The 141,630-nt window shown below is 47.9% G+C and overlaps 7 protein-coding genes and 1 long non-coding RNA gene across 14 annotated transcripts in view; 4 read left to right on the forward strand and 4 right to left on the reverse strand.

The window, feature by feature from the left end:
- The first annotated feature begins 6,960 nt into the window (after positions 1-6,960).
- On the forward strand, positions 6,961-24,987 carry LOC149354013 (uncharacterized). The gene is made up of 3 exons (XM_089583014.1): positions 6,961-7,418; positions 16,984-17,196; positions 20,750-24,987. Exons 1-3 carry the CDS (start codon positions 7,403-7,405, stop codon positions 21,601-21,603), a joined length of 1,083 nt encoding a protein of 360 aa, XP_089439140.1. The 5' UTR covers positions 6,961-7,402; the 3' UTR covers positions 21,604-24,987.
- Positions 16,503-32,109, reverse strand: LOC149354014 (uncharacterized). Its single transcript, XR_016291139.1, has 3 exons — positions 31,803-32,109; positions 30,509-30,582; positions 16,503-21,259 (listed from the first exon to the last, which is right to left on the reverse strand). It is a non-coding gene; the product is annotated as an uncharacterized LOC149354014 (long non-coding RNA).
- On the forward strand, positions 30,786-71,159 carry Psi (P-element somatic inhibitor). Of its 7 annotated transcripts, XM_089583005.1 has the most exons (19): positions 30,788-30,951; positions 31,900-31,996; positions 36,253-36,294; positions 36,818-36,854; positions 37,996-38,060; positions 38,540-38,669; positions 39,889-40,039; positions 40,446-40,544; positions 43,899-43,946; positions 44,847-45,170; positions 51,468-51,518; positions 54,560-54,746; positions 55,098-55,255; positions 55,955-56,019; positions 56,216-56,313; positions 60,821-61,009; positions 61,153-61,262; positions 69,386-69,672; positions 70,429-71,159. In XM_089583005.1, exons 1-18 carry the CDS (start codon positions 30,853-30,855, stop codon positions 69,653-69,655), a joined length of 2,220 nt encoding a protein of 739 aa, XP_089439131.1. In that variant the 5' UTR covers positions 30,788-30,852; the 3' UTR covers positions 69,656-69,672; positions 70,429-71,159. The 7 variants fall into 7 exon arrangements, with proteins under 7 accessions (XP_089439134.1, XP_089439130.1, XP_089439131.1 ...); XM_089583007.1 differs by lacking the exon at positions 51,468-51,518 and having other exon boundaries at positions 30,790-30,951; XM_089583004.1 differs by lacking the exons at positions 36,818-36,854; positions 37,996-38,060 and having other exon boundaries at positions 30,787-30,951; positions 38,423-38,669.
- On the reverse strand, positions 58,016-59,791 carry LOC149354016 (uncharacterized). Its single transcript, XM_089583011.1, has one exon. The coding sequence runs from the start codon at positions 59,425-59,427 to the stop codon at positions 58,099-58,101; it is 1,329 nt and encodes a 442-aa protein (XP_089439137.1). The 5' UTR covers positions 59,428-59,791; the 3' UTR covers positions 58,016-58,098.
- An 11,302-nt stretch (positions 71,160-82,461) lies between the features above and the next one.
- The window catches only part of LOC149354017 (uncharacterized), a 114,053-nt gene continuing 54,884 nt past the window's right edge, over positions 82,462-141,630 (forward strand). Inside the window, exon 1 of the mRNA XM_089583013.1 lies at positions 82,462-95,837. Coding sequence (XP_089439139.1) covers positions 94,641-95,837 — 1,197 coding nt within the window. The 5' untranslated portion in view covers positions 82,462-94,640. The remainder of the gene's footprint in view (positions 95,838-141,630) is intronic.
- On the reverse strand, positions 107,998-124,863 carry LOC149354018 (uncharacterized). The gene is made up of 14 exons (XM_089583003.1): positions 124,586-124,863; positions 124,433-124,507; positions 124,281-124,356; positions 124,145-124,219; positions 123,864-124,068; positions 123,490-123,568; positions 116,235-116,367; positions 115,539-115,665; positions 114,268-114,953; positions 113,382-113,585; positions 112,331-112,394; positions 111,847-112,009; positions 111,229-111,351; positions 107,998-108,089 (listed from the first exon to the last, which is right to left on the reverse strand). Exons 7-14 carry the CDS (start codon positions 116,355-116,357, stop codon positions 108,086-108,088), a joined length of 1,494 nt encoding a protein of 497 aa, XP_089439129.1. The 5' UTR covers positions 116,358-116,367; positions 123,490-123,568; positions 123,864-124,068; positions 124,145-124,219; positions 124,281-124,356; positions 124,433-124,507; positions 124,586-124,863; the 3' UTR covers positions 107,998-108,085.
- LOC149354019 (uncharacterized) lies at positions 123,864-132,885 on the forward strand. Its single transcript, XM_089583002.1, has 2 exons — positions 123,864-130,556; positions 131,057-132,885. The coding sequence occupies exons 1-2, from the start codon at positions 130,218-130,220 to the stop codon at positions 132,503-132,505; spliced, it is 1,788 nt and encodes a 595-aa protein (XP_089439128.1). The 5' UTR covers positions 123,864-130,217; the 3' UTR covers positions 132,506-132,885.
- On the reverse strand, positions 133,044-135,790 carry LOC149354020 (uncharacterized). The gene is made up of 3 exons (XM_089577445.1): positions 135,571-135,790; positions 135,217-135,474; positions 133,044-134,971 (listed from the first exon to the last, which is right to left on the reverse strand). The coding sequence occupies exons 1-3, from the start codon at positions 135,788-135,790 to the stop codon at positions 133,911-133,913; spliced, it is 1,539 nt and encodes a 512-aa protein (XP_089433571.1). The 3' UTR covers positions 133,044-133,910.

A 141,630-nucleotide genomic window follows, 5' to 3' on the forward strand; every position in this document is an offset into this window, starting at 1 on the left:
GCAGGGATTCTCGTTCCACGAACTTGAGAGCGGCACAAGGAGTGCACCGGGACCCGACGGCATCACACATCAGATGCTCAAAAACCTGGACAGCACAGAACGCCGCCGCGTGCTCGATCGACGCCTACAGCAGAGTCTTCGAGACTGGCCTTATTCCTGCAGCCTGGCGCACAGCCACTGTCATCCCAGTGCTGAAGAGAGGCAAGCCCGGCAGCGTTTCAAGCCCTTTTCTCTTCAACCTGGTGATTGCTAAGTTCAGTGCCTGCGTCCCGCCATCTTTCTTGAACTCTACTGGCCTCTCGCTCTCCCCGATAAAAACCGAGGCGCTGGTCTTTCACCCGCGTAGGGCGGCGAGAAGCCTCATCCCTAGCCTACAGCTCGACGGTGAACAACTACCCTGGAAGCGGTCGGTCAGGTACCTGGGCCTCACAACTGACTACAGGCTCACCTGGCGTCCTGCCATCCACCGCCTACGAGCGGCAGGCAAGCGCGTGGCTTCTGTTGCCAACCGACTACTTGCTAAAGATGACGGGCATATTATTCTTACACCGTGGTGACGGCTGCTCTCCTCTCCTCGCTCTGCGCTTCTACAACGGCATCGCTGTTGGCAAGTTCTTGTATGCGCTTCCCTACGTTGGGATCCGCCCGTACCTCGAGCCACGCCGCGGGGCCGCGGCGTGGCCCGTCTCGCTCCCCGCTCAGCGCACTGCACGCAATTACGCGCATCGACAGGGCGCCTATAGCGCGGCCCCGCTCACCTCCCGCCTTCACGCAGCGCCGGATTCCTGCATGGGACGCGCGATCGAGCTCTTCCAGGTGTCACGGCTCTCTTCTGCAGTGACGCGCTACGATGTGGCGAAGCTCATAATCCGCCATCCTCTACTACTCGAGCACCCTGAGAGCCGCGTCGCAGCCCCGCGCACTGTCCACCACGCGGAGGACACCATCCGAGAGCGCTCCACCCTCCTCAGAATGAGCATCGAGCGCATTCGCCGCCTCCGCGGAATCGGCTCCCCCTCCTGCCAAGACTGCGAGGAAGTCGAAACGCTGGCACATACATATGAGTAAAAGCCGCCTCATGGCAGCTTTACAAAGCCTCAGGACCCCACTTTGGCGATGGCATAGCAGCAGTAGTCACATTACAAAGTCAAATAGGGCATTAACTTATACAGCACTAAAATTATGCAACACTAACGTATACAATGTACGATTCTGCACAGAGGAAAAGAGAAAACAAAAACGTATACAATGCATGATTTTGCACACAGTAAACACGGGAATGCCTATAAGATCTCATTTTCATTTTCCCCTGTGCCCCGCGCGACAAAGTACGGCGTGGGATGCCAGACGGCCATGTTGCCGAACCTCCGCCAGACTGCCTCTAGTTTACCGCCGCCTCTGTTAGCTCGCATCGTGTTGGTTCTCGTCCATCCATACACTCTCAGAAAATAGATCTTGGCGATCTTGGCGCACGCTGGAACGGGCGTCCAAAAGAATCATGCATCTCCATGTCCCTGGTGCTGGCTCGGGCCCCTGTCGAGGCGACGGAAAGAATTTTGGGGTAGTAAATGGTTGTCACATATGTCACTGCCCTGTTAGTAACTGCAGTTATAGTAACGGGAAGGTAGTAACGACTGCTACCTACAGTTAGTAACGGGAAGCTAGTAGTATTTACTAAGAAAATGAATAGAAACTCGCGTATGTTGTTAGATTCATCGTATAGTGTGCTGCCGTGGCTTGTCAAATTTATGCGTACTCGAAAAGTAAAAAAAAGCTTCAGAGTCAATTTGACTAATTCCGCAATCCAGACAGAGCTATCAGAGCGTGTTGGCCGTAAATTGGTTTAAGCTTATCGCGCATTACATGTAGAAATTATGCGAGGTGATGGCATCAACAACCTGCGCACACAAAGGTTCAGAGGGCAGGAAAAGCACAAATCGGAAAGACAGTCGCGCACTGCGCATGCACGTGTAGGGAAATCTTTCTGTCTTATATACTCCGTACTTCAGACTCTCATTTACGGGCTAGTGGCCCTTACTGGTTGAGCTAGAATACCAGCGTTAATTATGAAGTTGAGGTTGTAGAAACAGCTTATAGTCTACCTAACCATATGCCCCTGCAGAAATGTTTAATTACAAAACCAATTTATTAGCACGACAATCTGTGTCCGATTATATTCTTTGACCTTATTTTAGGGTTAAAGGAACGGTTACTAACTATGTAGTAACTAGCGGCCATAGTTAGTAAAAAGGTAGCAAGGGCTACTAGCTATACCTTGAAGAGGGTGGTAAATAGCTGATAAAAGGTAGTAAAACGAAGTCAGAGTTAGTAACTGCCGCACTTACTACCTTTTTACTAACTTCTTTTTAGAGTGTAGCTTCAATATGGTTTTGTGTGCCATCCTTGGCTGCTCCATCCATAGCGACAGCTCCAGGCGAAAGAAGAAGACGATTAACACGAACTTCTTCCTCATTCGTAAGATAATCCCCCGCCGTTGGTATGTGCCATTGAGCCCGAGGACATCATCATCATCATCATTAATCGTAGGCATGCAAGTACGAGCGCTCCAAGAGCCTCAGTACGGATCGGCCCTGGCTCGCATTAAGCGCGACGATTTGGACCCCGACAACCCAAATTTACTTGAGTGGAGCGCACTTTGTGACAGGTAAGAGGTGAACTAAATGTTTGCGAAAACGTGGGAAGTGAATGTTTCTGTTTTGACTGACGCTATCCGATTTGTTTAACAACACAAACCCAGATTGGGTCCCGCGACGCTGAATCTTGGCTATAGCACTAGGCAAGCCGGTTCGTATATCGCCACGACCGCAGCGAGCAACGACGGCAGAGAAAGCGGCGTGCCGATGCCGAGCTTTTCGTCTCGTAGGCACATCGCAGACAGGCTTCTCGCCCACATGCTGGAGAAATCCTTGTGTGCCTCCATTGATTCGAAGGCTTTCATTTCTTCCAACTTCACAAAGCTGGAAGAGTACACGATATCCCCGTGGGTCACTTCAGGGAACACATCAACGCCCATTGTCGACTCCCGGTCGCAACGTGTACAGATCTGTACCGTCGCATTTTTCACTTTGTCTGCGTAGCGTATACGCGCGCCAATCAAATAAGTTCAGAGCAGTAGCCTGTGCTGAATGGTTCATTCCTCTGTGGAGTAGGCAAAAATAATCCAAAGCGTCCCGGAGCGGTCAGGCGCATCACAGGGTGAACGGGCGGGGACGGCCGAATGGTTCGGCAGCATGGCCGCCAGCGGTTGATGGGGGCGGAAGTGATGTCACATGCAAGCTATTTATACAATACAGCACAATAGAAGCAATTTCGTCCAGCGAGTGACGCAAGATTAACGGAGCCTGCAGAAGCGTCGAGTGCTTTTGCACGGCTCACCTCATTCACTCTGCAGACCGTACGTGAGGATATGGAGGACTGCAAACGCGTTCTCAGTGGATGTCAATTCAAGACCGAAGCCAAAACCCGGGGCGTATTTGTGAGACACTCTTGGAGGGGGCGATCCCATTTGAACCATGTTTGCTTGGACCTTTTTTTTTTTTCTAAGAACGGGGTGAGCACGGTAATATCTAAAATTTCTCGCTGAATGGAGACCGATCTCCCTCCGATCTCCGCGACCTCGGCCGGTCTCTCCTCCGGTGCCGGCCGGTCACCACAGATCTCCTCAGCTTCTCTCGATCTCCCTTTTCGCGCCAAAAACTCGCCCTTAAATGGTAGTAGCAGTGAAAAAGAAGGAAAAGATTGTTGCTAGCCCCGGCATCTATCATCGCTACGGGAAGCACCTGAGCTGGGGCAGCGGAAATAAAGGATAGCAGGCAGTGTACAGAAGTGGAATGAAAGAGGTGAGGGGACAGTTAGAAAAGATAGGGGGGAGAGGTACACTGTACAAGAAATCTGTTTACATATTAACATATATACAGGTAGGGCGCGCGTGATGATCTAGTTAAAGTAGAATGCAAGCACACGCGCATGACACAATGCACAGTACAGCAGGAGTGGGGCGTCCAGCTGATCGTCGTCCAAGCACACGCGGAGCGTTTTGTCACTGCGGGTAACTACCTGGCGCGGAATAGACGGGACGTCAAGCCCGTCTGTCCGAAGTACACGCAGAGGCTCACCAGAGTTCGCTTCCGTGTGCGCTCACTGCCCTGCGGCCACAACAGCGTCGTCAGAACGTATGGGGGTATACGCCCAGCGCTCTGTAGGCCGCGAGCATATCACGACGAGCATCGCCGAACGCGATACAGCGAAGGAGTAGGTGCGCCAAAGTTTCCGCCGCATCGCATCCGTCACACCGTGACGCACCCTTCGTTTCCCGGGCCACACGCAGCCAAAGCGCACACGGAGGATCATCGCGCGCTGTGCCCGCGTAAGTGGGCGTTGCCCAGCATTTTGGGTACCCATTTTGTAACATATGGGAAACGCGCTCGTCAGAGCCAATCAGGAGAAACTCGTTCAAACAGAAGGAGCCAATAGCACGCCGGTGCTTACGGGGTTGTTGAGCACCGCGCGGATTCCATGAAGACGTCACACATTTCCGCTTGGTTACAGCACCGACACGCACAAAAGCGCCAGCGAAGCGCAGGGAAGGCGAGCCGCGCTCTCCCCCCTCGCTGCTCGTCTCTGAGGCATCCTGTCCGTCACGCGGTCTGCCGTTGAAAGCAATACCCTCTCGAAGCCCCAGGGGTCCGCGCGTCTGCTCCGTTTGCAGCTCGAACGCGACCTCGCAAGGCCTCGCCTTCTTGCAGCCGCCGTCCCTGCATGCACTTTACCATATTTGTTGAATACAAACCCATTCGAACGGCGCCGGATTGGCGGCCGCTCGAGGAACCCCAACAAAAAGCTACAAAGAAAATCGAGGAGGGCCAAGCTGCTGCTGCTCGGTGCACGCTGCCCGATGGCCCCCTTGAGCGACAGCCCGCGATCTCAACTGCCATCGTAACCACTTTATGTATCCCTTAATGGCGCTTCATATTTGTAGGCACAGTATTCTTGACGTGAGTGGTCTTGTAAATTGGCAAAGACAATACCAGTTCGCTGAGTCTCTGTGATCTTTCGCAGTAAAAGTTTTTGAGCTTAAAACAAGGCCTATAGGGAAGGGCGCACGTGGTGAAATCTTCAAGTGAATTTGCCCTACGTTTTGATACCAGGATACAAAAAAGAAATGACGGGCACTTGCGTTTTTTTTTCCCCGGCCCACAGAATGCTGCCTGCACGTATACCATATCCATGTATACTCTGCTCCCGATGCGTGTACAGCACAGAGGGACACTCGGGGGATCCGCAGGCGCCGCAGCATCTGTAGAGCATAATGGGTTTGGACTAAGGTGACAAGTCGGAGCCCTTCAACCGCGAACCGCGCTATTGTCTCGCTTACAAAACAGTGCAAATGACAAGCACGAAGGTTCAGAATGCACACGCATGACACTGACTTTCAACCAGTTCTGTAACCGCCAGCCATTAATTGATCAACAGTCAGCTACAGCCCGCACTTGCGCACTGTTGGCAGCGTACAATTGATGTCCTGGCTCAGCCCGCCACCTGCTCCACCATCCAGAAGCCCGAAGAGGTCAGGAGTTCGCACCCTTAGCGAAACCACATTTGATTACTTCATGTATGCGTTTAGTTGGCTGTTGGCACTGCACCGTCGTTCCGACCGGACGTCGAGGGGGCTGGGGTCCAGATGAGCCTGGTCGTAAAAAGGGGAGTGTGGTAGACGCACGCAGTAGGGCGCCTTGGAGCTCGAGGGGCCAGCTCGACCTGCGCACGTGCACGGGGGGTGCGGGCAGCATGTGTCGACGAAAATTGATTCATTCAAACCTTTTGGAACGGTGGAAATTCTTTAGAAAGGTGTGTAACTGGCCGGCACTTTAGCTGTCGTAGGCCGGGCTGTCAGAGTTGTCGACGCGACAGGCACTATCCAGTCTTGAACCGATCTCGCATCTGAGGTGCTTTGATTGTTCGGCGCCGAATTCACTGGCGCCAGCTGCATCTTCCAGCTCACTGTCAGGTTTAAGCCGTCAACTCCCTGCAATAGACTTCGCAAAGCGTAATATCAAGTCGAAGTGAAATTATCGCGTCGGTTAACTCGCCGCTGTTGGCTATTGTATTTAGAGCGGATCAGGGCGCTAGCGCGCTACAGTTTGCCGTCGAAGACGTCGGGTCGGGTGCAGCAATTCAGAGCATTTGCGTAGTAGCACTAGTTAATGGGTTAAAACAGCCATCGGGCTACCTCAGCTCTGATCGTCTCAGAAGCGCGACCTTCTCCGCATTACCTTGGCTCGGAGCGACTAAAGTATACTCCGTAACTCCTGAGCTGTTATTTTTTCGACATAAGGAAACTGGCACGTGGACTTTTGAGGACAAATGAAGTGCCAGCGCGCCAGTATAAAAGGGATCAAAGAGAGGGAATTAATATTTCCCTCTTAATATTTCATTAATATTTCATCGGAGCAATATCCGGTATCGCACAATTGCTGAAAGAAATACATTCGCCCCCGATTTAAACGCACGTTAGCGACCTGTGCCCGACTTCAGGATAAATGAACTGCAATTATTGCTGCCACTGTGCTCACTCCAGTACCCGACGGAGCGATAATCACCGCAATGATTCGAATTCAGTTCTCTTCTCAGCGGTAACCATTACACCTGTGTATAGGTAAACAGAATATTAATTCAAAATGTTTCCAAGAATTTCACAACTCTTCCGAACGCGCCAGTCGCATTCTCTCGCTTTTGTATTTCGCGCCGCGATCCTTTGTTAGGCGCGCGCGTTTTATGCTGCTGTTTGCCGTGGATATCGTCAACGTTGGCGCGCTGAAACAGCCACGTATGCAGAGCGGCCGACTATCTATAGGACACGTCATGCATACACAGACACCTTTTCACGTCATTTGCGCAGTGCGGTGGCGGCCAGCAGTACGCCGCCTCCTGCGGAAAACTACTTGCGACCGCGGAAGGCATGCCGTAACGGGCGGAAACTGCAAGTTGGCGACGCCTTCCTACGCGGGATGACGTCGGCGGCGGCGGCGTATCCAGGGAAGACGTAAACAACATGGCGTCGTCGATGAGCTGAAAGTCGCTGCGTTGCATGCTACGTTGTGGCATGGCTTCGATGCGCGGTAGAATCCTGGACGGGGCCGGGAACCGCTCCCGTTGTTCGTCCGCCGCTCGCGCCGCGCGGCCCGGCGCCCACTCAATGGGAGCTGCGAGAGCCTTCGCCCTGCGCTGTGTTTAGTGGCACGGGGCGGCGGGCGCGCGGCGCCCGAGGGCGGGGCGATAAACGGGAGCCGATACATGGTATCAGGAGTCGCTGCTGCGGCTTTGTTTCACCAAGCCTCCAGCATTGACGAGCACGAGTGAGAAGCCGCCGACCACATCCGCCATGGACCGACTTCCCGGTATGTCAGATCGATTACGTATAGTGACACACTGTGGGCTTGGTTACGCGGATATCTCGGTATATGGTGGTTGGCACGCTGTTCGCCGCCGGTATACCTCCCGTATTAAGCACGCCGGGCATGCCTTTCGTTAAAACCAAAGCCTGCGAACTATAGCCTTCCTCCGACGCGTGGAGCTATCGTCACGCGGTGCGCGCGTGATCCATGCAGTTTCTTGTAGTTTGAGGTCTGTTACACGTGGTTGCAGCGCATCACGATCGAACACGTGTTCCGATGCATTGGTTTGCCTGTTTCCACTTATCTGTTCGCTGAAGCACACGCTCGTTTATTTAAAATTGTTCTTAGATTGGGAGAAAGACTGCAGGTAGAACGCGAAAAGTCAGAAATCATTATCATGACCATCGCAATGTAGCTCAAGCAATGATTTAAGTCGCACTTGTGCAGGTTTCAGGAGTAAATAGCGACTATCGGTCAGCCAGTGCTGTACAGTCATGGGCAAAAGTTCGCAGGCCAAAATGTTGCCAAATTCTGATACACTGAATTTGACATACACATTAGATAGTACTTTCGTTTGGTACCGGCAGCCATATCGCAGACTTTTGCAGAGTCGGTGAGAGGCTGTATTGCTTCAAGTTCGGAAGAGCTTGAAGCGATGCAGCGAAACACTAGCAACGAGCACAAACTGACAAATTACAGAGAGCAAGTGCACATAGGTATACATATATGCTCGACAATCGGAGATAGTTCAGCGCCTCTGCTTTGATTTGCAGTCGTGCGTATCTTCGCTTGCTTTGCTTCAGGGCACAAGTTCGCCTAATAATAAACAGTCTACTTTGGGAAAAATTTGCAAATTTATTGCCTCATTCCCAAACGGGCACCTCAAGGAGTCATTTTTTCGCGCCATTCTTTCCCACAGGCCATTTCTTCCTGGGCTTCCCCCCCCCAGCCACAATCCAGCGAAACCCATTTATTGTGCCAGACGCGTATTTTGTAGTTTAACATTTCGCTTGGCAGAGTACCAACATTTGTCTGGGAACATCTCTGCCCTTTTTTCGCGCTTAAAATTCTCCGAGGTTGTGTAATCGACTTCATTTCATTCAGCAACGCAGTTGATGTCAGCATCTCGTCCGATATCATCGGAAAACTACTGTTAAGCGTGAATTTGCTCGGGGAGAAGTCACCACATTCAGCCGGCTGATCTATTTTCTCCGTGGGCTAGAGAACGTAGGAACAAGCGACCCCATGGTTGCGTGTTGCCCATTGTTTAGTTTTCTACGCCAAAAGAGACAACCCTTGCCGGTGCGAGAGGCCCGCGTTTCCAGTCGTTCCAGTCTAGCTGCCCCCAAGTCATGCCCGGGCATGGAGAAAGTAGAGCGATTTCTCTTCTATTCCTCGTGTGGCCGAAGTTCGACTGGGTGATTTGCGCCGCCGAGGCGCAAACCGCGGTAACCCTGGGTTACTTTTTGGACTGAATTCTCGATGTACAGCAGCTGTCAAGGGGCTGCACTACCGTATTCATAGTTGGGTCCCACAGATGCCGTAGTAGCGCCATGTTTGAGACTAGGCGCGCAGCGAGAAGCTTGGTGTTTAAGTTAGTTTCTGTGATGCCTACAGTGACGCACGGCGCCAAGGGGAGGCTAGGGTTGACGGCTGCATCCCCCTAAATTTTTCGAGTGCTTCCTTCAGACCCTGAAGAGCAGGACGTTATACTGTATACTCGTATATTAGGCCTCCTATCTGGCAAGCGAGTATGTGAATCTCTGGACGCAGCTTTTATTACGTTCATTTATCTATAATCTTCGCGATAAGTAATTCCGCATAGCCACCGCAGCGTGCTCCGACGGCTAGCTGTGGAAGCTGTGCATGGACTACCAGCAGGTCGCTAGTAACGTCACGGGCAACGCATCTGTACAAGCTTCGTTTACATGAACCAGACAACAGCGGGACGAGTCAGGTGTCGGGCTGAGCAAGGTGCCCCCTATCGACTATTACGCGTTTACATGAACTCGATCTTAGTGACACAAGAGGCTGCCGCCTGCCCTCGGAGGTGCGACGGCGTGCGTATAGCAAACCGGCTCCTGCTTTAGTTCTCCCCTGCAGATAATCCTATCCCCAGGCATGAAAGGTAGAGACCCTCAAACCTGCGGGGGTCAATCCACCCGCTTGCTGTCGGGCTGATTCAGCGCAACCCGATAACGCTTAGCACGACCCGATAGCGTTTACACGATCCAGATAGAGATATTTCAGCCCGACAGGCCGACTTAGCCCGACGGATCGAGTTCACGAAAACGTCCAGTAAGTCCCCCCCCCCCCCCCCCCCGTTCTTTTTTTCTTCTCATATTATTACGAAACTAGGGGAAGGGGGAGGTGCAGTCGACCTGCACATATGTCCAAAAAACCTTAATCGTCATTCAAGAGAGTAGAAATGTAGTGAACAAACGTTTACGGTGCGCAGGTTTGCAGAAAAAAAGAAATTAGTATTTCTTCGTGATCAGGCAGACCAGCTCACTGGAAAACCTGGCGGCATGAGGGGACATGCGTATACTGCATATACTGGAACGGATACCAGCTGACTAGGCAACGAGGCAAAAAACGACATTTTTGCACAACGACATCCTGTAAAATTTTATGCATGACTCCACGTATGCCCGAACGCTAGTTACGAAATACGGCTGGCGAAAAAAAAAAAAAAGACACCTCTTACCATCCTGAATTCAGACGTAGGTCGTCGTTAAGCCGGTTTTTTACTGAAATCTAGGAGCGATATGTGCTTGCTCATGGCGTCGCGTTCTCTTTGAGAATAAAAAAAGGAACCAGTAGTGCCCCCATGATATCTCCATTTGCCCTCCTGGAATTGTATTTCCTTAAGAAAAAAATAATTACATCGCCTTGTATTCGACGAATACGTTTAACCCTCGATTACGGTAATCCTGACTTAGAGGGTCTGCGTGCAGTCTGACGGACCTGCGTTCGCATGAATATGGAAAGTGTTTTTTTTTTTTTGTTCACTGACAAACGCGTACACAGGTTCACACTGAGGTTCTCGGCTCAGTGTCGATAGAACTGCGCCAGCACTACGAAGACAGCGTCAAAATCCAGGTCGTTACGATGTGCAACATCGGTAGAGTGAATGACTCGTCATAAAAAAACAAAAAAAAACACAAGAGATATCGGTATCGTCAGTACATGAGCAGTTAGTATTTTCTCGCCTTTAGCCTGAATGTGCTCCCACAAGCGTACCAATTTGAACCAGTTGGTGTATATAGTTAATTCGCCTTCGCGCCGTTTCCTGTCAAGTATACCGAGCAAACTCGCTTAAACTTTAGCGAAGTCGTCACAGTGCCTTTCACTAACCCAAGCATCTGTGTTCCGTTGCCTTGGTTTCTCGTGCATTTCAAAAGCTTTGCTCTCTTCGAGCACTTGGATAACCGCGGAGCTTCGTTTGGTAGACAATAAATAGCTGTCGTGTTCGACACAAGCGGCCCCGATTACTGAAGAGCTCCAGAATCCTGCTATCGAGTTCTGGATACGACGTCACTGCAGCCCACGTCATTGATCTCGCCGTCAGCTGCGCGTGGTCTCCATCAGTTAAGCTGTTGAAAAACCAACAGCAGTCGTCTCCGAAGCAGCTTATCTCGCGGTGCTTCGATACGGTGAATAGCTTTTGAAAAAGTCACTCCGAAGGCTTTTAAAAGGCCTTCATACACTGTTCCTTCAGGCACAAAGTGGAGGTGATGAAACGATCCGCTGCGATGTAGAGTAGTCAACCTTCACTGGAAGGCTCGTGTCTTGATTGCAGCTTTTCTGTTGTATCCACGGGCTCAAAAGCGTGTGCGCCTATTCTTGGCTAGAAACTCGCAACTGCTGGCTTGGATGAATAGTGGTAAACGCTGCGATATCAACAGTGCCTTCGAAGCGTTTTTGCACTCGCCGGTAGGTGACTTCACGTTCCGGAGGCAGCGTGTTTATCCTAGCTTTTCGTTGCTCTCTGCGATGAGAGGCCGCGACGCCACTGTTTGTGAAGCCGCCCCGCGCCCGAAATATGAAGTCACACCGTCTACACTCTCTGTAGTGCATCTCCGTTGCCCGTGGCTTCAACGGCCCGTGCGCGCCGGCCGGGCGCCACGCTGCCCCTTATAAATAATGACGCCGTTGCTGTATGGCCCCACATGTATAGGCTTAGAAATGACACGGGCCTCCTCTCCTTCCTCCATGCTGTTACCATTTTCTGCATTAAGCGGACATGCGTCTTTTCGTACTTTCCGCGGCTACAGGGGTTGCAGGCCTTATTAATTTGACACTACTTAAACAACAACAACAGAAAAAGCTGTTCGGATGCGGTTGAACGCGGCCTTGACCTGAAAACCTCTGCAATCGCCAGCTCTCTCCCCGAAGACGTTCGTTCGACAGTGAAGACGTAAATATTGCTCAGAATTTTGTGGTTAAGGCTGCGGTGGCTCAGCGGTTATGGCGCTCGACTGCTGACCTGAAAGACGCGGGTTTGACCACGGGCTCGCGGCGGTCTAATGATCGATCGAGGCGAAATTCTAGAGGCCCGTGTACTGTGCGATGTCAGTGCACGTTAAAGAACCCCAGGTGGTCGAAATTTCCGGAGCCCTCTATTACGGCGTCCCTCATTCCCTGAGTCGCTTTGGGACGTTAAATTTATCCCTATAAACCACAAATCATTTTGTGGTTAAATCGCCCCGCTCGATTCAGGCCTTAGGTGTGAGTGGATGGCGGTGTGCCGTAGACTCAGGAATCTAGCCCTACCTACAAAATTACCCCACTGCAGGAATGCACGCGTGCTGTTCAATGTTTCGATCTTATGAATGCACAAGGACGGTTGCCACTAAAGAAACATACCTTGATGCACTGTTTTCGTTATGTCACTGAAGCGCCGGCGTGGCAGTAGCGATAACATATAGCATGTGCAATATATATCTACTTGTAATATTCGTCTTTTATGGGCGTCTGGGCGCAAGCATTTGTTATTAATTTCATTGGTTTTCCAGAATCTAGTCACGCGTTCCAGGTGAGGTCGGTATGGCGGATGCAGGGAACGAGGAAGCTATAGCGTTAGTACGAACATATTCATATACAGTACTAGCTCGCAACGAGACACGCACAAACTATCATTCACGAAGAGAACAAACACGGACAGCTTGGACAAGAACGCTTGGCTGTACGAACGCGTGCCCGAACCTGACTGAGAACGTGCATCACAAAGAAAGACAGCCTGCGCTTTCCAAAAGGATAAAATGCTGCAACTTGTTCACGGAGCCACGACCTCTTTGGTCATTTCGTAACCATATGAACTCCGCATTCGTAAGTTGAAAAAAAAAAATTCTCTCTCGTATGGTGTCTTATTCGCTGCGCACGAAATTAGCGCAGTTTTTAGAAAAGCTGCACAACATGTTGTTCATGTCGCTCTAATTGCAAGCTAACTATTACATGAACAAGTGCCCTTTGGATAAGCTTCAACGACCTGCATGCCAGCTGAAAGGAGATGGGGCGGGGGGCATATTGGGAGCCGCTCGATCTCCCCCTAGCTTTTGCTCAAGTAGCCGGCGCCGTCGCTTTGGCGACAAGCGCGCTGTATCATTCAGTCTTTCGCATCTGTTTCATCTTTCTTCTGATAATGGCTCAGTAGGAGCCAGGCGACAGGCCTGTTGCGCATTCCTCTTTCGGTCTCGGCAGCGTTGGCGCAAACGGCCTCAGCGCGCCATGTTGCCGCTACCCATACTGGAACCTAACAGGCGGGGGTTCGAATCCCACTGCAATCTATACTTTTTGTGCGGACAGAGGGACGGACAAAAATCTGCGGACAAAGAGAGGTCGCCGCAGTTTGCTTGCGCGGACGGCCCCTGGCGATGATACGTATTTCTTTATGTGGCGTTTTCTAGCCTACAAAAGCTGCGTTCTCACTGGAAGTATAGCCTCTAACGTGGTAATCAGTCGATATAGGCCAACTTCAGTTTTTCCGCAGCGTCCTCTGAAAGTCGGCTACAAGCACGCTATAGCTCGATATCGTGGAGTGTGGCGTGGAAATTTTCGTATAGCCAGTTTCTGATTGGCGTGCCCGGAGCGGCAGCTCTTTTACAGCGATTGTCCAGCTGGTTGTTTCAACTAGTGTTTGCTCTCGTAGGGTGTGTGTGAAAGGGGGGGGGGGGGGGGTATTAAAGAGCTATGTCGTTGTTGATATCTCTTCGTCAGATGAGGACGTCGAGAATTGGCGTTTTTTTTTCTTTTGCTCTACAGCCATAGCTGTGTGGAGGAATTATGGAGTAATTATGGCGTCGCGGTGGACGTCGGCGTAGTAGTATATGTCGTCACCGAAAACTCCCGCCATTACCTGCTATGGCCAACGCGAATGTGTTCCAGATTGCCTGCGCCTTGATCGGACATACGGGCTGGGGTTCGGGCGATGGTCCTGTGTGTGGCCATGTGTGGGCAGTAGGGCCAAACAAACGTTTGGGAATGTTGATGTTGACAGTTTGTGGAACTTGCCATGGTGAAGAACCCGTGCATTTTTTTTCTCCGCTAAGAACGTCGATATATATAAAAAAAAAATGCGAGGGAAAACCGCATCATGCTAGAAGATGTACTACACCCCTTCCAATTTTTTAACGGTATCATGCGAGCATCGACCGTTCGCTTGATCAGCTCCCTATGATGGAACGAATCGGCAAACTCGCCGAGAGTTGCCGCATGCGCACGAAGACCAGCTCATGGTGACCGTCGTCTGCTAGGCTATTCCAGGAGCTGCGCACAACCCGTACTGCTCGCATACGCGCCGCCGTTATTCAGGAGAAGCCACGTGCCACCCAGCTGCAGACAGCTTTACTCAGCGTTTCTCGAACGAACCTTGCGATCAGTCTTTCGTTTGCTCTTGTTTTGTTTGTAGTTGTGTGCGGATATGGCTGTGGCCTGCGATGGGAAAAGGTCGGGGGCACTGCGCAGCTCCTGGAACAGACCGGCAGACGACGGCCACCGTGACCTGGCTTTGCGCATGCGGCAACTCTCGGCGAGTTTGCGAATTTGTTCCGTCATAGGGCGTTGATCAAGCGAACGTGGATGCTGGCGTGATACCGTTAAAAATTGGAAGGGGTGTACGTTCTAACACTGCTTAAATGAAAAAAAAAAAAAAAACAAGAATTGTACAAGCACCTGTTGGTGCAAAGTGTGAAGCATTTTTCGAGGGCCTCGAGTTTCTATCCGCTTTGCGGCGTTTTTTTTAGCGTGAAAGAAACATGGCGTATCCGTTTCGGCGAAGGGCTAATAAGTATCTTCGCTGTCATCGTTATTTTCTGGTGCTTAGGCCCATCGCACTTATGCATTCTGGAGAAGCCATTTGGGCAGCTCGATCTCTGCTGCGCTTTTCACCGCTTCGCGTGTCGATAGCGCTTCCAAGCATCCAAGTTATGAGGGAAAGCCGCAACTCTTGAATACAGGAGGCAGACTTATTGCAGCGGTTAGTGCGAGTGCAGGCTCAGTCCGCTTGTTTTTGGCTGCCGCACTTGCTTTATTCTAAGCATATTACTATTGCAACCAATGACACACCTAGCTATAGTAATGCGTCGGCTGCACCAAGATAGTATTCTAGTACACTCTAACCGAGACCTATCTGGGTGGCGCCATCTGTTGTAACGCCACGAGTCACAAGCGTGTTCTTAACAATTGGCGAACGCATCATGAGAGCGCGTATTTTTGATAAGAAAACATCGTTTTCAATGAACATGTGTACCCGAACAAAATGAAATGCCGAGAAGCCCAAGAATTGGTGTACCAATGCACTGTCAGCTGCATTATAGTCTATGCTAAACGATGCGGAGGAGTTGGCTTCTCCGCAATGCAGAGACGCTTTTTCAGCCGTGTGATCGCGTTTGTCCACTACAGGTGCGTGCGGCCCAGGGATAAGAAAAGCGAAACTCTGGCAACCTATACAGTAACTCTAGTGTCCACAGGCTCTGCGCGCTTCTATGTTCCCGCACCGTCGTCATTTTTTGATACTTCGCCCCATTGCATTTGTGCATGGCCGGGAAGTATCCGTAGCTGCTGGGAGTCACCGGGCTTCAGCTGATGTCGCGTTTCTCCCGGCTCGGTCGTGCGTTAGCGTACGTACAGTTGGTCGCTAAACTTATCACATGGTCAGAATTTAGTGAAATTATGAATGTACGTACATATATATTCTGGTCTATGTGGAATTGCTGTTTTTTTTTAATTTTTTCTATCTTGTATAATTCCAGCATTTATTTTTGCTCACAGTTTAGAGCGTATGAACAGGAAAAGTATCAACGAAGTTCTCCTTTATATCCGTATCTGCTGTAGAGAAAGAAAAAAATTCGCTGCCTATAAACATAATGTGTTTGACCAGTTTTTTCTCTTTCTATATACGTACAGGCTGACCGTGTCAGTCTTGATTTGAGAATCTGCCAAGTACCCACCAGTTTTGTATTGGTGCAAACATTCCCCCAGCCTGATGCCCAGCTATTCAGGGGTGAAATATTCTGGAAAAAGGTCTTTGACCTACCCCCTTTGACAAGTTTTTAACATCTCGAAGCATGAAATACGCTATGTGTGGATTTAATCTGAAAGGCCTCACCTAAGCTAATCAAGCGTAACCTAATGTAACTGCTTCAGCTGTTTTCATCTGTCAAAATCGAGAGTTTGTATGCTTTTAAGCAGCATGCGCTAGACTTTCTGTAGCTAAAATACATCAGTACTCGTGTATATTCCCTACTGGTTATGGAAGAGATAAATATTATTCTGAAATGATGAATATATTGACTGCACTGAAACTGGGCTCTGGCAGCTTTATTTAATCAGAGCTGTCACTTGACTGCAGAAGTTTCGGCATGTTGTAGATCCATTGAAATTGTAGTCCACTTAAATGCTTGCTGTGGCTGCATTTTGATGGAGGCAAAATGCAAAACTTCCATGTGCCATGCCGTGTTGGTGCATGTTAAAAAAACCCCAGGCAGTTAAAAATATTCTGGAACACTCCAATGTGCCAACTCTCCCTCCTTGCACTCAGGACTGCCGGCCCTTAATGTATAATCATTCATCATTACCATCTGCTCACACACTCAGAAATAAGCATTCGTCAAAGTCTCAGGAGAAGAAGATGAAGCGGGCAACAGTGCGTGTTCTGCCGGACAATAAATCATTCCTTTATCTCCAGTCATGTTCTTTGGCTTGCCGCTCAGGAACATTTGGTGGAGGTGCTGCGATTGCACCTCTAGCTAGCCATCGAGGCGGCAAGCCTGTGGTGGTGGTACGTGCCGTTTTTTTTATGTAAGACTTATCTTCAATGCATTTTTTTCTTCCCTTTCACATACGTGATTGTTCTTGTTCATGGAGTGCTAGCACGGGCTTAGGTATGCGGATTTTACAGTGTGGAAATGACCCACGTGGTGGACCAATTCTTAGGTGCAACGTTTCATTCCTGCATCATATTTTTCTTGCGGCTTGCTCAAAATTTTTGCAGTAAATGGCTCCACTGTACCCAGCTAGAGAAATTTTGTTGAGTAATTACTTCCTGTTTTTCCACATATAACCACAGGCCAACAACAAGAGATTAAGACCTTTGTGTTCTTGGACCTGGAGTCGACAGGCCTGCCAGATACAATGCCCCGGAAGATGGTGAACGTGATAGAGCTGTCACTGATTGCTGTGGCACGGAAGCACCTGCAGCCTTCACTGCGATGCGTGCACAAACTCACCTACTGTGTGCAGCCACGGAGTGCCGTCACGTGCCAAGCTGCTGATATCACTCGTGAGCTACTTGTGCTGCTTCTGTTGGGTCTAATATCTGTACGAGGGCCTATGTGTCCCATCCTTTGGCAAGGCCAGGTCACTCCAAAACAGTTTCGTCAGAGTAATCCTTTTCATTGTGCATGATACATGATAAATTCTGTTACATTTTGGATGAGCATGTGTGCTGAAAGAAGTCATGCATGGCACTAAGCATAACAATGCCTTATCCAAGACCATTGCACTATTGTGACCAAAAGTTTATGGGATGCGTGTTTTTGGAAAAAAGTTTAATGCAGCTCTGCCTCACCACCCAGTTGCATGGCACTCTTACCAGTGGATATAGCATGCTTATATCCTAACTCGTTTTAAGCAAGTGGATTTTGTGACTGCACTGAAATTTTTTTCTGCACACTTGCGTCCCATAAACTCTTGATCGTGACAGTACATCGTAGCTTCTTAGCAAGTGTTATGAAAACCAATAGCACTTTTAAAAAGGACAATTCTCAGTGTGTCAAAGTAACAGTAGAAGCAGCTTATTTTGCAAAAAGATGGAGGATGGCATCAGGTACAGTGTAATAAATGCTTGTGATCAAATCAAACTGCCCTCAGGCTAAACCATAGCACAAGGCTGAGCATACATGTTGAGATTTCAACACAGTGAAGCTCTAGGTGGAGCTGAAAGTATATCTGTGAAAACCGTGGAGAAGCTCCAAGAGAGAGTGAGACATTTCGGAAGGCTGCAATGTGTGGAAATAAATACAGCGCAACTGTCTTTTGTTTATCTGTTGCTTGTATTATAAACAGAGCATACAGTTAATTATGAGGACAATACACAGAAGTTATACAATGCACTGGGATACAGCCACCAAACCATTTTCCTTTTCCAAGTCAACAGTAGGAGTAGCCAAATTTTAGCACCTGGAGCTTTATAGTGTTACAGCTTTGAACATGTTATTTATTTTCTTAGTTTCTGTGCACAGAAAGCTAAAGGATCAGGGACAAAAGGTACTGTGTACCTGACTAGGTCCCTAGACCCTTACTTTGTTTGGAAACACTGCAATTTTCAGAACAAAATATACAAACTTTGAACTTAGGGAATTCAAAATGCAGCAATTGCAAATACAGTACTAAAAGAACATTACATACAGAATTAATAAAGGAGCAGACAACAAACACATAATGGTTCAAGCAAAACAGTAACAGAACTAATCAACAAAGCAGACATAATTCACCACGTAAAACAACGCACACAGCACAGGTCTCGTATGAAAAGGGATCATGCATTCATAAAGTGAAAAGTGTTATCGGACAGAGGTCACCATTATTAGACATAAATTCATCAAAACATATCAACCAGTGGAACATTGCTCGAATAAATATACAAACACAAGACAGCAAAAATAAGAAAATAACACTGAAAGGTTCACAAACTTCACATGAAAATGTATGACAGCAAGAAAGCAGGAAGCTCATACAAAAAAGAAAACTTCTACGACATCCCCCTGTGCTCTAGCAGCAGATGCATGCTTTACGGCAAAAGTGGAGGCAGTATATAACCAGCAAACTAGTGCTACTCTCAGTAGTGAGTGTGAGGGGCACGCTTTAATCGCCTCCAAGTGAAGCAAGAACCATGGTGTACACTTAAGAAATCAATCATAAGGTTATTGCGCTCTTGATCAAGCAGAATGTGCAGCAGGTGTAATAGACCAGCTTTTTTGGAAAGGTAAATGCCACTGAGAGATGCTGTAGAATCTTGCTGATACAATTCTCAGCCGAAATTTGTATCAAAAAAAAAAAAAAAGCTAATCAACTCCTTGTGCTGAACCATGGGAAATGTACTCACACAAATTTTTTTACGGCTGACGGGATTTATTTATGACTGCGCGCCACCACCGTGTGCTTGCTACTGCGTACTGCGAGAGTGCCAATTGTGGTGTCAGTAATGTGTGGGACTTTATCACTGTTCAGTGCCCCTGGTGAGTACTGAGTGCAGTGCGACTAGCGATCGCGGCATTGGTGACGCGAGGGCAGCATTTGCTGCGGATGTGGTTGCGACAACCACGGTTGTATCATCCGTGGGGAGGGCGGAAAAGTGGTCGGAACCTATTTTGCCCATTGTACACAACGTGCTTCGGGCGCGGAATTTTGTGAATTCGTATCAGCAGTGATTGCATCACGGAGATTTTACTGCACTTGCACGAAGCATCTAAACAGCTTCTGAAGCACGTAGCTGGAAGCAGTGCTACTTTCGCCTACACCTAATTGCAGTATGTGAACGCGCTACAAAGGCATTCCACAATGCAATTTTTACAGTGCTGCCAGCCAAGCTCCACTTAACTGTAGGGATGCCTGTACTATACCAATGCCAGTGCTATTTACCCCGGAGAAACTCCCTCCCATTTACCATCCTTTTCTTTTGAACAACATTATATACGCCCTTATTCTCGGAAGCAATGAATGTTGCTTAAAAAAAAAGATGGTCGATTTGTGTAGTTAGGCCAGATGCGAATTAGGTGTGCTAGCACTTCAGTTTTTGCTTCGGTTCTGGTGGTTGGATTCATTGTTCACGATGGAAGTTGTTCAGATAGCGGTAATGGGTTAATGTCCATATGTGTGGAATTGCTCATTCTCTACTGTGCATTTGTAGATCCCTGGGTGTCCTCACACCATTCCTGGTGCAGTGGTTAAGCGATGCCTCACTGCCCAGTGATGTCAGGTGCTTGCAAGACCCATGCCAGTCATTAGTTTAACTGCCACCTGCCATGCTGGGCAGTGTGTATGTACATATATACATACACCTGGCAGGTTACCCTCAACCCGGAGTGGCACTAAAAAGAAAACTCCCTCATCAGAAGCTCCCTTATCAGCTATATATGTGAAAGCTCCTGAGTACCACCGCCTGCTGTGGTAAAGTGGCAGTGAAACCTGTAAGGCCTCTGATATATTGAAGCCACTTACGGGAGAAGACTTTCCTGGAAAGAAAGCTGGTTTGGTAGCAACTCTAAACACAGCTAGGCTTTGTGACAAGCTTATGCACATGGTTCTGTGCCAGTCTATATGAAACTGCAAACTGCATGTTTTCTATATTGTACTATTCTTGTTACGAGAGTTACAGTCTTGGAATGTAGCTTTCACTTGCAATTCCAATTAAGTATGATCTTTTGGTGGACGGTGTAGTTTGAAAGTTGTGTGTATAGTGCGTACAACAAAGACTATATGAAGTGCTCACCACCTTGCACCAAGCTCTTTTGCTGGCAGGTTATTCCTTGGTGCAGTTTTACTCTTACTCCGACTACAGGAAAAGAAAGAACCATGGTATAGTCTTTGTACAAACTGTGTAGGAATGCTTCAGCTAGCACAGTGTACGAGAGATTTGTAAATCTGAAATCTGTACACGTACCATGCTGATGTGTAAGGACTAAAATGTTTCAATATGCTGCGCACACAGACATTATGGCTTTAAAGGGGTTTTGAAAATGCAATATATATATAAGTGCCCATAAGTATTATTTGAATAACATGTACATAAATATTTTACTATGTGTCCTCAGCTGTTTTGCTTGCCTATTCAGGTCTCGACAACTGGGAGCTGCTGTTGTGCCCACCATTTCAAGAGGTGGCTGACACGATTCAGAAGTTCCTGAACACATTGCCAGCGCCCGTCTGCCTGGTGGCCCACAACGGTGACAACTTTGACTTCCCACTGCTGCAAGCAGAGTTGAAGCACGCCTCTCTCGACATCGACTTGATGCCATTCTTCTGCTGCGACTCGTTGCCAGCCTTCCGTGAGATACTGGGCAATGCTGCTGATAGCCAGGAGGTGACTGAGCTCACGGCACTTCATGAGCTTGGTCAGGAGTTTTGGGAGGCCTTTGATGCATCGATGGGTGACGAGGAGGACCAGCTTTCCCGACCTGTGTCAAGGCCAGCGGACTCGACGCCGCTCAGGAGACCACCAGGGTTCCAAGGCTCTGCTCCACCACCTCCAAAGAAAATGCGCCCTGAATCTGGGATGACCGGAAGCCACTCGCAGCACCGACCAGTGGCGCGGAGGCTGTTTCCTTCAGACGTGGGTCCCCGAACTGCAAGTGGCAGCCTGTCAAGTGGGACAGTGGTAAACGGAAACAATGGTGCTCCTCATATGCTGTCCGAACATGAAAGTGGTTTGGCTTTGCCATGTTCGGTGACTGCGCCGCCGAGCTTTACTGGTGGCAGCAGGTCGGTGAATGGCAAGAGAAACATCAGGTTCAAGCTGTGTAACGTTTATGAGCGCGTCATGGGAACAGAGATGCCTGTTGCACATGAAGCTGAGGCTGACTGCCGGGCACTGGCTGAGATTTGTGCCCGGCTGGGCAGACCATTCCTTGAGTATGTGGATAAAAATCATCGCAGGTTTAGTAGCGTGGTTCCCATGTGGCGATATTGAGGATGCTTCCTACTTCTGCATGCCATTTTTTACTGCTCTTTTAAGTCCTTTTGCCGACACCTACAGAACTGTTGACACTAGTCTCTCAGCACACATGCACTCGCTGAAATGTGCACCATTTCCAGCCAATTACAAGGTTAGTGGGAAGAGCTGGGAACTATAGCACATTCAGAGCGGCGAATGTGTTGTATTTCCTTCACCAGTGTGCATACCACCACTCTGCGGAATCTACTGGCACTGGCTTAATGATTTCCAAAAGCAGTGATACGGGCGAAATATACTATTGTGCTTAATATAAACCACAACACAGCAACACATGAAGGGGTCATTACTCACTTCACTACGGAAACACGGCAGTGTTGGCAACTTATGCCTCAGCTCAGTACTCCCTGAAAGGTCAATACTTCCTGTGGCATCCTCAAATTTTTCGCGGTGTGCTCATTCATTTGCCGTTAAGCGCAAAATGGAGTACAGTCACTGCTGGCGTGTTGACGAAGGTTGTAATCAGCAGGACATTTCCCTCCTTCACCTTTCGTTAAACAGCGCTCTTTCAACTTGCTTAAGGCTGAGAGCATTTATCTAAGGTTCAAGCAGCAACTCACCACACCAAGCAACAGTGGTAAAAAGCAACCTCTGATATGCACGGCCGACATTCACCTTCACCAAGCTGATGTGCATTTTGGTAGTTGTGGTACACACTCATAGCACAGTACATACTGCAGGCCTTCTTGTAAAGTGACAGCTCTTTAATTTAGGTTCAATGGGTTGTTTTTGGTTGTGAAGGCCTTCGAGTGTGAAGCTCATTTGGATCAAGGTCAAGGATGGGACACAAACATCACACTGTGGTGAAATGGTTAAGGGAGTATGTTCTTAATTTTGCTACCTGGATGCTGAATGAATTCATGAAAGCTTGCATTACTTTTGTCTGGCCTATGAAATGTTATGTATGTATGCCACATCCTTGTTCTATGCTCCCAATGCACCGTACTCGAAACCCTTCCAGCGAGCCTGATGCAGTGATCTCATTGGGACCAAGAACTGCAGCAGTTAAACATACCCCTTAAATTCCTGCTCTCCTGCAGCAGCTGGCAGGAATTGGCCACTATCACCATATCTTCAGTGCTTAAAACCACTCCAAAGAAGGTTTGGTTTGGTTTCACAAGGCTTAACGTCCCAAAGCGACTACTCAGGCTATGAGGGGCGTCGCAGTGGAGGGCTCCGGAAGTTTCGACCACCTGGGGTTCTTTAACGTGCACTGACATCGCACAGTACACGGGCCTCTAGAATTTCTCCTCCAAAGAAATTCTAGCCGCCGCGGCCGGGATCGAACCCGCGTCTTTCGGGCCAGCACTTCAGTGAAGGAACTTGCTCTTGCGCACCTAGCAGCATCTAATCGTGAATTATTGACTTTGATTTAAATTGCATGCTCTACGCTGCAGACCATTCTATGTGATGTATAGAGCACTGATATCACCAAGGATAGGTCATAAATGAGGAGCACAGAGCTGGAAGTGCAGGGCTTGAGGATTACATTCATGCGCGACCAGCCGAGTAGTTTACGCTTCCCCTGTTAGCTCACAGCAGCTGCACAAAACTGCACACACAGCTCTTGCAAGTTTGGTGTTGTCACTGAAAAAAAAAAAAATTAAACATGGCTAGATTTGTTTTTGTATCATTTAATAGAGTGAAGATCATGTCATGTATTTTCTCTTAATTTTAATGCCAGTGCAAAAACTGAATGAGGTGCAAAATACTTCCATCGATGGCTTTTGCCTATTTTTTTTTTTACATGCATGCATACTGCTTTAGCTTGATTTGTACGTCCATTCATGCATTGTGAACGTTATTGTGCTTGCCTTTTATAGAGTTTTTGAATTTTCCAAGCCATTCACTGCTATTTATCACAAACACGCTCACCGTGGCTGTGATAGACGTGGCTGTCATCGGGCACAACTCAAGAAGATGTGGCAGAGGAGGCCCTCCAGCCAGTGGGGTCGACCGATTTTCAAGACGTCGCGGCGGTTGATGCGATTAAGAGGGGATGCTTGTGTTAAAATGTGTTTTTTAAATTTTTGATAGCATCCTTATCATGATCACAATGAAAGTATGCAATCTGATTTTAAATAGCTCAACTAGAATACAAGTTATAAGAAGTTTTGTGGTTTTAATGGGGCTTTTCATTACAGCCCGTTAGCCTGAAAATGTTTATAAAGTACTAGAAGATATTTACAGAACTGCATCGTCCAAGATGCACTTTGTGTGGCGGTGATGTTTTTTACCCCTGTCCCGGTAAACATATATTGTTAAAAAAAAAAAAAGCTATGAATAGAATGCACAAGATGAGTTGGCTGGTAATTTAGGAAAGTAACTAATTAAATGTAATGCATGATGTGAAAGCCAGTAAGAATAGCGCCACTACTTAGTTCTACTCCTCCACAATACATTGATGGCAAGCTAAGAGAAAAAGGCTGCAAAGTAGACTATTTGTAAAATTACGAACGGCGATAATGAGGCTTGAAATCTGCGTGCACTTATTGAGTTGCGAGACAATGGCTTTAGTGCTGGCTATGCTCTTCTGGTGTCATCTTGAATAATGTCAACGGAAGGGCGCAAAACAAGCTTTCAAGTGGTTGCAAAATGGCGGTGATCGAAGAGTGGTTTTGGAATTGCGATCGCGAGAGTGGAATGTCATTTAAAAGCTCGTGCTTTGTTCTTTAGCTCCGCAACCCCAAAATAGTCTTTTTTTTTGTACTTTGGGATCATTTTGAGCGTGTATTTTGCCGAGATATAGTCTGAAGTATATTTAGTATAAAAAACTGCTTTTACTAAAAAGACTTTATTGCGATATCAAGACCCGCATCCGCCCATTAATCCGTGGTTCATCCCCTTTCATCTGCCACCTTCTGCAATGTCACGCTAGTAAGTCCATGGGGATTAGCCATGACTTCATGAGAATCGGTTGATGCAATTGGCTGGACAGCCTGCTTTGAGGGGCACCAGTCGCTTCATTCTTGAATTGTATTCGACTATAGCGAAGCTATTTTTCATGTGCACATTTATTTTTAACTCAATGGATTAGTGTGTGTTGGCGGACATTCAAGTATGTACTTTCCTTGGTTTGCACCTGTTAAGTTGCCAGTCCTTGCCAATGAATTCTGATAGAACTGAGACGATGATTGTCTGCCAGCAGATTTTACTCCTGTTCCCGATTAGTGGCGGTTGACTGTAAGCAATGCGTCCACATGGCTGGATGGTATTTTTACATCCTTTTGGTTGATGTGGGCCGATGGGAATTCTAGGAGTTGTTGACCTGTGTGGTGGCCGCTGTGGTCTGCAACAGGTATTTTTATATGACTCCTTGACATTAAAGCAATAGACGCACAACTCTTTCCTTGTCTTAATGTTTGGTGAAACAGAAGTTTTCTGGCGGGACAAAAAAAATTGGTGTCATTTTGTTGAATCCTCATTTCGTAGTAACACATCTTTACCAAACCTCACTCCTAACAAACTATGGTTTGGTTTGGCTTATGTGGTTTAACGTCCAAAAGTGACTCAGGCTATGAGGAACGCCGTAGTGAAGGGCTCTGGAAATTTCGACCACCTGGGGTTCTTTAACGTGCACTGACATCGCACAGTACACGGACCTCTAGAATTACGCCTCCATCGAAATTCGACTGCCGCGGCCGGGATCGAACCCGAGTCTTTCGGGTCAGCAGCCGAGCACAATAACCACTCAGCCACCGAGGCGGACACAGCATACTATCATGCTTAATGTTTACACAGTATGTTCCTGTCATTCCTCCAATAATTCCCAAAGGGCACTGGTAAAGGCGGGGAAAGAAAGAAACTTGTCACAGATGATACAGGAGTTCGTACAATACCTGCAATGATAGAGAGAGAAGCTATTGCGCTTTTTAATTAAAAAAAATCTTTACAAAAAAGCTCCACGGGTCAATTACCAGTCCTTCAGTAACATATCAGAAAAGAGGGCAACGCTACCCTTGCAAAAGTTCTGTGCATGTTTTACTGTTTACATATTAAACCTGATTAGGCAAAAGAGGGGAGCCACACAATTTCACATTAAAGGTGCACTAAAGAGTGTTCTGGAAATATTAGCTTTTGCTTTTATTTTGTTCTTTGGGTTCCCGTGATAAATATTTTCAGTCGCAGACAACATAGCTGCAAACTGAGCCCACGGGAACAAAAATACTTTGTAAGGCTCAACCTCATCACTCTGCAATGGCCAATGAAAATACTATAATCCGTGAAGACACCCAAAGTAATTTTTATTACTCTTTTTGGACATGATGTAGGTAATAGTTTGGTAAAACCGCTACATATTTGTGGTTCAGACAACATATTACTGAAATAACAAGCCCTAGAGAAGTAGATAATGTATTCTCCTCTCTTGCTGCCGCAGGCGTGATGCACCCGACCACCTGCTCCCGCTTAATAGGGAAATCAGCCACACAGGATAATTATAAGTTTCTAAGAATACACGCAGCAAGTAGATCAAGCTCCCCCGATAAAAAGACAAACTCAAAATCTTCCTTAGCGCACCTTTAATCACACTAGTGTGTGCTCCTCGCATACCAACATCAGGGGTGATGCCACTGCAATGTCTGCTGGGCTGCAATTTCAACACATCCAGTTTTGGTTCATGTTTTTTCCCTGTCTTGACAAACTACCACTAAAGCAATTTAACTCTGCTGCATTACAGCCAATGTGGGTGGCTCAGTGCATAGATACAAACGCTCATGCCCTGCCAGTGCAATACGTGACCTACTCGGCTAGAGTAAAGATAGTGGCAAGATGTGTATGCAGGTGAACAGCAAATCGCATTGCTATTTTACTACGGCCACCTGTCTTGGAAATAAACGGCAAGCCTGAACTTTACTGACGCAGGCACTTAGTTTTGTGGCTCCAGCATGGCCCCCAACCAAGAGCCTGTGCCGTACTGTTCACCACAAATTACTAGAGGGTTTGTTCACAAGTGCAGTGTGCCTCTGCAAAGCTAGTGTCCTCTTTGCACCTGGTGAGAGAGCGACACGAGTGCTTCTTGACGCTGCTTTCCACAGGATGGCCAAAGGATCTTGTTACGTATATGGAGGCATAATTAAAGCTCGTTTTCTACAAACTGAGTGCAAAGGCTGCTTATATGGGCTATCGCATTGGCATGTTTAGTTCCAGAAACGGTGTTTTGTGCGTCTCTCGTGTTAACAACATGCAACGAGGATCTTAAGCTGTTCACAAGATTCGAAACGCAATGTTTTCTCTACACCTGCCTGCTTCAAATGATATTGCCACTGTCTTAAAAGCACCCATCTTTGTGTACAAAAATCAGCAATAGCCCTGAAAAACTTCCTGAAATGTGGTAAGTGACCTTCACGAGCTTCCAATGAAACTTTGCATCTGCCATGCCTGAACACAATAAACAAAGCTTCAGCTGTGATGAGACATGGCATAGAGTCTCGGGGAGCAAACCACTCTTCGGATGCTTGCAATGTGGGCACACACGTCATATTGTTTTCCCCTTCAGTGCTGGCCACCTCAGCATTAGCTGTGGAGAAAATCTGCCCTTCCTGCACCATACTTGGGAGCAAAGCAATGGCCTTGCATGCTTGAGCCTTCCATGCTATGTCTTTGCCGCCCCTAGCACAGTGGGTTAAACGTGAAGACGCTCTGCCTACTTTCTTTGTCGACATGGAACATACTCTGGCACAAACAGAGAATGCATTTTATGCTTACAACAGTAACATGAGAGGAAAAAGAACTGACAAATGTACGATGGAGCTACAGGATGCCTTCTCGTGCTGTATGCAGCTGTTTGTGCAAACACTGCACAGACTGCTCTTATCACCCCAGCAAACCACAAACCTATCAGCTAGACGTCTCTGAGAGGTTTGTGGTTTGCTGGGATTTATTGGACTGCACAGGCAGTGCAACAGGGAGCAAGAATAATGGCAAGACTGATCCCGCCAAAGCAGGCACACATTTCTGAAGGTTCCACAAATGGAAGAAGCAGTAATAGCCATAACCCACAGTGGGTGGACAGAAAAGAGCAAGCAGACCTGTCGCTTGAAGCAATGACTCTAGGTGTGTCATTTTGATTCATTTACAGTAATAACATTTACAAACAAGCAACAGCATGAAGTAGTACAAAACTTGTCAAACTCTCCCTGTCGCGAGCGGTTAATCGCCCGCTGCTCCGACTGCAGTGTCAGGAGAGGAGCGCCGATGCTTGAAAAAGATGCGCGGCCGACGCGGCGCTGCAAAATTCGTCGTGCTCCGCCAGAGAAAAGGACCTTTAAAAATCAATAAATGTAGTTTTACATCACCTGAAGGCTCTGACTTCCTCTCCAAGTGAGCATGTGGCAAGCAGTGAGAAGGCTAAGAAGTTTTCTACTTGCTTGCTGATCATGTTTTTAGATAGCAAACTGAGCGCAAAACTGCTTCTTCTTAATTTATTCATGACCGAGCATTGCATGCCTTCTTTCACGATTACTCATAATATAACAAGTCAACCACATGGGCTAGCTGGTGTCTGTCATGCATAATGGGACCAGCAAACAAACACAAGAGCACCAGTAGAAGTGCTGGGCTTTTAGGTGACTCTCCAAGTGGGTGTTTGCGCGTCCGATGCGCAAGCACTGTTTGGTTTCCCGAGTTGACCACCTTTTAGTAAAACCTCGGTTGTTAGTCCAGTGCTGTCCTGTGCTCCTATGTTTGTTTGCTGGTCCCACTGCGTACGATACTGATACGTTTAATGCTACTGGTCAAGTCACTGTTATTTGAGGATGAGCTGCAAACAGCAATGATGTCTCAGTTTGTCTGTTCTCAGCTGTGTTGTTGCTATTTATTTCATCTCATTTCCTGTGGAAAACATCCTTCAACAATGCCTTCAGGCTAAACAAAGCATTGAAATAATAAAAAAGAAAGATGAGCTGCTTCAAAACCTATAGGTTCAGAAACAACCCACAACAATCTAGGAGAAGCACAGCAGACGACTGCTGTCAGATGGCAAAATGGGAACGCAAAAGGATTTCATATGAGCATCGTTTCAAAAGTAAATTGGAGGTGCTGCCATAAATACAGTGACTGTACCTCCAGCACTACACAAATGCGTGCTTGGTGCATGACGGCCTTAGCTGCCTATGTGCCATTAAGCCCAATACAACACAGCAACTACACAAATGTGCCTCAGTCGCTTTGGGACGTTAAACCCCATAAACCAACCAAACCAACCAAACCAACCAACCAACCAAATGTGCTGAATATGTTGTTACTTAGCTTTGCTAACAGAAACCCAAACATGTATAGAACAAGCATACTCAACCGTACTTCTGAGCTCGTTTGCAAAGAATACCTTCCCGTAAGAAGCCATATTACTTCGGAAGTACACAAGCTGCGAGCATTTACAGTGTGCATCAGGATTTACAATTCCAGCAGGTGCATATAATTTGCACACGTTTTCACTTAACTGCTGTTTCAAAGGAGAGTTTCTGCTACTGAATTTTGTATCTCAACAAAATGCCAGACAATGATGTCTAGGTGCAAGATCCAAGTGTGAACAAGCAAGCAGATTTAGAAATTTGTTTGCATAGCTTTGCATGGCCCTGGCAGCCTATGCAGAATGTTCATATAGTGTAGGTTATTCTGCAAAAACAAAAAGGAACATTCCACAAGTTACTAAAACATAGCGTACAGTTCATTGACACTGAAATATCACAAACTAAATTTTTTCCATGGTTGCATGCATAAGGCTAACTTGCTGCTCTTGAAGCTGCCTTCTTCAAACAATGTTTTGCTGCAAGCATTAACCGAAAGGCACCTGGAAGCTCTTTCTTTCTCCACCACAAAGAGGAACAAAAATTAGCTGAAATTGCATCGTGCCTTTTGATTTTGCCTTTGTAAGCATGTTTTGTGGTTGCATAACAATGTGTTACTATGACAACATGAACTGTCGTGCAAAAAAGCCACACAAGACTGAGCAACACCGTAAATATGGTAAATTACATAACATGTGAAAGACGTCAATGCGCTAGAGAACTATAACGCCTTTTTTGGCCATCTCAAGTTACCGCGGTAGTCGATAACTTATCTATTTTACAGTTTGACGTAACAGAGCTCACATGCCTCGTATGCGTCATCGCCGCACCTTAAGCGTTCAGCAGTTCACCATTAAGCCATGATTAAGCGTTCACCATCTTCTGCTTACCCGGACCCAGGCACAAAAAGTTTGCGGCTAGCGCCAATTAATGGCATCGAGCAGAATGGGTAGAAGGTGAACCGCGTTCTGGCCCGTCTTCTGGAGAAGTTTATGCAATAACGCCACTGAAACTTGGTTTCGGAACACAGGCACTACAACGCAACTACACCGCAACGAATGAGATCCAAGCAGTTTGATCAATTTTAACGCAACGATCAGCGTTGATTTCACGAGATCACGCTAAGTCAATGGCTCTAAACATGTGAATTTTTTTCCGTCCGATAATAACGCCGAGTCTGACCTCGTCTTTCCTCGAATGAAACAGCGCCATGGAGCTTCACACTGCTGTTTCCCCGAAAAACTACTACGCATAATTTCGAACTAATGCCCTCTAAAGCCTTGTGCGTAACGGAAACGTACTGAACCTGGGAAGTTGTTGCTGTTAGCCTTTCAAAAGATTCAAAAGATGGCACACACCCACACTGGGAACTTCAGCGCGAAACAGCAGAAGGTCCTCATTCTGTTTCCCAGCTGCGAGTGTCACGCCACAACTTAATGCTCACTGAAGATTTGCACAGCAATAAAAAAAAAAAAACTCATTGGCAGCTGAGATTAAAGCTAAACTTGGCTGACTTACCCAACTAGTAAAATGCAGCTCAACCTAACCTTTAATTAACCCACAATGCGTTTACCTACTTAAATCCGGCTCTTTGGCCCGCCACTTCCACCGAGGACCGACGCTGCCTACGCCACCACGCGGAAGAGGACAACTGAAATAGATTGAAATAAAAGAACTCTTATAGCAATGAAAACAATGTTAAACAATAAATACAAGTTAAAGTTGTTTTTAGTTTTAGAACAAGTAGTCTGAAAGAAGAAAGTATCGGCAAGATTATCTTAGCACAATCTACCGCTTGGAGGCGCCTCGATCGCCCCTTGTTCATATTCTTCTGTCGTCGCTTGGCGTCTCGCGTTTTCCTCCGACGTGGATCGAGGCGTCACGTGATAAATGTGTAACCGCCATTTTGAGGGCTTGCAGCATGTCGGATTTCACCGCGGTTGCGCCGCCACAATCAAATATTTCTAGCGGGTACGATCCTAGTGCAGCGTTCGCGGATGCTGTGCAAAGAGCGCGACAGGTAAGTTCAGCGTTCGTTTAGGGTGAGTTTCGTTCCATTCGCGCCAAGAACGCCGATCTGGTGTAGGCGCTCGTGCGGAGGGGGGAGGGGGGTCGCCGCGTTGTTTGCCGGTAGCTGCGTGCGTCGTGGCATACCGGCGCTGCGGCATCAGCAAGCGCGGCTTGAAAATGGAATCGCAGGCGCGTTTCCATGACGCTTGCAGGTTTTCCGCGACGAGGAGCCCTTGAAAGGGCGTGCTGACTTCACTAGAAGTCTGGTCGCAGCGGTTTCAGCGTCGCTGTAGGGCTAAGCCTAATGGTGCGGCCCTTCATTGTGCGGCGTCACATCATGGGCCTGGCAATGCTTCGAGCGTATGTTCTCTCCTATCGCGTGATCGCATTGCCCACGCTGTGCAGCCTTAAGTAGCACCTCGTTTGAGGCTATATTTCCCCAGATATTTTCATCGCTTAAGTGTTTGGTGGCGAAGTCCGAAACAAATTCGATCACGCTTGCCGTTGGCGCTGAGCCGAAGACGTTTTTTTTTTCACGGAGGGCATTTATCTGCCGTCTGTGACCCTACTCTCAAGAAGCAAATAAACCTGAAGAAATATCGACAAACTTACAATGTTTTGGTTAGATTAAGCGGTGCTCACGGCTGTTCTAGTCAAAAACCATTTCAGTCGCGGTAACCTTTCCAACGGCCGGACAGGCCTAAAAATATAACGCGGGCGGCAAACTAGCGGCGCTCATCCGCAGAGCGCGGCCAAATGAAAAAAGCGCGATATCTTTTCGCCGAGCTCTAGGGCAGCTTGACCTTTCCAATTCGCAGCGTCGCGTCAGCAGCGTTTCGAAGAGGTCGAGTTCCTCGTTACCTTATCTGCCGGCGCCGTCATGTCCGTTACGACTGGTGCATCGATCGGCCGGCGCGCTGACTCCTGCAGAACTGCGATGCCGGCGTTTCTTGCGCAGATCGCTGCAAAAATTAACCCCCCATCAAATTCGGAGACAAGCGCTATACCTGGCGGTGGAACCAAGCGGCCCTTAGAGGATAGCATGGACAGAAATGGTGAGTCCTCTGCCGATACTGGCTCCTCTTCTGATGCGTGTTCGCGCCTAATCTTCGCGGGTTCGAAAAGGCGCGCTGCGTGCGTGTCCCGCACGCGCCACGGAGAGGTGCGCGTGCAAATGGCGCGTGCCACGTGGCCGCCTTTGTTCTTCTGAATGTGTGCCGGCTGGGCTGCGCCTCCTCGGCTGCGAAATGATCGCCGGGTTTATATCGCTTTGTGCTCGTAAGTTTTTTTTTTGTTGCCGAATGCTTGACGAAACTGTTAGTTAAACCTGTTTATTAAAGATGGGCCGGCCTGTCTAAAGCTGTGTGGCCTGAATAACACAGCATTAGGCAGCCTGACTTGATTGGAATACTTGTAGCGACAGGTCGTTTCTGATGCGGTTGTTCGGTTTATTGCTGTAATGCATGGGCCTGCATTGAGGTTGACTCACAGAAGCACCACATTGAAAAATGGCGCGTCTGTTTTGCGCTTGCACGTAGAGCGCAGCATGTAGTGACACATAGGCACTCTTTCCTCGTTCGCGTTTCGTAACCCTCGTCGCAGCGCCGCCCCTCCTCCGCCGCTCTGTGTGTTCGTCGTGGATTGTGTACTGGATGTTTCTACTGCACTGATCTGTGCACCTTGATTGAATTATTCGTAGCCGCAACTTGGGTTTTCTTATAACGTTTGCACTCCTTACTTTGCACCAGAGGGAAATCGATTGGACGGCTCACTTCGCTTGTTGCCAATAGAAGAGTTCGTTGTTCAGTTGCCTGACAGTTTGACCTGTTGATTGTTTTTAATGCTTCTATGTTATATATTTACTAATGCGTGTAGCCACTCCTGCTATCTCTCTCCTCCGAGACAGCAGTTTCTAAATAAAAAATAAATTTGTGTGCAGTTGACCTACTGCTTGCCACATTCCCAGAAGGAATGCATCCAGCTCTCAAAAAGTCTAGAGAGAGAATAGTGATGCTGCATCTAGTTTGTTTCATTCCCGCTGAATTTTCTCAAAGCATAAGTTAATTTATTGCCTTTTTCCTGGAATGCCGAATACAACACGCATCCGGCAATGCCTGAACGTGGTAACGTTTTCGCGGTATCGGTGTAAGTTCAACGTGGGAAAACCCAAGTTGCCGCTACGAATAATTGCACAGATCAGTGCAATAGAAACATCCAGTAAACAAATGAAAACTGAAAAATACGATGAACGCACTTTAGAGCAGAGAAGAGCCGGCAACAGGTGGGCAAAAGTGTTGACTGGTGCTATCTGGTTATTTTGCACAACAGTAGCAGTTTTTGGGTTCAGGTTGAGCCAATTCGCCCAAAACACTTGGCCACTGCTGTAGCAGGAGTACTTGTCCAGCAGCATGCGTGTGGTGGTTGTTGCAGTGGTATTCACAGTCGAGAACCTCGCAGTGTGGATACCCAGTCTTATTTACCAGAACTGTTTATTGCTTCTAATCCTTTGCACTGGCATTTGAGAGAAGTATGCTTGCAAGCTTGTTTTCAGATTTGTGATTGGTTCGCATGGCATATAGCAGGGAAGCCAGGTGGCTCGCATGGCATGCAGCAGGGAAGCCAGGTGGCTCGCATGGCATGCAGCAGGGAAGCCAGGTGGCTCGCATGGCATGCAGCAGGGAAGCCAGGTGGCTCGCATGGCATGCAGCAGGGAAGCCAGGTGGCTCGCATGGCATGCAGCAGGGAAGCCAGGTGGCTCGCATGGCATGCAGCAGGGAAGCCAGGTGGCTCGCATGGCATGCAGCAGGGAAGCCAGGTGGCTCGCATGGCATACAGCAGGGAATACAGCCTTGTTCTGTTCACATGAGTACCACATTATGAAGGAGGTCTGCTACTTCATAATATGGCTGCGAGTATTGAGAGTGCCCAGCTTCCCTTTCTTGCCTTGTCTGTGGCCACTTGATCTGGTTGCTGTCTTGGCTGCAGACAATAGCACTGAGTGCAGGCGCCAGAAGAATGCTACTCTTGTGTGCCATTCCTGTGTGGTTTGTGTGCACATGAGTTTCAGGTTTCTTTTGTTTAAATTTAATATTTTTAACATTTTTGAAAATTCTACAGGAAACTCATTCTATACCTTGAGCTTGGCTCTTGATGGCCTTAGCTGCCTATGTGCCATAAAACCCAACACAACACAAAACTCTTCTGTTTAAATTGAAGGTGCTTGGTCAGCCATGCGCATAGTTGGCTATAATTAACTAGGCATAAAACAGCGTCTCGTTTGTGTGTTTTAGTTCTGGATCTTATGTGGTTAGAACAGTAATGTAGTAAACTGGTTGGTTTTGGACTTTCGTGAATGCATGAATTTGCTGATGTCTTCTTTCCTGGCGGTGGTTTTTTTTTCTTGATTGGATGCATGCTCTCTTGTGTTACAGTTTCACTTGTGCCTTCAAGTTCCAGGAATATTGCATAAAACTGGTCGGGTTGATTTTGGCCATCGTTTTGCCCTGGATGGTGGTGCCTGTCGTGCAGGAATGGGATAACTGCCAGACAGCGGCCAGAGCCAGTCTGCTTCATGTCGGCAACATAAGAGTGTGCACCTAGCCCTGTTAGAATCTTGCCATTTTTCTATGACAAATGGTCTGATTGGCTTGGTTCTGTTAAAAAAGCAGTGTTGTAGTGTTAGGACAGGACATCGGCAAGAGTAGTAGTATCTGTTGCAATGTGTTGCTGTTCCTGGTGACATGGATCAGTTAGCGTAGATTGCTATTTTGATGATTATAACAGCTCCATCCATGTGCACTTAACAGGTAATCCTTAATAAAACGTGTGCGCTCTTGGGTCTGCAAAAAGCATTGTCGATGTAGGCAAATTGCTGATATTGTTATTGCAGGCATACGTTACTGGTTGTTTATTTGGACTTCAATTTTACGCTTCTGAAATTGTGCTCACTGGCTTTAAGAGTTACAAGACCCATTTCAAGTCCTGCAGCCTTTTTTGTCACCTCTTGTGCTAGTGTGCGGAGTCACTTGTGTCAGTAGTGAGGTGAAGCGTTCCTCTAGTGCCAGGAGCAACGAAAGGACGCATGGAGGCAGCTGCCTTACTTAGAGTAGTATGCACCAGGGAAGATTTTGCTTAGGGCTCCTCAGTAAAAAAGCTTTCAGACTGACATGAAGGGGCCTCACTGCAGTGAAGGCTTCCTTACTGAGGTAAGGAAGCTTTCAGAGTTTGCGGGTATATATTAGTATGCTCAGTTGTCTTCATTGCTACAGACTGAAGGCTGTTCATATCCGAGCCTTATGCAGTTTACATGAACAGCAAACAGGGACTTCGGGCACTCAGATGTGTGCAGTCTAGTGAGCAAACTCATGCCCGGCTCTGATGTTCAGCTCTTCAGGGCGCTTTTACACAGTTATGTACGTTGCCAACTTACCACTTTATCCTAGTGTGTGTTCTAGCTAGCGCCAATTTCTTAATTTCGGGCAAATTTATGCCAGTTTGCGAACTGAGCAAAAGCTATTTCACAAATTCACAAAATACAGTTTGTTGCACACCTTTTAGCCATTTTCTAGCTGACATATTTTCCAGGAGTGTTTTCTTTTCTGGATTTCATGTGCCATGTTTGTATGGGCATGTAAAAAATTAGCCATTCGTGTTTTCTGTTTAATTTAAAACTAACGAATTGGCTTTCATGAGGCCTTGATATGCCATGTAGGCCGAACAATGTTTGTTTTGAGTGGAAAAGAATGGTACCTCAATGGGTTAACATACACATTGGGAATTGCTGACCCAAATCCACTGGGATGGTTGTTAAATTAGTTTAGTGCTCATGCTTGTGGCATTTGTTGCTGTCTACCCATTGGCGGTGTAGATGTTTTCAGGTAACTGGAAAGCAGTGTAAGCAATTGCAAAGCAGAGTGTGTGTATGAATGTGGGGGGGGGGGGGGGGGGGGGGGGGGTCGCTTCCTGGGTCACGCAAAAAAAGGAACATTAGTGTCCTGTTCACTACCACTAGGCAGCATCTCAGGTTTATGGGTGGTGGCATCAAGAATTGCAGCTGCAAAGTGCCGTGCACTGGCTAGAGCCCACCGGCGGCTTTTTGAATGGCCGGTGGGTGTAAACACAGTGCAAAAGCAATGTTAAGTGTGTCTTGGCTGACCCTGAGGGCCTCTGTGGTTTGTTGAAGGGCCAGGTTTTTGACACTCCAACAAGGAGGAAACTGGTTTGAGCTGTGTGGGGTGCAGTCGTCTCTGCGCCGAGGTTTGCTTTCGAACAGTTGTGTCACTTGTCTCCCTTTTCTCTTCCCTGCCACCAGACGGCTCTCCTGATGCCAAGAAACTGGCCGCCGTGAACGACCGTGAGTTGCCTTGTGTGTTGTTAGTAGTGTTGAATGTCAACAGGAGGAGCTGGGGAAGCATTTGCTGCTCTAATTTGGGGCATGTGGGCAGTGCTTCGCTTTCACATGTGTTAGTGGCTGTGCAGTGCACATTACTGTGCTTACACTGAGGCACAAAGCCCATACTGGCTTTTGCTGGGGGGGGTGGGGGGGGTGCACTGTATACTGCATGAGAGGCAGTTGCTTGTGCTGAACTGGTGGTGGGATGATTTGTATGTGTGTGACATTGTGACATCATGTTAGTTAGTGGCTTGCTGTGCAGACACCCAAATTGGAGGCGCCTAAAGTGCTTAGTCTTTTTCTTTATCTTATTTCCCGGTAGTGTTGGTAGATTAGGGGGGGGGGGGGGGGTGCACTCTGTAATGGGGCTGTGTAAATTAAGGCAGCATTGCATGGGTGTTGGTTTACGCAGCATGCATGGTGGCTGGCTGATGTTCTCATACGATCCTTCTAATGGGGTCTCTCACTTTTTATTCCATTGCAGCCTTTGGAGCACAGCTAGCAGCTATGGCTCAACAGAGGTGAGGCGTTAACCTGCGGCTGTGGCAAACTTCGTTCTGTACCTGTGCGAAGTTTCCTGGCTGTTAGCGTGCGTTCCTCGCGATTTCTGTGTCGTTCAAGAAACTCTCATGAAAGAAACTCTCATGACCTGTTTCTTGATGGAAGTTTATTCTCTATCTCTAGCTCTTTTTATTCATCTCATTATTCAAGTTGTTCATCAAATATTGCGGCCAGATAAGATTAGCATGGGTTGTGAATGTTTGCAGTGGAGGTGCTCTGACCTCAGATTTTAATTCACTGGTGGGTAATAAGTCACTGAGGGAAGTGGGGCATGTTGGGATGGAATATATGTGGACTAGAACAGACAGGTGCAGATCAGTAGTGCAGACTGACATTGCATGGTGTCATTTTTGTCTTTTTAAACATGGCAAAAAAACTTTTCCCCGTACTAATGAGAAATAATAAGCTGGTTGCATTCTCCGTTTCAAAAGGAGATTTAGTAATTCCCAGTTACGGGTGAAGATGGTTGCATTCACAAGGAGTGCTGTACCATGAGCGGTTACAAGTGATAACAAAATTGAATAGCTTGCTTGACGCTTGCAAACGGACCTTGCATAGTGGCAGTCGATGTTGTGTGCTAGGAAGTGCTTGCAGTGGAGAAATGGGAATGCAGTGAAATCCCAATATGATGCTTGCGGGACACACAAATTTTGTGAGAATAGGGACTTTCTTCTTGGTGAAATTAGCCTCTGAATAGTGGCAGATTGGACTCTGTAGTGCAGGAAACCTCCCTTTTTTTTTCTCGAAATTGGCCTCGGTTGTGATGCAACGTGGGCGGTTTTGTGCCCTGATTTGATAACTTGGTATTTAGCCTCTGTTAACCATTGTGCATGGCCTCAAAAACTGCCTGGCATCTGCCACGGTGGCTTGGTGTGGACAGGGCGCTCGGATACCCAGCCTGGAGGACCGTGGTCCAGTGCGAGCTTTAGTGGCCGGGTTTTGGTGGAGGGGAATCGCGAAAGGCGCCGCCATGTGCCGTGCTATCTCGGCGCACGCCGAAGAACCGGAGGTGGTCCAAATTAACCGGGAGCTCTCCAGCGTGGCGTCCCTCGCAGCCTCGCTTCGAAATGAACCCCCGCAATTCTGCCTTGTGTCTTTCAGGGGTCTAGCAAACGCCGCACCGGCTGTTGAAGAGTGGAGTGTACCTGACAAGATGGTCGGACTGAGTGAGTGTGCACCCTGCGTGGGCTTCAGCACCCCTTTAGGCCACTGGTAGAAGTCTCGACATGCTTCTATTCAGTGTAGAAAAATGTTCTAGCCTCATTGCAGAGTGCAGCTCATAGTAGTCCTAATGTCAACACACCGGGAACAAAGTGCTTTGGGCAGTGAAACTGTTTGGGTGTCTGTACGTAAGCGAGCAGTTCGTTCTTTAGTACACTGGTGTTCCTATGTCTGTGGGCTTTCAAAGGTGGAAAATCATTCTTGTGGTCCGTTATGCTGTGCTGTACACGTCATGATGAAAGTGCAGTCCTCACCTTGAAGGGCACCAGAAAAGCAGTTTTAGCTTTGCCTCCTCTCTGCACGACAGGCCGCCTTGTGGGCCCCAGTACTGGAGGTCACGCTGCTTCAGATGTGCAGCAATTGGTGCAGTTGTGGTGCCAGCCCCAAGGGCAAGGGTGTGATGCAGTGCACTGCTTGCATGCAGTCATCGGTCGGGGAGGCGAGCAGATCAGCCGGCTGCAGGCGGAGTCTGGTTGCAAGATCCAGATGGCCCCCGACTGTGGGGGTATGTCGGAGCGACCCTGCACCCTGACTGGACCACGGCATGCCATTGAGTAAGTCTGGGAAGTTGGTTGGCATTTCGACTGTGTGCTAATGCAGTAAGACATGGCAACGCGACATTCTTGCCTAATGCGTCAGCGGTACATACTTGCTAGCATTTCCAAATTGTCTGAGAGACTCATATTTTGCTGAGCCTCCCGGTTGTAGGGACCTGGTCCTTGTCAGAAATTCATCCCCGACATTGTTAGAAACCTTTTCTAAAGAAAAAAATGCCGCATGCATAATAGGTCAACTATTCCTAGTTGCTTATTTACTCGCCTAGCTGCGCCGGTAAACGACGAGCTGCCAGCTTTGAGTGGGACTAATGCAGCTCTAAAGGGGGGACACTACGCTAAAAAGTGAACTTCTGAACTGCCCACTTCATTGAAACTCTCACAGCTGGTTTATAACACTCCTGGGGCCATCTCTGACTAATTTTTGTATGAAGCACGTTGTGCAACCTTTATGACAAGGATGACTGTGCTTGCTTAGGAAAACTGTCGTTGAAAGGGTAAATTTCAACATTTTTATGTGGGCTTGGGAATTCCCTGAGCACACATGTGGAATTAATTTGCTTAGTTTTACAATATTTTAAGAGATACCACACTACAAGAAAGTCATTGGTTTTTCAGTTTGCACCATTTTTTAAACTCATTTTAAGTGTGTAAAGAAGTAAAAACCGGGCAAACTGAGTTCACAATTGTGTTCCTCACAAAATTTAGCTCCAGAAATCCTGCTATGATACTGTTATCAAATATAAGCCAGCCCCTTAGGTTCCAGTGAAAGCGAGGAAGTGGTTCAAAAGCTCTCTTCAAAAAATTATTTAAAGAAATCTTGTAGTTTTTTTTAAAACAAACGGCGTGTTTCTGGTGTCAGTTCAGCAGTGCGGGAGCCATTATGTCGGATTTTTTCCTGGTTTCATTTCTTTGAGCTTTTATGGTGCATTTCTGGGCCGTGCGCCAGTTTCGTGCGATCGAAGGATATGCTACTCGAAACTGGAATGCAGGTGGCAGAGGGTTCAACTTGTGTGGCAAAGTCTGTCTTGAGGGGGGATGCGGGTCTTAACGTTGGATGGCATTAGCATAATTTGAATGGCAGAGCATGACAAAGCAAGGGAAGCAGAGAGTGCTGCAGCGTGTTCTCTTACTGTTAGTGCATGACACTCAACTGTTAAAACAGTGGTACCGCTAGTAGTGCTACAAGGTTGGCTGAGGTGTGTGTTCATGAATGCAGGAAGGCTAAGGACATGATCAACCAGATCATCAGCCGTGGGGGGGACCCAAGCCAGCTGAACGATGGCCATGTGGTTGTGGAGCTCATGGTGCCGGGGCCCCGGGTGGGTCTGGTCATCGGAAAGGGCGGCGAGACCATCCGGGGGTTGCAGGTGAGTCCTTTGGAGAGGAAGGGCAGCTAGCTTTTTCAAGTGTGCATTAAAGACATCCCTCAGCAGTATTTGTGTATTGGTCAACTCTCTTGTATACCAGTCATTGGTGTGGTGGTTTAGTTGCTGACTGCTCGTGCTGGATTACTGCTGTGCCTTTGGAAGAAGATGCAGGCGAAATTTATCAACATATAGGCTCCGCAGCACAGATTTGTTGTTATTGTTGGAAGATTTCGTTTAGAGGGGTCTTTGGAACAATTTGTCGCTGAAATTTTTTGGCTGGAGGTTCATACTAATGAAGCTTTACAGTATGCCAAGGTTGGTCAGATGTGCAACACAAGGCAGGCAGGATGATCGCTCTGCTTGTTCTTAACAGCTAAGCAGTTTCCAACCTGTGTGTGCTGTGCAGGAGCGAGCCAACGTGAAGATGGTGATGATCCAGGACGGCCCCCAGCAATCCATGATGGACAAGCCCCTCCGCATCACCGGCGAGAAGAGCAAGTGCGAGGTGTGTGTGGCTGCGTGCTCGTGTGGACCAGCTTTCTTGAGCGTTCGTCTTGTCCACTCTGGAATGGCATTGATGGGTGTGGCATGCCTGGCACAAGAGGCAAATGTGTGGCTCTGTGAACTTCTTGAATGCAGTCCATGATGCTGCAGCACATCTGCCGGTCCTGGTCTGTCGCGCGCAGTTAGGCCTCCCAGGTGGAGAGCTCCAAGCCCCGGGGTGGGGTTGGGGGGGGGTTCAGTAAGACACATCCATGAGGATGTGTGTTAGGGTAGCAGTGGGGTGGGAGCACAAGCAACTGGAAGGGGTGAAGGCACCCAGGTGGATGCGGGATAGTAGGTAGGGGGTGGGCAGTGTTTGCGTTTGCAGGCGGCGCCACGGGATGTGGTGGTGGTTGGTAAGGGATAGGTGGCCCGATAGGCCTGCGTCAGCTCGCTGGAGGTATGCACGCGCTCTCTCGAGTCGTCCAGGCTAGAGTCTGCCGCCGCCGCCTGGTTTATCAGTCCTCAGGCATGGACATTGGGTGGCCTCACTACCAGGGTTTCCCAGTGTGCAGGCTCCCAGTTCAGCTCCGCCTGGTGGGGCAGTGTAGCAGGAAGGGACTGTAAGACAAGAGTAGGTGGTCTCGTGGGTCCTGCCTCTAGCAAAATTTAGTGGTGCGGTTTTAGAGTTGGAAAGAAGGTTCCGGGCTTCAGTGTGGGCAATGGCAGCGTCTTCTGCTGACTCGGGTGGAGGTGGTGGGTGGGAGGAGGGCAGAGATGAGTGCACAGCCCGTGTGGTCTACAACCGCCAACACAGCAGCTGTGCCCGCGCAAACCGCGTGTTCGGACCCGCAGTATCTGTGGAGGGCATGTGTGGCGTGGTACACGGGGTGTGTGTTGCATGGGAGGGGTTTAATTAGGTTGGAGAGGTTTTAGTGAGCCGTAGGTATTAAGCTTGTCTGTGGGCTTCAGCCAGTTCATGTGTGGTGTTGTGTAGTCCTAAGCTATTGAGAAATGTGTGGTGCTTTCCAGCGAGTGAAAGAAACGGCAGTCCACCATTCTCAAATTTTTTAAGTCCTAAGCTCACTTTGCGGAAGTAAATTGTTTCAAGTCAAAGCTGCACTGTTTTCATTTTTGGAGCTTTCCTCACCGTTGCATTTTTCCGGCTGTTAATTTCTTTTTCCCAGTCCGGTGGAAAAAAAAACAACATATGAACGGGGTTGCACTGTAGTGGGCACGGAACTGCATAATCACAGCTACTGTGTCCCAACTGCTTCTGGAAGTGTGGGTTTCCTAGATGTTCTGCTTTCTCTGGTAGTGAATTAGACTAGGCACAGCTATGGGAGAATGGCTTTGACCATTGAAAATTTGCACAAATTCGAGTTGCATCAAAGCAACCTGGTGGTGTCGATCTCTTTACTGCGTGCCCTCAATATTTAGCAGTGGGTCATGGGCTCAGTAAACTGATGTCGCTAGTGCCTGTTGTTAAGTTTCAAAACAACTTGCTGGGCCAAATTAAGATGTAACTTAACATTTAGTCATGAGGGTCTTCGGAATATGAGCGAAACTACCGTATTTACTCGAATCTAGGCCGGCCACGATTCTAAGCCGAGACCCGAAAGTTGAAGGCCACAGAAAAAAAAAAAAACTTACCTCGATTGTAGGCCGGCCGAAAAAACAACTGTGAACAAGAGGTACAGCACGCAAACGACATTTATTGCCAGGAACCCGCTCAGGCTGATCCCGGGCTGGCGTTGCATATGTCTCCTCGCCCAAACGCCAGCCCGGGATCAGCCGCCGAAGTCCCGCCCGGCTTGAAGATTTGATGACTGCTCTGCAGCGAGTATAACTTTCCGCTTGAAGGCGGCACTATAATGGCACCGCCTGTTTGGTGCCATGGTGTTGGTGATAAAAATCACGCACGAAAACTTCACTGCTGCGAATGTGCTCACGCCACCGCACGAGAACAGAACAAGGCCAAAATGGCAGCCAGTGCTCATGTGTGCTTTGATCAGTATCGGCTACGGATAGCAACGGCTACAGTGCTGTCTTTCGTTGGCGTTTTGTGGGGGCGCCACCTGCGTGCTACATTTATTCGTATTTTACGAATACTAAACCTCGAAACGAAATCCTCGAATCTAAGCCGACATAAGAGTTCTACATCTCGTTTTTTTTAAAAAACTATCGGCCTAGATTCGAATAAATACGGTACTCCTTCCTACGGTATACTGGCATGGCAATAAGCTGAAGTGATGTTTGTGGTGAAATTCGATTTTAGACGTTTTGGCAGCTCCTAGGAGTCCAAAAAATCTGTATAGTTTGTGACCCCCTTTTTGAAGCCTTATTTTTTGCCCTTTTTGAAGCCTTAATGTCAGTGCACGTTAAAGAACCCCAGGTGCTTGAAATTTCTGGAGCCCTCCACTATGGCGTCCCTCATAGCCTGAGTTGCTTTGGGACGTTAAACCCCCATAAACCATACGCCATCAACAAATGTTGGCCATATCTGGCGGGCCTGGCTGCTTAGCTGGAGGAACTGGGTCCAATCCTGGCTGTGATGGCTGCATTCTCGTGGATGCAAATTGCAAAAGGCACCGTTGTGCTATGTGATGTAAGAACTCCAGGTAGTCTAAATTAATCTGGAGCTCTCCACTGCAGTGTCCCTCATAGTCCATGTGTAGCTTGAAGAAAGACATTACTGTACCATTTACAAGTAATAAATTCTGCAAGTTTCTTAGCAATGCAATTTAGATTATCAAGGATTAGCTTCAGGTAGGTTTATAAATGTATGTTGGCTGATGTTGCATCAACTGTCAGTACAGGCTGGCATTATTTATTATTGTTAATTAAAAGACGCACATAAAGCTAGGACAAAGACAGAGAAGGAGGCAGGACTAGCGCTCGTCCTGTCTCCTCTTTGTCCTAGTTTTATGCACTAGTCTTTTAATAAACTGACACACCAACTAGCCCAGCTTTCCGCCTTGATTATTTATTATGCCGTCTGTAATTGACTTCATATGCACGCTAAGAGCTAGTGAGGCTGTAACAGCAGCCAGTGATGATTGATACATTGTTGCGAGGCACTTGAGTTGGTTCAGAGTTGGGTACCATTTTGGCGAGGACCTAATGTATGCACTATCCATCACCTGCCTGCTGCCTTTCTGAGCTGGCAGGTGTCAAAAAAATGTGCTAGAGTAAAGTACTGGAGGTAATTCGCTGACACCCCAAGAGCTACATTGTACCTCTGTGAGGGGAGTTAGATAGTACTCCTCCAGACATGTGCTGCACATCAGGTTCGAAGTGTCGGTTGTTGACCTGCAATGATTGGGGGGGCGGGGCTGGTGCAGTGCTTGAAGCCTCCTTTGCTCTTGTTTTGCAGTATGCCAAGCGCCTGGTCCTCGACCTCATCACAGAGAAGGAGCTGGAGGTGAGTGCCCCCCGTTCTGCACCTTCTTGGAGCAGCCCTTTCCAATCTTTGGGGACCAGGCAGATCTCATTTCCCTGGTCCCCGACAAGGAAGGGCACATCATGCATGGGGCATGGTCTGTGTGCTTCGCCAGCTGTGCAGCGGGGTGCACTAAAGCCCTGTGCCACATGCTGTGGTACCTTATTTACTCTATTCTGAGCACCCCCTCCCATTTTTTTTTTTTTCCCACAATCTCTATGCCCAAAGTGAGTGTCAGTGGATGACTCTTTCATTAGGGCTGTCAGACAACTGACACCAAACAAAGCAGTGGCACGCTCGCGAAACCCAGTTCTGCAGAGCACCGCCGATACCAGGCCCATGTGGCAACGCGCTGGTAGCATTATCAGGGTCGCCTGTAAAATGCTTTCGGTTGGTTTCTGGCATTCTGTGGCCATGATCTGTTGTTTAGTGTCGGATCGCAGCAACGCAAAAAGCTGGAGATGGGATGCCACAAGACTGGCTCGCCGCCAGATTGAGCAAACTTGCTTGGTGCTTGGCTCTGCATTCTTCCTCTAAAAAGGGGTGGGGGAGATGCTTAGCTTCATCAACACTTGTTTTTGCACCTTTTAGCAAAAATGGGGGGGGGGGGGGGTGCTTAGAATGATGACAACATGGTTAGCCTGTGTGTATTCTTTGTATTCTTCCAGAAATGCAGTGTGTACTGTTATAGCACTTGGGTGTGGTCTGGTCAGGGAAATTGAGCAAATTGGTTGACTGATGTAATTAGCCTGAGGAGCTCACTATAGCTGGTTTACAACTATGAGCTAGTCTTTCTTGGTTTGGGGATGGGTTGACAGTTGCAGTCTGTGGGAGCTGTCGATTGGCTGTGAAATTGTGGCTGAGGCATTCCCCCCCTCTCAGAATGTGCGCAGAGGCTTTGGTGGGGGTGGTCCGGGTGGACCTGGTGGTGGAGAATATGGTGGACCTCCTGGCGGTGGTCCCGGAGGAGGAGGAGGACCTGGAGGTGCTTCCCAGGAGGTGCTTGTGCCCAAGCAGGCAGTGGGCGTGGTGATCGGCAAGCAGGGCGACATGATCAAGCGCATCCAGCAGGAGACCGGTGCTCGTGTCCAGTTCCAGCAGCCCCAGGACGACAATGCCCCGGACCGCGTGTGCCTGCTGACCGGTGGGCCCGACCAGGTGCACCACGCTGCCTCCTTCATTGGCGAGCTCATCCAGAGTGTGCTGGTGAGTGGGCCTGGACATGTTCGTGGCTGTTTAGCATGCGACGAACTGTTCTTCCTAGTGCATTTCAGTGCAGTTGTGACAGCTGCTGAATTAAGAGGGTGGCTCCAGCAAGGTTATCAAGGTGATGGGGACCGCTGAAGACAGTAAACGTTTCATAGTAAGCAGTGGCTTGTACTGAAGCGCTTTTTTTGTGAGGTTTCAGTGTGGACCACATTAGACAAAGCACACCGGCCAAGTCGTGTGTAATGATCCGCTGTCTGGCGTGTCGGTGGGCAGCAGGTCATGCAAGAAGCCCTACGGCGGCTAGGGTGCACTGTAGTCTTCCTTTTGTGGGTTAAGGGAGTATCGTCGTAACGCTTCCCTTTTTTCTTTCTGGTGAACCTGGGCACTGCTGCGTAATTGGCAGCATGACTGTGGTTCTAGGTGCAGTCTCAACAGAACAACACTCCGCTGGTACGTTCGTACCACGGGTTTGCAGAATGTTTTAGAAGGATCGGAGCAACCGTATTTCTGGCAGGTCGTCTAAAGCATCGATTTCGAGCTGCATGTGACTGCTATTTAACGCTCACTGACTCACCTAGTCCTTGCTGAAACCGCGCCTGGTTTTGCAACTGCCATGAAAGCTGACAGATTTTTGGAAAGTACATGTTGTTTGTTCTCTATCCAGACCGATCGGTCAGGGTTCTGATTGAATTTGATGGCAACGAAGCTTTTGCTTGAGTGAAATTTTTAGCGGGTCCCTTGAGCTTCAGTGTAGTGGGATTTGACTGCACTCTACCACAGTGCGTTCCTTCCCCCTGCTCAAGTTCCTACTCCCGCCTTCACGTAAAACAGGTCGTGGCATTGATCTTGCCGTGAAGGACACTGGCGCTGTCACGTTACCAACACTATCGCACGCTCTTTTGCAGCACACTTCGATAGGAAAGATCACTCTGTGAGTGTAGAGCAGAAATTGCAGAGATTATCCAAGCTGATCAGTCTTAATTGCTGTATAAACGCGTGTAAGGAACGGAACGTTAAAAAGTTCTGACAGTTTTTTTTGTGCAAGTCAACCTTCATACCATACATCCACCATCTCTTCCATCAGACTGTCCTTCTGCTTGTCAAGAACGAAAAATGTGTGGTCGACAAGTTGTGTCCCTGCGTCATCTGCAGTTGTGTGGCCGGTGTTCAGCATCATTCCCTTCAAAAGGAGTTCCCTGTATCATGGTGTGCTTTGACGATTTTGTGGTAGTTGACGGCACTGGCCAGTCTTGGTGAGATCATGCTTAACACCGGGTCTGAAGTTCAGGTGCGCATTTTTTACGCGAGGTTCAAAGGTAAATTCTCGATCACAAGTGGGGGTTCATTATGAGAGTGGGTTCATTGCGAGAGCGAATACGGTATGTTCCCTAATTTAATTTGTATCCTGTAATTAGATGAGTTCAAGTGTGAGTAGCTTGTACCAGCTGCATGCCTTTTGAGGTCAACATTTGACAGCTTGTACCAGCTGCATGCCTTGGGGCTTTGCTGATGCCAGCCAGGTAGCACTGCTTTTCTCTTGTGTGAAATGTTTTGGGCATGATGAATGGCAGTGCAATCTCCCATTGCAAAGTGTTCTTACTTGACTTGTCTGACACTGGCAGGCATTTTTTTTTTTTTTCTTTGCACGCATGCGAAAACAGCAAGTGCTCTGAACAGAGTAACTTTATGCTCCGAGCCAGTGGTCTGCACTACTGCTGTTTAGTTATTGTTGATGTTCATTGGTTTGTCACAATTGTCTAGTTGTGCTTTGCATGAAGTGAGCGTAGCAAGATATGAGATGCACATTTGAGACTCCTCTTCACATGAAGTGGACTTGCAGAGTAACACCACAGCCCTCTGCTGCAAAACTGACTGAAAGGTACTTTAATGAGTTGGTTCCCATGACGGTTGTAATTCCTAAAAGAACAGTGTTTCATCTGGAGTATGCCAAGGCAGGTAGTAAAACCTCGTTCATTGGAACGAAGAAATGCCCAAATGATCCCCCCTCTCTCCCTTTTGCAAATGTCCACTGTCAGCTGTAGATGTTTGTGGAGAGGCTGGACTCTCATAGTGTGTTCAGGTACATGTGTACCATTTTGCTGCCTCTGTGGGGGTTGTCCTCGGAAGGAAAAAAAAATTAATGAAGTCACAATTATAAAATTGAGCATTTGTATTTTTGTGTGCAGATTCCAAATGTGTCGGTCTATGTAAATAAGTCCTTGTGCACTTGCGTAATGTGTTGTGTAACTTTTTTGCTCCGAGGTTTTAAGAAATTGTTGCAGGGAACATGCTAAAATGCAGTTCATTGATTTCTCTTGGCATCGAGCTACGCAGTGTGGGTAAAATTATCGTCCTGCCTGTTGTGGAAGTGTGGGATTTTAAAGTTGTAAGTTCAAGTCTGGGTGAACAGGATGCGGCTGTTTCTCTGGGTGTTAGAGGCGTCGTGGCAGTGGCATGACCTCTGAGATTTGTACCCGGCTTGCTTGTTTGTGCTGACCTGGAAGGCCTCAGTAGTGTGCTGTGTTAGCTTTTGCTGTTGAGAGATGGATGACTTGACCACTGATCAGGTATAGTGATTCAGGCGCGCCACAGTGTCTTCAGCCCTCCGAATCTGAAGCCGCGTGGTTGAGCATGAAACGCGGCATGCACGAAATGAACGAATAGGAGCTTAGACTGATGCTTGCTGCGCGTCTGTTTTTCGGTGCCCTTGGTGGGCAGCTTGTTGCAGTCATAGCAGCTAACCTGCTGGTGTACTGCAGTGTAGTTGCTCATCTGCAGTAATTACTGCACCTAAAGTTTGAAACCAAGCTTGAAGTCTACACTGGTGTTACCAAAACAGGATATCGGCGGAAAACGTGCTCATTTGGTTTGACAGTTTGCTTACGACTCTGGCTCGGAAGGCTGGCAAATCTGGCACTGTGTTCACGGCTGTGCTGGTGATGTCTGCTTTTCAATCGTAATGCTTGTGCAGCCTCGTGACTCTCAAGTGCCACGGAGGTTCCGCTGTTGTTTCGGTCTTTGAGCGGCGCTCGCGAGACGGTTGCACGCTGCTTGATTTTTCGCCTTTGCAGTCATGCTCCCAGGCGGTTGCGCACCCTCTCTGCTGCTGCGTAAGTTGGGACGCGCTGAACGCTGCCAAGCCTCTTCCGTATTTAAGGGGGGACACGGCTCTTTGCGGCCGAAAATTGGTCAAAAAATCGCATTTTCAATCTTTTCATTTTCGCGATACTGAGGTGATTGCGCAGCTATCTACGAATTTTCGTTGAAAAATGCTGCCTAATTCATGAGTTACAGCGTTCCAAAGACGTGAGACCGCGCGCGCGGCCTTTTAAATTGAGGTCTAATCGCACCGAACTTTGACTGCCCGCAGTTCGAAAAATACGCGCTCCGCCGGCGCCATTTTGGTTTCGTTTGAAAGGTCTCGATTCAGGCTATTTCCATATTCCGGTTGGCAACTATGAGCAAGCCCAAGCAGCGGCAAACAAAGAAACAAAATTGGGCAAAACACGCTCTGTTCTCAAAATCACGTGACCAAAATGGCGACTTTTGGTTGGTTGACGGCGTTGACCGTTTGCAGCCCGGCGCCATTTTGTGTGGGTCGGGCAGTCCTACTGTCACGGCGAAGTGAGGTTTGTCGGGCGCTAAGTGCGAAATATTTCAATGTACGCAAGTCTTAATCAAAAAGCACTAAAAGATACCGTATTTACTCGCATAATAGGCGCACTTTTTTTCCAGAAAATCCGGCTCAAAGTTCGGGGTGCGCCTATTACGCGGGGTAAAATTTCCGGAAATTTTTCGACTCAAAATTGAACACACCGCGTAAACGCACTCGTGTACGGGCCGCACCCCGTTTTCCCGAAGAAAATATTTAAAAAAAAAAATCCGTTTAAGGGCCGCACCGAAACTTTCCACGACCCACGCGGGAATAGCCTTTGGAATGCACGCGCCGAGGCCTCTGCGATCGGCTCCGGCTGCGCGCAACGGGTGCTTGATCGTGGAGGCCACACACGCGCACAGGAGCTTCCAGACGCCACCCACGGAGGGCGCCCGAGGTAGAGCTTATCATCATCACCGTTTTCCTTCGCCGGGAGCTTTCGCTATCTATATCGCCATCAGCATCTCCAGCTCGTTTTTTTTTGTTTTTTTTTGTTGCTGTCAAGTGCCGGGATCTGCGGTAGCGGGATAGTTCATCATGGTTTATGGCTTTGCTGCTGAGCGTTGCTGTTTTAGCTCGAGGGCCAAGCACTTTAACAGCTACACGGCTGGGAGTTTGCTCTGGAACACGGCACACTGGCTAGAGTGCGGCAGGTCGGAAAATAGACCGAGAAGTGCGGCAGTTGCGACTGAGGCGTCCCTAAATTTTCGTACGCACTCCAAGCGCACAGGTTTTCGCGGGCCTAAGTCGGGAACGTTTCCGGCTGGAGATGAAGCTTTCCAAACAGACGTTTAAAGTGAGCATCCCTGAAAACTGTGTGCGGCTGTTCTACGCGATGTCGTTGTACGTGCTGTGGGTCCGCAGCAGCACTAGTGAGGACTAGTAGTCAGTTCAGCGAAAACTTTGTTAAAATAAAGATTGGGGAGCGGGGGGTGGCGAGGTGTCGGCTTGCAATCGTGTAAATACAGTATTGATCACAGTGCCAAGTTCGGGGTGCGCCTTTTATGCGCGGAAATAAAAAAATGATTTTTCGCGCCCAAACTAGGGGTGCGCCTATTATGCGAGTAAATACGGTATTGATCCGAAGCGCGCTGGGAACGCTGTATCGTTGCATCCTTGTGTCTACATTCAGCAGCCACACTCCACGACGGTCCGATAACGCTTAGCAAGACGCTTAACGCTTAGCATGGCGATGCTTAGCATGACAGCGAGGATTGAACACTCATCCTGAGGGAGCGAAAGGTAGATACGAAGCATCGATAGATATGAGTGATACCAGTGAAATCTACAATCAGCGAGCGAGGAGTGATCAGGGCGATTCCTGCCGCGTACAGACAGCGTAATCGTGACTGTGCAGATGAAAAAGCGATACCTAAAAGCGATAGATCGAAAAGCGATAGATTGAGCTCTCCGATAAACCTGACAACGCGGCGGCCGCGAAACGGCGTCCCGCAAAGCGCGGAATGGGAAACCTTGAAATAAATTTGCTTCTCAATGTTTTGAGGGGCAAGATGAGCAAAGAGCACGTCTCGTTTGTTAGGGGCTGACTGCAATCACAGCGCCGTTGTGAGGTAGAATCGCGCGCTGCAGCTTGGGGGAGGTCACAGTGCAAAGGCACTCCTCCAAACAATTCCATCTATTCGCCGGCAATTTGCTTGTTGCAACCGTAGTTATGTCAACAGGAAATGGTGCTTTTATATAAAAAACCAGCCAGAACTCGCATCAGTGATTTCTAGTTACCCTTAGTGCCACAAAAATACGCCAAAAACGTTTTTTTCGATTTCTCAAAACTGAAATTTTGGCATGCACACAATTTTGGAGGAGCGATATCTTCAATTCTATATTAGCTATTACTACAATTCTTTTTGTGCTAGAAAGATAAATGCACAGGTTGTGCAATAAGGCTAAATTTGAAACTACTGCTTTCTCAGGAAAATTTTGGAAATAAATCCTTTGTCTCAGTGGTCAAAATGAGCTTTTTCTTTGTCATGTTTGACCAGCTGTAACTTTCGTCGAAGTCGTCCTAGAATGCTCATTTATGCCTTATTGCACTCCTTGGTGATTCTAGATCATTTATAAATAGTAATCTTCTCCACAAAGTCTTATGTTACTTAACCAAACTTCCTCCAAACAAAAGACATATTTTTCATGATAAATACAAAACTTACTGCTGCAGGGGGAAACTGCTTGCAGTTTTAGAATCAGCACATGAAAATGTACAAACAGTGAAAATTTGGTGTAAATCTCTCCATAAATAAAAAAAATTGTTCTAAGAGGGGTTTCCCGCCTTAAGGTGAAGAAGAGGCCTTTAGATAAGTTCAGGCTTTAGAATGAAAGATGCTGGCTGTTGCCTTCGAGGGGAAAAAAAGCAGGAAGGTATTGGCTGAATATTTTAGACTACTTCATGATTGCAGTGCACTTAATATTTTGTGTTCGGTGTCCTCGTGGAGCTCAAATTACTGAGCTTTTTGCTGTACTGTTTGTAGCTTGTGCATTTCAGTGATTGCGGTGTCTTGCATCTGCTAGAAGTGGGAGGGGGAGGGAAGGCGTGCAGTGCGGTGCAAATACGGTGGCGGTGCCTCTCCTAATTGTGTGCCTCTGCCTCTGTGTGTGTGTGTTGTCGTTTCTGCCCGCCACAGAACCGCAGCGGATTCGCTCCGCACAGACAATTTGGATTTCCGCCACCTTTCGTGAGTGTTGAGCATTTCTCGCTGTGGGCATTTTTCTACCTCCTCCTCCTGTCTGTCTCTCAGCTGGAGGCTTCTCACTGTTACCTGGAGGCAGGGGAGGAATTTGTGCTTGGTGAAGGGTGCACAAAGAGGGGAAGCCCCTCCTCCTCTCTCTTCTTGTGGTTCCAAAGTTGTGGCATGTGAAGTGCCTGGCAGAGGGAGCATTTCAGAAGGAACAGCAAAAGCTGAATGTACTGCCTAACATTGTCTCAGTCAGTCAGTCCACAGTAAGTCGGCACACTTGCCTACCGTATTTGCACTGCCTTAGTGCCACGGCATTATTGTGTTTGTGGTCCCCTTGTCCCCTCCCTGTGGCCTTTGATGGGAAAGTTGTTCGTTTTGGGTAAATTCTCAGTGAAATAAAGCACGCTGCTGCTGCTGTTGTTTACTTGCCAGTTCTTGCTTTAACATCCCTCACTGCACGCCTCCCTTTAAACTTACTACTGATGTAAAGCTGCATTCAGTGTTGCTGCATTAGCTGTTGCTGATGGTTGTGCTTTGCAAGTGGACAGTGGTGGTGCATGGTTCTGTGCTCATTTGGCTTTCCTTGTGCGTGCATGTGGTGCCTGATGGTCCGGGGTGGTGTGTCAGTGGACAGCTTGATTGAGAGCAGTAGAGGGAGGGGGTGAGTGGCCTTGTGCTTTACTCTGGCATGCCTTGACTCCAGGTGGTGCTTGAGTGACCTATACACTGGTGCATGCTTTTTATGTTGGTAGTTTTGTGCTACCCTGCTGGTAATCATTGCTTGGTTTGCATTGAGTGCACTTTCCATTTTAATGTGGCTTTGGCCATTTGCCTCGTCACGTTGCTTGTACCTGCGGCAGGATGCAAAGGAGAACTGCTTTAGGTGCGAGTGTTGGGCTAGCTTTAACATACTGTGCTATAGTTTTTGCATCGCAGATGGCCTTGATAAGCAGAATGGTCAGTCCTGTTGCCAGCTTGAGCGTAGGTTAATTTTTAATGATGCATTGTATGTGTGCATGGTGCACATACTAAAAGGACTGTTGAGCACATATTCTGCACTTCTTTTTTTTTTTGTGGTAGTCTTAGCAACCGTAACATCAATGGTCTCCTCTTGACTTGAGGCTGTGGGCAGCATTTGACATAAGAGGTTGCAGATTGGTTGTGAAAGTAAAGAAAAAAGTTGAATTAAACTACTGTCAAATCACAGTCCTGACCAACAGGGTGCTGCTTGTAGTAGACTGCTCTAATGCTACTGTGGAATGTGCGGAAGCTTCTGAGGTTACACTTCTTTGCTACAGTTTGTTTGCTCGGCCTAGTGCCCAGCTTTATGTATAGTAGAGGAGTAAGTGGGGAAGAAAGCAAATACCGTAAAAAACGTGTGCGCCTGCAGAGAAGACTTGCTTCACTGAAAGTGAGCAGGGGATAATGGTTTGAATTTAAAGTTCATCTAATAACAGTAACGCGTTCCTGTGACTATACTTTATCCCTGTGCCCTCCCCCCTTTTTTTTTGGTGTGTGGTTAATTCAATTATTTTTCGCGATCCCAATGACTTAAGCTAGCTTTTATGTCTCCTTAATTCGTTTGAGATAGTGACAGTTGATAGCAGTTGGTGAATGGTTCTGCTGTGACTGTTTCCTTTCAACAAGGCTGCTTGCATTTTTGGATGACTGGAAGTATGGTTACCTTGTCCTGTGAAAACCACAGGAAGCCTGAAGATCACTCGACTTTAAAACCTGCGTATGATGGGACCCGCATATAATACGAGGTGATTTGGAGATAGCAAAAACTGCAAAAAAAACTTTTTCTTCCACTTGCAATGCGAGTATGGAAAGGCAGCCCTGAAGACGTTCCGGAAGGCACGCAAGCCGAACGCCTATCGATTATTTGTGTATGCCAGTGCACCGGATACAATGCATGTAGTGCAAACGGCGCGCACAGAGCCGTCGTGCTCGCGCCCACTTGCGTTCTGCGCCACCAGCATGCAAAGACCGGTTCCAGCATACGTGCTGGCACGCACGCTTTAGGTGTCCATAGTCGGAGCTTAATGGCCGAGTCACACTGCGGAAACGGTCGGCCAACCCGTGCAACAAAAGAGTGATTCCGTCGGGTTGGCGTTCCTGTCGCACCGTGTCAGTACGAACAATGGGGAAATGTGTTGCTGTCGTCTGCGAGCATGTGTCGGCCACATGCGCGCCACTTGTTCAGAACCTGTCCCACCAGAAAAACCACTTTAGTCTCGTTCCCCGGTGCTTCTCTGCTCTTGCTCGTGTGCTCTCCTCTGTGCGCAGTTGCTGCGTGTACACAGCTTGAGAAGCTGGCAGTGCCATAGCTCGGGCGGTTTTGCAGAATATCGGACGAACTGTGACCGTGCGCGCCTGTCTGCACCACCGATTCTGACTCGGACGACGAGCCACAGAGAAACCGTGCTGGATGATCGACTGGCTCCGAAGGGCGCCTGAGCAAGGCATTTTCGAAAGCTTTATGCGAGTGAATTAAACACGGGCTACACGCGTCTAATTTCTGTGCCCTGTGTGTACTTTTACGCATTCTGTATTTTGCGCTGCTGTTCCACAATGCATTATCAACCCGGCCGGTCACTACAGAGTTTGTTCCTCGCTGTCTGAGTACTACAGTTACTCTCCTTCTAAAAGCAGCAGAGTGCTGCTTTCGCGCTCCCCATACCATGCAAGGTAGGATCTTAGGTTAGGTCAGTGCAGTGAAATGGCGTCGAAATCAAAAACGCGAACCTATGCCACCGCTAAATATCACCTTCTCTTGCTAGAAGCGTGCCGATGATCGCACTCAATAATAATGAAGCCGGAACTGTGGATTTTGGCCAAAAATTGTTTAGACCATCATATGAGGTGAAAATTTGCCATGCTAAAATCTGGAGAAAGAAAAAAAAAACCTTGTATTACATGCGGGTTTTTGTGGTAGTACATAGTGTGGAGCCTTCATATTAACTTTCTGCCCCATTATGCCCTGATCCTTACAGTGTAGACCAGCAGTTCAGTGAGTTTTGTGGCCCCTTTTGCAGGCGCGTGACCAGCAGAACATGGGTCGTGGGAGAGGCAGAGGTCGTGGGGGCTTCGATGGAGGATTTGGGCCCCCGGGAGGACCTGGCATGGGTCGTGGTGGTCGTGGGCGCGGTCCTGGTGGCGACGACGTGCACGAGGTGCAGTACACGGTGCCTGCCAACAAGTGCGGACTGGTCATCGGCAAAGGTGAGTGCACGCATGTTCTTGGTGTGATGCCGACTGCACGGCCTCGTACCCCGGGCCACTGCTTCGTTGGCCTCGAGGGCAAGGAGTTGCGTGCAACAGCAAAGTACCATGGCAATTGAGAAACGCAGCCTCCCTTCTGGAGGCTGTGATGGTTGATGCTCTGGACATGTCTTGTCATGCTCTTGGTGTTGGCGTATCTTGCAGCTTTGGCTCTTTTGGTGCTGTTTGCTTTTCCAGCCTCCTTCGCAGCATAGGGTTTGGTTGTCAGTGGCTGGGCAGAAGTGGCCTTAAATGATAGCATTGCAAAAAGATTATGAGCGACACACTGAAGTTCCACTCCCATGTGTGCAGGCGGAGAGGCCATACGCCAGATCAATCAGCAGTCGTGCGCCCATGTGGAGCTGTCGAGGGCACCGCCTCCCAACCCTGTGGAGAAAGTCTTCATCATTCGAGGCAATCCACAGCAGATCGAACACGCGCAGCAACTCATCAATGAGCGGATAGGAGGGGTAAGTCTGGGCGTCTTTATATCAGGCACGATTGGTGGAGTGATATGCTGTTGAAGCATTTTATTTAGCTGTGATTAGCTTCAGGGGGGTTTTTGGGCTAGTGTCTACCCAGAAAAGCTCGTCATAATGGGCTTAGTGCTGAGCACTTTCACGCCTCCCAGAATGGGCAGAATGAGGGCGGTATTGCTTGAACCCCCTGCATTTAATCCTGGCTGAGGCAACAGTAATGCCCTGTGTTAATCCCTGCTCCAGCCTATCTGGTGACAGATTCATGACAGGGTGACATTCTTTTGAAGCCGGTTACTCTTAAGGTGACTTACAGTGCTCTCTCAGCTGCTACTATAGCCTTCAGGTAGCCACTTCACTGGCTGTTCAACCACCAGCCGGGACCTGTACTTTTCATGGGAGATTGTACCAATATCGCCAATGACGAGTAACGCTCGCCCGGCTCAAAGTTGCATTGTTTTCACTGCCACAGATGAGTTGCGGTCGGCAATTGTTAGTTGCAGTTTTCTGCACCAGAGGGCTGTAGTTGCCCTTTAAAGGTGTTTTGCGCCTTCAGCGCATATTTTAAACCAGACAAGTCAGAGACAAGCAATGTATGTGCTGTTATTTCAAAGCAGCAGTGCTATTCTGCAAAAACATTTGCATCACATTGATTTTTTTTAATTGTTTGCTATGTCCTTTTCCTCTATACAGCCTCCTCCAGGGGCAGCCAACGGGCAAGGTCCACCAAATTACCCAACACAGTATCCACAACCGTAGTGAGTTTTGTTTGTTTTGTATGTGTTTGTAGAGGTAGCTACAGGAGTTTGGGCACCAGAACAAGTATGTTACGGGACTGCAGTTTCCCATTGATACCTTTACTGTGGTTGCTGCGCTGAGAGCTTGCATGCCTGGCATGTTTTGCACGTGTCAGCAGCCTGGGTGTTGTTGACTCAGTGTCTGTATTTCTTGTAGCCAACAACCACCGCCTCCGAACCAGCCCTATGCACCGCAGGGCTGGGGCAATGCCTATCAACACTGGCAGAACCAAAGCGCACCCCCCAATGACCCCTGTAAGTATTGTTGTGCCTGTCACCGTTCTGCTATGCTGTTGAAATTGCAGTGGCCCTGCTGAAGATTTTCACTGTGTATTGAGTGTGTCTGATGAGGTGGAAGGTATTGGTAGGTTAGGTACATCTTTTGTCAAAATGTGCAGCATACTGGGTATTCTAAGCAACGCACTAGTCATTTGGAAAGCGGCTAGTGTGCTGCCTGCCGCACCATCTAAGGTAGTACGGGCGAGGCTGGCACCGAGCATAGGTGCAGCCAGGCCAGCCTATAGCTTCGGATATCTTCCACTCGGGGTAGAAAGTGATGAGGTGCGCAGTGGGCTTCATTTCATTGGTTGGCTTTCGTTGGCGCAAATAGTGCTTGTCGAAAGCAGTGTTGCTTTTGTGTGCTTCACCTCCACGCCTTCCAGGCTGGGCAGAATGAGGGATGCATGTTTCTTCCCTGCATTCAATCCTGGTTAAGGCCACAATAACGCCCTGTTTTAATCCCTGCTCCAGCTTATCTGGTGACAGATTCATGGCGGGGCAACATGGTATTGGCTCTGTCGCTCCCCTCCCAAAAGGCCACCGATTGGTGGCCAAAGAATCTTGTTGTTTTGTGGCTGTCTGGGTGGGCTGAAGTCATCTAAAGCCAGAGCTGACATGTTACTTGCAATAGCCTGTTTTGTTGTGTGGGGCTCTGTGGACCTACACTGCAGGTCCTGTTTATCAACGTTGAAGTTCGAGCTTGTTGGTTCATACTTGGGAGCTATAGCACAAACAGGACAAGGGTGCAAGTGCAAGACAAGTGTTTTTTAGTTGGGGAAAAGTAAGGCACTTGGGGAACTTATGGAAGCAGAGCCAGATTAGGAAGTGCCTGTGTAAGCACTCCTTCTGTCAGAAAGCAATAGCTTAAACCACGCTTGCAGTGAATTTGCGCATGCTTTGGGATGACACGGCAAAAATGCATGTATAAATGCTTGTGCTTTTGTTTCTGATGAGGTTGTTGGAAGTGAGCACTGTGTGTGTCTACTCGTTCTTGGTCCCTTGTCCTGTTTATGTTTGTGCCCTTCATGCTTGCGTTGTATCCAAACATGCCAGGGCAAACAGTGAAGAACCTAGTCAGCCTTGCAGTCAGCAGCGGGTGTTGGATAAATTCGCACTATGCAGGTTAACCCTTGGTATGCTTTCCTTAGCCCATGAAAATGTGTTGAGACATAGAAATGCTGTGTGCCCAGTCAGATTCATCTTAAGGGGGGATGCTACACTTCATAGACAACTTTTTTATTTATGAATAGATCTCAACCAAATTTTCACATCTTGCATATTTTGATGAAGTGATTCCTCAGGTGTAATTACTTTTGCAATAGGACGAGCAGTTTCCGACATACTGTAAAAGTTAGGTTCTTTCTTTGGAGAAAAATTAGCATCTTAACAGAAAGCCACAACACAGTGGTTTGAGTATTGAATGAATCTAGGATGTTTAAGGAGTGTAATAAGGTATAAATAAAAGTTCTGGGCCAGTTTGAACTAGACTTACAGCTCATCAAAGTTGCTAGAAAAAACGCCATCTTTGCACGCCAAAGATATGACCCATTTTTAAAATTTTCTGAAATAAATATTGTATTGAAATTGAGCATATTACATTCTGCATGCATTTACCTTTCTGACAAAAAAAAATTATGTTGATAGCTGAAATAGAACGAAAGCTATTTTCCTCCAAAATCACAAGTGTACCAAAATTGCTGTTTTGAGAAATCAAGAAAAAACGTTTCAAAACATTTTTATTGGGAAAAACCCAATAAAATTTCAAGGAAATGCTCCAGGGGCATAATCGGGATGCATCCCGTCTCTATGCCTCTTTTTGGCCTGCTTCCTCACTTCCAGAGAGGCTTCTCGCTTTTTCTTTGAGCTGGCACTTCGACGCAGATCTTTCTCCCTGGCCCTCTGATATCCACTGCTCGTGATGTTCATGTCGAGCTGCTGTAGAATTGCAGATGATGCATGAAGATTCCCAGTGTTGAAGCGCCGGACAGCTTCCGCAACAGCAGCTTGCACGGCAACGAGTGAAGAATGCTGCTCCTTCGACACTAGACTCCAAATCACGGAGTGGAGACTTTCATTTGCATTCTGGGTCTTGCCTCGCTGGCACCTCTGGAGCAGGGTCCTTTCGGATAGCCGAGTGTAGACGGGCAGCATTGCTTCTGCGACATCTTTGGGCAAATTGTAGTGGTGCCCGGGCTCTGGCTCACCCTTTGCTCTAGCAGCATTTTGGCGACACCATGAATTTTCTCCAGTGGGGCATAGGCTGTGATCTGAATGTTCATCAGTGGATGTGACATGCCTGTATGTTGCCATTACAGCCTTCTGCATTGCGTCCATGTCACCGTCGTTAGATTTCAGAGCCCAGCCGTAATACTTGCTCAGTCTCGTGATGAGCTCATTTGTTAGCCGGCCTCTCCCACCAAGGCTTCGCTTCCCCTCTCCTTTTTGTTTCTGCACCAAATTCCTCAGTGCTGTCCCCATGCGCTTCTGAACATGGTTCACGCAGTCCTCCTTCTGCACATCAATGAAACCATACACTTTCGCTTCTTGGATTGCTGTAAATGTACGGCTGTCACCATCACACAAAATGGTTGTGTATCGCAATCCATGTCGCTCTAGCGATCTTTGGAAAAGTATGAGGCCAGCTTCGACCTCCATGTGACCAGCTTTGCTATCACTATTTTTCTGGCATTGGTGTGTGGCCTTCCACTCTGCGTAGCCCTCAGAATCGGGCTTCGGTCCTACCTCACACCCTAAACAAAAGTTAGAGAGTACAATGTAGTCCAAGACATAACCTGAAAACAACTCTATCACTGCACCCACGCATATGTGTGAGGAGTGACCACGTGTCATCCAAGAGCCATCATAGCTTACTGCTATATTGCCTCTATGACCAAAACACAGGTTTTCATAGAGTGTGGCCACCTTTTGTGCACACTGGTTCATAGCGACCTCGGCTGCTTGTGTGGCAGCAGGTGCCAAAGACTGCTTCAAATGTCGCTGAAAAGTTTTGTGGTGCATACCACGGCGCGACAATCCCATTGCCGCGAATATATCGTTCATGGCTGTCTGGCCATTCCCCGTTGAAACCATCGCTCGCGTAGCCAGGAGGTTGACGTCGAACGGGTTGCAGGTCTTTGAACCATCCACTCGGGGCGAGCTCCATTTGGTCGCGATGTCTCCGCAGTTGTCGCACACGGCAGTCAGCTTCACCGCGAGGCCGTAATCACAATCACCTCTCACTATATGCACTGGCTGGTTGCACGTTTCGCATCGCGTAACTTGAAGGAGCGAGTTGAGTGAGGCGATGTTCACGATGACGTAAGGAGCGGCACGCTGATCCGGCACTGGCGCCGTAGCCGCACTGCTTGCCTCTGCAAAAGGCTCAACCTTCCGTGCCGTTGCCGGTATCGACGAAAGTCGTTGAAGTGCCGTTTTTTCACTGGCGAGAGCCTCGCGCACTTCTCTGTCGCCAATAGCATCGGTGCTTATGCGAACGCGGCCGGAGTCGACAGCGAACGCTGTCAGAGGAAGCAACCTCGCGCGCTTCTCTGTTGCCGATAAGATCGGTGCTCATCCGAATGCGGCCTAAGTCCACCTTGCGCACGCTATCTGGGGAACCGATCTCGCGTACTTCTTCACTGATAACATCGGTGTTTATGGTCGCGCGGCTGGAGTCCACACCTTGCTCGCTGTCAGGGGAGGCGTCCTCGGGCACGATGGCGTTATCAGGCGATGTCGGGGCCTGATTGTCCATCACATGCTCCCGCAACGGGGTAGCAGCACCAGCACGCTTTCTGCCTCTACCTTTCTTCCGTGTACGGCCAAAATGATGCAGAGATCGGTGTTTTTTCGCACCTCCAGGCATAGCGAACCGAAGTACCACGTTGAGCACAACACGTTTTCGCAAGAGCAAATACCTCTTCAAAATGGCGGCAGGCACCGACCACAAGCTTCCTTAGCCAATCAAAAACCGCCATTTTGGTCACATGCTTCAAGCAACCAATAGAAGGCCACTTCGCGCATCATTTTTGTCGTTGCTTTTTTTCTTTCTGCGCGAAGCTCAGGGTTGCTTACCGAAAAAAATTAAACGCTGGAAGCGGCAGCTTTCAAACGAGAAGAAAATGGCGCCGATCGAGTGCGTAGTTCCCGAGCTGAAGGCGGTTGAAATAGGGCGAATTTTGACCTCAATTTAAAGGTCCGCGTGCCGTATTTGCTATTATTAGCTGGTATAATGCGTGAAATAAACATAGTTTTGAAGCCAAAATTTGCAGATCGGTGCAGAATGGTCTCGGGAACGCGAAAATGAAGTGATTGAAAATGCGATTTTTGGGCCGATTTTCGGCTCTCAAGTGCCGTGTCCCCCCTTAAGGATGGTCATATTTAGTGGAGTGCAGTATGTGTGGTGGAAACAGGTGCGCATCCAAACTTGTGCAGCAACGCGGTTGGTTTGTTTCACACGTCTTGTGCATGTTGTGTGTTGCAGCTAAGGCGGCTGCTGATGCGAACGCTGCTGCGTGGGCAGCGTACTATGCCCAGTACTATGGGCAGCAGGGAGGCCAGCCACCGCAGACACCCCAGCCTCCGCAGGCAGGGGCTGCCCCGGCCATGCCCACCCAGGCCGCCCCACAGCAGCAGCAGCAGCAGCAGCCCCCACAGGCCGGCGCACCCGCAGGTGAGTCACTGGGGGCCACTAAAGGGTAGTTTGTGCAGCCTTTGAGGTGCTGCATGGCATTTATGTAGTGGTAGTGTTCCTTTGCTGCCGTAGTGGATATGTGGTGTGCGTGCTGTGACCACCATGTACTTCCGGGGTTGTAGGTGCGCAGCCAGACTATAGCCAAGCTTGGATAGAATACTACCGTTCCTTGGGGATGTTCCGGGAAGCTGAAATGATTGAGCAACAGACAAGGGGAAACCAGAGCCAGCAGGTGAGTGAGCTCTCTCCATTCATGTTGCAACACCTATCGGAGGATGAGAGCTCAAACTGGAATGCTTGTTTGAAAAGTGATGAAGTTCATGAGCTCACTCTCGAAATTTTCAGTGCGCTGATGTTGCATTTTATAAATTACTCGGGGTGTGCAAATATTGAAAAGTTAAGGGGGGACCCTGGTCTTTGAAAAAAAAATTTTATTAATGAAGTCTGTGGGTTTCTAAGTGGACCTAGGCCACCAACCACCGCGGGTTCGAGCTTCGCGCGAGCCAAGGGCCCCGATCAGCCGTCACCACACACACTGGGACACCGATGCAGTGCACTCAACCTCCGCTGGGAGGAGAGCGATTCGCCGCAAAGAAATAGGCCTCCAAGTTCACCAAGGAGACGTTTATTCACGTCGTCCTTCAGCAGTACACACACGCTCAATCATCACCCCGTCCCGGGGGCGCGCGAGGAGCAAGGCTCCGCTGCGAGCACAAAGCGACTCGAGCAATGCGCGCCGCTAGCACGCCGCTGCAGGAGAATGTCCCCGCGGCAGTGCTGTGATCTCCCTCTCGGGTCGACCGTTGGGCCGGTTGCGAGAGAGAGTGGGCAATCAACGCAAGGTACGCCTGTCGGAGGTCGCTGGACCCCGCTGGACAGGCTCGAGCCGCTGCAGGTCAGAGGACACGTGCGGGCGAGCTCGAGTACAGTCGACGACCGATTTTTCGGACTCTCTAGGGACCGCGAAAACGACCGAAAAATCGGGCAGTCCGGAAAATCAAATTTCACCGAAAAAATCACGAACTTATTACCACTATGCCGGAGAAAGCGGCCAATTGTATTGCACACATTCTAAAGCTCCTCATGACTATATTTCGCCGCGCGAAATACCGTTTAAACGCGTATAAGGGCCGCACTTTTTTCTTTTTCCAGATTCGAGGGCCAATTTTCGGGGTGCGGCCCATACACGCGATATGCGAAAAAAAATTTTTTTTAAGTAAAAACACACCAACCAGGGAATGAGCGACATTTATTCTACGTTCAATCGTCACTCGCGAAGTATTTAGACTCCTGAGCTGGTGCTGCGCTCTGGTGCACGCTCATGCCAAAAGAAGCCGCACAGCATGTCCGCTGTCAATGCGTAGCCGTTGTTCCGAAATTCCATCACATAGAGGAGCAGCTCTTCTTCCAGTTCAGGAAACTCGCACGGCTTGACTCAGAAAGCGCGCTTTTTGCAGCTTGTGTTTCTCTTTTGGTTGCACCATCATCGGACGCACTTCTCGGCCACGTCGAATTTCCCGCCCGCCGCACGCTTACCGACCGCGTTCGAGAGCTAACTCCCAGCCGTGTAGCTTAAGGTGCTTGCCAACGCGCTAAAACCGTGAAGCTCGGCGGCAGCACGCGAAAGCCACTATCACGGCGAACGCGCTAACACGCATGCTAACACGCCACGAAAGGCTGGAGCTGGCGATACTGATGCCGATGTGAACAGCGGAAAATCGCGACCGAGAAAAATGTTGATAATGATCACGGTGCCATCCATAGACGGCACTTAGAAGCTCCGGTGCGCGCGCGTGGCCTCCGCGAACGGCGCAGCGCCGGAGCAGATCGCGGCCGCAATAAGATCCGGCGGCGCGCCCGAAGCGCGCTTCGATCGCAGAGGCCACGGCGTGCGCGTAGCCTCCGCGATCGTATTCGTGTTCCGTGTTCGGGACTAAAGACTCGGCACAGATGAGTTCCGTGCGGCGGAAGACATTCAAGGACAGTACGAATTCGAAAACACGCGAGCGCAATGTGCCGACTCGCGCAGAATTTCAGCGTCGCAAGAGGCTCCCTTTAAGCTTGAATTTCGTTTTGTTTGATCAAGTTTTCGATATCTCCTGCAGTCTGAATTAATGAGGTTCCACTGTACACATTATATGGCGGCTTGGGTACTGGCGGCGAGTGCGAACGAGGTCCGAAAAATCGAGTGGTCAGTTGCGGTGCGTCCGAAATTTCAAGCGCTCTTACACATTGGCTCTATGGGCCATGTCGCGGTGCCGCGAAAAAGTCCGAATAATCAAGCATGTCCGAAAAATCAGGCGTCCGAATTTTCGGTCGTTGACTGTAAGTTGAATCCCGGTACAACGAACGCCGCTTCAACGAAATTTTCGCCACAACGAAGTAATTTGCATTCCCCGTGAAACCCCCATAGGACTTAATGTATTAAAATTTCCTCAAAAACGAAGTACTTTGCGAGCACGTGTTCGCTTCTACGAATTTTTTTTGCGAATTTTCGCGGGTGAGTGGCCCCTCCGTCTTGTCTTTCTTCAGAAGTTGAGTGCTGAAGAGCGACTTTCCCGTTCCCGCCGTTAATTTTTTTGCATCGCAGACTGTTGGGGGGGGGTACGCGCACTCAATCGCACATCCTCCTCGCGCACACCCTCGTGTGCTTTTTTTTTTCTCCAGATGGCCACGTGATTTTTGAAGCGACGTCACGCCCCGCTCATTGGCTCTTTGCTGGGCTTCTTCGATTGATGTAGCTCGCTGTCATGGTGCTCGCGGTTTCCTGTCAAGCACGAAAGTGCGTCATGATCACTTGCTAGCGGTGTTGGCTGGTAAGCGTTCGCGGCCTCCAAGCGAAGAGGGGCTCCTCGAAAGCGCGTGTAAAATGCACCAGCGCACGCCATCTGCTAGCGTCTTCGGCCGCGTCCTCCGTGGCCACGTCGTCTGCTAGGCACCGAGCGCGTTTCAGGCAGTCTGTGTGGACCGGTGGGCGGAGCTTCGTGTCCTGTCGGAGAAAAAAAAAAAAAAGAGGAAAACGCGAGAGTGCAGGAAGAAGCCCACTCCGCTTCACCATTTCTTCTTTTGTGTGTGCACCGTTTAGCGTGGTCTCGTCGCGTCTCTGCTCTGCTGAATTCCTAGGATGTCGCCGCCAGTGAAGAAGCGGAAATTTCTTTCGCTAGAAGAAAAAGCACGTATTATCGCCGAAGCAGAAAGCGGGAAGAAAAAGTCGATTATTGCCGCAGATTTTGGCATCGCGCCGAGTTCGTTATCAACGATACTGAAGAGCAAAGAAAACATCGGCAAGGCACTTGCGTCGGGCACTTCAGCTCAACACAAGAAGGTGACGCAGCCAACTGCGATATTAGCCTAGGGCGGCTTACAGCCGGCGTTTTGTCATCGCAGGGGTCTGTTGAACCCCGAGTAGCAGTATCAAGACGTTTCGTTGGAGTGCGCGTGAGCATTGACTTATGCAACGCCAGGCCGGCGGCAGCAAGCCCGCGAGAGCGCCGTGGTAGCACGCCGCGGTGCAGATGCGATGAGGCCCGACGGCTCTCGAAACGATGTGGGGGAGGAGGCAAGTAGAGGAGGTGGTGAAAGAAGGAACGGAGAAGAGGAGGAGGAGAGGCGGCGTTGGGCGAGAAGAGGAGGAGGAGAGGCGGCGTTGGGCGAGGAGACATATGCAACGCCAGCCCGGGATCAGCCGACTCGTCTGTAATTTCTCGACAACGAAATTCCGCGACAGCGAAATTTTTTGGTACGCCCCGCCGATTTCGTTGTGGCGGGATTCAACTGTATGTGCACTGGTCCGAGCGGCAAAGGCCGGCAGGGACAAACAGTAGCGTACGCACCTTACGCTGTCTCGGAGGGATCTCTCTCTGGGCCCCGCTCGGACGGTTGCGTGGTGCGCGGCCGCCCCAAAGCGGGTCCCGAATTCCCGCCAAAAGGCGCCAATGGCAAAGGCCGTTTGGGAGCCGGGTCGGAGCTGTGCCCAAATGACAGTGATTAGTCACATAGCCGCCTCTCCACCGCCTGAGGCGGGAGCAAGGGAAAGAGGAGAAACAACGCAGGAAGCCGGCACAGCCGCGCAAAGGCAACGGCGGAAAGCCAGGATTCCCACAAGTCACAGTTATGAAATTTCCAGGCCACATGTAGTTTTGTGCGCTGATTCTGGATTTGTCATTTAATTTCGTGTAATACAATTCCTTGAGCACTTGTGCAATTTTTATGCAAGTATTTTGGGAAAAGTTTTGCAGAAAATTTGCTGCAGGAAACTCGCTGAAATGCATGCCATTGGGTTCTCTTGACACCAAGGAATGCAATAAGGGTAAAATTATCATCCTGGCTATCATAGAACTTGAGTTATAGAGTTTTGAAGTTGTCGCTTCAGAAATGAGAAGAAAGGTGTGTATTCCTGTTTGTGAAGTGGCAGCTTCAGTGCCCTGTAACTCAAGTTCTATGATAGCCAGGATGATAATTTTACCCTTATTGCATTCCTTGGTGTCAGAGAGCCCAATGGCATGCATTTCAGCTAGTTTCCTGCAGCAAATTTTCTTATATGCTCTCTCCAAAAGACTTGCATAAAAATTGCATAAGTGCTCAAGGAACTGTTTTACTCAAAATTAAATGACATATCTAAAATCAGCACACAAAAATACATGTGGCCTGAAAATTTCATTACTATATCTAGATTAATAAAAATTTCTTTTCAAGACCAGGGTCCTCCCTTAACTTTGTGAATGTACAGTCCAGTCTTGATATAACTGACATGGAGCAGTGATCGCTGTGATGGGAGGCGGCAGGCTTTGCTGCATTGCACAAGTGATCAGGGGTGTGGTAAGCATTCAGGCATGTTTTGTGCCTTCACCTTGCGCTCACTGGAAGCGCCACGAAAGGTACAGCTGCGTGGAGCATTCTACGTGCATTTGTGCCTTTCTCACCAGTCAACAGTGCTCCGTAAAAGTAGCTGCGTGCATTAGAATTGAGCAGTTGCAGTAGTTGCAATGTCAGTCGTGTTCCTAGTTCTGTTTACCCGATACTGGGGAAATGGGAGATTTTTTTTTCACACAGCTTTAATGTGAAACCAGCCAACACTGAGGGTGGTATTCCATTTGAGCGGGAATTCTGTTTCATTAACCGATTTTCTACTGTATCGTTATTGAGGAGCAGAAGAAATTGGGACTGTATTGCACCATTCAAAAGTGTATAATGCTCATGCAGAAGAAGTGATGGACTGAACCAGATGTGTTCAGCTGTTAGGAATTGAAGAATATTGAGGTTCGTTTCCAGTTGCTTTTGTGTGTACTTCACCTCCATGCCTTCCAGACTGGGCAGAATCAGGGATGCAGTTTTTCTTCCCTGCATTCAATCCTGGTAAGGCTACAATAACGCCCCGTGTTAATCCCTGCTCCAGCTTATCTGGTGACAGATTCATGACGGGGCAACAGAGTATTGGCCATATCTTTGTAAAGGGTGGAGGGGTCCTAAGCATGAAATTTTATTATTGAAGTTAGTCATAAAGTCTCAAGGCAGCATGTATTTTCTGCGGTGGCAGATTCAAAACCTTCAACTGAAGTTAATGATAGGCGGGGTCAGCGGGGTGAAAATTCCACGCTAATTGCATTCCTTGATACCTACAAAAGCCAGCAGCATGCTTTTAGCATGTTCCTGTGAGGACACAACACAACAACACAACACAACAAAAACTTGCATAACTTGGTGTGTAAATGCATAGTCACTTGTTTTACATGGAATTCAATGGCACATTTGGAATCGGTGGATAACAGTGTTCTCTGACCATTTCGTGGCTGTGACTTTGTTGATAAATCATAGTCCTTCAATGCTTTTATGGTCATGAAACTTCTCTAATGCTATGGGAGGGCTTCATGTGTTGACTGTGCCTTCCTCGAGTTGACGCTAGGAGTCCTGTGGGGGCAATGATGTGAGCGAGCATCTGTGCAGCAGCTATTTTCTCTTATGCGTTCATTCACAAACAAGCATAATGCATGTGACACGCTAACTTGCGATGCCGACGACTTGCTGCATGATGGGTTGCCGCTCCGGTTACGTAGGTACGCAGGAAAAGGCATCACTGTTCTATCTGCCGAGCGACTCTAAGCAGCATGAAATGCACAAGCGAGGAGTACCACAGCAGGAAAGTGTTGGATTTAGCTTAGACTTTAAGTATGTTTTGTCTACGAGAAGTGTTTTACCCCATGGATATCATTAGTACTGATGTGTTTACTGCAACACTAGAAGCTGAAACTCTAGCCTGGTGCTGCCCCACAGTTACTCGAAGCATATGTAAATGGTCTTGCAACAAAAGCGAGGACTCTGCCGAGACAGCTGCAACCCAGGCATATATAAAGATGCTACAGACGGCTACTCTAGATCTTCCTGGGTGACATTGCAGGCAAGCTATGGTAAAAATTAATGGCACAATAATGCGTAGGCTCGACCCGTGTACAGTCTTTGTCAAAAGAATACAGCCCTAGGGGTCTGCTTCTGAGCCCTGCAGTGCGGCTCCTCTTGCATACTCGGGGACCCTACTCTCACGAAGGCGGGAGGAACTTGAGTGCTCTGTCCTCCGAAGCTTAAGGCTGTCATACAGTCGAACCCGGATATATCGAACCTGCATATTTCGAATTATTGGCTATATCGAACACACAGATTACCCCCTTGAAAATACTATGTAAAAGTATGGGACACTTGCGTTGTATATCGAATTCCATTTTCGCCGGACATTGGATATATCGAACGCCGCGCCCCTGGAAGGTGCGCTTTCCCCAAAGGCATTCCTGTCCGGTCCTCAGCCGCCTCAGCGGAGAACATTTCCGCAGTCAGTCAGCAGGCGCGGGGCCTTTTTTTTTTTTGTTCCCCGTTCTTGCGCCCCACCGGCGCGAGCTTTCCCGCTCCTCCTGTACCGCCGGCGTGTGCTCCTTCAAGGGCATTGGAGCACAGCGAAGAGAGAGCGCGGCATGGAGACGCGCGGCGACGGTTCTTCTTGGGGAAAGAGTGAGAGAGAAAACGGTCGCTCGTGGGCACATCGTGGGTCTGGGGAAAAGAGAGAGCTCAGAAAAAAACCGAAGCCCAGTGTGCGGATCTTTCTCCCTGCTCTTTCTTTTCCCTTTGTCGTTCCTTCGCAGCCACGTTGGCTGCCGCTCGCATAGGCTTCGCTCTTATCGCTTCATCTGCGCCTCGCGTGTTTTTTTTTGTGTGCCTGTGTTTCAACGCGCGACGTGAAGCAGGCGCCTGTAGCCAACTGTTTTGGCAAGGCAGGCCTTGAAGTGGCCGGAGATGAATGTCTGGAAGATTTAGATGACGATGAGTGCTTGGACGATGCGTTTCGCGACGTGTCCAATTTTCTCGGCGCCGTTCGGCGCTGTTTCGTCTGAAGTGACTGTTGAGGACTTTAACGCTGACAGCGAAGTTCAAGCGGTAGCTGGCGTTCAAGACGCAGACTCCAGCGACGACGAGGGCAACTGTGTTGTCAAAGAAACTCGTCCGTGCGCAGCTACTGAACTGGCATCAGCGTTAGCCTGATTCGGCGCTGTTGCGGCGAAATGGAAGGCACTGTGCTCTCGCACCAGGACAGTCTCGAGAAGATCGAGGCCAGTGTTTTGAACTTCGTTTCCCAGGGGAAAAAGCAGCCCACCCAAAATTAGTGATTTTTTTTCCGCGAAATAAAGCGCTTTCACATTGCGTGCCCATACTATGTGATTCGCGGCTGTTCCAAACGGTAAGCCACAATTTGTTATGATCGGGAATGCAGTTTTAGCCTATATATCTGTATATCGAATTTTCGCTATATCGAACTATTTTCCGATCCCCTTCGAATTCGATATATCCGGGTTCGACTGTATGCTTAAGAGCCCCGCTACACTACTTGGAAGGAAACCCCATGGGCTGTATATTATTAACTAAGACTGTACAGGAATCGCTGTTTCTCAACAAGCAGCGAGAAAAAGTAAGGATGGTGTTGGTCAGAAAACCTCCTCTAGCAGGGTTTACTAGTGGCTGCCATCAATCGTTACAGGGTTTTAGTGTCTCATTTTAGGTATTAACAGGTGGAGTAGCATCTATTCTAAGCCCAAATACCAACCCCCAGAAAGCACAAATATCAAGAGGTCTGCTTGTTGATCTGAAAACAGCTGCTGCAAACAGGGCTTGCATGGCAGTTTTGTGCCCCCACTCTGACAGCTGCACCACTGGCAGTGTGCACTGTCCCCATGTGAACCTTTAGCTGGAGTTTTGTGACCAGAAAAAAAACGTTGAATGACTGTGATGAAATGCTTGATTTAAAACCCTCTTCCTCTCTCGAGTGTTGGATCAGGATGTGGGCAGGGGCCTGAGAGGGGGGGTGGTTGTTTCCAGGGGCAGCAGGGCGCCTTCCCTCCGGGCAGTGCTGGTCCTGGTGGGCAGCAGCAGCCAGGCCAGGGTGCGGGTGCTGCTCCAGGGCAGCCCGGTGGCGCTGGTGCTCCGCCTCCGGCCCAGGGCTACCCCTATACCGGGCAGCAGGGCCCCCCCGCAGGGGCACCACCTGCTGCACAGCCCTCCTATGGGGCGCCTCCCGGCGGAGCTGCAGCTGCCACTGCCCAGTACCCGGGGTACAGCTATCCCGGCTACGGGGGAGCGCCCCAGTAGCTGCCCCACTGGCGACGGTGAGTGGGCCCCTCCAGTGCTCTCCTTGCGTTTGCAGCTCTGCAGGGTGTCTTGTGTAGTGCAGCCCACTTCCGACTCATTCCAGGAGGGAGGGCTCATCTGTAATCGGTCGCAATTCTATTCAGTTGCTGCACGACTTGCTAGCCTTCAAGGAGAGTGTATGTAGTTCGTGAATCGCATATAATATTGTGAATAACCATTGTGGTAGGATTGATAGCTATGCATTTGCTAGGCGGCTTGAATGGCAAGCAAAGTGCTCTTGCAGAACCCCAGGTGGTGTAATCTGCAGCCCTCCACCATGGTGAGCCTGATAGCCAGTGTGTTGATTTTGGACGTTAAATCTCACCATTTACAATTTGTACCATTGATATCAGTTGTGTATGGAGATGTTTTCTTGGCCTTGATGATAACATGTTTTTTTTTTTTACTTTGTGGCATTTCATGAGAGCTACTGAGACTGAGTGCTGTGTTTGGCAATTTATGAGGTGCTGGCCATGATTTTTAGTGCCTGTAGTTCAGCTCAATTATTGGTGCATGCTGGAGGAAGGGAGTACATTTGGGAGGTCACTTGAATGTAGTGTGATGAAACGGGGTGGAGGGTGGCATGTTGGGGTGAAGGTAAGTGAGGCTGTTTTTTTCCCTCCATTTTTTTTCTCTTCTTTTTCTCCTTGAATGCCTTGTGTGCAAAGGGCAATCACTCAGGCCACCTTGTGTGTTGTGTTGTCTTTTTTTCTCCCCCCTCGTGTCTCTTGCAGATTTTGAGCTGTCTGCCCTAGCAGTTGAGCTACTACTACTACTACCCTCTTGCCTACTTGCCCTTGGTCCCGTTGATGATCTTGATGATGCTGGGGGAGTGGTCACAGGGGAGTGTGCAGAGAGCAGGCCCCTCGGGAGAAAAGGAGCAAAAATGAAATATATAAATGGGATTTGAGAAATTGGCGCAGTCGAGCTCTGCTGCTGGATTGTCGTGCTATTCACCATAACTCCTTAGTGCACACCTCCAATGGCCTCATTTGATTTCACTTCTCTTGCTGTCGAAGACAAACACTGCAGTGGGCGCAAGAGAGCAGGCAGGCACATAGTGGGCACCACAGAAGCAGACACATTCCGACATGCTGCTCTTGGCAGGGCAAATAATTGTTGCTTCCTTTCCTTTCACGTCGTCTAGGGGCGGCGGAGTGTGACTGTGGCCAGGGAATCTGCATTGCTAAACCAACATCAGGCATTTCATTTACTTTTACACAAAGTTCACCAATCTCTAAGCAACTGTCCCCTAAGGCAACAGTATGTTTTGCCTTTCCTATTCCTATTTTGGGTCATTGTTCAGTTTTATTGTACAGTTCATAGTCTCTCTGCGCCATCATGCATTTTTCTCTGCCACTGCTATTACAAAGGCCATTGGGGTTTCTTATTTCCCCCCCCCCCTCCCCCCTTTTGATCCTGTCCCCATTTTTGTACTCTGTGGAATAAACTTGTGTGAGAAGTGCTTTTTTTCTCTGTGCTGCAACACGGCGTGTGTTTGTGTGTGTGTACCGCTGACGGGGTGTGGGAACCAAGTTTTACACATCGGGCGTCGGCCGTCAAAGTAAGTGGGAGTTGAGGCTTGTCTACCATGAAGATTATGCGTGCCATGTGGGGTGCTGCTGCTATGCTTTGAGAATCGGAAGGCTTCCAGTTAACCGTGCTTTGTGACATGAGAAAAAGGCTTTGTGAGTGGTTGTCGGGGGTACGTGAAGGCGATGCTTAGCATAGATCGTGGTTTGTGTGGCGGCAGGATTATTATTCTCTCTAGCGGAAGGGGTGGGTTGTTAATGGGACCTGATGAACTCCATTGGATGCTCGTTCTTCATGGCAAGCACTTTGCTCTTCTCGTTTTGATGCAGCTTGCATTCACATTTTCCCGTCTTTATGTTCTAGGGGGTGCCATTCACTCTTCTCCTTCGCAAGGAACCCTCGCAAAATAGCACAATCAGGTGATACGTCCCCTTCCTGGGCCACTGCTGTACCATCTGTGACCAGATCATTTTTTTCCCCCTCACTGGCGTGCCATTGCTGCTAACGTGATTGATGCTCTTTTGATGCAATTGATTTTTACATTGCAGTGTTTTTTATCATTCAGTGCAGCAGATCCTAAAAGTATTAGTGCAATTTATATGCTTTCCGTGCTTTGGTGGCTCTCATTTCTGGCCCTGTTCTGAATGACATGCAGTGCTTTGTTTTTTCTCGCAGCAATGCAGTGCATTGGTTGAAGTACCAAGGTTAGAGATGGTTATTGCAATTTTTGCGTGGGTTCAATCGAATTCTGGCTAGGGCTTTTTCTTGATGCTTTCTTGAAGGGAACTCTCTTGCTGATTTGAATTCTGTTCTTTCTTTTGCAATTTCTCCGTGATTTTGAACCTTGCAGTCTTGCGGCCACCCCCTTTAGCCTCGTAACGTTTGACATTCAGTTTCACTGAGAATTTTTAGCCTTCTATCTTGCTGATGTGGATGGCAGTCCCAAAACAGATCGAAATGTATATCTAGGACCAAACTGATGCCGCGTTAAGGGGGGGACGAGGGTCTTAAAACTCCTTTTTATTTATACCTCGAATCTCATGAAATTTTGCACACAGATGTGTTTTTCTCTTGTGATTCGGAAAATGTAGTCATAATTGAGCTGGTGGTCTTATATCAAAAGTTGTTAAATTCTAGAGTGTAATTAGGCTATTTCTTATGCAGCTTTAATGAACTGTTTCACTGCATTTTGTTGCTTTTAATTACATGAACTGATAGCCAGCAAATTCCCATGCCCGATGACATTCTTACTTTTGTTGTTTAGGCCACGTATAAATAGCAATTTACAATTATCTTGCATCATGATAGTACATAATAGTACATCATGAGGCATGCCTTTAGAAAAAAACGAAGAATGTCACCGGTTAGGGGAACTCTCTGGCTATCAATTCATGTAAATAAAAGCAAGAAAATGCAGTGAGAAAGTTCATTAAAGCTGCGTAAGAAATTCTGCACCGACCACTTTCTGCACAGAAAACTGCCAAATAAATTTAAATTAGGCCTTCCTTCCAAATACGGCCCCCACGCCTCCTGCGCAGTTGCCAGCATAATGACGGCGAATTACCTAACCACATTCTAGACTAAAATTTAAGACCACCAGCTCAATTATGATTACATATTTCGAATCGGAAGAAAAAAAAAATGTGTGCAAAATTTTATGGGATTCTAGCTATAAATAAAAAAGTTAGTTTTAAGACCCTCGTCCCCCTTAAATCTTGTTTTGTGAGTACTAAACTTCTCTCATGCGTGAAGAGCTGTAACGCTGGATACCATTGCAGCTATTCCTTTGTTTTTAACTTGCTTTTAAATAATGTGGTTTTATTGCTGTAGCTGTGCTTGCTAGTAACAGGAGTAATAGCAGAGGAGAATGGATTTGTGTAGCTTTTGCGTTGACGTGTGCGGTGACATTTGAACTTGTACTATTGCTACTGTTCAGTCAACTTGGCGTGCACTGGTTAGGTTATACCGTAATTCAGGATTTCTTCAAGCTTTTCTTGTTGGCTTCTGAGCAATTGCAAGGATTTTGTGATTGCTGTATGTGAACATTTGCGCACTGCATGATTACAGGGTGCGTTGAAAAAAATAACGCTGGTTTACTTAAAGGGACACTAAAGGGGAATACTTATTGGGCTAGGGTTATAGGCTAGCACGACGTAGTTGCAAGCCAGAAAGCACAGAAGTAAAGTATGCGTGACGCTGCCACTAGTGGATTTTATATCGCTGCAGTTGCGATGTGTACGGCACTTTCTCCTGGAATGCTGTTTCTCCTCATTGGGCAGTTAACGTTGAAATACGAGGGAGACATTGCAGTGAGCATAGCCAAGAATTCGAAGTCTAAGCAGACAACTGAAAGAAAGGCTATACTTAAAAGTGGGCGCCGCATTTTTCCCCCTGCATTCGGTGTGCTCGGGCTGCTTGCCACCATTCAGATCTTCAAGTTAGAACTTCAAGCTTTCAGTGTCATTCTCTTTTGTCCTAGGAAGCTAGTTATGTGGCTTTTTTTCTAACTTGAGCCATCTAATCGGCTGCTTAGGGCATGCTGCAGGTGTTATTACAAAGTGAGTGCTTTCGTTTTTTAGTATGCAGAAATGCGGACACCAGCATGCTTGCACGTCTTTAATGTGTTAAGTGTGGTGCGTGTTTTTCAACTTTTTGCATATTGAAAAAAATAGAAGTTCAGATTGTGTTCATTCCTGGCAGACTACAGTTAGACTGAACATACCCAGATTCTTTTCCCACTTGCACCCCACAGGAAGCAATCCACAAAAGTAGAAATCTCGATAACCACAGCCAACTCATTCACAAGCTTGTCTGTGATTGCGTAGTTAGCAAATGGGATAATCGAGAGCACACCGCTGTATGAGTGAGACTGCTCCTCACATTTGTTTGAGCAGCCCCTTTACGGTTTGTGTGTAGTTCAAGGTGGCGCACAATGCACCTAAGACCACATGCTCGTCTTTGTCGCCAGTGTATAAGTACGCGAGTTCAATCGGCAGCTCTGTCTGCAGCCTGCGGCTTCTGTCAACTTGACATAGTGTCTTGCGCCCACAGAGTGCTTCTACCGTATGCATGCATTACCAAGATGTGCAGAGGAGTGAATCTTCATTGGGGGTTGGGGCTGAGGAGGCCAGTGGGCTAGTTCCGGTTTCCAGCCAAATTTTTCTGCCCTATGGAAGTTGCACCTCTGATTGCTTGGAGGGCTCCGTTGCAAATATGTTGTAGAAATTCTGTAACTGCTTATTTTCCATGGGCAGTTTGAATGTGGAACAGTTTCTTGGACTTTCATTTGCGATTTTCTTCAGAATGCACCAGCTTTTCGTTTGCGATTTTCTTTTGAATGCACCAGCTTTCTGTGCAGAAAAAAGGTACTGTTCCTGTCTTGGCTAGCTTGATTATTTTCCTTTAGTGTCCCTTTAAGGTTATCCCAATCCTATGATGAGTACTGCGAGGTTTTGGAGGAGGTGTTGCAGCACTGTGGAGGAATATGCGTTAACTTCTTTGAGTGTTGCGGTAGCAGTGTTCGTTATACTGCAGTAATGACATCCCCGCAGTTTGGAGGAACAGTGCACAGCTGCCTTAGTAGCGTGTTGAGATTGGCCATTGTATTATAATAGGGGTAGTGATAATGGAGGAACAGTACACAGCTGCCTTAGTAGCGTGTTGAGATTGGCCATTGTGTTATGGTAGGGGCAGTGATAATGGAGGAACTTACCACCTTTGAGAGTGTCGTGTTCATGGCAGTACTGTTCTGGTGATGATTGCATCAAGTTGCGCAAAGTGCTGGTCATGTCTGCCATTTTAGGAGCCATCCTTAGGAGGCACCAAGTGCATGGGAGTTGGGAAAGTAGGTTATTTTTTTCCCCACTGCGGCAACACAAAAGAATGATGCTCAGCCATTTTGAACTCCGACGACTCCCTGTACAACATTTATGCCCCAGGTATGTCTTTACTTTTTTTTTTAACATTTGATACCCGTTAGTAGTTTCGAGTACATCATAGTGTGGAATGCCGTGTTTGGAGCTGCAGAGTATAGGGAGATCTGTGGGAAGTTGGAAGAGCAGGGTGCATTGCGAGTGGCTTTGATATGGGTTTGAGGAACTGGGTACATGCTGATCAGTGTAATTGGGTTGCATGGATATATGCTGTAGCTTGAGGTATCTGTTTCAGTTATTGGGTTTTGCATCTTTTGATGTATGAAATTATTAACGAAGTATTAACAAGGCTAGGTTTTATCCGACAGGTCTGTGGAGTGGAATCTTGATTTGGTTTTATTTGGTAGGTAACGTGACAGTTGCGCATGTGTTCAAGAGGGAGAAAGCTACTTGGGAAAGAATGTGTGGTTGGGATTGTTTTGTCATTTTCTGGTCCATGTGCATTGATATATTGTGAGGTGTTTAATTATATTGCGATATATCGTGACAGGTCTGCAGTCTTAAGTATTGCATGGAGTGTTTGGGTGGGCATTGAAAGCAAATATGCATCGTAGACTTTCAGATGCTGTAAAAGATGAACCAGTGCTGCCCATTTAAGAAGAGCTCTTCTGGCATTTGCAGAACATTCAGGTCGAGCGAGTTCACGCCTACACACCTGCACTGAATGTGCATGAAAGAAGAGCCAGTGCATTACGAATTTTAAATTTCTTGAATTTTTTGTATTTCTTGCACTGCATCATTGGCTGCAGCAAGAAACAGTGCAAAGAGAGAGTAAGGAATGCCAAAATGTAGCTGGTACAGGTTAGTGCAAAGACTAGGGAGCTAGTTTTTATTCAAGGTGGGTCTGCTTGTTAGGTGTGCCTGTGCAGTACAGCCCAATTTACTTTTTGTTGCCAGCGTCAGTGCAGGCAGTTTTTCATGTGGATTTCTCTTAACAGACGGGCACTATTGCAGCAAAGCTAACGTCAGTATTCTATGCTTAGGTTGATTTCTCTCCTACATATTGTTTGCTTCATTTGTGTACTCCTTGTTTTTGTCTTATTTCCATGAGGGTAATTGTTCATGTATTTTATTCTGACAGGCGTGCGTTGCTTGCAAGTTTGGCTTTCTACTATTGCTTTTACAGAAGCCCTGGGCACTATTACTATGCTGGGCTATTGGAGACGTAGTATTGTTGGAGGTTTCTATTTGCATCTGTTGCCTTTGATTTGCTGAAACTTTTTCAAGCGCAATGCATTTGGAACACTTGCTACATAGAATGCCACTCTAATGGGAAGCATTCTATAGGCCTATGGTCCGGAGTGTTGCAGACAGTGCAGTGCAGGTGGCTTGCAATAAGCTGCCACATAGCCAGTAGCGCCACAGAAGGAAGTGGTGCCATGCAGTGGCTGCATGCATGACATGGCAAGAGCTGTGCTTTTGAAGGATTTCTGGAGCCACAGAATTGTGCTTGAAAAGAGTTACTGATTTGGCGTATTCCCTCTTTGTCGTAGCTTGTCAGTTGTACTTGTAGAGGTCTTGCTGGTCGTCCACTTTTGCTAGATGCAGTGAATTTGTTGGTTTCGAGACTCCATATTTTTTCTGTGCCAATTACTAACCGACTAGGCTTTGCAGTGCTTATTTTCTTGCGCATAAGTGGGTGATACGTAGATGCGTTTTTATTCAATCCCTGACTGTTGCTTATCTTGGCTTTCCTCTTCAGTTTTTGCGTTTCGTTGTTAAGTGTGAAGTTTTGAACCGCAATGTTGTGCAGAGTGGAAATTATCGCATTCATTTCTAATATGGTGGGGATTTGACTTGGAAGTAATCATTCTTCTCTTTCTGCTTTGGGGTACAGTGGTTGGTGGGGATGATGAGTGCCTTAATTGATGTTGCTTGATTGTAGTACTCATGTCTATACGGTTTACTTTGAGAGATTTAGCGGCTTTTGAAGTGCACCATGGCGCGTTCAAGGTTCAAGCTGGCTTCCCAAATTCGTGCGCTCTACAATTCATGGGCTGAAGATGGCCAACAGTTGGAGCCTGTGTCAAGCCATGAAGAAGGCACTAGTAGGTGGCGATGCAGTGGATCTGTGTGCAGGACTACAAGACTGTGGTGTTTTGCAGTCATTTGCACCAGTGGCCGTGAGCGCAGATTTTATGTGCTCTTTTATTGCAAACTTAGCTGTTAGAGTGACCCTGTCACGTTATGGTTACTTGACATCTTGCTCCTGCTGGATGCAGGGTAGCCAAAAAATGCTATGCTTAGACATGCTGAGGCTAGGGATTGTTAGCCCATTTCACTAACGTGTGAGAGGTCCGAATTTAAGTGGCAGTTGAATTACCTCTGTGTGCATTTTTTGGTTCACTTGGATACTCCATTTAAAGTTTGTCATATTTTTCTTCTGGGGAGATTCTTCTGACTTAGCTACTCGGGGTTTGCGGTATAGTGTGTGCATGTGAGGAGTAGGGCTGTGATGATCATATTGCTTACTAATGGAATGACTTATGGACATAGTGATATTTTTCAGCAATTGTTAACAAGCACCAGTATCACTGTGGGGTTCAGATGAGGTCAGCACAGGGCCTTTGAATGGGCAGTGCAGGAAGTAAGTTTTAGGAGCACATGGGTGTGTGTAGCCAGTGCATTTGCTTAAAGGACTATATACACCAAATTTTTGCTTGCGCGTTTTTTCTTTTCATGTGATGCGTTGGACACTGGTGTACATGGAGCTGTGTGTGACTGCCAGATAATTTATGATCGAATTTCTTCTTGACACGGTTCTGGTTTCAACTGTCGAACGATGATAGTGACGTGTAGTTGATGTTTAGGTCACGTGAGGAATGAAAAATTTGCTGTACAATTTCTGTATGATTGCTGATTCAAGGTCTTGAAAGAGGCTCGCTAAAGTGATGTAGCCAATTAAAAATATGTGCCAACGATGACATTAGTTTTTCCAGTGCATCATGTGACATAAACACGAACTGCACGTCACTCATCGTTCGGTTAATAAAACCAAAACCGGAATAGGATGAGCGAAGAAATTCAATTTTAAATTACTTAGCGGTCATATGCGAATACCGTGCGGTCATACATGCGTTATGTTGAACACATCATTTGAAAGAAAACCCCGTAAAATTAGATGTCTATTGTCTTTAAATACTTGCCCTCGCATTCTTGTTTGTCCCAGAAATAACCCTCCGCTGTAGGAGTAGGGGTGCTTGATAATACCAGGGTCAGCGGAACCAGTGGTACACTATATTTGCATGTGCAGTATGTGGCAAAATCTTCTGCCCCCTCTCCTGGTTTTATTTAAGCCAATTAGTGATTGGACTAAGAAGCACAGCAGGAGCACTGGCCTGGAAGGTGATCTCCTTAGACCCTGATTTAAGGTAACATTGAATTGAGGTATGCGTGCGCTTTTCGAGCATCTTTGTGCTTGGTGTACTGTCGTTACATATAATTGCAGCCATAATTTGTAACGCTTGGGATGAGACAGTTTTGAAAGACTATTGTGCTTCCATATTTTTCAGTGTATGGGTGTACCCTATAACCAACCGTGGCGTGTTTTGAGTCAGCATAGTACTTCTACTTCGGTGGGCATTGTACAAACATCAGGTTGTCGTCCTTATTGTGGACTTATTGTTCAGCTTACTCTTTAGCTGGCCAGTAGTGGGAACTTCCGTGCCATGAACTCTAGTATGAAACCTGGCACAGTCCCCTGTACATGTGGTACTTCTGCTGCTACATATGCCTTGCATTACATTGCTCCGCAGGAGGTAGTCTTGTACGTGTTTTGCTGTATTCATGCTCGACATTAATCGTGGCTTAGTGCGCTTTGATTGCCGTTGATGGTGCTTGTCGATCGTGGAGCCTGGTGTCTGTGCGGGCTGTTGATACTTCCTCTAAAGTTTGCGCGCACGTGCTTGTATGCGGGCACATGGGAGGACACACTTGAAGCTCATATGAGAGGCATTATATTCTTTGCGAAGTCATACGGGGCAGGTACAGGGTCGTTAAAAATGTAACGAACACCGGAAGGCATGGCCTCTAGACTTCTGGAAGCGTTGGAGGTGAAAATCTGCGGCAAAGATGCGTAGTCGGAAAGCATGGCTGGCTGCCCTTTCTGCTCATTCGCTCGCTCGGCGGCGCTGCTGTGTGAAGCGCGGAGGCCACGCGTTCCCGTGTACCATTTCATTCAGTGGCCCTGTACGTAATACAGCTGCTCCCAGATATGTCTAATACAAATTATCCCCTTCAGCATCCTGTATAAAAGTACAGGAAAATCGCGCTGTTCATTGAAGTAATTTCGCCGATCGTTCGATGTGTACAACTACAAGCTGTGTCCCTGTAGGGGGCACTTGGGGTTTGCTGTGCCGCCCACTTGCTTTTAACGCAAGCGCTGTGGAAGTGCATTAGAGGGGATCGACGGGTATGCTTGAGGGTAGTTTTCGATCTTTTGTGCTAGTTTTCCATGCGTGTACTTGTGATAGGCAGTGGTTGGATCCAAAGCAGCGTTAGCTGCGGCTTGGGTGCAAAGTGGTTAGGGTAAGCAGCATATTGCGGGCGTGCTCATATGGGAGTTAAAAGGGAGTAGGATCCTCTACCGCATTCTCGTATAACGGTCGGGTATGCCACTCGGGTACTGGGCATATTTTGATAACTATATATACGGTATATGTACAGTTCTGAACGGAGTTTTACTTTCACCTCCTATTTTCACCTCAAAGCATAGTAACTCTATGCATTTAGCAATGGAAGAGGACTTGGGAACTTCACCGGAGGTCTGAGGTTAGCAGTACAGATCGAAACCTCTGGTTAAATCTAACTGCAAGAACTGCATGTTGGGATGAAGTCTGTATCAGTTGCCATTGATAAGTATTCTGTATTTTTGTTGACAGCCCCTGAACCTTGGGCAGCATGCCCTTCCCCTATTTGGGAATGCGCTAGTGGTTCGTGTATTCCCATTTTACTGCGTCTGAGGGGAAGTTGTATTTAGTGTTGCAGTGGCAGGGTGGTTATGGTGCTCGGCTGCTGACCCAAAGACTCGCGTTCGTTCCCATCCGCATTGGTGGCCTTTCGATGGAGGCGAAATGCTAGAGGCCCGTGTACTGTGCGATTTCTATGCATCTTAAAGAATCCCGGGTGGTCAAAATTACTCGGACGCCTCCGCTACGGCGTCACTCTTAGGCCAAGACACTTTGAGACGTTAAACCGCATGAACCCAACGTTGTTTCTAGAATTTAAATTGCCATGTTTGATATATCGAATTGTATAGCGAACTATTTTGCGATCCCCTTCGTGTTCCGATATCGGGTTCGACTTTACCTTCAAGGTCTTGCGCTGCGGTTAAGCTGCCGTTCTCGTACATAGTTCACCTTCGTTGTTAGCCCATGCACACCTTTCCGAAGTGCATCGTGGGCCTAGCAGGTAACTGGCTGCACTGCTGTGTGCACCTGTCACGCACAATTCGAAGGTGCGAGGTGTGGCTGCGTCCACGGCGCGCTTTCCGGAAACACTACTCGCGACCGAGGCTTCCGCTCCGCTATGGACCATTTCGAGACTAGTATAGCAGCGGTGTGGGTTATGCTCTGTTCGGACGTGGTGTTTGAGCATGACAAACCTGAACTGTGGGAGCAGCAGCAAAGTCGGGGTATGATTGTGGGGAACTGGTTGCAACGTTTTGGCGTGCCGAATAAACTCTTTTTCACTCAACGCTTTGTGTCTGGTGGGGTGATTGCAATAGTGCACTGGTGTACCATCAGTTATAGTGGACCTTAGGGTCTTCGGCATTGCGTGGCTTCTGCTCGCTAAAGGTAAGTGCCTCTAACACGCGAGCTCTGGAAGGGAAGGCGCAGCAGAGGTGTGCGATGCACTGAAAGCGAAACTTCTAGCCATTGTAGCAGTATCGGTCGGGCTGATGGCGGTCTTGATTAGGTGGTACGCTTTAGCAACCAGCCGCGGTGGTTGCTAAAGCGGTGGTTGAGGGGCATGTAGCAGACGGAACTCCTGTTCTGTAAGCATGTATTCGTGTGGCGCATTCAGACTACCGCTCCGTGTGGTTCGTAGATTCGACGGCACTTCGATTGGGCAGCTGCGCTTGTTAGTGCAGCGAGGAAAGTTGGTCGGGTTTGGTCCGCATCGATTCTGGGACGAAACCCCCGATAGCTGTGAATGACAGCAGCGCTTCCGTGGAACTGGAGCCGCACGTAGCTCGTACGTACTATCGTGGAGAGACCACGGCTTCGACGGCAGGAGCGGCTGCGGGGCGGTAACGCGGCGGTGCTATCTCGCGCTCGCTGCGAGATTGCCTCGCGTGACGCAAAACTTTTCCCTCGCTCTCGAGCTGGTGCTTATCACGACTGACAAAACTTCCAGTGCGTCGTTCGGCTCTTCTGCTGCTGACGATCGCGTCGAAAGAAGCGCGCATCGCAAGGAATTCAGGAATAGCGCAGTGGCGCTTTAGTGAAGCAAGCGGCCGGTGACGTTGCGTCCACTCGCTACACTCCGCAGAAGCAAAGGCCATTCTAATTGTAGTTGCAGCGACGTTTCGTATTTTCTCCCCACAGAAAGAAGAGTTGTGGGTTTTTATGTTGATTTGCAAACACGACTGCACGATATTTTCCCCTTCTAATCGAGGTGCTAGCATAGTCAAATCGGGGATGTGGAACAAGCTTTTTCTCCATGAACTGGAAAGCGCATTTCAAAACATGATTTCTATTAGGGTCTTCAGTCATTAATGGCTACCGTGAGACAGTGTTGCATTTTGCGCTGTGTCATTGGTGGATGAGTTCCTCCAGATCGGCAGTACGGGAAAGTGGAGAGATCCCACGCGCTGTGATCGTCTTTTGTCAGCGCCATAGGACGGCGTGTGCCTGGATGTGCAATGCGACTCTCCTAAACTTGCTGGCCTGTTCACCAAAGCGTCTCAATAAAGCACGGAGTTTTGGTTACGAAAGATGCGGAATGCTGACGAGGCTTGAAACGCTCGACACGACCTATGCCGATGACCATTATTTTCGGCGTGCGGTTATTAGTGCTATTGCTTTAAAACAAACCACTCTTCTTTCTGTGGGGAGAAAATACGAAACGTCGCTGCAACTACAATTAGAATGGCCTTTGCCCCTGCGGAGTGTAGTGAGTGGACGCAACGTCACCGGCCGCTTGCTTCACTAGAGCGCCGCTGCGCTATTCCTGAATTCCTTGCGATGCGCGCTTCTTTCGACGCGATCGTCAGCAGCAGAAGAGCCGAACGACGCACTGGAAGTTTGTCAGTCGTGATAAGCACCAGCTCGAGAGCGAGGGAAAAGTTTTGCGTCACGCGAGGCAATCTCGCAGCGAGCGCGCAGCGCGAGATAGCAGCGCCGTGGTGCGGTCCCGCAGCCGCTTCTGCCGTCGAAGCAGTGGTCTCTCGACTTTAGCGCACGATAGTACATTCGCGGGGAAGAGAACCCCCAAACGAGGCGACTGCAATCTGACCGGGCGCCACTCGGTCCGATTACTTGCATTAGGCTCCGTCACCGCAGACTCGTTTTGCCAAAGGCCAGATATCCCGCAGCGCGGCTCGTCTACGCTGGTGGCACCCCTTATCTGTACCCTCTCTTATCTGTACCCCTGCACACGCAGGCCTGGGCAACGAGGTCCTCGTCCGAGGTCGCTTTCCGCGCTGGAGTTGGATCCCCTCCTCCATGTCGAGCGTATGCTTACCGCCGGGGATATCCTGACCCACTACAGAGATACCCGACGCGTTTATGCACCGCCGGCTCTCCCCGCTAACCCAGCCTTCCCTCTGGTGCAGACTCGAGACCCGTACTGTTCCCTACCCTATTGTGACGTTCCGTGCGTGAGCTACCAGGGCCCGTATCTTCGGCGGAATCTTCTCTGTGCTCAACCGTCGTACTCCCTTGTCTCCCCTTAAACGGTCCGCGTTCGGCGGCGCCGCGTAGACGGAGCCCCCAGCGGCGGCAAAGCCACTGAAGGGGTACAATGGTACAAAGACGCCGGCGGGAGGGAAAGCCAGCCCAATTAGGCTGCCTGGCCGTACAAGGACACAGGAGAGGCTGACAACCCGAGAAGAGAAGAAAGCTGCCGGCGGGAGACAAACGACATCCCAACGAGGGAGGTCGGGCGTGCCGCAGGCGCCGCCGTGGAAAGGAGGAAGAAGGAAACGATCCAGCCTGGAAGAGAGGAGATCGGGCGTGGCCGGCGGAGCACATATAGCTGGCCAGTGCGGACGAAAGGCACGCTCAGGACGAGATCGTTCACGAAAAAGGGTCCTTCAGCGCCGAAGCCGGACGGCGCGCAGCTTCTGCCAGCAACCGACGGATCGCAACTCCGGAGCCCCTCCATCGCCCCCATGACGGCGTCGCCACGTAAGCTCGGACACCCCAGCCTCTGATGTACAGTGTATGATTATTGATTACATCATTTTGTTTAAACTGAGCCATACGATGTCTTCTTGCCTCTCCGTCCCGTGTGGACCTGCGCATTATGTGGGGTCGTCACACTATTCTTCATGCTTGCCACTAGAGCTGTGCACGGGCCGCAAATTTCAGCCCGCGCCCGGCCCGACGCTAAAGAAACCTAAGCCCGCCCGGCCCGGTCCCGGCCCAACCTGCAAAACTGAAATTAAAGTGACGATGAAACAGAGAATTTAAGGAAAATCAGTTCATTTCAATATTTCTAAAATGCTCGGCTTTCATGGTCTAGATGAAAATTAGTATATGCAAGCACGGCGCAGGTAGAGAGTTATTACTCCAAGTTATGTAAAAACTCGTCCATTGATGACGGCTTGAGGCAAGTGCGGCGCTCCTGCATAATGAACCCGGCAGCGCTGAAATTTCTCTCGCTGCTTGAACTGGCAGCCGGAATGGCTAACACATTCTTGGCAAGAAGAGAAAGCTTTGGGTACGTCGCTGCCTTGCTTCTCCAAAACTGTGATAGCTCAAACTCTGAGCAAGGGGCCGACTCTGTGGCCAAGTACTCGCTCAGCTCGTCTCTTCCGGCACTCCGAATCCGATTGCTGATTTCGTCGCTCCACTCGCTGAACAAATCCATGCACTGCTTTTTCGCAGGAGGTTGTTCTTGCGTAGTTTCCGGCAACTCCTGTGGTGTCGACGCGACGAGCTCTCGTATGCGCCCGCACACTTTTCGCGCTTCTCGGCGGAAAGCATCCTAAGGTGCCGAAATTGTGGGCAGAACATCGTTGCTATCTTGTGCTCCATGGTAAGGATAACCTTTTTCTTCAGGAAATGTTGGGCACGTTGTTGAATTTTCGCCATTTCTGTGGCATTTGATGGATGGACTTGGTCATGAAGAATTCTTTGGCAAAGTGCAGTAAGGCAAAATGCAACGTTGGTGTTTTTTCCGCCTCCAGGGCTCTCGTTGCTTCTGAAAACGGCTCCAAAAATGCGATTAGTTCCTTGAGAACCATCTTGTCCAAGTTGTCCATGATTGAAGAGTTCCTCACTTCAAGAAGAGCTTCAATTTCTGTAATTCAGGAATATAGATTTCAGCATAGAAAGTTTAGAATTACAGCTTGTTGGAACTTCCTGGCGAACGGTTTGATTGAGTTGGCTGGCTAGGCCACTTGTTTCAGAAATTTCACAACTGATTTGACATTTTGCAGTGTCTCACTAACACATGGGGCTTCAGCTTGAATGAAATCTTCAGAGAATTTGTTCCGAAGAACAGCATTGAGAAGATGCGCGCAGCAGTTCATTCTGTTGTAGGACTGGAGAGCACACATGATGTTCGCACCCTGGTCAGTCACGAACGTAGCCTTCTGCAGAGCATCCCTGTCAATCGCCAGTTTAGAAAAACAGCGTGGCAGCTTTTTCCGAGTGTTTTCCCTAGTATTGCGTTCCTCAGAAAACTTATAAGTAAAAAGAACGTGGGCGTGCAGACACCACTCGCTGTCAGTGTAATGTGCCGTAGTCGTCGTGTACGCCACTGCGAAAATCGTCTGTCCACATATCCGTAGTGATCGCACAGCTACCCTCGATCATAGCTGTGTCAACATATTCGGCATTAAGTTGCCTGGAATTTGCGTTGATAGGTCGGCTACTTTTCTGGAGACAGTGGTGCGATGCGGAAGGACATCATCGACATTGCCATGGCGAGCACCAGTGCTGATTAACTCTTGTGCTACTTTTGCAAAGCCACTGCCACTGTCTACGTCAAATGGACGCATCTCTTTAGCACAGAAGTGTTAAAGCTGCAGTCAACTTTTCCTTCGCCGATGCTGGAAGGTGTGAGCTTGACGGTTTTTAGAAACGAAGTTATTGTACTTGCGTTGGCTGAGCTGCTTTTACACCGGTGCCTCTGCAGATGCGATGTTACAGTTTTAGAAGACTCGTAGGCGAAGAACGCCTTGTACATCTTGCACTTTACATGACCCACGGTAGAATTCGTTGCACACTCACTGACGACGAGAAACTTGTCCCATAGCTCTTAGCATCAGCTTAAAGCGTCCGCTGGAAATTCCGCTTCTAAGGTTTTCGGCACTGAACTTCTCCATGGTACACGCCTGAATGCTTCAAGCTCAACGTGTACGAAATGAACGAACTGTTCTTAAGTACGAAGCGGAATGACAGGCGTGCTCTCGTAAGCCTTAGATGCCGTGCCGCGACTGGCCGCTGTTTGTGTTGTCAAAGGATAAGCCAGCCAATAATTCAGCTGCAGCATGGCTTTTTCCTGCAAACGGCGACGTTGCGGCTATGTTCCTTCTGCTGTTCACAGGAAGGAAGGGGCTGTGTTTACTTCGCTGGCAAGCAAATACAAGGAAAACACTACAACCAAGCCTCTGTTGGAAGTAGAAGAGAGAATGCAATCCCTGCCGCGGTGCGTTACGTGCGTTTCGATTCGTCTTTCCGAGAAAAGCGCGAAACGTCCCACGTCTTCCCGAGAATTGGACAAAACGTCCCTTCGCTTGATACCGACAACGGCGAGTCAAAGAAGTTAATCCTTTCCCCGGATGCTGCTACAAAAAGCAAGGACCTCTTGCGCTGGCAGTGACGTTCCGTTTGACAACCTCCCGTCAACAGCCAGTGCTGCCAGTCTTCAAGCAATACCGCAGTTCATTAGAAAATCTTCCCTTGCCACCACTGCTTGGCTAAATTGCATGCTTTGCAAGGGTGATCCCGTGTGCGCCGTACTTGGCCTCACCTTCGCTTCATACTGCAAGGCTCCCACAACTAGTGGCTTCCAGCATTGGTACCTGCTAGAAACGAAAATGCGTTTCGAGCCCCACCTAGCTTTTGTTTGCTTTTTGTTAGCATTTGCACTTCCTACCCTCCTAGCACATTCCTTACTTGATGGTGCTGACACAAAGCACTTCCTGCTGTGCCTGCAAAGCCCCAGCGCACCGTGGCTAAATTCACACTTTCGCAGAAGGAACAGCTTTTGTCCAAAGTTTAGAGCCCAGGGAGTTTGGTTCTGAGTCACACCGTGTGGCTCGTGATGCATTCCTAGAGTTCCAAGCCTGGAGGTAAAATTTATAGTTCTGCCCCCGTCAATGAGTATGACTTGCATGAATACTACAGGAACCTTACTACCCGCAGAACTCGCAGAGCTCTAAACGTCTGACTAAAGGCTAATTCACTGGTGACTCGCGGAGGCGCTCGAATCGTCACGGAGGGGGCGACCGCAATGAGTCGCCAGCGACATGTTTGATGCCCGATTTCGCTGTCCTCCGTGACGAATCGAGTCGAGCGACCTCCGTGCATTCACGTGACGGCAACTAAACTATGCAACGCAGGTGACCATGGCGAGCAAGAAGATAATGGTCACAACACGTCGTTGTTGCCACACGAGCGAGAATCCTGTTGTCCCGCACATGTGATAATGACCCCCCTCCCACCCGGCCCCCGTCAACGCGTGGCGGAGGGTACTTTTGCGAGTGCCTTCGGTTCGACACACCTCACCTTTGTGCAGTGTCATTTGGGCTCGTGGGACCACTCGTGGAGATAAGTTTCAAACCTTGCAACAGTAGGGCGGCTGGAGCCACGCAGGAGCAATCGCGATCGCGAAGCCCGGCCGGCCCGTCCGAGACAAATATACCGCGGCCCGAGCCCGGCCCGGGCCCGGGTGAATAACTTCCGCAAGGTCCGAGCCCGCCCCCGGGCCGTGTACGGGCTTTCGGGCCGGGCCGGGTACGGGCTTTCGGGCCGGCCCAAGCCCGTGCACAGCTCTACTTGCCATCCCGATCAGTTCCTCTCCTCATGGGCGTCCGGAGGGGGGGGGGCAAGGGGGGGCGGCTGCACCCCCCTGGAAAATCACTCACTCGAACCGTGAGTGATGGCCGCACGCCAGGGGCGGTGGTGCGCTCAGTCAAAAGGGTAAAAGCAGCCCCGCATGGTCACATCTGCGAAATGCCGCGTCCGGGCGTGCGTCGTTCCGCCGTTTTCAAACCACGCCATCGTTAGCTCTACTGAAGGGCGACCTGTTCCAGACATACAGCGGCACCGGCGAGCATGTGTTTCGAGCCGCCTTGAGATGGGTGTCTGTTTCTTTGATCTCTAGAGAGATAGCGACACGGAGGCAGACAGTGCACGGGGCATCTTGTTTTCGCCTATCGTTACGCCGGTCACCGATGAATTCTTAAGGAGGGAAGGTAAAATCAGCCGTGTCCACCCCCGCTTTGTCGGGCTGCTCAGGGGCAAGCGGGCGACGAGTTGGCGCCGCCGCCGCTCGCTGTCTCCTCCGATCCACGGGTAGCGCAGTTCGGTAGAAGCGCCGCTTTCAGAATCTCCGGCAAAGGGGATTAGCTGCTTTTGTTCACGGCGACGCAGTCTCCCGAGGCGCCCCCACACCAGCGTTCTTTGCGTCTTCTGCGAAAACCAGCGCCTTTGGTCAACGCAGCCCGATGGCGCCTGCCTGGCTCGCCTGTCACCTCTGGCTGGGCCTCAAATCACAACAGCGCCCATGTACTGTGCGTGTCAGTGCATGGTAAAGAGACCCAGGTGGTCGACATTACCCGGAACTCTGTACTACTCCATCCCTCATAGCCTGAGTCGTTTTGGGGCTCTGAACCCCATAAAAACACAAAAACAAATTTTCCGACTGGAGTGGCGAGTGTCCCTTCCCCTCGGAAGTTGCGCGGCGTTCCTTTCACCCCCAAAGTGCGCATTCGGGGATACTGCGGCAAGTAAGCCCTTGCACGTGTGCGCGCCTCTGTGTTTGTGCTTGGGTGTTTTTAGTGGCCGGTTGTCAGCGAAGCTGAGAACAACCAAGACAGCGGACGAGAAAACGACGAGCGGAGAGCAGTGTGTGTGCGGTTGCTCGACTGTGCGGATGCGCAAGCAAGATGGAGCGAGGTGTATGAAGCTGCGAGCGTGCATTTATCTTGTAAATAAGTTTTCGTTGTATATATAGTCATCTTTTGTTTTCAACGTACGCGTTCAACAGTTTTTCCAATCAATGTGTATGATGAGTGTGCACCGAGAGCGTGTAATGAAGCACAGAAGTGAATTTATCACACGTTGGTTGGTTTATGGGGTTTAACGTCCCAAAGCGACTGAGGCTATGAGAGACGCCGTAGTGAAGGGCTCCGGAAATTTCGACCACCTGGGGTTCTTTAACGTGCACTGACATCGCACAGTACACGGGCCTCTAGAATTTCTCCTCCAAAGAAATTCCAGCCGCCGCGGCCGGGATCGAACCCGCGTCTTTCGGGTCAGCAGCCGAGCACCATAACCGCTGAGCCACCGCGGCGGCATTTATCACACGTGTAATTACGCAATTCGCCCAGAAAAATCCGAGGCGCCTACAGTTGCTGTTCAAGGAAGACTGACTGAGTGACTGTAGTTGCGTGTTTGTGAACATATTGTGCTGTGTGCTGGTCATCAATCCGGGTGAGTCGAGAACCCGTATGCAGCAAGACTGAGCACTCTTCTCCACGAAGTGATATAGCATCTTTTTGCATTTTTATTAATTTTAGTTGTTTCTTCGTTGATAAACTCCAATGTACCTCTCCTAGCCGCGCTTTAATTTGCTGTTTGTAATTTTTCTTTCATGTGTGCATTTTGTTTAATTTTTATTTATATATAAATAAATAAATTTACTCCGCAAATAGCGCCTTTCTGCTACGAACATACCCCCCCCCCCCCCCCCCCGGGGCACCAACGGGGCCCCCCCCTGCAAAAAATTCTGCGGACGCCCTTGCAGGCTCTCCTGTAAACTCTGCGAGAAACCGGGAGACTTATTCACATCCTCACATGCCCTACCTTCCCACACCCTCCATCACCAAACACGGCGGAGTCGCGGCCAGCTCGGCTGTTGCTGACCGGCGCCCTGAAGGGGATAGCCCTCCAAGCCCACTAAGGGTCTTAGTAAATCAGAATGCCACCTTCGAAGGCTAAAACTAGTCGTTTAATAATCCCGCTACGCTTCACGCCATTGAGCCCGAGTCCTTTTCGGCACAGTGCTAATTGTGGCCAGAAGGCAAGCTTATTGTTCTGGGCTTGTTAGAGAAATAACAGTATTGACATCTTAAATCAGCTAACGCGGGAGGGCTGGGAGGCGTCCCTGTCCAGCTCGGACCTCGAGGAACAACGAGCCCTCGTCGCCAGAGCACGGGCAGCGGCTTTTACCAACGGCGTCCCGGACTAGGGACCCGATCAGCCTTCCCTTAAACTAAGTCATTGTGGCTTTAAATGTTTTCATCATCATCCCTCCAAGCTGAGGTCGCCGGTGTGCAGCACCAGGGGCGCCAATTTGATCTGCGCCAAGCTGCCCCTAAACGGCAATTTACGCCCATTGCAAGTATACAGCACCAAATTTAGCCGAGTGTTATTGTCGGCTGGGTCCAGTTGCCTGGGCCAGCGCCTCCTCTATTTTTACAATGCCTGCCGAGTAGGGCCGATCCGACCGTCTAAAACCCTCTCCTGTCCTCCTTTCCTACTCTCCCCCGTCGGGTAGCTTTCGCGCCTGCTGTGCATCTGTGGGGGAGAGGACCATCTGGGTGGCGCCAGACAACGGAAAGCGGACGAGGCCACTTTGTTATCATTTCTATCTTTCTTCGTGAGGCGGCGCTCTGCATCCTTCATGACCATCAGGCTGCCTATCAGGTATGGACGCGTCATTGAGCGCGCTGTTCGTGGCGCTGCTCACCGTGAAGCACTGGTCATCGCAAAGCCGCTTCAGGCGCTGGTTTTAAAAGGAGTCAGACAGTGCGGCGCAACGGCGTTGGCCTTGCAACGGAAGGCTGTGGCGGCTTTGCCGAATCATGTCGGTCTTTTAGCTAAGCTACAACGCTGAAACATTCCGGGAGAGGAACTTAAACTGCTTGGCGAAAATATGAAATCAGATGGTAAACGTATTTAGTAATAAGTTATGCTATTTTGGCTTTGGATTCTATCATGTTCAGTAAGGAAAATTGGAGAATGAAATGAAGAAGGCTTGGCAAATCTTCACGACAAGGCATTTTTCAAGACTACCCGACAAGAATAGCTTTCAAGTCGTAGCTGTACTTTTGTCAAGATAAGCTGTCATTGTTACGACGACTAGATAAACATTATTCTCTGTCATTGGCAGCCTGCAGCTATACGATTGTTTTGAGAAGCGAAAAATGAACTTCGTTCGCAAATATATGGCGCAGCAGCTGTTGCCAAAGCATATCGGAAGTTCCGCCTGGTCCTGACTGCAACCAGGCGCTAATAAAACGGTGCAAAACAAAGAAAAGCGCCTGAATAAAAAGAGGCAGATAAAGCGGAAATCAAAACCTCTTCAGCGCGTGTTCAGGGGCAGTCACCGTAAAGGCCGAACCGCAAGGCAGCGTTTCATCGGCGCCGCGTCAGCGTCTCTTCTACCGGCGTTGTCGTTCGGCGCCGCAAGAGAGGGCGACCAAACACATGAGGGCGCACGAACTGGCGTCTCCACCCGGGCGTTAAGTGTGTTTTGATTGTTGTTGAGCTCCGCTCGCGCACGAGATGCTTTGTCCTCCTCGTGCGTACAAAAGTGGTTGCGCTACAATGCAAACTTCTGAAGGCTGTAAATACCTGCTAATACAAGCACCAATTCTAAAAATGTAAATGGCTATAAATACAAAGAGTTGTATATAATATTACTGTAAATTGTTGTAAATATATGTGAATAAATGCACGTAAACGTCAACTTCTTTTGTACTGTCTATGCAGCGAAGTTCCCCCGCTCCACACAAACGAGCTTAAAATTGCCCACTCTTCACACAAAACTGAAACCAGCAGCCCTGCTGCAGATAATTATCCGGTGCCATTTTGCTGCTTCTGCGAGGACACCTCGTCAGCTTCGCGGACCACATTTACCCGCGCAATACAATTTCCGTTAACAATGGTGCCACGAAACGAACGAGCCTTAAAACTTTTAACATTTTACTCGTCTGGCAAGGAAGAGCAATAAGTAGCGCAAGTAGCTCAAACAGTGCATCAAGTATGCCAGCCGCCATCCTCAAGGGATAGGCCGAGCGCTCCGATCGCCACAGGCCACCTCAGCAAACGGCGAGCAGCTGCCGCTCCAGCCGATTGCCGTTGGAAAAAGCGCCGCGCCACGGATGAAGCGAGAGCTACACAAGAAGGGGTAGACAGCAACAACCTGACAGACGCCAGGAGTAGGAGTAGGACAGCGCTATCACCACCGCGCGCCCATACGCAAGCATGACGCAAGCAGTGCTACCATCTGGCGAGCGCCGCAGCGCGGCAACTAACTGAAATGAGGTGTACCGACGGCTCCCATTGCGAAGCGAGCGATGCGGCTGGCATTGTAAAAATAGAGGAGGCGCTGCCTGGGCGCTCGCGACGAAACGGGCGCAACCGCATTCGCATGGACAGTCGGGTTCGCTCGTGGTGGTCGGAGCGGCTGTCGCGAAAGGCTTGTACAAGCATGAGTAAAAGTACTGTTATCTATTATCTGGTAAGATAAGTTGAGCGCGGCCGGTATTGTGAACTTACCTGACATAGCTAGCTCAAATTATTGTGCTGACGAGATACCAGGTTCACTCGTGTAACTTGCACTTTTTTCAGTAATTTAGGGCTCCAAAAAGAGATGCGGAGATTTCGCAAAACACGTCCTAAAAAAAACTCTATAAAGGTCATCACGCGCTTATATGCCCTACATGGTCGCGCGTACGTCGATCCCCCACGTGCACCCGTCGCTGTCGACGCAACCCCCGTCCCCGCGGGATGGTATGACGCCGTGTGCGCATCCCTTAGCAATAAACGCGCAACGATACAATGGCAGAGCCAGCAGTCAGGAGCCAGTGGAGATAAACGCGGCGTCCTCGCGATAGGCCCGGCTGACTAGCGGGCGCCTTGGCCTGGAAAGCAACCAGCGCGAAGTGGGCTGGGTAAACGGCGCGCGAATTTATTTTTATTTACAAGAGCTAATTTAACAAACGAATTACGAACTTCTTACTGGACTTGCTATACCGTCGTCCTCGCGCCAAGTTGACATTGCTTTGGCTTGTTTTGGCCAGTTACGTGGTTACACCGGTGGTTACACCTTCACAGCGGCGCGGCCGGCGTCCCCTCACTGCTCGAACCTTTCACAGCCGTACACCGCAACGCGTTCGCGCCGATCTTCCACAGCCTGCCTTGCGCGTACGCTGGTGAATTTTTTTTTTCATATTTGCTTGGGCAATAAATTCTTGGTGCGCATTCACGCGAGGGCGCAAATTATGCGAGTAAGTAGGGTAAGTTAGCCCCCCTCCCCCTTGTTGGTTTGGCTGCGGCAATTTTCCGAATTTTAAAATCCACCGGTTCGCGGGCATTCATTTTTCTTTCCGGTCCTGACATTATATTCGAGATTCTGCTGCACTCTTTTGGCGGTTTCGACAAACTGTCCCCATTATGTTGTTGCTTTCTTTTCTTTTCTGAACTGAAATTAGTAACAGCTAATGTACTGCAACTGCCACATGTCTATTTTTTATAGACTAGCAAATATCTTTAGAACAGTTGCAGTTCTTTTAATTAATTCTGTCCTGCGGGATCCGTGATCAATATTTATAAAGATTTTGGACTAGTTGCAAAGGAAATTGCTCTCACTCGCATTTAAATGTCGCCAGTCTGCTCCAAAAGTGCTGTCTGCACGCTCTGTATGTAGACGACATGACCCTCTGGGCAACAACAATCGGTGGGAGACATCGAGACAAACCTGCAACAAGCGGCAGCTATTGTGGACGAATACGCTCGTCGCTGTGGTCTGAATGCTCCCCGAACAAATCGAAATTGAACCAAAATTGCGCTTTCCCTGCTTAGTGGACCGATACCCGAACACGAGAAGATCCAGATACTGGGGCTTTTCATTCATCATAGGCGCAAGATAGACACTGCCCTAAACAAGCTACATAAGGTGGGGGACCAGGTCGGTCGGATCAACACCACCTACTAGGTGGTGTTGGTCGGATGCTCCGTTGGGTATCCAATAAAAGGGGGGGGGGCACTACGATGCAAAGATGCCCTGCGGCTGGCCCATGCATTTGTAACCAGCCGGATTTTATAATCGGCTCCCTACCTCCACCTACGCTAATGCGATGAGAACGCCTTAGTAGTAGTTCTCTGCAAGATTTATGAGAGCGCTCGACCTCCCCATAACGACGTCCAACAAACGTCTCCTCGGTCTAGGGATGACCAACACCTTTGGGGAGTTGCGAGTAGCTCATCTTAATAATCAATACTTGCGCCTGAGCAAAACTGCGGGGAGCTGCCTTCTGACCCGCTTACACATATCCTACACAGCACAGAAGAACGCCACATCCCTGAAGCCTGGCGCTTTGCAGTCCAGGTGCGACCGCTTCCGAACAACATGACTAAAGACACCCATGGTGGTCGCCGTCTCGCGTGGGTGGCGGCTGTTTCTCAATATGGCCATAAGCCAGGTGTCTTCTACGTGGATGCGGCCGGCCCACACGATGGGGTTTGGTACACGGCGACCGTCATCCACCAAACCCTACAGTTCAGGGCCTTACTTTACGTGCCCCAAACATTACATTTGCGGAAGAGATCGCCATTGCACTGGCTGCCGCGGATCCAGAGTCCCGAGTCATTATCGCGTACTCCAGGGGCGCCTGCCGCAATATTGAGCAAAGGTATATTCCAGACCATGCTTTCAAAATCCTCCACGCATGCGAGTACACAGGGTTTCTGACCCATCGTACCATCGTGTGGGCTCCGACTCAAGCGGGTCTTGAGGGGAACGAGGAAGCCGACGCTGCCGCCCGCGCGCTTACTCACCGGGCATCGCCTCATCCGCAGATCCGGAAGAGAACGCGGCAGCGTATCGCGTCTGTCAGACGTGTGGCGCTTCGGCTCCATCATTTTTTGACAGGAGCCACGACTCAAGTCGTCGGACCTCATCAATTTTGCTCACTTTGGATTCGGCAAGCTGATCGTCCGTGGACACCAATTTCATTCAGGTGGGCTCAGTTTTTCAAATTTTAAAGCGGGCTTTCCTTCCCGCCTCCGGCGCCGACGCTAAGCCTAACGGCTGCGCCGGCGTTCGGCTGCGAGGGAGCTCCTGCTTTCTGCAAGATGACGGAAACGCCCGTTCAACGCGGTTATGACCCGGACGCCATGTCTTGGTCGACCGTTCCCGTCACTGTGCAACCCAAATCGGCACCCGCGGACCCGATCTGCAATGAATCTCTCCTCCGTCTACTTGAGCGTCGCTCCAGACGAGAGGCCAAAATAGCGGCGGACGCCTCGGCAACCGCCGAAAATGCTACCCGCCAAGCTCCCGCCTCGCAAGCGGCGAAGGACTCCGGCCGTAAGGGCCGCAACCCAGTGACCAAGTGGAGGCCCAAGCCTTTACCAAAGTTTCAAAAGGACGACTTTGTCATCGTGATCAAGCCCCGGAAATCGTTGGCCATCCGGGACGCCTTTCAACACGGCGAGCTCGGTGCCGCGTTCGGCGCTTTCCTCGGGGCGCCTCAGGCAGCCGAGTTGAGCCTCCTTTTAAGCAAGGAACAAAATTTGATCCTCGCCAGCACCCGGAACGCTCACGTCGCAGACCGTCTGCTAGGCGACTTTTCTATCAAATCGACCAAAGGAGATGTGCCTCTCGCCGGCCATCTCAAAGAACACGAAGCGGACGTCTGCTATGGGGTCATTAAGGTGGCCAACCAAGAGACGTCTGAGTCTCTCCAACCTTGCGTGCAGTGGAGGAGCGGCACTTTACTCGATATCCGCAAATTCGGCTCCTCAAACAAGGCTCGGCTTACTTTTTCCGGCACAGTGAGGCCTCGATACGTACACTACAACTCTGAGATTGTCACAGTGCACCAATATTTGCGCACTATTCCGGCCTGCAGTTTGTGTGGAACTGTCGGCCATCGGGCGGACTCTTGTCCCAACCCAACACAAGACAAGTGTGGCCTGTGTGGACAGCAGGCACCCATAAAAGAGGGGGTGCGGGCCCCTCACAAGTGTATGCCAAAATGTGCGGTTTGTGGTGGTGGCCATGCCACGAACTCGCGGGACTGCAGTGCTAAATATCGGCATACCAAGCCAGCCGCCCCTAAGGGCGGGAAATCCAGCGGGACGGGCAGGCAGCCACGTCACCCAAGCAGCGATGCTTCAAAACGACAGACGCCTACTAGCGGGAAGGACGTCAAGAGCTGTCCAGTGCAACCACCGCCCCCACACGGCGGCCAGGAGAAGCAAGCCCGCTCCCAAGACAACAATGGCACGGCCGGTTCCTGGGCCAACGCCGTAAAAAATGGCAAACAGGTGAGCGGTTCAGGCAGGGTTGCCTCCTCCTCCCTCCCCTCTCCCCTCCCTCTCGCTCGGCGGCTGACGCTGAGCTCCACAACCTTGTAGCTTCTCTCCGGGCACAAAACGAGATGCTACTTGCAAAAATTGAAGCCTTAGAGGCTAAAACAACTCCCCCTCCCCCTAGTCCCTCCAATACGGACGCTATGGAGAGCGAGACGGCGGCGACGCCGACTATGGAACCTTCCCTTGCCGAACTCGAGGCCCGTCTTAATGCCAAATTTGACACCCTGTTGGAAACTGCGATGGAACGCCTCATCGCTAGTCATGGAGGCCATCCCCTCTATGATCGCTCAACACGTCGCGACTAACACCCGCCTTTCTCGCAAAACCGTTCCTCTAAAGGACGTATCTGGTCGGCCCTCCAGGTTGTCCCGCCGAGTAAATGACCTTGACGATGACGAAGACAGCTGCCCCCTTCCAGTTGCTGAGCTTCAGCCCCTGGTATCTGGCTCGGGGGCAAACTCACTTCCACCTCTCACCTCTAAATCTGAGCATGGCGGGACACCACCGGTGTAGGCGCTCCCCTCTTTCCAAATCGGCATCCCCCATTACGATTACACAATGGAACTGTCGGGGGCTCCGGTCCCGTTCCAAGCGGGCCGACCTCCGACTTTTCCTTTCAACCTTTCAGCATTTGCCTGCCGTAGTTGCCCTGCAAGAGCCAGGGAAAGGCGCCGTACTAACAAATTATACGACGTTCCAGCAGGACCCCTCGTCTTGTCTATTAGTCCATAGAAATTATACAGCCAACTGTACACGGGCCGGCTTCGAGTGATGAACAACGTTTATTCCCGATAAGATGGCATATATATACAGTGCGCTGACGTACTCAGTCATGCGCAGATTACGCTGCAGCGAGTGACGTCAGACTTGCTCGGCTCTGCTACATCTTCCCTTCTTCGAGCAAACCGTGTTCAGCGTCGCTCCGGTAGAGGGTACCGACAAGGTTCACGTCGCAACCTTGTGCTTCGACGTAGCTCCTGGCCGGGCTCTGTGCAAGGGTCTTCTTGAGGGGCGGAACTGGTTTCCTGTTGCGGACCAATCAGTCGTAGATGCTCTCGTGTGCGTCGAATTTCCCTGCCGTCTTCCGTTTTGAGGATCACCGAGCGAGGTTCGTTAGCTGGCCTGAGGACGACAGCTGGAGACCAGGTCCGGTTGATTGTGTCATACACGGTGACCTGCTGGCCTGGCGTCGCAGGTGGCAGGTATCTGCTGCCACGGTTGTAGTACGTCTTTTGGCGTTGGCGTATCTCACGAAGCCGGCTGTGGACCACGTTGCTGGGTATAGCTTGTGGCTCCAAATGGCTTGTAGGCACCGGGAGAGGAGTCCGTGTTTGGCGTCCCATCAGCCTCTGCACAGGGGACTGTAGCACATCACGCGGTGTATTGCGCCATTCCAGCAAAGCCATCTGAAATGCAGGCGTTTTAAGGGAACATTTTTTTAGAAGCTTCTTGGCTTCCTGCACCGCTCTTTCCGTCATGCCGTTAGACCGCGGGTGGTAGGGGCTTGTCGTGACTTGGGCGATACCTAGGCTGTTCAGAAAATCTTTAAACTCACGGCTGTTAAAGGGCGGTCCATTATCACTGCATAACTTCACAGGCAAGCCATGAACAGAGAAAATTTCAGAGCACCAGGAGATCAGCGAGGTTGCTGTGGTGGTGCGAAGTTCCCGCAGTTCGAAAAAAAAACGAGTAAAAGTCGACGATAAGGGCAAATTCGCGACCTTCGTAAAAGAACAAGTCAATGCCAACAACTTGCCAGGGTAGGGTGGGAACGTCGTGACTTAAAAGGGGCATTTTGGCGTTTCGCGGCTGATTTTTGAGACACACCTTGCAGCCTTTGCAGAATTGATCAATGTCGCTTGCCATGTTCGGCCAGAACATTACGTTCCTAGCCCTTGCCTTCATTTTGTTTTTCTTGTTGTGATGTGTCTTGTAAATATTTACTTCAATTATGTCATTGCAAAAGTATGCACCTTCCTCCTACTTTTAACTTATATAATTATGTATTGTTTTTTGTATGAGAGTGTATGAAGCTCTTGCTTCTTTTGCCGCTTGTCGTGAGCATTGTGTTGGGTGCTTGGGCCCCGTCAGGCAGAGTGCATCTGCCTTTTGCCCCTGCATCCGAGACCTTGTTGTCTAAATAAAGATCTATCTATCTATCTATTTTATCCGCTCCAGCGTGTGCCGCGTGAAGGAGGCGGATCATGTCGTTTCTTTTTGACTCCGGTATCATTACCTTGTTGCTGCGAAACAAGAGGCCATCCTGCGCGTGTATCTCGTCGCGGTACCCCCAGTAGGTCCGAAGTTGCTCTGGGAATTCGAGCTTATGAAGAGGCCAATCTGTCTCTGCATATTCCCGCAGCTTTGTCAGGTTGGTGTCGTCACCGGTTGCTGCAAGCAGGTCTTTCAAACAGTGCTCGGAGGCTGAAACGCAATCAAGAACATTGACTTGAAATTGCTCGTGTTCCTCCATGCATGCCTTACTGGGAAAACGGGATAAAGCATCTGCTAGGAACAGTTCTTTTCCAGGTTTATAAGTCACGATGATGGGGTAACGTTGCAACGTCAGTCGCATGCGTTGCAAGCGTAGCGGGCACTGGTGTAGTGGTTTACTGAATATGGCCTCCAGTGGCCGATGGTCTGTCTCAACTGTCACTGCATGCTGTCCAAATAGATAATCATGAAACTTTGTGCAGCCGTGCACTATCGCGAGAGTTTCCTTTTCTATCTGAGCATATCTTTGCTGGGAATCGGTGAGTGACCGTGAGGAAAACGCAACGGGGTGCGCTTCTTGCATCAGGACGGCGCCTACCCCGAACTGATTTGCATCAACTGATAAGGTAACTGCTTTCTTGGGGTCAAAATAACGAAGGATCGGGGCTGTTATCAGGGCCTGGCGCAACTTTTCGAAGCTTTCTTGCTGCTTTTCCGTCCATACCCATGCAATTTCTTTGCGCAGCAAAGACCGAAGAGGGGCGGTCACTACAGACATGTTAGGGATAAAACGTTGCACAAAATTTATTGTGCCCCAAAAAACTTGCAGTTCCTTACTATTCTTTGGTGCTGGCATTTCCAGAATATCTTGCACGCGTTGTGGATCTACTCGCAGGCCTTCCACAGTGAGCACGTGTCCCAGGTAGCGTACCTCGGTCTGGAAAAATGAACATTTCTTCGAGTTCAGTTTCAAGTTATGTTCGCGACAGCGCGTTAAAAGAAGCTGTAAGTGGTAGTCGTGCCCTTCTTTTGTCTTGCCCCATAATAGGATGTCATCCATTACTACTGCAACGTTTGGCAAACCTTCTAGCACGCGGTGCATCGCTGCCTGAAACACTTCCGGGGCTGAGGCAATTCCGAAAGGCATACGCAGGAAGCGATATCGTCCGTAAGGTGTGCTCATTGTGCACAGCTTCGAACTTGCGTCGGTTAGTTTGATTTGCCAGAATCCTGACGCTGCGTCTAGAGTTGTAAAGAACTTTGCTCCGGCAAGTCTAGGCACAACATCTTCAAGGGTCGGCATGGGGTAGTTCTCTCGTAGCAAAGCTTTGTTTAGTGCTGTGGGGTCTAGGCAGATGCGCACTTTTTCTTTCTTAAGCACCGTGACCATATGACTGGACCATTCTGTTGGCTCATTTACCTTGGATATGACTCCTTGTTCTTCCATGCGCTGGAGCTCCTCTTTGACTTTTTCTCGGAGGGCCACCGGAACTCTCCTCGCCGGCACGACAACTCCCACGGATCCGGGCTTTAGCTTCATCGCGTACTCAATGCCTTTTAACTGCCCCAGTCCACTGAAAACTTCTTCAAACGATTGCGCTGCTGGGTGCAACGGGTCGGCGTGCACATTTTGCACGCGACAAATAAAACCGAGTCGTTCAGCAACTGATCCACTGAGAGTCACGGGCACGTGTTGGTCGACCACGAAAAACGTCTCTTCGTGCACTTTGTCGTTTGCGCGCAAATGCAGCCTAATTTTTGTTTTGGCCAAAGTTCTATGGCCGAAGAACGCTGTTAACGTTACGCGACATTCTTGGTGCGGTTTCCTCGGCAGTTTGTCGACATCCTTGCTTGAAATTACACAGCAGTTAGCTCCTGTGTCCAGCTTGCACGTGTATGGGCGTCCTTCGATGTAAACTGTCGCGCTCCAATGGTCTGAGGCTAGGGCACCGACGGTCAAAGTTTGCAAAATGAAATCACTGTCATTGTCGTCTTGCAGTTGGCGCAGTTCTTTTTTCGTACCTCTGTCCTGACGGGGCGCCAGTGCTTTGCATGCTTGAGCGAAGTGATTACGCCCACCGCAATTCGTGCACACCTTCCCTTGAGCCGGGCACATCACGCCACGGTGAGTGAGATAACCACAACGACTGCAAGGCCGTTTTCGCGGCCCGACCGCATGAACTACTGCGTCGCCTGCTGTTTCGGTGCCGTCTCTGATTTCCTTAAACTGCTCCTTTCCTTGTTCGTGGGCTCGGCATATTGTAACTGTCTTCTCATACGACGGGTTTTCGGCAATAAGCTTATGCTTTAAGCCTTTGTCTTGAACTCCCAGGATAATCCGGCTGCGGAGCAAGCGGTCTTCCAAGTCTCCGAACTCGCAGTTTTTTGCTAGTAGCTTTAGGTCTGTCAGCCAGTCGTTAAAAGGTTCCCCTTGTTTTTGGTCTCTTGATCCGAAGCGGAACTCATGGAATGTCAGGTTCGTCGATGGTTTGTAGAATTCCTCAAACTTTTCAAGCAAAATGTCGACGTCGTTCTTGTCCTCTTCCCCGTCGAATTTGAAAGTGCTATAAGTTTTCCTGCCGTCTTCTCCAATCGTTACAAGTAACGTCGCTGCTTGCACTTCTTTAGGCTGTTTGCTTAACTGGGTGGCCGTGGAAAACAGCATGAACTCACTTTTCCATGTTTTCCAAGCAGTCCATGCGTCGCCCGAGGTATCCAGTGGTTTCGGGGCCGGGAGCAGCGTCGACGGGGCTGACATAGTGAATGGGCACCGCTGCCACCATGTACACGGGCCGGCTTCGGGTGATGAACAACGTTTATTCCCGATAAGATGGCATATATATACAGTGCGCTGACGTACTCAGTCATGCGCAGATTACGCTGCAGCGAGTGACGTCAGACTTGCTCGGCTCTGCTACACCAACCAGGTCGACTTAGACATGCAACTTGAATACTCCTATGTAATGGTGACCCTCCTACCACTGCGCAAGCAGGATGCACCGCTACACATACTCAATGTATACTGCAATCCGAAATTGCCGAATGTATCATTTGCGGATCTCTTTAGCCGTGCACTGAGAGTTGCGGGTCGAGACCCCCTCCTGATTGTGGGCGATTTCAACGCTCCCGCTCGGATGTGGGGTTACTTCCGTGAAGAGAAGCGGGGACGCAAGTTGGCGGAGCTTGCGTCAACGCTGGGCCTCACTCTTCACACTGACCCAGTCCACCCAACTCGTATAGGCAACTCCGTGACTAGGGATACATGTCCGGACTTGACCTTCACCCGCAAATTCAATATGCAGACTGGGTCAACACCGAGGAAACCCTCGGCAGCGACCACTGCATCCTGAATACTACGATTAGGACCCTTCCTTTCGCGCGACCAACAACACAAGCCCGACTCCCAGATTGGACCAAGTTCAGGCAGAATTATAACAATGTCACACCCATACATGAGCAGGGTTACCAGTCTTGGTCACAACAATTGGTCTCTGGCCTTCGCTTCTCCGAAACTCAAATTCAGCTCTCAAAGGCGGTCTCGGATGTGGACAACCACCTCCTCCATCTCTGGGAGGCCCGGCATTGCCTCGTCCGTCGGTGGCGCCGGCAAAAGCACAACCGGAAACTTAAAGCTCGCATCGCCGAGCTCACTCAACGAGCGGCTGAGTATGCGGCCCAACTCGCCGACTCCAACTGGGTGGCCCGATGCAATACGGCCGCGCGGCAAATGTCCAGCCGGAACACGTGGCGACTCTTTCGCGCCCTAATTGACCCAACGCAAACACGCACGGAAACTCAAAAACACCTCCAAATAGCAATACACAGCTTTCAGGCCAACACAAATCAATTGGCGCACAAGCTCCGGGACCAATACTTGTGCACCACCCAGGACTCCCGCGGGCCGGCGCACTCTTATGCAGGTTCTGAGAACGTTGAGCTGGATCAACCGTTCCAGCTCCACGACCTGAAGGCGGCCCTGGCAAAAATGAAACGCGGCACCGCTCCGGGTTGGGACAAAATTACAGTCAAATTGTTAGCCAACGTCCCCGACCCAGCATACCTGTCTTTATTGAATTACATTAACTAAATCTGGCTTGGGGAAGTGCCACTACCCATCGAGTGGAAGACCGCCCTGGTCACCTTCATTCCTAAAGCTGGCAAGGCCATCAACACGGACAACCTCCGCCCCATCTCTCTGACTTCCTGTGTGGGCAAACTCATGGAGACGATGGTACGTGACAGGTTGTCCGAGTTCATGGAATCCAAACACCTTTTCGCAGACACCATGTTCGGGTTTCGCCCACACAGATCTGCACAAGATGTCCTGCTACAACTCAATCGGGCTGTCCTCGACCCCGTGGAATGCCCTCACAATGACAAGGTCGTACTCGCCTTGGATTTGAAGGGTGCATTCGACAACGTTACCCACGAGAACATTCTCACCAACCTCTCTCAAACTAACTGCGGCAGAAATGCCTTTCAAATGCCTTTTTCTTTTCCATGTCATTTCGCGCTGCTCGTTTTCTGTTTGCACTTTGGTATTATTGCTCAATTTGTGTTCTGTTCTGTATCCACTCCTGCTTGGGCCTCACGGCCTGCAGTATGCCATAAATAAATAAAATAAATACATTCGGCAATTTTTAACCGACAGACAATCTTACATTCGGATCCAGGATAAAGAACATGGCCCTTTTCATTTAGGAACCAGGGGTACACCCCAGGGCGCGGTGCTCTCTCCCCTCTTATTCAATTTGGCTATGATGCGCCTACCGGCCCGGCTGGGCGCTGTCGCCAGTCTGCAGCATGCGCTGTATGCTGATGACATCACCCTGTGGGCCCCGCAAGGTTCCCTTGCAGACATTGAGGCTAACCTGCAGGAGGCGGCGACCATAGTGGACCGTTATGCTCGCCGCTGCGGCCTCCAATGCTCCACCCAAAAGTCTGAATTTGTGCACATACGCCCCTCACCAAAGTGCACAGCCAAAATTTCATTGTCTCTCGAGACAGGTCTAATCCCTGAAAATATCGAAGTCCGGGTACTGGGGCTCTTTATACATACAGACAGACGGTCAGAAACAACATTGGCCAAACTCCGTCAGGTGGGGGACCGGTGGGCCGCTTGGTCCGCCGGGCTTCTAACAAGCGCGGGGGGTTACGATGTAAGGACGCCTTGCGGCTGGCGCATGCATTTGTAACCAGTCGAATTCTATATTCGACTCCATACCTCCACCTGCGGAAGCAAAACGAGGATTCACTCGAAGTCATCCTCCGCAAAATTATTAAGCGGGCTCTAGGCCTCTCCGTGACCACCTCCAACAAGCGCCTCCTGGGGCTAGGCATGGCGAACACATTTCGGGAGCTCAGGGAAGCCCACTTGACTAACCAATACACACGTCTCTCGAAGACATCGTCGGGTCGCCGCCTCCTTGCCCGACTACACATCCAACATACCACTCTCATGAAAGAGCGCGTACGTATTCCATCCCAGTGGAGATGCGCCCTCCACGTGCGCCCTCTTCCCGCGAACATGAACCGTGAGGACCATAATGGCCGGCGCCTGGCGCGGGCGGAAGCCCTGGCCCGCCACTATGGATCGAAACCCGGCGTATTCTACGTGGATGCCTCAGGCCCCCACCATGGGGGATGGTACACAGCCGCAGTCGTCCACCAATCCAAAACAGTAAACGGCCTTACTTTCCGAGCCCGTGGCATAACACACGCGGAGGAGGTCGCCATTGCGTTGGCTGCATCTGATTCCAATTCAAAAACAATTATTTCCGACTCGCGAGGGGCATGTCGGAACGTCGAGCAGGGCTGGGTACCGTATCTAGCCTACGGCATTCTTCAAAACAGCGTCTACACCGGTGACCCCGCGCACCGGCGTATCGTTTGGGCTCCCGCTCACATGGGCCTTGAGGGAAATGAGGCAGCTGACGCCGCCGCCCGCGCGCTCTCTCACCGGACATTCCCCTCCGACCCTGACGATCAGGAACTCGAATTTATTCCAGCTTACGCCTTCAAAGAGATCGTTTTACTCTATCAATCTGGCCATGGTCTTTATCCCCGCCCGTGTAAAGGTCTGTCAAAGGCGGAGGAGCTGCTTCTGCTCCGCCTGTATACTAATACTTTGCTGTGCCCGGCAGCTCTGAAACACTTCGACCCTTCTTTCTCGGGCAGCTGTCCGCACTGTGCGGAGAAGTCTTCGGACATCTACCACATGGTGTGGGCCTGCCCCTCCAACCCTGCTATCCCCCCTCACCCCAACCCAACCCGGGAGGACTGGGAGGCGACCCTGCTCGGCTGCTCTGACCTGCAGGCCCAACGGGCCTTGGTCGCGCGAGCCTGGGCGGCGGCCGATGCCACTGGGGTCCCGAACTAGGGACCTTCACCTAGTACTTGTAAGGGCTGGCCCCCTCTGGGTCAGCTCATGCATAACCTCCTGTATTATACCTGTACTATCAGCGTCAAATGAAATGCGAACCGCGGAAAGCCTGGCCACAGGCCCCACTTACTCATCAGCCTGTCGACAGGAAACACAGGCACGCTCATCCGGTTTGCGATGCTTTTGCTTGCGTTTTCTTTGACGTTCGTTGTCGCTTTTTGCCACTGGAGCGCCACAATCATTCTTTCTAGGTATGGAAGCTTGGGCAGCGCGTTTCCGCTGGCGGGCGCGGCTCTGGCCCGCGTGGGTGAAGCGAGCGCTTTGAATTTGCTTCCGTCATCGCCGTGTTATCAGCGTCCGTCTGCGATGCCAAGAAATAAACGTTGGCCGGTTCGCGGGAATTAAGACGGGAGGTTCACGGCGCTTGCTGTAGCTTGCAACGTTGCTACCTTCCGCAGTATTTGTGCTTGAAAAGTGAAACGTGCGCGGACTACCATGGGAAACGGGACATCACTCCTTGACTTTTTTACCACCTGCAATTATTTCACCCATTCTCAACTTATGCATCATGGCACACTTGTCGAATAAAAAAAAAGTTGGTGCTTTCTCCGTACGCCATTGAAAAAAGAAATTTTATTCAGGGTAACTATATGGATGCGCAAAACCTCGGCATCAGACATACAAGAGGCACTCAGGGAGGACCCGTAAAGGGGTCGGTGGCGTGCATCCGGTGAGGAGCAGCTGTCTGACAAAGTCAGTACTTCGTGAAATCTTCGCCTCTAGCGGCGACCACCGCTGCCATTCGCCGAGGGATACTCTCATACAGCCTGGCCGCAAAGTCCGAAGTCCGTAAGCGCTCCCACTCCTCTTGCACAGCGGCCCACAGAGCATCCTGGGAGCCAGCCTGGAGTGGCCGCCGCGAAAGAGCCTTCTTCATAGCACCCCACACATTCTCCACTATGTTCATGTCAGCACCTTGTGGAGGCCACTCCAGCAACATGATTCCCAGTTGTTCCAGCAGACAGGTAACTGACTTGGCCGTGTGTATGGGGCTGCGGTCCTGTTGAAAATAGTACAGCCCGTCGGGAAATGGGCCGTTCAGGGCGTAGGGCACCACGACACTCTGGATCAGGTCGCGGTAAGCTGCGGCATCAAACTTTCCGTGCAGGCGAACCAATGGTCCAAGGCCGTCCTTGCACACCGCCCCCCATACACTGACGGAGCAGCGGCCGCTGCTTGCAACGCGATGAAAATTCTTTGGCTCGAACCTGAAGAGAGGAAAAGAACCGAGGATTTAGTGGCTATGATATAATTTTACCATCAGCAGAGGCGGCGAAAATGCCTAAACAAACACGTAGCACAAATAGTATACGCATAAGGACCAAGTATCGATAGGACCCAGAATATAACAAAAACTTCTTTCTGCTTCGCATTTTTAAAGAAGACGGCTATCGCATTGAAGCAATTCTACCTCAAATCTGGCAGAGTCTACATGCACACATGGCAGAAAATACACACCTGGTGTTTACAGCTCTCCAAATTCGCTGACGCTGGCACCAACGGGTTGAAAAAGTTGACTCGTCAGAGAACATCACGCAGCGCCAGTCCTCCACCGTCCATGAAGAGTGGTCTTCCGCAAATGCAAGCCTTGCATTTCTGTTTGCCTCTGAGACCGCCGGCTTCTACGCTACTCGGCTTCGGAGAGTAGCCTCGTGCAGGCGACGTCTAATAGTCGACGTGCTGGCACCCAACTGAAAGGTATCCTTTATCTCACGAGCAGTAATATTTGGCGTGTCGGCTGCAGAGGCGACAATGAGCTCGTCTTCTTTCTTGCTTGTCGCCCGCTGTCTGTGCCCACGGGGCAAGTTACTGAGCCTTCCCTCATCCCGATATGCCTTGCAAATTCTGTTAATTGTCGACAGTGGTCGACCCAGTTCCTTTGCAATGGCATGTTGTTGCACACCGTGGAGGTAAAGGGAAACGATTCGCTGTCTATCTTCCATCCGAACACTTGGCATTGTCGCTTTCAAATGACGCGTCGAAGATCGGTTCCCAGTATATTACAGTCTTCCCGGCGGCAATAAAAATGTGTTCACTAACAGAACACGATTAGTTGCTGGGCGGGCGAGCTAGTTTCCTTCAGTCATCATGGGATTCATAGCGCTTGCAGACGGAGGCAAGAAATCGAGAACGGCGCACACAGCATAATGCATGTCATTCGCGACTTTGTGCACTCGTCTGCAATCACTGTAGACATGATAATCACTCACTACCAGAAAGAAGGGATTCAGAACCCCGACCTTAACCCGGTCAGTTTTTTTATTGTTTGCTTTGCAGCAAGGCGCTGATAATACGACGATGACGGAAGCAAAATTATAGCGCGGCAGGCAAGCGAGCCAAGAACGCTCGTTTCTCTGAACCACGCGGGCTAGAGCCGCTGCCGCCAGCGAAACCGCGCTGCTCAAGCTTCGATCCATACGTAGAAAGAATGATTGTGGCGCTCCAGTGGCAAAAAGCGACAACGAACGTCAAAGAAAACGCAAGCAAAAGCATCGCAAACCGGATGAGCGTGCCTGTGTTTCCTGTCGACAGGCTGATGAGTAAGTGGGACCTGTGGCCAGGCTTTCCGCGGTTCGCATTTCATTTGACGCTGATAGTACATAAATGTTTTCCACCACCACCAGATCCGGAATTCAATTTCAATCCGGCCACCACCTTTAGAGAGATCACCTATCAAACCCTTCATGGCCTCTATCCCCCTCCCTGTAAAAGCCTCCCCAGGGTGGGAGGTGCGCTGGCTTCTCTGCCTCTATACCAATACAGTACTGTGCCCGGCAGTACTTAAGCACTTCAATTCTTTCTCGGGCGCGTGCCCGCACTGCGAGTTTTCGGACACCTACCACATGGTGTGGGCATGCCCTTCCAATCCTACCTACCCACCCGTGAGGACTGGGAAGCTGCCCTGCGCGGCTGCTCCGAACTCTGCCCAACAGACATTGGTAGCTAGAGCCCGGGCCGCTGCGGAAGCTGCAGGGGTCCCGGACTAGGGATCCTCCTACACTGTAAAAAAAATTGCTCTCGTTTACGTAGAAACCTGGAGGCAATGCGTTGCCGACCACTGTCCGTAAGCCATTAACAGACAGTGTATAAAGCGGAAACTACAAATTTCAGTTACTGACATGGTACGTAACCAAAATTCGGCAAACGGATTCCATAATTTAAGTTACGCATTGTAGAGTACGGATGGCAACATTAATATGAATTTTGAAAACAGATTCCGTATACTAAACTACGCATTGTTGGATACGAATGCCAACCGCAATGCAGATTGTGAATATGGGCAGTCCGTAAAGAAATTACGTATTTTTTGATGCAGCAGCAAATACGTAGCATGGACGCTGCGACCTGAGTTATGGAATCATCCGTGTGAGACTCAAAATAACATTTGTGTTGTAAGCATGTAATGGGCAATGAAACCTTACATGCAAAAGGGTCGAAAATAACATACAGTACATGGATGGCTTCCAGCTTTTTATTATAGCCTAAATTCCTAAATTCATGATGCTTGATGATTGATCCTTGTGGCATGGTGCTTGTAGAAGCTTCATCTGAAAAGTAATGAATAAAGCTGATTAGCACATAAAAAAACGACAGTAACACATGCATCAGTTGCATGTTTAAATGCCTTGGTCATATCTACGAGGGGGTACCCAAAAGAAACCGGACTTATTTTTGTTTGAACTTATTTGTTCACATTTTAAGCACAGACCTTCAATCTTCTTCAAAGTATTCCCCGCTTGCAATGATACGCAAGTCAAATCTTTCATTCCATTTTTCAAAACATTGTTTAAATTCAACTTTTTTGATGCTTGACAGTGCCTCCGTCGTTTTTTTTCTTCACCTCAGCAACATCAGCGAAACGCTTTCCATTCACCTATTTTTTCATTCTAGGAAACAAAGAAAGTAGGACGGGGCAAGGTCGGGAGAGTATGAGGGTTGAGAAATAGGGGTCATGCCATTTTTGGTCCAAAATTGTCGTAGAGACAGGGCTGTCTGAGCAGGGGCATTGCCATGATGGAAAAACCAGTCACCCGACCGCCACAAATCAGGCCGCTTCCACCGCACACTGTTGTCCAATCTTTCCACAACATCCTAGTAGAAAGCTTCGTTAACTGTCTGACCCTGCGGAGCAAATTCTCAATGGACGACTCCTCTCACGTCGAAAAAACAAATCAGCATTGTTTTGAGGTTTGGTTTTACCTGACGAGCTTTCTTGAGGCGAGGTGAATTTGAAGTTTTCCATTGGCATGATTATTGCTTTGATTCAGGATTCGATTCAGGAACACTTGAGTTGTCCCCATAGCATCTTCCTTGTACGTCTTTCTTAATATTTCAAGAGTTTCCTTTCAACTTTCTCCGAGCAAAAATCAGAATTTCACCGGCGCACGCTGTTCACGAAAATCAGCCATTGCAAAAACGACATTCACCCAAAACAGTCGTCACTCTAAAACTCTGCCTAAACTAGGCTGACCTCCTTCAACGACGGCACTCGGTTTACTGACTCTGGAATGTTCGTTCTATGCGCTCCTAGTGGCAAAACGCGGTACCACAGAAGCTTTGCCGACCAAAAAATTTAGTCCGGTTTCTTTTGGGTACCCCCTCGTATGCTAGCTTTTCAGCTGTATCACACTTTACAAGCTTAAAGCTACCATGACGGCTTGGTTATCCAACTGGCCCTTATATACCTTATCACGTATAGCTGAGAGCCCATCACAGTAATCAACTCCCTGCTGGATGACACTCCCGAATCATAAAAAGTGGCTCCTCTGCCTCCATAGAAACTCTCCTTACACATTCTTCTATAGCACTCCTACCTTCACTTCAGCTCGACATGGCTATTTTTACCCTTGTGTTGCTCCATTTTGCCTCCATCGAAATGCAATCGCCACAGCTAGGATTGAACCGGGACTGAGCCAAAGTGCAGTGCAATATAATCGCTCATAAGTAGTTTGGTATGGAGTGTGCAGACCGCCAGAGAGGAGATTTTGGAGAGGAGTAATCTGCGACATGTCTGTTCACTTAGCTATCTGAATTTGTCATCGCAAGCACTGAAAGTCACGTATTACAACGAATATAGCCAAATGGTTTCACATCACATTGCTGCGAACCTAGATTCCAGGTCACATGCAATTGAAACAGCACTATGCATCATAACTGCAAAATATTCCTGCTGGGTCAGCCATTCTCTGAGCGCATGACAGCATTTGCTTGACCATTCTCTCACATAAATATGTAAGGTAGCTAAGACGTTTTGCCTGTCTGCTGAAACACCGCCTGTGAAACTACAGCTACTGGGAATGCCAGTTTTGGTATTTGCTATTTTGGTATTTGCTACTTGTAGTTTTGGGATTTGGTTTTGGTAATCATGCACTGTATATTCACGCTGTGTCCTGCATGACTGGCACAGTTATCTATGAAAAGCTGCAAGACTTGTACAGCCGCCATGAATTTTAATAATATAGCACGAGCGTCGACCGAACTGCTGGTCAGCGCCTTATAACGACGATAAGCGTGCAACAAGGTGAGAGTTCGCGCACGCGCACGAAGGCAGAGTGTCGTCTGCTACGCTGTTCCGAGCACGAGGACACACGCCCTGCCACTATCAGTTCGCAAGATCCCGCCAAGCCGTAGAGCGCATGTGCACGATTAATGTGAGACACTGCAAGGCTGATTAAGGAGGTGCTTGGAACCCCGTTTATCGCGATCCAGGCAATGGTTTGGATTAGCTGCTATATTTCTTTCCTTTTATTTTTTTTATAACTTTGCATCGTCAGGCTGGCCTCCCGTAATAGGCAAAAAAAAAATGAAATCGCGTCTCATGCAGTCTCACATATTAATCATGCGCATGCGCTCTACGACTTGGCGGGATCTTGCGAACTGATATTGTGGCAGGGCGTGTGTCCTCGTTTTCGGAACAGCGTAGCAGACGACGCTCTGCCTTCGTGACATGCGTGAACTCTCGCCTTGTTACACGCTTATCGTCGTTATAAGGCGCTGACCAGCAGTCGCTATATGATTAGAAATCGCGCTATATGATTAGAAATCAGGGTGGCTGTACGTTCTTGTGCACAGTGCAGCCAGCCAGTTTTGCTGCTTACTTGCGGCACAAGCTGGGGCGGTTGCCTAATCGCAATTGGAATTGCGAACAATGAATTACACATTAGAATACATGGATCCCTATGCGGTATTCGTCTACAACTGCTAAATAATTTACAGCTGAATTTCTTCTATCATGATGCTTCGGTTTTCATTAACCGAAGGATGGCTGTGACGTGTGGTTGGGGCATGCGAACCGCGAAAAAACTAATATAAATGCTGATCCACTTTTAGCCCACTACAGAACTTAAATTAGCCTGCTTCAAGAGCTATAATTACAACAAACCACATACCAGCAGTTATACTGAAAGTTTTTTCATGCCTCACATGACTTATCTCTAGGTCAATCTTTCGGTTTATGAACCCCAAACCAAAACAACGTCAAGAAAGATGTAGTGACAGGGAGAAGAAAACAGGAAGCACAGAATAATTCTGCTAGAAACTTCAGTGTAAATTCGCATTCTAACAGTTCAAATCAGAGCAAAGCATCAAATTAGAGCGTAGCTGCAAAAATGTGGACGCTGCTACATGAAGTTGGTCGTAACAAATGAAAGCAAAAAGAAACACTGCATTGCAAAGTGGTGCACTCACTCAACATGGGCAGTAGTCCGCAACTTCTGCTCCAGCTTCATCACTTTTGCATGGACAGTTGTCCGCGACTTCTGGCCTCCTCTCCACTTGCTTCCACTACTGGGATTCAATTGAAAGATCTGCCTGCAAATAACAAAGCAACGTTCATTACAAGAGCACTTTTCAAGGCTTTCCCACATTACACACCTCAGGTTAGTGTACTGCCAATGCAGCTTACCATTAGTTAAATATGAACTGTTTCAATTATTTGTTCTTATTCCACCCATTTGTAAACCTACTTTTGTGTCCTCTTGGCAAGACAAAGACATGACTAAACAAAAATACACATTGAGCATTACTCTATCAGACGCCATCCACTGTAAATGTCACCTGGAAGATGTTTCAAGGTTTTATGAAAAGTGAACTGCACTGTTATGGTGGAGTACAACTGAATGGGTGAAGTACAACAACTTCCTACAGAACAGCAGACCACATTCCTAGCAATCGTGCAGTCGAGTTTTGTCGACGTAGCTTAATTGGGAAGTATACCAATGTTAATAAAACAAAACCACATGTATAACCCTGGTAGCAAAAAGGGAAAAGAGACCCTAGACAAAGCTGGCTGCAGAGAGAGCTCACCTCTGAAGAAATTCCAGCGTTGTTGCAGCACCATTAGCATACTCAATGTTGAACACGTAGTATGCTAAAAACATTAGGCAAATAGCCTCGCAGAAGTCAGTGGGCGAAGCAATCAGCACCTCTTGCTCACAATACACGTAACAATGCTTGTCGTGAATGCTTCCTGTAAAACAATGAAAAGCATACAATTGTAAATATGTAATCAAAGAATGTTCATGAATTATCAATACCAACAGGGCTTTTTGGGAGGCCAGTTATAGCATGAAACAAAGTGAAGGAAAAAGTGCAAAAGACAAGGACGTGACACGACAACACAGGCAGCAGTGATTTGACAACAATCAGCGCCTGTGTTGTCATGCCTCGTCCAAACACTCACGGGAGCTTTGAGAAGGAAGAATGACACAAAGTGGAGTAATACATTTTCTCACATTCATTATTGGGAAGCAACTTAACAGCCAGCAGTATGGAAAAGAGGTTAGCTTACCAAGTGCGACAACAACAGGCGTTGATGGTAGCTCAGGGACCTTTGATGCAATACTTGTGCCTTCCTTGAAAGGGAGGGAAATATTGTTCACTTCAGCTGACAGTACAAGCTACTTGCATGGTGAGTAATCAAATTCACAAAATTTCCGGTAATCTATTTTAATGGCAACAGATCAGCAACAGACAATAACAGCTTTTTTTTTGCTGTAAATTCACAATTTCTGCAAAATATAGTTTCCCTGATAAAGGCAAGCAGGGCTCAATATTGATGCCCATGATACTGAGCCCAAGACATCAATGAGGAAGTTTATATGAATCGTTTTACTAATAAGAAAAGTTGCTAAAATATGGAGATGCATCACCTCCACATAGATGGAAACCTTTTAAAGGTGCACTGAAAGTAACTTCACCACATTTTTGTTTTTAGTAATAATCAATTGCATGGCTCTTTCTTGGCTATGTATAATGCTATGTATTATATTTCGACATTTTTTTAGGTTATTTTCCGAGTTAAAGTACCTGGTTTGTTAGATTGTGGTAGGCTATTCATGTAGGCCAACTTATTTGTTCTCAGTTTCCCTGAATGAGTCTTTTTTCCGAGATCAGGACAAATTTTTTATGACCTTGCACACCATTCACTCTGCACCAGTAAGACTTAAAGAGGAAGCTAAATGGGTGACACCAACACACCACAATCATATACGCAGTTCAAGCTCTAAGAACTATTCCTTTTTATTATGTAGTGTTTGATGGATCCCTTAAATAAACAGTAAGGGATCCATCGGCCAAGCGATGCTCCTGGTACTCATTACATTATTGGTGCCAAAAGTATTAGAGAACAAATACAAATACAGTACAATCAATACACAACATAAAATCCTGAAATGTTTTAAATAATAAGAAAAGCCTTTAACAACACAACTTTCGAGAAACCATTTGCTCACTGGGCTTGAGGCCAGGAAAGAGCCAGTGGTAGGATGGGGCGCCAACACAAGAAATATCCCAAATGGACATTCCATACAAGCGTATTTCATGAAATACGTAATGCTCACCTCAAAAACATGGTATAGGGCACTTGGGCGGTCCTTGAAGTAAGCTGCCAGCAGGGGCAATAAGAATTGCTGGCAAGCTGCTTCATTTTTCTTATTGGCATGCTGTTCCTCACAGAGCAGATACATGACATCCTTTGAAGATGTGTCTTGAAGGCTCTTCCTCAGCAGTGGTGCATAAGTGGCAACATTGGCCTGAAATGTTGTCTGAAATACACAAGTTCTGCATTTTGGAAAACAGCTCATGCACAGCACAGTGCACAGAATTCAGCACGACCATTAACTGCCCACTGTCAAGTGCATAGAAGCATATGCACTAACACACTCAACCCACACCCCCAATATTTATCATACTTTTGATGCTGCAGTATTCACACAGCAGTACCATCATACGAGTGCATGAACCTGACTACACGATAATCTAGAGAGTTTCTACTATTTCAGAGACATTTCAACGTCTGTACAAAAAATTGCTTTTGCATCCTCTTTTTAGAAAGAGGACACTTCACATAGGCCACAAAGAATCGTCCAAGTTTAAGTACATTTGTAATAAGGCAGTGATTATTTATTATCCACCCAAGCACAGTCATTCGCATGCAAGTCGTCCAGGTCAGCTAAGTGGGGAGACTGCCCCAGTCAGGCGGTGGTCGAGAGTTCGAACTCTGGACAAGGATGGGCTTTTAATTATGAAGTTTCTGTAAGCTGCATGGCTGCACTTGGATGGATGCTAGTAATTACTCCCTCATTAAAAATAGCCAAGATGCACTGAAAAGCTCACAAAGATATGAAACCTGAAAGCCTAAGTTATATTTAGCAGTATCGTGTCCAGCCATGACTGCAAAGCTAAACTGAATGTAGAACTCTTATATTATTGCTTGAAGTTTCTTACCTGCACATCTTTCCCTAAGAGATTGTCGCAGTGCCTGTAGAAGAAAGGCCTGTGAAACAGCAGAGGCCATTTCTCTTTCACTTCTGATGTTGTATGCACCGGGTTGTCGCTGTTGATAAAGTGCCTTTGCAGTGCGTACGTTTCACTCATGAGAGTCATTGCCAATGGTACATCAATCTCTCTTAATGTTTTCTGCCCTTCCTTTTTTAAAAACAACACTTTCTCTTCGAGGGTACTGGCCACCTCTGCATTGAGAAGAGGCTGCCAGTTCTGGCATCCATAATTACAGTTTCTTTTTCTTTTACGACCAAAGTCCTCGGGTGCTGAGCTACACTGCCCACGATGAAGATTTTCCACCCGACTCTCCATTTGTTGAAACAGGGAGTCATATCCCCTCCCAAGCACGTTGCCATCAAGAGCAGTGTCCTTAAGGGAGCCCGGGAATTTGTTTATAAGGTCCTCAGCCACTGTCCTTATAAATTCTCTTCTGGGACGAGATGTCCGGCGCCTCATCTGGTCGACAACATGCCGCACGAGTTCCCTCCTTTCTTTTGGTGGAAGGGGCATTGTGTCGCATTCGAGGCGTTCTTGTACGTTCTCTGGCAGACATTTTGTATCCAATACAAATATGTAGCTCTCCTGTTGAGCCTTTGACAGTCTTTCAGTGCCTCCTGCTCCACGTTGCTCTATAAGAGGTTAAAGAAACACAAGCTTTAGTTTCATTCTTTTGTTTTAATGTTTCATGTTCCTTAAATATATAAAAAACAAGAAGCTGTGCTGCTTGCAATGATCTGCAGTTAGAACCTTGCAGTGGCACTACAACATGAAAAATGCAGTGTTATATTATGAAACTAGCATGAGGTAATCATTAAAATGAGATGAAGTTGCTACCACAAGACTATCCTTAACCTTCTTATTTCATTGGAAGTCGCCAGAGAAGCTTTTGTATATACTGTGTCTGCACAGTTTTCAGCATCTGCACAATTATTTTGTGCGTATGGCATTCTGTCGTGCAAAAAATAATGCAAGGCCACATGTACAGATAAAGGTAGTGTTTAACATGTCAGTATAGCTCGCTATATATGCTACTTAGAGGACGCAAGGATGGAAAATTACAACAAAGGGAAGCTATACTCTATAAGCAGGATTAAACAGTAGTGTTAATATTAACCGAACAATTGTAACTGTGCATGCAGTTATTTTAACAAGACTGCTAGATGTGTTATGCAGCAGACAAGAATAGCATGCAGAATTAATAAATTTCACCACACCTTGAAGATTAGGTTTAGCAGGCGCCGAGGCTTCGCCCACAATAAATATTCTTTCCTGCACAGGAAGTTCGCTGAGATATTCTTCGAACAGGCCCTCTTCCAGCTCCGAACCGTCTTTAAGAAAGACCTGTGGAGGAAATATATGCATTGAAGGCCACAAAATTCTTCAATAATTCTGTGCACAAATCCACCTGTCCAGTTGCAAAGGGTTAACACACGCTAACCTAGCAGGTAGAGCTATATAGAGGTGCTTTGCACTGGAACAGAACAGGTGCTTTGCACTGGAAACCACATCCTGTACTCAGCAGTAGCTACTGTTTGAGACCTAAACATGGCGAAACAGCACGAGCTTTTTATGACCTTGCATGCCATTCACTCTGCACCACTAAGACTTAAGAGAAAGCTAAATGGGTGACACCAACACACCACAATCATGCTCAGAATCGCAACTAATTCAAATACACATACGATTTTCTCTCAAAACATCCCAAAGCTTGCAGAAAATGTTAGGTTTGCGATATATTTTCTCGTTCACAGAACTGTTTTGCAGCACACCGTCATTTACCTAACCATGAACATTATTTCATCACATCATATAATGCATAATGTCATGTATTCGGTGCATTCAGCAAGTCAAAATTATGAGAAATGTATAATGATGTCTGCAGGCATTTCACCACACAGCACAGGCCTTACCTTTGCATTTTCTGAAGTACAAATATCTTTTTGCAATGCCTGTTCTTTGATGTCTTGGTAGGTATTAACGCAAGCCACTTTTTTTATCCCATGGTCGACGCTCCATATTTTCACAAAAGGCATTTTGTAATTTCTGCAACAGTAAAGAGGATATTAGCAAAATAGCTAGCTTGCTGATATTTCAGGTCAGACCAAACTGCTTGGAAGAATGTGCTGTTTGCAGAGAGTTTCCCGTACAACTTGGCAAAAGATTGCAGAGAGATTCTTCCAAGTCATGTTCTGATGGGACAGCATTTTCATGCATCTGATTTCATTTAAGTGCATAAATACTAAGACAGGAGAATGTTTTCTTTATAGCTTGTCCTCAAGACTGCAGTAAAAAAAAATTGGTCTAAATGGCACTTTACAAGCAATTTCAGTCATTGTATCAGCAGGTTCACTATAGCAGCAATTAATGACGACTGGTTAAAATTGAAGGACAAGGTTTCAACACACCCACAAAAAATGACAACTTCATTAAATGTGCAACGCAACACTACAGCACAACAAATACACAAGTATATTCGGTTCCTAATTAAAAGTCCAACTCCAAGAGAACCAATACGTCCCAAATGAATTGTCACCACAGAAGAGGCCTAGTGGTACGAGCTTCCAGCTTGCATGTGGGAGGTATAGGGGTTCATACCCAGTGTCACAGGTACCCACTGGTAATGCAGTGCGTACAAACTTTCCCCTGGTCTGGTCGTTTTACCTATAAAATAAAATTCTCGAAAAACAGATCTTTAACCCCACCTTGTTTGAAGATAGGAGCCTGTGCTATGGCACTCTTCAGCCAAAGATGTCCTCGCGTCATTAAAATCCGTCATCATCGTCACTAACTAACATGTAATTAGTGGTTGAGAGGGCAGGCAGATGGTTTCTTGACACTCAGAAATTGAACAAGGGAGGGTAAAGTCTCAGGGTGCTTGCCATTGTTTCAAGAGGACTTCGTTTGGGCAAAGTGTTCATCATTGTCCAAGTTTAAATGGGGCCTCCAATCCAAGGAGGAAGACCTGATGAAGGGAAGGAGGGCATGAAGTGGTAGGGTGTTGGAAGGCCTAGTGAGAGGATTCACCCTCTGCATTCTTTCTTAAACTAAAGGCCCTATTTAAACCTCGCCAATGATGAATACTTTGCCCGTTAGGCTTTCTCTTCCCTTTTTCACGTTCCGAGCGTAAAGAAACTATCTGCCTACCCTTCCGCAACTATAGATTACATTTTAATTGGTGATGGTGTTGAAATATTTTAATGACACAAGGGCGTCATTGGCTGAAGAGCGCCATTGCACAAGCTATTTTCTTAACACAAGGTTGGGTTAAAATACCCATTGAGGGTTAACTCGATGAATTAAGCAGCATCGCAGAATGAAATACCAGGGAACAAAAACAGTCTAATGAAAATATACACAGACAAATTGCTTTTGCATGTTTTCTTCTTTGTAGTCACGTAAGGTGTTAAAACACATGAATCGCCACTTAGGCATTCACCCACAAGCGCTAAGTAATGTATTACTGAATTTCTCTCATGCTGTTGTGGTTTCACTTTCAATAGCTAAATGATGACTGCAGCGTCTTAACTAGGTATAGGTCACATGAAACAAAAACTTCATGATAAAAGAACAGCACCTATATTCATTACCATTCAGAGTCTTGATGTAGGGTGGCTTTTCGTTGCGACTTAAGACTATGATGCTGCTATTATATTGAGTTTTTCGTTCCTCAAATGACCTATATTAACCTTTGATGTCAAAGTGATTGCCTCATGTTACCGAAATCAAAACAGCATGAAAGGAGAAATTTAATTATAAATTACTGGCAAATACCATGCAGCAATCCTGCATAAGATTGTACTAACATCTTAAATATCACTGCAAAGAAAATATGCAACCAAATATTTGATGTCTAATATCCTTCAAGAACGACGTCAGAGTTATAGCGCTTCAGGGAAAGAGGAATCCAGCCTGATAACTAAATTCCCTTCATACTCGTAAGGACGATATGATGATAAATCCATCAAGTCTTTTGGAGGAACCAGCACTACAGTATCTGTAGACAGCTCTAATAAATACAGAGACAGGGCTCTGATGAACTTCCCAGGTATGTGCTGAAGCAACAGTTGCATGCCATCTTCCTCTTCCTTAAGAATGCAAACAACCTTGCCAAAGATAACTTCAAAACGTGTTCCTGTTATGAGAACATAATCGCCCAGGGTGTAGGTACAAAATCCAATAGTAGCCTTTCTTAACAGTGTGCTCTCCTGAAGGGCTGGCATGTGGCTAAAAGTTTCCACCAAATGCATTCGATCAGAATATCCCATGTCTGTAAATTCACTTTGAATGGGAAATAGGCCTTGAGCAGCCAAGAAAGCTTGGTACAGCTGGTGTTTCACAGCTAAGGTGCTGGTGACATTTTTGAAATTTTTAGCAGAGCGAACACACTCTTTAAAATACTGATGTTTCGCCTCAAAGCGCAAGGTCCACACATGAATAAGTGGGCCAAACTGCTGAGTAAGCTCACTATAGTGCAGCATATAGTGATGCTTCGGCCTAAGCTTGACATCTGGAAAGAGTTCACTGCGGCACATCACATACTCTTCGATCAGAGAACCTTCATGTATGCGATCTGAGCAGGCGTTACTTTTCTTGCCATTAACAAATCGGCTATCTCCATCAACACAAGCACCAGCTGCCACACTGGGTCTGCGGTATCTGAAATTTTGGTTCCTACATAGAGAGGGAGTAGTCTGAGAAGTGTGCAGTTTTGGATGGCATGTCCTGCTAGCTTCTCGCCTTGGCTTGGTACTCTAGCTGGTTTGTTTCTCATGTCACGGGCTGCATATCCTAGGCCTGAGATTCTGTTGTTTAAATACTCATACGAGAACCAAACTTTTGTCTTGACAAAGTACCGTATGTATAGGGCCAAATCATATTGAATGACTCCCTCAAAAACATCATGCCCAATGCATGGAGGCAAGCCTGCATTGCACACGTGGTAGTGGTCAAGGGCATGGAAAGGAGAATCTGCAGCAATACCGAAGCTATTTTGCATACCCCCGGTTGCCAGCTGTTCTAGGGAGCTCAAATAATTCTTCGGGTTTCGCCTTTCTGCAAGCATATGCGGCTCCTGCTCAAATTCTGCTCTTGAGATCAGACAAAATCTACAAAAGTGCACTGAAGAACTGAAGTTCTGAGTGAAGCCCCCAACTGCATGACTCCCTAAGTTATCACCAACAATAAAGCTCAAGCGGACCCTACGGGTTTCTCCATTAATTTCTATTCCTGATTTTTCGAGGGCAGCCAAATCTTGTACTATAGGTTTTAGCACACGGTGGAGCCCAAACTCTTTTACATTCTTTTGAGTGCAAAGCATGACCAGCTGCAAGGTTTCGACACGTGACCTGCAATCCAAAGGCAGGTTACCAAGTGTCATGTACACTCCAAGCATCTTAAATTTTCCCTTAGCTGAACCCAAAGGATTTACGACCTCAAACTCGTCTTGGTACAAGATCACCTGAATCTCATTCTCGGATGTTGTGAAGTGCGGATGGTCCTGCATGTACTCCCCAGATATATTGTTTGCAGAGTTTGCTATCTGGCACATGAGGAATTCAATGAGTTCTCCAATGGCAACATAATGGTATGTGCAAAACATATTCTGCCTGTCCAGACCAAGTGCCATCTCAGTAGCAGGAACAAAATGAAAGTTTTTTTTGTAAAACTTCTGACGGCAATGCAGGGACCTGAGTGCCCCGGATGCTACACTATGAAGCAAATCTTCACCAAATTCAGCCTGAACTGTTGACAGAGCATCACCCGATAAATTTTTTGCTACCTCACGCAATGCCATATCCTGGCTCAATTTGTGCAGATTTTTCATTCCTTCCATCACATACTGTACAGTTTTTGCAGGCACATGGTGCTTGCTTTCTAGCTTCAGAAGGAAGAGTGCTACATTCTCAGTAAATAATGCAGCATTTTTAGAGTGGCTCTCATTAGGCACTTCAATTGAGTCAACAAACATAGGCTGCTCAAGGTCTAACTCAGCAGGAGCCTCTGGCAGCATCATCTCAGCATCACAGCCAACCTGGCCTAAGCTGTGTGATGTGCCCTCTCTTTTTGGATGATAACGACACAAATGAGTCCGGAATGAGGAGAGCGATGTCATCACACTGGCACAGCATGCAAATGGACAGACAACAGAACTGACACCATTCCTAAAATGTTCAGCCATATGTGCAGTCAGACTGGTGCGAGTCTGTTGGCTCTGGCACATTGGCACACTACACATGAGGGTTGTGGATACCACCTCATCACGCTGCTTTTTGTGATGTCTGTGGACATGACTTTTGAAGGCTTTGTATGTCTTGCATACTGCACCACACGAGCTAACCGGACAGAGGGCACCACCAAGAACACTGCTATGGAAGCGAAAATGCTCAAAATAGGCCAGTTTTGTCCGAAATGCCTGTGCGCACAAGCCACAAAACTCCATCCTATGTCATCATCATCCGGCGGTAACGCTATAAAGAGAAAAACCAGTACGAAGTACTTAGTACATGCCAGTGGGGTAGTAGTCATGATGCAGGTCTTAGTTAAAGGGCCTCTACCAGGTTTCTAAAAGGTAGTTATTATTACTATTTATAAGGTATCCTGTATCTCCAACCAGTACATGGTCAGACACCCTTATGAAGGAATCTGTTTCTCCTTTAGAACAAAATACTAATTCAAAAGCAATGTTGTGACAAGACTGAGTGCTAATATAAAAAAAAATCAACAAAGTGAGCTTAGAGAGACCCACTGTCAGAATCAGCGAATAAGGGATTTTACTGCACGATTTCCTTTTCTCATAAATTTTCATTTTCAACCACCTGGTCGAGTAAACATATACACTAATACAACTCAAAACAATGAAGCGGCCAGTAGATACCCCCCCAGAGGAGGCCCTACACTCAGTGGCATCTACTAATTCACACATGTCTAATCCCCTTGGTCGGGCTAGTGTGAAATTGCAGAGCGTGGCAGGTGAAAAAGGATTAAGCAGGATTTAATCATATTTTCCTAGAAATCATGAAGATCACTCAATGCCATTGACTGGAAGCCCTCCTATGAGGTGCACCTGCCAGTTTGTTCTGGAGTTGTATCCTACTACAGAAGTGCGGCACTCAAGGCTGGGAGTATGACTGCCTAAACGCACAGGTACAGGGTAGTCCACTTCTAGCTTAAACACATGACCAGACTCGCTCTGCCCTTCAGATGGCCAATGCGTCCTGAAGCATAGAGGCACAGACATAGACGAACCTACATCTAGTGCTCCTCGTCATCTCACACTTCACTTTGTTGGATACATGCAGCAGACACACTGGCCTCCTGAAGAGTGCAACCATTGTGCTCGTGCACTGAAGCTCGAAGTAGATGACCCCACAGATGGGGGACCGCGGCACATATATGTTAACTATAAATATCTCAGTATGAAAACTACAGCCGAATATGAAGTAAACACAAGTTTTGGTAACTTGGGCTTTTTTTTGTTTGTATTTTGTTTGTAAAATTATTTTTGTACTCCTCTTTAAACATTTTTATCAAGTAGTGCACAGGCAACAACAATGAGCTTACAACAAAACCAAAATTTTTGTACTGGCAGCTTCTTGCTATGGATATGAAACAACAGTGCATATTGTCTCGAAACTAAAGACATTAAGGAAAACGATTGCCCGTAACAGGTTCATAACATTTAGGCAGTGTTTGTTGTGGCGACAGCCAGGAGAATTTCCGTGCTGAAATTCTCCTGGCATTCGCTTCTGTTTGGATACAGAAAACCCAAGGGGCATTTTGTCAGGCTTTCAGAAAAGAAAGTGCTGCAGGCATCCCGAGTTGAAACAGACAGAGGCTAGACTGCTTTTTGGAAACAATGTGTACTGTACTAGCACAGGATTCAATTAGAGAGTTCAAGACTTGCATCCATGCTTGACATGGGAGCCACCATACAAAGTTTAGCTGAATGTACTGTTGCACTGAGAACACCATTTTCATTGCGTACAATGGCACATGAATATTTTTAGCCTTGCACTGTGAAGTTCACAGTAGCCAAGAATGACTGTAATAAGTAGCAAACAGATTACTCTCAAGCTCTACCCGGTCATTGTGCCAGGAGAATTGGGGCCTCAGGGATGTGAAAAGCAGAAAAATTCTAATGTCGCCCTAGTAGCTAATAATCATCATAAGCCTGACAACACCCACTACATGGCAGAGGCCCCTTCCATACCTTTCTAATTAACCCTGTCCTGTGCAAGCTGCGGCCACCCTATTCCACCAATCACCTGCCCACCTAACTTTCTGCCTGCCCCTGCTACACTTGCCATTTCTCTTGGAATCCATCCTGTTACTCTTAATGACCATTGGTTATCTTGCCTTCACACTACATGTCCTGCCCAAGCACATTTCTTCGTCTTCTTTTAGACTAGGATGCCATGAACTAACATTTGTTCTTAGCCTCACTAGGCTCCATTCCTGTCTCTTAATGTTACATCCATAATTTTCCTTTCCATAGCTCGCTGTGCTTTCCTTAACTTAGGTTGAACCCTTTTCGTTATCCTCTACGTTTCCCCCCCCCCCCCCCCCATAGGCAAGTACCTTTGTTGTATCCTTCTTTTGAGGGATATTGGCAAACTGCCATTCATGAGACCCTGCCAAGTGCACCCCACCCAATTCTTATTCTTCCTAGTTTTTCCCTCTTGTGATTCAGACCTGTGGCAACTATCTGCCTTAAACACTGTTCCTTTCAGAGACTGCTGAACATTTTTCCATATAATCTTATAAGTCATTGATCATGCCTTGCAATTCATCCCAGAATGACTTAGCAAGGCAATGTCATTATTAACTCTTTTCCCAAACTGTAGCCAAGCGAGAGGCCAACTCCGTACTGTTGGCAAGTCTTTTGGCACGACAAAGTGGGGTGCCGGCAATGAAACGGGTACACAGATTTCACGATTTCCGCGGCCTGTACAAGACTGCTCGCGCCTATACACAAGTGCGTTATGCTACCAATCCTCGGAAACACTGACGTGTCCACACAACGTTGCAGCCTGAACTTTCAAGCGAAGACCGATCGAGCTCGGAACAGGCCGCGCCAGACCACGGTAACACTAGTGCGACGTACAGTCTGGCTATCATAGGTTACACAGTGCGGGACAACAAGAGTACAAGTCAAAACACGCTTACCCGTTCGACGAATGCTGAAGGTAAGTAGTACGTCCTGTAGCAAAGCACGCAGCCTTCGACGCTTGATGGAACGATTGGTCTGGGGGGGGGGGGGGGGGAAGATGTCAAACATCACACGGCGCGTCAGTGAAATTTCTCGTAACACCGCACAGCGACATCAGTAACTGCGCCAAATTTTTTCGTTATAGTTGCAGCCGGTCAAACCAGCCACCTGCGAAACTGCAGTGGCGAACATCGCTCAAAAGTTTGATAAGAACTTTGGAGAGCACGAAACAGGACGTGCCAGATTGCGGTAAGCCTGCAGCGACGTTCGATTTGGTTAACGTAAGTTAAACAGCACGTGACAATAAGAATAGAAATGAAAATGCGCCTACCTGTTCAACAAAATTGAAGGTACGTCCTGCAACAGCGCACGCAGCCACCACTTGATGGAATGATTGGCCTGTGGGGAGGTAGAGAAATGTCAAGCAACGCACAGCGCAAACGAATCTTACCTGCGTAACTGCAGTGGCGAACGTCGCTCAAAAGTTTGATGAACTTTGGAGAGCACGAAACAGGCCGTGCCAGATTGCGGTAAGCCTGCAGCGACGTTCGATTTGGTTAACGTAAGTTAAACAGCACGTGACAATAAGAATAGAAATGAAAATGCGCCTACCTGTTCAACAAAATTGAAGGTACATACTACGTCCTGCAACAGCGCACGCAGCCACCACTTGATGGAATGATTGGCCTGTGGGGAGGTAGAGAAATGTCAAGCAACGCACAGCGCAAACGAATCTTACCTGCGTAACTGCAGTGGCGAACGTCGCTCAAAAGTTTGATGAACTTTGGAGAGCACGAAACAGGCCGTGCCAGATTGCGGTAAGCCTGCAGCGACGTTCGATTTGGTTAACGTAAGTTAAACAGCACGTGACAATAAGAATAAAAATGAAAATGCGCCTACCTGTTCAACAAAACTGAAGGTACATACTACGTCCTGCAACAGCGCACGCAGCCACCGCTTGATGGAATGATTGGCCTGTGGGGAGGTAGAGAAATGTCAAGCATCGCACAGCGAGAGAAATGTCAAGCATCGCACAGCGCAAACGAATCTTACCTGCGTAACTGCAGTGGCGAACGTCGCTGAAAAGTCTGGTGAAGTTCTGTCAGGTACGGTGGCGAGTCAACACGGTAGTCGCAAGCAAGGACGTCTGTCCCTCTTTATAGACTGCCTCGGGAAGGGCACTAGCATGGTTTGAGCCAGCTGGTTCTTATCCATGACGCACAAAAAATTTACAGCGCAGATGGCGCGCAGACACAAGAGCAGGAACTATTTCTGCTATTTCGTTCCGCACTTCGATCGCGGAGGCCACGACCAACCCAACTAAGTAATCCCGCCGCTCGGAAGGTGGCGCTACCAGTTTTTTTTGTGTGTTTCGTTTTATTTTTTCTCATTTCCTTTTATTTTTTTTTTCTTCAGCTCGGACACAAGTTTTGTACCCGCCCGCTACAAATAGTTGTACCACATACCACACTATTATCATCATCAGCTTCCCGGGGCGTGGGTAGGGTGGCTAGCGTGGGCGGGCCCTAGTAGCACAAATTGTTGCTGAAACATTGTACCAATATTACCTTTTTAGGTTGCACCAACGTGGCTAGCGTCCTCCTTTGGCCATGTCAAGACAACATACATACAGAAACATTGCTGCGACGTTGTCTACAACATTGCATCCATATTTAGCATATGTACAACAACATTGCAGCAAAGTTTCATCCACATTCACAAAACATTAAAATCAAACATTAGTCACGTCGCCACAACATTCAGGGGACATGCTTGTGCAGCACACATGCAGTTCATACTAGACGAAGTTCCATGAAAATATGCTGCACTAAAAGACAAGACTAAAGGAGGGCATGTAAACATTGTAGCTGCAGTTTAGTATTCTTATTTAGGGCAGTTCTTTTTACATAATGCAGTGTTCTCGGAACACATGGCAGGAAGCAGTAAAATGATAGCTAGTTTAAAAAGGTGCTTGGGCTATAAGAGACGCCATAGTTGAGTTCCCTGCATAATTTCAACCACCTGAAGTTCTTTAATGTGCACTGACATTCCGCAGTACATAGGACATGGCATTTTGCCTCCATCGGAATGTGGCTCTTGTAGTTCGGACTGAGTCCACATCTTCGGGATCAGCATCCAAGTGCCCTAACCACAGCTGCAGGGTGGTATGTAAAGTACACTTTGCTGGAAAAAAATATATTTATCATGAACAAGTTTTTCCTGTCAGTTATGAAATATAAAACGCATGAATAATGCTTTTCTGATCTCAACCACACTTTCATACAAAGTGGGACAAGCAAGGTGTAATTGTAGCAGAGAAAGGTTTGGTTTGTGGGGGTTTAACATCCCAAAGCATCTCGAGCTATGAGAGAGGCCGCATGAAGGGCTTCAGAAATTTCAACCACCTGGGGTTCTTTAACGCGCACTGACACCGCACAGCACACAGGCCTCTGGAATTTCGCCTCCATCGAAAAGCGGCCGCCGCAGCCAGGATTCGATCCCGCATCCTTGGGCACAGTAGTCGAGCGCCTAACCACTGCACCACCCCGGCGGGGCTGTAGCAGAGAAAGACTGACATACAAACAAAAATATTTATTACTAAAAAAAAATGTTTGGCACTTAACAAATACAAAGATCAGAACAATACCAACAAACTGTGTCATTGAAAGTTAAAAGCTGGTGAAGAACACAAGGAAAAAGATGACGTCACAGTAAAACTAAAGCTCTCATTTAGTTGCATGAGAAGTGCTGGTAAAACAATGCATACACCAAGTAATGAAATACAAAATTCAAGGTGACACTGGCTGACAGAACCATTACAAATACAGGTTACGGTAAACAAACCATGCATTGAAGCTGGCAAAATAAAGCTTGGTAGCAATTTGCCATGTTGTAGACATATGCCTAATACAGCTCCAATCACAATGCTACATTCACTAGGAAACAAAGCATGGCAAAATTTCTCAGCACCAAGTGTGAGTCCCAGAAGCTACTGGCATTTCAAAATACTGATAACAAGAACAGTACAAGCAATGATCAATTCAAACAGAAAGCAATGAAATTGCTGAAGCATGAAATTCTGACTGCTTTAATACAGTGAGTTTGATGGTGATGTAGTGTAGGAAGCACGAGTGCAGGGGACGGGGCCAGTAGAGCCAGACAACTACATCACCGCACCGTCCTCGGGCGGTGTTTCGGACCAATAAAAATGATGAGGACCCTTTTTTTACCTGCCAGCCAGCATGTCACTTTCCTACACAAAGAGCTCCCCAACAGTTATCTCATTCCAGATGCTACTGGCAGATGGCTTGGCAATGCAGCTGTGTAAGGCTCTATCGGCCACTGAGTGGCATACACCACTTTTGTTCTTGACAGTATGTTAAAATGTTCAATGTGCAAAGTCATCAGACAAAATATTACTATTTTAACTGCCCAGGTTCCTAAAAAAGTGAAAAAAAAAGAAAGATACAAGCTTGGTTTAAAAGAAAAGCAATAAAAAGCACACAAACAGCATAGTATAAAGGGGTAATAATAAATAAATATTGCAATGATACCAGCTCACTACACCGGTTAAATATTGCTTCTAAAGACTAGAGGCAGCAACTAGCAGCACATACACAGAGAACAATTAAGATTCTTCTTTTATGAAAAAAATACAAGCTTGCCTGCACATGGCAGAGCAGACAGAAACAACGGATTAGTATGCGAATAGTGCAGCGTGAAATAAAAACAGTAAACATTTGCTGCAACAACACTGATTCACCACAACAATGAAATATTGCTGGCAGGAACTAAAGGTAGTGATAGCAAGTAGGCACATTGATAAAAAATCTAAACAAAGCTGGCTTAAACAATGAACAGCATACAGACAGCACAGCATGAAGTGGTAATAACAAATAAATGCTGTAATGATACCAGTTGACCACACCAGGTAAATATTGCTGCCAGGAACTCGAGGCAGTGAGCACACTTAGAAAACTTGTGATCAATGTTTCATGAATAAAAAGATGCAAGCCTGCTTCCAGAAAGCACAGTGAAGCAGAAACAATAAACGGTACATGAACAGTAATGACAAATCTTATCGGCAATAACAGTTTCACCACACCAGTAATATAGTGCTGCTAAGGAATAGAGGTAGCAACATTGCCTGCATAAACCTTAACATTGATGTACTGCTCTTCATTCCACTGGTTCCATGTCAGCTTCAGCCCTTACCAATCTGGCGATCTCCCTGAAACATAAAGGAAACAAGCTGCTTCTTGAAAGAAATGATGCTTTCTGTGACACCAAGAATTAACACGTATACCTCATTTTAAGCTCTGAAAGGTAACCAGAGAAAACTAGCTTTATCATTAAGCACTTGAGGTGCAACATATACCACAATATATATCGTAGCCTTTGAAAGTCACCATAAATTTACTTTTTGGACCATGCTGCAAAACGTGGACTCAAGTGTAAACAGCAAGAGCATGTTTACATTTTCTTTACAACTAAATATGCCCTGTTAAATGCCATTGACAGAATGTACTGTTGGTAATGCCACAGAAAGAAATACAAGAAATGCTCAGTGTATTTGCGGCCTTTAGGAAGTATGCACACACCCTTCAGTCTCGTGCATGGCTTAAATGAGCTTGCAGCTTGGGTTCTTTTGGTCCAACATGAATGCCGCAAAGAGGTGACAGCAAGAGAAAAGAAAACACGAATAGCCACTATTTGTTGTTTGAACGAGAACAACATACACTCTGTCATTCTTTTAAACAGCCTGTCATGAAACGTCTGCTTCGCGAAAAGTTTGTCTTAATATAAAACAGCATGACTTCTCGACTTCTCTCTTACTTATGCAGACCATTCACAAGCAATTACTTCTTCATGCTGTGTGGCAAGTGGGTAAGCAGCATATAGTGGAAGCTCATTAATTAGCCAGTGCCATGACAAGCAATGCGGCGGCTGCCTCCTCTCTGCTCCGCATGACCTTCAAGACATGCAACTACAGTAAAAGCTCATTATTGCAACCCCCATTAATTCAAATATCCGAGTAATTCAAATTGTCAGCACTGCCCCACAGCCAACACCCATCTACTATGTCTCGAATGCTTGCCAATTCAGGCATTACAGGTCTCGCAATGATTAATCCCAATGGGATCCCAAAAGCAGGTCGCATTTAGGTATTATTCACACAGAACTGATTGTGAAAATGGCTTTTTTCAATCATGAACTGCATTCTGCAGAGATGACTATGCATCTCTGACATATGCACAACAGCAAGAGTGACAAATGGATGGCCTTAATTCTGACCCAAAGTATGCCAAACACTTAATTTCGGCTTCACTTTTAAGAGCTTCGGCTGCTGGCTGCGCATCAGCAAGCCAACCAAGCCTAGCTGCATGCCATTTTGGATGCTCACCGACAGCCATGTTGGTGGCATTGATTATTTCCCTTGCTTCCACCCGCATGGTTCTTTCATTACACCGACACTGTGCAGTCAAGCCTCCTCAAACTAGGTGAACCTCCTTGTGAGAGGGAACCACCACTACCGTCTTGCACTATAGGAACAATGCCAAGGAGACTTGCACCATTTTAGAGTAGTTTTGCACTCATGCTCTCCATAGTGTGCGCACGACACAGCATAAATGCAAATGCAAAAAATTGATATTGTAATGCTGTTCTCCAGCAGGTGACCATTTCCAAGTCTTTTACCAAATAAATATATTTTGATGCAAGCAGTTCTTGTAAATTTTTTTAGCTTATTGGATAATTCAAACTTCAAATAATTCAGATATTTTTTTCCAGCCTCTGAAGTTTAAATTATTAAACTTTACTGCATACAAATGATTATAAGGTGAAGGCAATAAGCCCTAGAACTATTCTTAAGAAAAAGCAACGACAGAGAGGCAGAATTTGTGAAACCATACAGTGTGGTAGAACACTAAAGAAATGTGCAAACGCCAGCATTTATCTTAATTTGCTGTAAGGAGCTATGAAAAAGAAAAAAAACTGAAAAAAATTTCATACCGCTTTTTGCATCTAGAAGGAGCATACCGCAGCCAGTCTGCTATGCACATCTGAATCTGGCAGTCCGTTGCTTTCGGAAATGTGCTTCGAAGTGTCTCTGCAAGAAATAGCACAATTTAATTGCTTCCAGAGACCTCTGGAGTACTTGCACTCCATTACAAATACTTGCACAGTTGAGTATTACAATGGTCTAATTTTGGCCACTTTCAAAAGAAAACATACTATTCAGAAATGTTAAGCGTTAAGAAACAGTCAGAAACAAACAATTTATTTCACTCTTAATATCAAAGCTACTTACTGAGTGCTCAGAATGGTGTTTTCTGTCCACAATATGCCTATACTGCTCAATGGCAGCAAAACATACTGTGTGCAATTTTTTTTCATGAAAATTTTTCATCAATAACGCGCCTATTTTGGAACACTATAAGGTGAAAGCAAAGCTCATGTCCGAGGAGTCATAGCGGCCGCCGACCGTGCTCGCGCCAAAGTCGCTGCATGCAGCGAATTGGTCAGCTGAAGGTGCTGAATACATGGCTTGCATGTGACGTCACGTCCGGCGGCGCGCGCTGCGGCGGACATGTTGGTGCAGTGAGCGGAGTCGGCGGAGTGCGGGCCGCATGTGTTTAGTCGTGTTCGCTGGAGGTAACACGTGCAATTTTGCCTTTTGCCTAGCATGCCGCCGCTTGTCAGTAAGCAGCCATTAGACGCGACCTACCGCTCAGATCTAACGGGGTCTGAGCGCGTTCGGTATGCGGAAAAAGTTCGTCTCTGCAATAACATCGACCCCTTCATGCTGCGGCCGGGAACAGACACGACAAGCGATGTCGACGTATTCCCGGAGGTTTGTTACGGCGACATCGTCAATTACCTCGTTTTCTCGGCAAACTTCCTGACCCTCGAGGAAATGAAGGCATTTAAGGCCACCGAGGCGCATAATTATTTCACTAGCGGCTGGGTGAAGGGGCTGTCTGCAAAACAACTGCAAGATGACAAGGTACTTCTACTTGGAGAGGTAAGCCGCAGGACTTTGATCTTACTAAGGATGAGAGTAAAATAATAACGTTTATTGAATTCACAAGGGACTGAGTGTAAGCACTCGCTCAGTAAAGTTCTAAAAAGGACTGTTTACTAACGGTCAGGCTAGTGATTCATTTCTCTTCGTAAGTACAGTACCTGGACGATTTCAAATTTTTCATCACGTGTCATTCTATTTTTGTGGGCATATGAAAGGAACCGTTGCTGATTTGTTTTGTTTTGGCAACCTAACAAGTTATTGCGCGAAAAAGAAACGGGTCACGCGTGAAGATTGTTATCGCTCGCTACAGATTTGCCGAACAACAATTTAGGTCTCGCCTGTTGCGTCGCGCAGTTTTTATGGCCTGCCTTAACTGATCAAGCTCATCGCTGTTGCCGTTTTCGACGGTCCGGTAGCGCGACAAGATCGACAGTGATGTGCACCTGTGCAGAGATGTGCCCAATGTTAATTTGGACTTGGCCATATTTTCCTTGCAGGTGAACCATTCACAAAGGTTGCGAGACCAGCCTCTACGTGTGTGGATTCTGTGCAAAAAAAGTGGGGCTGTGCTCACAGCCCACTGCACGTGTATGGCAGGAGCAGGAGAGGCCTGTTCTCATGTGGGAGCCTGCCTTTATGCCGTTGAGACCGGAGTGAAAATGAAAAACGCCACCAGCTGCACCTCGAAGACCAACATCTGGCTTCCTGCCTATGTGGAGAAAGTGCAATTCAAGAGGCTCAAAGATATCAACTTCACTTCATCCAGGATGAAAAAGCGAAAGCTGGATGATACAATCAGCAGCAGCACTTCAAATGAGAGTGAAGCGAAGAAACGAATGGATATCCCACCACCAACAGAAGAAGAACTTGGAGAACTTTACAGAGCTTTTCAAAACACCAACGTTGTACCTGCGCTATTTTCTGTGCTGCCAGAATATAACGAGTGTTTTCAGGAGCCTGTACGGACACAACCTGCTCACTTAAGGAAGTTGTACTCACAGGAGAACTTGGCTAATGATCTTGACGTGCTTGTGGAGAAGGCCAACGACTTTCTGTCCACATTTGCAGTCAGAGAGGACACAGTAAAGTCAGTTGAGGCTGCAACAAGGCACCAGAGCAACTCATCGGACTGGTTCCTTTACCGAGCTGGCAGAGTGACAGCTTCAGTAATGAAAAGGGTGTGTCACACAAGTGTTGAGAGCCCCAGCTTGTCACTGTTGAAGTCGTTATGTTATCCTGAACAAAATTCTCTCAATGTGCCTGCTGTTATGTGGGGTCGGAAACATGAGCAAGATGCTTTAGAGGCTTACAAAGCTAAAGAAGCCACCAAGCACCACGACTTCCAGTGTCGAAGGTCAGGGCTGCACCTGAGCACTGCTTACCCATTTGTTGGCGCATCACCTGATGCCATAGTCACATGCAGCTGCTGTGGGAGAGGTGTTGTGGAGTTGAAGTGCCCATTTTTGTTGAAAGACGGTGAAGAGATCACCACCAAGAATTCGTGTTTGAGTGACATCAATGGAACACTTAAGCTTGACAAAAGTCATGCTTACTACTATCAAATCCAGACTCAGATGAAAGTGTGCCAGGTTGAATTCTGTGACTTCGTGGTGTGGGGACCGAATGTGTTACACATTGAGAGAATAAGGTGTGATGAGCCGTTTTGCACTGACATATTTGCTCGTGCGCGGCAGTTTTTTCAGAGGGTAATTTTACCTGAACTGTTCAGCCGCTATTTCACACGGCAACAAAACAGTCTTGAGGACAAGCCATCTGACGGTGTAGAATACTGTTTCTGCCGTGGACCGGATACTGGCAAAATGATTGCTTGTGACAGTGCGTCATGCCAGTACAAGTGGTTCCACTTTTCCTGTGTTGGACTCAAGCGCAAGCCGAGAGCAAAAAAATGGTTTTGTCCTGAGTGCAAAGAAAACAAGAGTGATTAGCCTGTTTTCCCTCGCTCTTTTACTTAAGTGCAGTTCTGGCTTCCAGCTTCTCTGTTGCCGATAAAAAGAAAATATACCCTGCCTTCTTCAATCCCTCTGTGTCAAGGCACTATTCATCTTTCCACATCAGCATCAAGAACAACACTGAACATAACACACAGCTGGCAATTGCAGGAATACAAAAATGTGTTCAAGTTGCATTGTAAAACCACTTTATTGGAGTCCATCTACAACTTTCATCAAATCAGAAAAATTTATACATCTCAAGATGTTACATTATGTGTAGTGGTAAAGGCAGTAACACTGCTTCGTATGTTCAAGAGGTGTATATATTCAATGCGGGCCACAAAGTATGGTATACTTAAGACATGGAGACAAAATAGAAAGAAAGGAATAATGTCAATCATGCCCCTTTTCTTTATTGTTGATGATTAACAGGAATATTCATCTTTACCATGCTGCGACTGCAAATGTATGCATTTCAAAGGACAAATGGAGCAGAAACAACACAACATTGACCAAAATTTGAGGGGCAACCACACTGACGGTACAAAACGATGCAAGATACAGTGCCATGGATAGCTTTGTACCTAAATAATCTGCGATTTGCTGATGACATTGCCTTGCTAAGTCACTCAGGAGGTGAACGGTGAGTCTAAAGATTACCATGCAGAAAACCAAAGTAATGTTCAACAGTCTAGCAAGGGAACAGCAGTTCACATTTGGTAGCAAGGTGCTGGAAGTAGTAAGAGAATATGTCTACTCAAGGCAGGTAGTGACTGCTGATCCGGATCATGAGAGGTAAGTAACTAGAAGGGTCAGAATGAGGTGGAGCGCAAATAGCAGGTTCTCTCAGATCAATGGCAGTTTACCAATATCCCTCAAGAGAAAAGCGTACAACAGCTGTATCTTACCGGTACTCACCTATGGGACAGAAAAACGTGGAGGCTAACAAAGAAGGTTCAGCTTAAGCTAAGGACAACGCAGCGAGCCATAGAAAGAAAAATGATAGGTGTAACGCTAAGAGATCGGAAGTAGACGGAGTAGGTGAGGGAACAAATGTGGGTTAATGACATCCTAGTCAAAATCAAGAGGAAGAAGTGGGCTTGGGCAGGGCATGTACTGCGAAGGCAAGATAACCGCTGGTCCTTAAGGGTAATGGAGTCGATTCCAAGAGAACGCAAGGGCAGCAGGGGGCGTCGGAAGGTTTGGTGGGTGCACGCTGGCGAAGGACAGGGATAATTGGAGAGACATGGGAGAGGACTTTGCCCTACAGTGGGCATAGTCAGGTTGATGATGACGATGAAAAGCTAATGCAGCACACTTATTTGAATCCACCCCCTGAGGTGAAATTACTTCTAAAAAAAAAGTTTCTTGGTGGGTCTGAAACCTATAACTTCCATTATCATTCCCCAGCCAAGAAAGGCACCTGGTCTTCATCGCACTGTTTTAGTGATGCTACTATTGAAGGACATAGGTTGGAAAGTGCACAGCAAACGGTAACAATCTTGTCGAGAGGTGTCAAATTATCTCCAGGTCTGCAAACAACATAGTCAATAGGCAGCGTGGCCTTCAGAATAACATACTTATTTCTGATAAGCCCGATAACTCTCTCAACGTGGATTCTCACATTAGCTAGCTTCCTCGTGGTCAGAACGTCTGCTGCAGACAGTTGCTTCTTTCCCTTTGTGAATGCTGGTACATGAAGTTTAGCACAGTAAAACCCGACACTTTCGGACACATTGAACCCTCGGTCTGCAAGCACTACATCACCTGGAAGTAAATTATCTAAAAGTCCACAGTGCTCAGTAATGTGCCTGTCACTACACCGCCCTCCCCAGCCTTCAGAGATGAAGTTGACAATGCCTTGTGGTGCAATGCCAATTAAATATTTTGCCGTATTGCTGCCTTTATACTGAGACCATGTCTCACTTCTTGGCAAATACGAAGATGGTCTCTCTATCTTTATTTCAAAGCAGTCGATTATGACTGCAACATTTTCCCCAAAGGAATCATAAAATGCTTGTGGCATGGTCCGGTGCAGAGCACTTCGTTGCGGCCACAATATTTGTGACTTTAGACGAGAGTAGGCAGAATGCAGCCATTTGTCAAAGATACGTGACACTGTGGCATCCGACACATTAAACCTAAAGGCGAGGTCAGTGATTGGTGAATTCAGTTTCAGCTTCATCATGAATAGCAGGAACTCCTGGAATTTCACCAAACAGTTATTTGCATTGTGTGACACAAACCTCTCAAGAAAATTAAACAGTGCATAGAGAATTGTGAAATTCGCCATGCCAGTGTAGAAGACAACCTTAGCGTCGCTACATCTGAGGCCATCTTCAGTCAACTCCAGCAGCTTGCTTTCATTCCTTGAAGTGTAAAGACGCTCATTGAGTGCCACACATTCCGTCTCCAATGCTTCGATGTCGCTCATTTTAAGGTCAGTCTGGACTGCAATCCCTGCAACAAAATGAATTTCGTTCTGTAGTTTATCATGTGCTGCAAAAAAAAAAAAAATTAACTTGAGATATGGAGTGGGGTGCGGGGAAGCATTGTAGTAGGGCAGGGGGGACAGGAGGCTGGCAAAGAAACAAGAGGGTGCCCACCTGAATGAAAAAAAAAACTCAGTCCCTCCTCCCCTCGCCAATTTCTTTTTTGTTTCGCCGCAACCGGCCTCAAACGCACAAAATAAAAAAGACGCTCACCTGTTTCGCAGTCTTCTTCACCGACGTCGGGCTCCGCTCGCGGCGAGGACGACGGAGAAGCGGCAACGACGTCCGGATTCGTTGCCTCCATTGTACCTGATGCCTCAGCCTGAAGCACAGCTTGAGCCACACGTATCTGGGTCCGTCGTCTTGCCGCGCGAGCGTGGCGTCCGGGATCGCCATGTTTTGCGCTGTAGCCGAGCAAAAGCGTAGGAGCCCAGTCCGGGTCCGTCTCCTCCCACAGTTTTGATGGTCTGCCTACAAATGCATGAGAAATTTGTTTAAAATGAGATGTTCCACCTTGCTTGCACGTCATGCATCTGAATAAACATTGTGCATATGCGACGGGCTTACCTTTTACGAAGTGGGCGCCGCAAACACGTATACCCGTCCTTTCGGTGTTGAGATCAGCGCGTTTTAACCGAGCCAGCCACACATCCCGTCGCTTCGCGCACAAGGCTTTCGTACGGTCCCCCTGATGCTCGATGATCTTTGGGAGACGAAAAAAGTTGGTGTTTGTTGACTTCGCCCAACAAGTGCGGTTGGAGCATCCAACAACAGCGCAGATAACCATCGCGACGCCGTTGGCAGAACACTGTACACGCGACTACCACGGCTACCACGGCTGCTGCGACTGCACCAACATGGCGGAACAGTATCCCAGGGTTCCTAGCTACGACGTCAGTGCAAGCCATGTATTCTGCAGAGAACTTCCACTTGAACCTCCAGGTTTTACCTGTACTTCAGAGTCTACAAAACCTTCCGTAATGTCGCTAACTGACCCACTGCTATCAGTAACTTCACCCTGATCGTTCTCGTCGGCATTTTCCAGCTCTTTCTCGACGGCACTAGCTACTCTCCGTCGCCTCTGTCGGTTGCTGACATCGCTGAATGAGTTCTTGACTCTCTTCATATTGCCAGTGAACAATATTCCTGACCATAACGCGTTAGTACAGAAAAATGAGTGCACGCGATTTCGCGACACCAAAACACCGACGTACCGTAACACGTTAGCACAGAAAAATGTGCCTCCGCTTTGCTACACTGAAGCAATGAAAGTTCCCACCACTGGTACAATGAAGGTGAATAAATATCAGCAAAGGCACTCACCGTTACAGTTATTCGCCGGCACACTTCCACCGCGGACAGACATGATGTCGTTTGGCGGCATAGAGCTATTTTGGCGGGAAACATGGTGGGAAATCACTATTGATGATGTCGATGGTGATTAGACTGACTAGCTAGTGGCTTTTTTTCACTGATCTCCACTCAGTGCTTTTTTCCAGTGGTTTTTTTATGCAAACGTAAAAAGTATATCTTAAAAAAATATGGCACAATTAAGTCTAGGTGCTTACAAAATGCATCGAAGTGACAAAATCTTTTTGTTAAGTCAATTAACTTTTAGAAAAAAAAAAGAACAGGTTTCGGTTTCGAGGGATTGATATGGCTTCCGCGAATTTCTTGACGAGTTTACCAAACAAACCTCCGTTCTCAGTGCAAGAAAGCAGGGTGTGAAGAAAAGTGTCTTTCGCAGTGTGCATGCAACTTGACGGCACAGTATATATATATATACACACACACGCACAATCACGGAGTGCAGGCATGGATTCTAATGTTGTTTACGTGTGTAATGGCGCAACGTTGCTCTGCGATGTTGTTCGAACGATGACAGATGGCATGTTATGCTAACCAACTTCTGATAATGTGACTGCAACATTGGCAGATAGTGTGTTATTTTAACCAACTTATGGACACATTGCTACAACGTTGTAGTATGTTGCACAACATTAGAAAACATTGGCAGTATTGTAGCAACGTTGAGGATACAGTTTGTGCTACTAGGGGGAGTGGGGGAAGAGGAGAGCTTCGCCCCCTGCGATGAGCCCAGTCGTTCCAGCTTCCAGCTCGGCCGCGAGCGCTTGTGTGACGTTCGGACAAGTACTCTTCTCTCCCCCCCCTACACACACACACTTTCACTCAGCTATTCCGTGAGTCGCTGCATGCCCGTCGAATTCCCAAACGCGTCACAGCTCGGCCCTCTTCCTCGATTCCGCGTAGCGGAGGGAACGGAATCCTACCATATCTTCAGTTTCTCTGCCTTCCAAAAGCAAACTAGCCAGCCGCAGTAAACGCCAGGTGCAAAAACAGGCTTGCATTCCATGCGTAGGAGGCGCCAAGGAAACCTTCTCCGGTATTCTCGGAGAGGAGAGGATGCGACAGCGAGCACCCCGACTACCATTTAAACCCCCAAAGTTAGAGGGGGCTTTAACAGCAGCCATCGAACGACCAGAGTCGTTCTAAAGAAAAATTCCAAGGCGCAGTGTCCATAACCTTCTTGAGTGCCTGGCGTAGTACGTTGAGGAAACGAATTTTTTTTCAAAAGGAATGGGTCAGCACAAAGCGGACGCCAGTCAAATGAACTGTGAACGAATGGCCGAGCTTTTTTTTTATTATTTATAGGCATGTCCCCTCGCATTCTGCAGACACGCGGAAATATTTACTGTTTTCTCGGAAAGCTCCCTTCTTAAATCCTATAAAAAAAAGTATCCGTTTTTTTTAAAGCCAAGCTGCAACTTGCCCGCCGTCACACCTTTACGAAGAAACGTGGCATTCTGCAGACGCGCGGAGATGTTTCCTGTTCTCTCAGAACGCTTCCTTCTTTGCACACACACACTTTAGGATCAGTGACCGGGAGGTGATTTTAAAAGCCAAGCTGCAACTTGTCCGCAGCCACACCTGCACGAAGAAAGCGAGAAGGTTTCAAAATGTCTTGGTCCATTCTCGACAAAGGAAGAAGTATACGACTGAGGCAGGGCATTTTTGAGGCAGGTGGTTTTGCACACACCGCTTTGGGGCTTTTCTTTAGATGACGGTCTTTCGGGCAGTGGGGGAGGCGTACGTCCTACAGTGATAGTCATTGTTCGCACTCCTTCCTTTCCCAAAATACCGGCCAAGGTTTCGCTGACGCTTTTACGTATGGAATGCTACGCGTTTTTGCCGATGGCGTATGCTTGGGCGAGGCGTAGAATTGTTTTTGCTGAGTATAATTAGAGGCTGAGCGGTGCAATCCGTAAAGGGTTACAAAAACAAAACATCATGCAGTTCCCCTTTCACAACCGAATCCTTTTCTCTCCCCTTTCTTACGAGTACTTGGTTGGCGAAACCAGAAAGACGTCTGTCGATTTTTTTTTTTTTTTTTTTACGGCAGCGCATGTATGGCTCGACTGCTGGACGCAGGTTCCATCGCGGCCGCGTTTAGATGGAGATGAAATGCAAAAGGCGGCCGCTGCTGTGTGATGACAGTGCACGATAAAGATCCCCAGGCGGTCGAAATTATTCTGAAGCCGTTTACTAAGGCGCCTCTTTCCCTCTTACTTATTTCACGGTGTTATTCATTCCTTCCAACACTGCGCGCCCCAAGTAGCACCGAAGATCTGAATAATATAAAAATTGTTATGTAAGTTGCAGTAACGTTACGTGCATACATAGAAAAATTAATTGTGGAAAGGATTTAAATTGTATTGCTAACTACTTTCCTGAAAAACCGCCAAATTTTTTTGAGATACCTTGCCTCTGACTGCTCACACACAGTAGTGACGCTACATTACAATTACTTAGCTAAAGCAATGTAATTTCCAATGTTCATGCATACGAAGAAGCTCTCACAAGCACTGCAGATTTGTTAAACTATTGCTTCGCATAAGCAACTCAACTGCAAAATTTCGCACCGCTGAAGAGTGTGTTTTGGCCCATAGCCATGATGAATAGCAACTCTGTTGACGCAGATGAATAGCAACTCTGCTGACGCAGATGAGGGCGGCACATGAAAATACGCATTCCAGTAAGAAATCGTAAAACCGCATACTTTCGCTCCTTATCCCGCGGTGAAGTTAATCGTTCTGTGCATGATGTAGATGCGTCTATTTGATTTATGATTATAGTCGTCCGCGTGACCTGTACGGGCGGCAGCAATTTCTTGCTCACACGTCCAGCGAATGGAAAAGAGGGGCTCGTTATGCATACGTGACGGAAGTCAGCAGTTACCGAGGTTAAGGAGCAATAGGGGATGTTTTTTTTTATATATGCATCTTTCACGGCTGGCTGTGCAGTACAACAAACCATGTATGTAATATCGATCGGATATCAGCTAGCTTTTTCGTTGTGGCATGACTCTGTGGATGCTGCTTGGTAATTCGGCTACTTTGTAAACGCAGAATTTTGCGTATATGTCTTTTCCAGAGAGCTCCCATTCTTACGGTCGCTCATCTCAGAGATTCGGTAATTGTGCCTCCATCATATATGCAGCGACCGCCAGTTAATTCAAGGTTGATGTGCTCTACATTTCAGGTAATTCACCCCGCATCCCATGAATAGAATGGCTTCCCCGCATCCATCACCTCCATTAAAAATGAGGACCTGCTATACAGGCGGTTAGCGATTATATACTTGCAGCGCTGCTGCATTCTGCTCGGGATGCGCTTTATTATTTTGACTAACTCCTCTCTGTAATTCTTCAGCCCTGAAAGTAAATAGAAAAGCATTTGGAAATACCTCCAATCTTGCTCTAATCATCCAATTATTAGTTATGTATTTCCAGCAATCAAATTTTCTGTTATTACGTCTTTGATTTTGTCGAAGTCTTGCGGAAGTGCCGTATTTGTACTAACCTAGCAATATCATGAAAATAACACGAGGTGGGAGTCTGACTCCACACGAAAATGAAAGTTTTGCGTGCACAAGGCGTCGTTTTCCACGGCATCAGTTGTTCAGAAATGCGCGCGTCATAATCAAGCGGAGCACAACCCTCCACGCCACCGCGCCGCCTGTTCTTATTCCTGCGTTGCAATGTGATTCGCACGGTCCAGTACTGCGACCGCTAGCCCCCTTTTTCCCTTCTTTACACTCCTCAGTGCTTCTTCACCATTACGCGATAGCATAATAGTCGGTATATAGGTAATAATCGTTCGTTTGAAAAGCCGTCGCCGTGACCTCGGACTGAGGGGAAGGCCTTGGAAACGTGTCGGAAAAATTGTGGGGGCCTTGTATGATGCACATGAGGCAATCTCGTATCACGATTCGTTGTGCTGTTATAAACAGAATGTCAGGAATAAAGCGAGCTGACGCTGGTACGGATGCTCAAAACTGCACGGGCAGAAATTGCCAGCCCCTTCAGGAGTCCTATAGGCGCGTTGCTCAATATGGCCCAGAGATACCTAAAGCCGGCGTCGTTGCTTCGGTGGATGCGGTTGCTGCGACGCGCGTCTCTTCTTTCTTTCTTTCTTTCTTTCTTTCTTTCTTTCTTTCTTTCTTTCTTTCTTTCTTTCTTTCTTTCTTTCTTTCTTTCTTTCTTTCTTTCTTTCTTTCTTTCTTTCTTTCTTTCTTTCTCTCTTTCTTTCTTTCTTTCTTTCTTTCTTTCTTTCTTTCTTTCTTTCTTTCTTTCTTTCTTTCTTTCTTTCTTTCTTTCTTTCTTTCTTTCTTTCTTTCTTTCTTTCTTTCAATATTTCCTCTGACATTTCTTTCAAATCTCTGTCCGCACGCGGCAGCAATTATGGCTCTGTTCGAGTCAGTGAACAGGCCTTTGCGCTTTCCATTTCATTCATCCTTCAGTCGCGACAACACAGGTGTGCCTGCACGAAGCACACGGTCCTCAAGCCGCGATCGGAATAGAACGCTATCGCGTGAACTCTTGGGCGGTGCCTAAGCGTCTTCTAATTTTCTTCTCTCAGTGGCCCGTGATGCCTTCTTTCCACGTTGATAGCCAGCTTTTCGCTGTTTTTTCTTCGTGCCAGGCGCACTTTATCTAACAGCCCCAAGGACTTCAAAAAGTTGGCTTCTGCTTTCAACTTAGACGTATGGTGGCTAAGCCACCTAAAAAAAAAAAGCGCATTGCCACCGACTACTGGCCTTACAGCTCCCCCGTTATGTTTCTGTTGCTCTGAGATGTTTTAGACTGCGCGTGTACCGTACGTCATTGTAAATTTCTCTTCACAATAACTGTTTCTTTAGTAAACATGTCTTTACCAACAAGGGAAACGTTGTACAGTGTATGGAAAGGAAAATGCATGGGATCACAGTTTCACTTTCATATTCCCGTGTTTTTGCTATGTGCGAGTTTACATGGTAGTGTTCTGTACATGCTTGAGGCCAAAACATTCGTTAAAATGAGACAGCTGCTTGGGTTAGCTGTGGTGTATTGTATTACGCGTCGCTTATTGCCCTTTTTTCCTCCAAAGTGTTGACTGAAGTTGCGGCGGATCACAATTGCTGGGTATAGTCTTGCAGGGTTACCTTACCAAAAGAAAAAAGCTAATTCGCAACGTTTGACAAATTCGATACAAACAAAGAACTTAACGGCAATATCGTTAATATTTCACCAAGACATAAACGTTACCTTATACTGCAACGTTCCGCTGA

Source organism: Amblyomma mixtum, chromosome 3 (assembly GCF_055824585.1).
Source record: "Amblyomma mixtum isolate Tamu chromosome 3, ASM5582458v1, whole genome shotgun sequence".
In the NCBI taxonomy this organism is placed as follows: domain Eukaryota; kingdom Metazoa; phylum Arthropoda; class Arachnida; order Ixodida; family Ixodidae; genus Amblyomma; species Amblyomma mixtum.

What these genes read in the sequence shown, in the direction of transcription:
- LOC149354013 (XM_089583014.1), top strand. An exon ending in CCAAGCTGCTGATATCACTC is followed by an intron (nt 17,197 to 20,749) that starts GTGAGCTACTTG and finishes TTGCCTATTCAG; the next exon opens with GTCTCGACAACTGGGAGCTG.
- Psi (XM_089583004.1), top strand. Translation starts at nt 30,853, where the DNA reads ATGTCGGATTTCACCGCGGTTGCGCCGCCACAATCAAATATTTCTAGC. An exon ending in GGACCACGGCATGCCATTGA is followed by an intron (nt 38,670 to 39,888) that starts GTAAGTCTGGGA and finishes TCATGAATGCAG; the next exon opens with GAAGGCTAAGGACATGATCA. An exon ending in ACAGGCCGGCGCACCCGCAG is followed by an intron (nt 61,010 to 61,152) that starts GTGAGTCACTGG and finishes CCGGGGTTGTAG; the next exon opens with GTGCGCAGCCAGACTATAGC.
- LOC149354016 (XM_089583011.1), bottom strand. Translation starts at nt 59,427, where the DNA reads ATGGTTTCAACGGGGAATGGCCAGACAGCCATGAACGATATATTCGCG.
- LOC149354018 (XM_089583003.1), bottom strand. Translation starts at nt 116,357, where the DNA reads ATGCCTTTTGTGAAAATATGGAGCGTCGACCATGGGATAAAAAAAGTG. An exon ending in CCCTATACCATGTTTTTGAG is followed by an intron (nt 112,395 to 113,381) that starts GTGAGCATTACG and finishes CTCCCTTTCAAG; the next exon opens with GAAGGCACAAGTATTGCATC. An exon ending in GCCTGTTGTTGTCGCACTTG is followed by an intron (nt 112,010 to 112,330) that starts GTAAGCTAACCT and finishes ATTGTTTTACAG; the next exon opens with GAAGCATTCACGACAAGCAT.
- LOC149354019 (XM_089583002.1), top strand. Translation starts at nt 130,218, where the DNA reads ATGCCGCCGCTTGTCAGTAAGCAGCCATTAGACGCGACCTACCGCTCA. An exon ending in AGGTACTTCTACTTGGAGAG is followed by an intron (nt 130,557 to 131,056) that starts GTAAGCCGCAGG and finishes TTTTCCTTGCAG; the next exon opens with GTGAACCATTCACAAAGGTT.
- LOC149354020 (XM_089577445.1), bottom strand. Translation starts at nt 135,790, where the DNA reads ATGGTTATCTGCGCTGTTGTTGGATGCTCCAACCGCACTTGTTGGGCG. An exon ending in CGGCGCCCACTTCGTAAAAG is followed by an intron (nt 135,475 to 135,570) that starts GTAAGCCCGTCG and finishes ATGCATTTGTAG; the next exon opens with GCAGACCATCAAAACTGTGG. An exon ending in TGAAGAAGACTGCGAAACAG is followed by an intron (nt 134,972 to 135,216) that starts GTGAGCGTCTTT and finishes ATTTTGTTGCAG; the next exon opens with GGATTGCAGTCCAGACTGAC.